This window comes from Lepisosteus platostomus, chromosome 12 (genome assembly GCF_059453375.1).
Source record: "Lepisosteus platostomus isolate fLepPlt1 chromosome 12, fLepPlt1.hap1, whole genome shotgun sequence".
Taxonomy (NCBI): Eukaryota; Metazoa; Chordata; class Actinopteri; order Semionotiformes; family Lepisosteidae; genus Lepisosteus; species Lepisosteus platostomus.
The window spans coordinates 356746-480670 of NC_142622.1; the positions used below are offsets into that span (position 1 = coordinate 356746).

A 123925-nucleotide genomic window follows, 5' to 3' on the forward strand; every position below is an offset into this window, starting at 1 on the left:
GAAACTCCGGGGTGCCTGGAGGTCGCGGTTCACCACGCGACAGTTGTATTCCAAAACTGAGTCACTCAGATCACACGAGCACCCAAGCATGCTTGAAACTCATTCAAATGCAAGTGCTTCTATCTGTTGTCTTGATTGTTTCCCACTCATTCCTTTTGGTTTGGGGAATATGTCAAAATCCCATGCCCAGAGAACTTCAGATAGAGTTCGCGGAAATGCTCAGTGGACAACCCAGGCAGGGTAAGGATCAGCATTTCCACACTACTCAGAGAATTTTTATTTTCAGGGATGGATTTTTAGCCCAATTCAAGTTGAAGAAAAGTGGTTTCGTGAAAATCGCAGAAAATTTTTTTTCAGAAACTCCGGGGTGCCTGGAGGTCGCGGTGCACCACGCGACAGTTGTATTCCAAAACTGAGTCACTCAGATCACGAGAGCACCAAAGCATACTTGAAACACATTCAAATGCAAGTGCTTCTATCTGTTGTCTTGATTGTTTCCCACTCATTCCTTTTGGTTTGGGGAATATGTCAAAATCCCATGCCCAGAGAACTTCAGATAGAGTTCGCAGAAATGCTCAGTGGACAACCCAGGCAGGGTAAGGATCAGCATTTCCACACTACTCAGAGAATTTTTATTTTCAGGGATGGATTTTTAGCCCAATTCAAGTTGAAGAAAAGTGGTTTCGTGAAAATCGCAGAAATTTTTTTTTCAGAAACTCCGGGGTGCCTGGAGGTCGCGGTGCACCACGCGACAGTTGTATTCCAAAACTGAGTCACTCAGATCACACGAGCACCCAAGCATGCTTGAAACTCATTCAAATGCAAGTGCTTCTATCTGTTGTCTTGATTGTTTCCCACTCATTCCTTTTGGTTTGGGGAATATGTCAAAATCCCATGCCCAGAGAACTTCAGATAGAGTTCGCGGAAATGCTCAGTGGACAACCCAGGCAGGGTAAGGATCAGCATTTCCACACTACTCAGAGAATTTTTATTTTCAGGGATGGATTTTTAGCCCAATTCAAGTTGAAGAAAAGTGGTTTCGTGAAAATCGCAGAAATTTTTTTTTCAGAAACTCCGGGGTGCCTGGAGGTCGCGGTGCACCACGCGACAGTTGTATTCCAAAACTCAGTCACTCAGATCACACGACTACCCAAGCATGCTTGAAACTCATTCAAAAGCAAGTGCTTCTATCTGTTGTCTTGATTGTTTCCCACTCATTCCTTTTGGATTGGGTGACATGTCAAAATCTCATGCCCAGAGAATTTCAGGTAGAGTTCGCGGAAATGCTCAGTGGACAACCCAGGCAGGGTAAGGATCAGCATTTCCACACTACTCAGAGAATTTTGATTTTCAGGGATGGATTTTTAGCCCAATTCAAGTTGAAGAAAAGTGGTTTCGTGAAAATCGCAGAAAAATTTTTTTCAGAAACTCCGGGGTGCCTGGAGGTCGCGGTGCACCACGCGACAGAAGTATTCCAAAACTCAGTCACTCAGATCACACGAGTACCCAAGCATGCTTGAAACTCATTCAAATGCAAGTGCTTCTATCTGTTGTCTTGATTGTTTCCCACTCATTCCTTTTGGTTTGGGTGACATGTCAAAATCCCATGCCCAGAGAATTTCAGGTAGAGTTCGCGGAAATGCTCAGTGGACAACCCAGGCAGGGTAAGGATCAGCATTTCCACACTACTCAGAGAATTTTTATTTTCAGGGATGGATTTTTAACCCAATTCAAGTTGAAGAAAAGTGGTTTCGTGAAAATCGCAGAAATTTTTTTTTCAGAAACTCCGGGGTGCCTGGAGGTCGCGGTGCACCACGCGACAGTTGTATTCCAAAACTGAGTCACTCAGATCACACGAGCACCCAAGCATGCTTGAAACTCATTCAAATGCAAGTGCTTCTATCTGTTGTCTTGATTGTTTCCCACTCATTCCTTTTGGTTTGGGGAATATGTCAAAATCCCATGCCCAGAGAACTTCAGATAGAGTTCGCGGAAATGCTCAGTGGACAACCCAGGCAGGGTAAGGATCAGCATTTCCACACTACTCAGAGAATTTTTATTTTCAGGGATGGATTTTTAGCCCAATTCAAGTTGAAGAAAAGTGGTTTCGTGAAAATCGCAGAAATTTTTTTTTCAGAAACTCCGGGGTGCCTGGAGGTCGCGGTGCACCACGCGACAGTTGTATTCCAAAACTCAGTCACTCAGATCACACGACTACCCAAGCATGCTTGAAACTCATTCAAAAGCAAGTGCTTCTATCTGTTGTCTTGATTGTTTCCCACTCATTCCTTTTGGATTGGGTGACATGTCAAAATCTCATGCCCAGAGAATTTCAGGTAGAGTTCGCGGAAATGCTCAGTGGACAACCCAGGCAGGGTAAGGATCAGCATTTCCACACTACTCAGAGAATTTTGATTTTCAGGGATGGATTTTTAGCCCAATTCAAGTTGAAGAAAAGTGGTTTCGTGAAAATCGCAGAAAAATTTTTTTCAGAAACTCCGGGGTGCCTGGAGGTCGCGGTGCACCACGCGACAGAAGTATTCCAAAACTCAGTCACTCAGATCACACGAGTACCCAAGCATGCTTGAAACTCATTCAAATGCAAGTGCTTCTATCTGTTGTCTTGATTGTTTCCCACTCATTCCTTTTGGTTTGGGTGACATGTCAAAATCCCATGCCCAGAGAATTTCAGGTAGAGTTCGCGGAAATGCTCAGTGGACAACCCAGGCAGGGTAAGGATCAGCATTTCCACACTACTCAGAGAATTTTTATTTTCAGGGATGGATTTTTAACCCAATTCAAGTTGAAGAAAAGTGGTTTCGTGAAAATCGCAGAAATTTTTTTTTCAGAAACTCCGGGGTGCCTGGAGGTCGCGGTGCACCACGCGACAGTTGTATTCCAAAACTCAGTCACTCAGATCACACGAGTACCCAAGCATGCTTGAAACTCATTCAAATGCAAGTTCTTCTTTCAGTTGTCTTGATTGTTTCCCACTCATTCCTTTTGATTTGGGTGACATGTCAAAATCCCATGCCCAGAGAATTTCAGGTAGAGTTCGCGGAAATGCTCAGTGGACAACCCAGGCAGGGTAAGGATCAGCATTTCCACACTACTCAGAGAATTTTTATTTTCAGGGATGGATTTTTAGCCCAATTCAAGTTGAAGAAAAGTGGTTTCGTGAAAATCGCAGAAAATTTTTTTTCAGAAACTCCGGGGTGCCTGGAGGTCGCGGTGCACCACGCGACAGTAGTATTCCAAAACTCAGTCACTCAGATCACACGAGTACCCAAGCATGCTTGAAACTCATTCAAATGCAAGTGCTTCTATCTGTTGTCTTGATTGTTTCCCACTCATTCCTTTTGGTTTGGGTGACATGTCAAAATCCCATGCCCAGAGAACTTCAGGTAGAGATCGCGGAAATGCTCAGTGGACAACCCAGGCAGGGTAAGGATCAGCATTTCCACACTACTCAGAGAATTTTTATTTTCAGGGATGGATTTTTAGCCCAATTCAAGTTGAAGAAAAGTGGTTTCGTGAAAATCGCAGAAAATTTTTTTTCAGAAACTCCGGGGTGCCTGGAGGTCGCGGTGCACCACGCGACAGTTGTATTCCAAAACTCAGTCACTCAGATCACACGAGTACCCAAGCATGCTTGAAACTCATTCAAATGCAAGTGCTTCTATCTGTTGTCTTGATTGTTTCCCACTCATTCCTTTTGGTTTGGATGACATGTCAAAATCCCATGCCCAGAGAAATTCAGGTAGAGTTCGCGGAAATGCTCAGTGGACAATCCAGGCAGAGTAAGGATCAGCATTTCCACACTACTCAGAGAATTTTTATTTTCAGGGATGGATTTTTAGCCCAATTCAAGTTGAAGAAAAGTGGTTTCGTGAAAATCGCAGAAAATTTTTTTTCAGAAACTCCAGGGTGCCTGGAGGTCGCGGTGCACCACGCGACAGTTGTATTCCAAAACTCAGTCACTCAGATCACACGACTACCCAAGCATGCTTGAAACTCATTCAAATGCAAGTGCTTCTATCTGTTGTCTTGATTGTTTCCCACTCATTCCTTTTGGATTGGGTGACATGTCAAAATCTCATGCCCAGAGAATTTCAGGTAGAGTTCGCGGAAATGCTCAGTGGACAACCCAGGCAGGGTAAGGATCAGCATTTCCACACTACTCAGAGAATTTTGATTTTCAGGGATGGATTTTTAGCCCAATTCAAGTTGAAGAAAAGTGGTTTCGTGAAAATCGCAGAAAAATTTTTTTCAGAAACTCCGGGGTGCCTGGAGGTCGCGGTGCACCACGCGACAGAAGTATTCCAAAACTCAGTCACTCAGATCACACGAGTACCCAAGCATGCTTGAAACTCATTCAAATGCAAGTGCTTCTATCTGTTGTCTTCATTGTTTCCCACTCATTCCTTTTGGTTTGGGTGACATGTCAAAATCCCATGCCCAGAGAACTTCAGGTAGAGTTCGCGGAAATGCTCAGTGGACAACCCAGGCAGGGTAAGGATCAGCATTTCCACACTACTCAGAGAATTTTGATTTTCAGGGATGGATTTTTAGCCCAATTCAAGTTGAAGAAAAGTGGTTTCGTGAAAATCGCAGAAAATTTTTTTTCAGAAACTCCGGGGTGCCTGGAGGTCGCGGTGCACCACGCGACAGTTGTATTCCAAAACTGAGTCACTCAGATCACACGAGCACCCAAGCATGCTTGAAACTCATTCAAATGCAAGTGCTTCTATCTGTTGTCTTGATTGTTTCCCACTCATTCCTTTTGGTTTGGGGAATATGTCAAAATCCCATGCCCAGAGAACTTCAGATAGAGTTCGCGGAAATGCTCAGTGGACAACCCAGGCAGGGTAAGGATCAGCATTTCCACACTACTCAGAGAATTTTTATTTTCAGGGATGGATTTTTAGCCCAATTCAAGTTGAAGAAAAGTGGTTTCGTGAAAATCGCAGAAAAATTTTTTTCAGAAACTCCGGGGTGCCTGGAGGTCGCGGTGCACCACGCGACAGTAGTATTCCAAAACTCAGTCACTCAGATCACACGAGTACCCAAGCATGCTTGAAACTCATTCAAATGCAAGTGCTTCTATCTGTTGTCTTGATTGTTTCCCACTCATTCCTTTTGGTTTGGGTGACATGTCAAAATCCCATGCCCAGAGAACTTCAGGTAGAGTTCGCGGAAATGCTCAGTGGACAACCCAGGCAGGGTAAGGATCAGCATTTCCACACTACTCAGAGAATTTTTATTTTCAGGGATGGATTTTTAGCCCAATTCAAGTTGAAGAAAAGTGGTTTCGTGAAAATCGCAGAAAATTTTTTTTCAGAAACTCCGGGGTGCCTGGAGGTCGCGGTGCACCACGCGACAGTTGTATTCCAAAACTCAGTCACTCAGATCACACGAGTACCCAAGCATGCTTGAAACTCATTCAAATGCAAGTGCTTCTATCTGTTGTCTTGATTGTTTCCCACTCATTCTTTTTGGTTTGGGTGACATCTCAAAATCCCATGCCCAGAAAATTTCAGGTAGAGTTCGCGGAAATGCTCAGTGGACAACCCAGGCAGGGTAAGGATCAGCATTTCCACACTACTCAGAGAATTTTTATTTTCAGGGATGGATTTTTAGCCCAATTCAAGTTGAAGAAAAGTGGTTTCGTGAAAATCGCAGAAAATTTTTTTTCAGAAACTCCGGGGTGCCTGGAGGTCGCGGTGCACCACGCGACAGTTGTATTCCAAAGCTCAGTCACACAGATCACATGAGTACCCAAGCATGCTTGAAACTCATTCAAATGCAAGTGCTTCTATCTGTTGTCTTCATTGTTTCCCACTCATTCCTTTTGGTTTGGGTGACATGTCAAAATCCCATGCCCAGAGAACTTCAGGTAGAGTTCGCGGAAATGCTCAGTGGACAACCCAGGCAGGGTAAGGATCAGCATTTCCACACTACTCAGAGAATTTTGATTTTCAGGGATGGATTTTTAGCCCAATTCAAGTTGAAGAAAAGTGGTTTCGTGAAAATCGCAGAAAATTTTTTTTCAGAAACTCTGGGGTGCCTGGAGGTCGCGGTGCACCACGCGACAGTTGTATTCCAAAACTCAGTCACTCAGATCACACGAGTACCCAAGCATGCTTGAAACTCATTCAAATGCAAGTGCTTCTATCTGTTGTCTTGATTGTTTCCCACTCATTCCTTTTGGTTTGGGTGACATGTCAAAATCCCATGCCCAGAGAACTTCAGGTAGAGTTCGCGGAAATGCTCAGTGGACAACCCAGGCAGGGTAAGGATCAGCATTTCCACACTACTCAGAGAATTTTTATTTTCAGGGATGGATTTTTAGCCCAATTCAAGTTGAAGAAAAGTGGTTTCGTGAAAATCGCAGAAAATTTTTTTTCAGAAACTCCGGGGTGCCTGGAGGTCGCGGTGCACCACGCGACAGTTGTATTCCAAAGCTCAGTCACACAGATCACACGAGTACCCAAGCATGCTTGAAACTCATTCAAATGCAAGTGCTTCTATCTGTTGTCTTGATTGTTTCCCACTCATTCCTTTTGGTTTGGGTGACATGTCAAAATCCCATGCCCAGAGAACTTCAGGTAGAGTTCGCGGAAATGCTCAGTGGACAACCCAGGCAGGGTAAGGATCAGCATTTCCACACTACTCAGAGAATTTTTATTTTCAGGGATGGATTTTTAGCCCAATTCAAGTTGAAGAAAAGTGGTTTCGTGAAAATCGCAGAAAATTTTTTTTCAGAATCTCCGGGGTGCCTGGAGGTCGCGGTGCACCACGCGACAGTTGTATTCCAAAACTCAGTCACTCAGATCACACGAGTACCCAAGCATGCTTGAAACTCATTCAAATGCAAGTGCTTCTATCTGTTGTCTTGATTGTTTCCCACTCATTCCTTTTGGTTTGGGTGACATGTCAAAATCCCATGCCCAGAGAAATTCAGGTAGAGTTCGCGGAAATGCTCAGTGGACAACCCAGGCAGGGTAAGGATCAGCATTTCCACACTACTCAGAGAATTTTTATTTTCAGGGATGGATTTTTAGACCAATTCAAGTTGAAGAAAAGTGGTTTCGTGAAAATCGCAGAACATTTTTTTTCAGAAACTCCAGTGCCTGGAGGTCGCGGTGCACCACGCGACAGTTGTATTCCAAAACTCAGTCACTCAGATCACACGAGTACCCAAGCATTCTTGAAACTCATTCAAATGCAAGTGCTTCTATCTGTTGTCTTGATTGTTTCCCACTCATTCCTTTTGGTTTGGGTGACGTCAAAATCCCATGCCCAGAGAACTTCAGGTAGAGTTCGCGGAAATGCTCAGTGGACAACCCAGGCAGGGTAAGGATCAGCATTTCCACACTACTCAGAGAATTTTTATTTTCAGGGATGGATTTTTAGCCCAATTCAAGTTGAAGAAAAGTGGTTTCGTGAAAATCGCAGAAAATTTTTTTTCAGAAACTCCGGGGTGCCTGGAGGTCGCGGTGCACCACGCGACAGTTGTATTCCAAAACTCAGTCACTCAGATCACACGAGTACCCAAGCATGCTTGAAACTCATTCAAATGCAAGTGCTTCTATCTGTTGTCTTGATTGTTTCCCACTCATTCTTTTTGGTTTGGGTGACATCTCAAAATCCCATGCCCAGAAAATTTCAGGTAGAGTTCGCGGAAATGCTCAGTGGACAACCCAGGCAGGGTAAGGATCAGCATTTCCACACTACTCAGAGAATTTTTATTTTCAGGGATGGATTTTTAGCCCAATTCAAGTTGAAGAAAAGTGGTTTCGTGAAAATCGCAGAAAATTTTTTTTCAGAAACTCCGGGGTGCCTGGAGGTCGCGGTGCACCACGCGACAGTTGTATTCCAAAGCTCAGTCACACAGATCACATGAGTACCCAAGCATGCTTGAAACTCATTCAAATGCAAGTGCTTCTATCTGTTGTCTTCATTGTTTCCCACTCATTCCTTTTGGTTTGGGTGACATGTCAAAATCCCATGCCCAGAGAACTTCAGGTAGAGTTCGCGGAAATGCTCAGTGGACAACCCAGGCAGGGTAAGGATCAGCATTTCCACACTACTCAGAGAATTTTGATTTTCAGGGATGGATTTTTAGCCCAATTCAAGTTGAAGAAAAGTGGTTTCGTGAAAATCGCAGAAAATTTTTTTTCAGAAACTCCGGGGTGCCTGGAGGTCGCGGTGCACCACGCGACAGTTGTATTCCAAAACTCAGTCACTCAGATCACACGAGTACCCAAGCATGCTTGAAACTCATTCAAATGCAAGTGCTTCTATCTGTTGTCTTGATTATTTCCCACTCATTCCTTTTGGTTTGGGTAACATGTCAAAATCCCATGACCAGAGAACTTCAACTAGAGTTTGCGGAAATGCTCATTGGACACCCCAGGTAGGGTAAGGATCAGCATTTACACACTGCTCAGAGAATTTTTAATTTCAGGGATGGATTTTTAGCCCAATTCGAATTGAAGAAAAGTGGTTTCGTGAAATTAGCAGAATTTTTTTTTCAGATACTCCGGGGTGCCTGGATGTTTCGGTGCACCACGCGACAGTTGAGTTCCAAATCTGAGTCACTCAGATCACACGAGTACCCAAGCATGCTTGAAACTCATTCAAATGCAAGTTCTACTATCCGTTGTTTTGATTGTTTCCCACTCATTTCTTGTGTTTTGGGGATCATGTCAAAATACTGTGCCCAGAGAACTTCAGATAGAGTTCGCGGAAATGCTCTGTGGACACCCCAGTTAGGGTAAGGATCAGCATAAGGGGCAAAACTGAAACGAGACAATTTGGAACTTATGATTTTTAATGGTTGGCGTGAGGAGGTGCAAGGGGATCTGGGCTGGGTCTGGTGATGGGTATTGGGTGGAAATCTTCAAAACCGTGCAGGGAAAAAAACTGGGCTCTGGTTCTTGCGATCTCTGACTTTGCAGGCAGAGTATTGGTCATAAAACCAGTGGTCTTACCCTTGATTTTGTATGTGGGCTGAGTATTTGTCCCATGCTAGCATCAATCAACAGGCTTCTGTTTTATTTTTTTGAGGGGGGGCAAAATGGAAGAGGGTCCGGAGGGAGATACTTACAAGGAAGGTGGAGGCAGGGGGGTGTAGGGATGCCAGATATATTTTTATTCCTGATGCGTAAATATGTGGCTAGTCATTTTCGAATTGCCACTATGGGACAGGGGAAAGTGTATTCTTTTAGCAGGTTTTTATTCAGGTCGTATTTGAGGAAATTGGGTCTTTCCATCCCTTTAACAGCACCAGTCTCATTTGAGCCCCCAAACACTTACTAAAGAATTTCTTGGTTCTTGTAATGAAAACCTACACTGGCCTGATAGGCTCCAAAAATTCAAGTAGTTCAGGTGGGTAGTTGCGTCAGCATGCTTTGGCTGCAACAGAACAAGTAATAGGTTTATTCCCTGCTGAAAAGAGAAGAAAGAAAATACAACAGTTCAGCTGTGCCAGTTCAACCCAGAGCGGACAATGCGTTCCCCAAGCTTTGCGGTTTTCATCTAAGAGGCCACGGATATTGGCATACTGAAGCCTTCTCCTGTACAAAACCTTCCAAAGCCCTTGAAGTCGATAAGATGGCCAGTGTCTCCAACTCCAAGGCTCTTTGATTTAAAAACAATTAAATTTTGACTCCAGTTATACATTATACTACTTGCATGGTAAATGACAAAACTAAGAGTTTACCCAGTAAAACAGGTTTTCTTACTATTAGACATGACTAAGCAGTGTGGAAATGCTAACCCTAACCCTAGCTGAGATTTCAAGAGAGCAATCCTGTCATCTAACTCTAAAGCCCTCCAGTTATCAGATTTGAAAATGTTTCTCAAACCACAAAGTATGAGTATAAAACAATGACAACCATTGAAAAAAGTTTTTTGAACTTGATGTTCCAATGTAAACAATAATTTAGGCAAATTTTGAATCACTTGTAAAATCCACTAAATTCATTGTATACCAACGACTGCACCTTCAGCGAACCTTCCTTCAAACTAATTAAGTTCGCCGATGACATCACCCTTGTAGGTCTCATCGCTAATGATGATGGGACCATGTACAGGAGGGAGGGAAGTCAGTTGTTATCATGGTGTACTAATAACCACCTTAAAATACTTGAAATGGAAATGGTGGTTGACATCCAGAAACATTCTCAGAAACCTATTTCCATAGTAATCAGTGATATAGCTATGAGTGTGGTGGAGCCTTTTAATTTTTTTAGAATTATGAACTCTAATTATTTAAATAGGAAATTAATATCACTAGTGTCATCCAGGTTACCACTTGTTTAATACATTTCCCTCAGGAAGACACTACAGTCCTATTAAAACCAGAACCACCCCAATATTTCAACAATATCTTTTCTAAAGCAGTTTTTGGGATTGCTAAAACTTAAGCTAAAACTCAGCTGTCCTCAAGTCTTAACAGTCATATAGGGATATCCAAAAGCAAACTGAAAACTGCATCTAGACTAAATATGATTAGTGTGATCCTAAAACGTTGAGTGCTATGTCAGGGGCTCCAGCGTTTAATGAAGAGTGTTTATAACAAAAATGAGACATCTAGAATTTTGAGAATGAGTTTGAAGGAGAATATCCCAGAGTGCAGTGATTCATCTGGTTAACAGATGATGACATGCTGAGTGCTGTGTGTTTGTTCAGGAATATAGAGTGAGGGATGATATACAGAGGGAAACCCACAGGAACTCTGAGTAGAATATCTTCTTATTGTGTGAAAGTATAAAGAATGGGAATTAAGTGTTGGCATCACAGAGTAAATCATCTTGAACACTCAATATGAAAGAAGACTCAAAGGGGACCAATGAATGATCTATGGTCCCAAAAAGGGGTTAGCAAAAAAGATTGTAGTCTCAATATAACATCAAGTCATTAAAATAACAAGAAAGTGGTAAGGTTTAGTTATGTTAGTAAGGGTCACATCATCACATCATTGAATATGAAATATAATGAAAATTGAACAACTCCTTAAATTCTTCATTACTTTCACAGGCATCTTAAATGACTTTATAAGCATCAAATGAGGAAAGTGCATATTGCTCCTCATTTGGAATTGTAGATAATCTGTAATGTGGAAGGTGCTGATGTCATGGATGAAGTCATGCTAGCCTATCAATAACCAGGAGAATTACAGTACTGACGACAGCTCAGGTTCAACAATTAATCGTATCTTTTATATTAATCTCATGACTCAGTGTCATTTGAAATTAGGGTTCAGCGGATTGTTGTTTAACTTGATCTTGCGTTAAAACTAATCTTAAAGAACTGTAGTTTTCTGTGCTCTTTATGGCTAAACTGGTAATTATAAATTATTCATTACATGAAAACATTTATGATTATATGAATCGTGATGTCAAAAAAGTTTCTGGCGGCCTGAAACAAGCCTATATCTCCTCCACAGTAAGAACTGTATTTTAGTAAAGTGATGTACAGATAGTGAAAAATTGGCATTATTCTCTGAATGTTTTATAAAACTACAGTATATTTTAACAATTGTGATCTTACCTTGCAGTGTGGTTCGGCGTGCTCCCCCAATCAGTCTCACATGCACAACAACTTACTGTACTTTTATTATTTGCCTTATCAGGACCCTAAATCCTCACAGGCCATTTCAAAATAGTAAATGAGTAAAGCATCAACAACAGCATCAGCATCTATATCAACATCAGTTTCAAATCTGTTAATTATAACCATGGACACATTTAGCCAATTTCCGCCTGGAATTTCCTTCCCCTTAAACATTTGTTTTATCTCTGTAGCAGAACATAGCAAGAGCCTGGTTCAGGCCTTAAATTTAAGCTAACCCCCTTGGCTTTGAGTGTGAACAGTCAAATTTCTTATATTTCTTAATGTGTCCACTCAGCAGACAAACATATGAAAACAAAAACAAAAAAACAGCAGGCGAAAGTGTCTGTTTTTTGTTTTTTGGTCTTCAGAGGTCAGATTTTTCAACTATATGCATGTAAAAAGGCCTGGGAATGATTTGAAAACCTTGTTCTAGGTGACTACTAGCTTGGATAAAATCTGGGACAAATTGATCAATTCGAAAAAATTCTACATAATGTTTTGTGAAGACTGGACCTGGAATGAAATTTCACGCCTATAATAAAAAATCATAAAAATATTGAAAATAATAAGAATATAAACCATTGCAATTGCTATAAAAACCTTTAGACACTGCTATAGAGTCTTTATCTGCTGTTACCTCAGAGGCCTTCTGGTGTGGAAAAAAAGAGGCACTGATAAGAAACTGATAAAAACTGTTTGATTTCCCCTTTTGAGTCAATGATTGACAGCTAAAAGGCAGGCGGAATGCAGCCTGAGGCTTCTAGAGGAAGTCTTACCCCCTAAGGGCTCTGAATGGCTAAAAATACAATGAATGACAGCGCTTTTTACCAATCAGATCGCCTTATTTCTCACGGTCCCTCTTCAAACATTTACTACAAAGTCAATAACGTTCAATAGCCTCCAGGTCTGGAGATAAACTAGTCTGGGTTATTTTGGATATGTATCATGCTTCAGAATAAGGTAAAAACATGGGATATATATATTTTTTGCTGGTTTTTGCTTTTTCGGTTTCGTTGGTAAAAATGTATGATATTGAAATGCTGTGCTGGCTGGGTTTTTTTATGGGGTTCTGCTAGTTCATTAATTTATTGGTTTATTGCACAATAGTGTCACATCTGTGGAAACACACTTTATGGTTTTGTTGTGATGATATTGGAGAATACTTGCATGTGAGAAAATTTGTGGAGCGGTTTGAAAAAAACATTGTTTATCTTGCGTTTATCGTCGGCGACCACGATCTGGGCAAAGTGGTACACCTGGCAGTTTTTCACAGTAAACAACACTATTTATTGCATTCAAGTGCTTTATTTTCCATACTGTATTTGCAGTTATATTTAATTCCTGTACAAATGAAAATAAAAATCATGAAATTAAGAAACATAAAAATGTACAATACAAAGCAGACATGTATGAATTCATTGCTTAATATTAACAATAACCGTGCCTTAAAAAGGAGGAAAAAATTAAGTTTGACAAAAGTATTAAGTGCTATGTAAAGATATTTACAAATATGTACCAAAGCTTTACTCCTTCCAAAAAAGGAAGGTGGTTGTATTACATATACAGGGTAAAAAAGTTTGAAATTCTATACAATATTTATATATTTATATATATATAGGCATTATCCAACAAAAAAAGAAACCACTTCTTTAGCTTTCAGATATTTGCAAAGCACAGTCCACATGCTTTCCCAACCATTCCACTACCAAATGAAAATGCTGAAGAACATCTGGAAGTAGCAGTTTAAAATGAATGCAAAAAGTACTTCACAGCTGATTACCAACCATACAAGTTTTACAAAATGGCCCTACCACATTCTTCTTTCATATTTAATATACCAATGCATTTTTTAGTCAATTTCAGTTGTTTTGTTTGACCTCTATATGAGTTCCAGTTAAAAAAAGTTTAAGCCAGCAAAATGGAAATTAGTACTGTAGTTGTTCAATTTCTGCTATGTGGAGTGATTAGATTATTTTGATTTATGTACATTGGATCATCAGTTATCAAGAGGTTTTGCAAACCTTCCAGTCAATGAAACTAGCAGACTGGTTTTGAACAGTAATTTATTAAATAAGAAGTGAGATTCGTACTTTTTTTCAAACAATGTTTTCATGCACGTATCAATCTTACACTAAAGCAAGCAATGTGGAAAACTTTGTCCTGATTTTTTCTGCTGATTCTTAGTGGATAATACTGTTTAAGAATCTTGACTCTTTACATCCAGATGAGACTACTCATTTTGATGTGGGCCTATTGGGATTACAATTACAATCAGTTTTATATATTATTAACCTTTGCACATCATGCAGTTCAATCTAAATTACATAAAAAGAAAATTTCCAGTTTACATCAGAAAACAGTTTTCAAATAATGCAATCTTTGCTACATTTTTAAATATTACTAATACTTATTTTTGGTAATACTACTCTAAGGAAAGGAGGATGAAAAATTCTTAATTTTACCAAGAAGATTATACAACTGATGATTTAAACATTTCAAAGCTTAAACTTCTCTTTTACTGTGGTACTCTTCTGAAGGGAAGTGCTAGGTACAAGAATACATTTTCTTTCATTTCAGCAGGCATTCAAATTTATGTTCCTCATATGTTGTTGTTTTTTTTAGGTTAGTAATTGTGTTCCATTATATTTCTGACAGTATGTGTTAGGTACACAGTCTTAATTACAAGTCTCTTTAGTTGGTGTAATAACAGATAATGACTGACTTCCAACATATGGCCATTTTATCCTCTGCTATCACAGAAGAGAAAGTGCATAAACAAGCTACATAAATTCATGTGTAGATCATTGCAAACTAGCTTAAAAGGTAAATATTAAAGAACAAATTTAAATTATCAAAGAAACAAATCAACATTTTATGATATTTGTCTCTTGTATGTGATGCTGTTTTCTTGTGGATTATGAGCTTTTGCTTCTCTGGTCTTATAATCAATGTTTTTAAACTATGCTTTCTGTAAAACTCGGTTGAATCTGCTTTCAAGGTATGGATTAAAGAACATTAAGTACTGTAAATAAACTAATATCTGGAGAAAATGTTAGTTCATTGCAAAAGTTAATCTGAATTAAATCGCTATTTGTTTTAGCTTAGCAAAAAATGGCATTCTTACGTAGTTCACTTTGTAAGTGTTAGCATTAACTAATTAATTAATTTTAACTACAGTATATTGCCTTTGTGCAGGATAACTATGACTATAACTATGACAGAAAACTGGGTTAACCACCTCCTGTAATCCTTTTGTTTCACTGCAGGGAATATTATAAAACTGTGCAAGGTCCAGAAGATTATGTTATGCTGAAAAATGTTTAAATCCTGATAAAACTAAATGACAAAGTATAATGGTGACACACTGATCAAATACCTTCTTAAACTTAAAATATGTTTATGGATAGCACAATAAGTAACCAATTCTGGACTTATATTTTCTCAAATTAAATATTAAAAGGGCTAATGAGTGTATCTGTCACAGGCATGCACAGTGTTAGGGTAAGGGTTATGCTCCTCTGTGCCAACTGACCAGGTCCTCCATGACGGGAGACATTTACACAACACCAATTGATTCATACATGAGCCCTGTAATGTACAGTATACATGACTTGGGAGATCTAGAAAATATGTTTTTATTAGTTCTCAAAACTGCAGTGTCTGAGGATCAATCACAAACTGCAAAGCAGCTGCATAAATTGGACTTTGAATACACTAAAAAAAAACATCTGGGTGCTTATTATTCATCCTGTTTTTTTCTGCTGAGCCTTAGTGGATAATACTGTTTAAGAATCTTGACTCTAACACCTAGATGAGACTACTAATTTTTTTTATTGCAAGCCAATGGTTTCTCTTCTACGCCTTAACTACAGTAGGTAGATGAATAGATAACTTTACCTCATATATGCTACATCCAGGACCTTACAACTCCTTTAAATGTCTGATCACCAAAAGAGATTTTAACTTACATTATCAGTCAATGGGTAAATTAAAATCCTTGAAAAGAAAGGTATTGACAAGTAAGTCATTCAGAATTGTGAAATATACAACTATACGCTTTGTAGCAGTAAGCATAATTGAGAAAATACATTTTATCATGGGAAAATACATTTTATCAGTCATAAAAACCAATGCCAATATTGGGCCAAAATGTATGTGATGAAAAGTACAGTACATACTAATAGTAATTTTTTCCATGCAGATCTAAACAAAAGGCACATTTCAAAGGTACAGAAAGCTGCTGCTACCTTAAACATGTCTACTTTCTGGAAGTAAGATAATGTGGTCTACCATTTTTCAGTGGAAAACTATCAAATATGGTTGGCTGATTCTAGCCAATTATACTTGAACCTCTCTGAAATTAGTCTTCTTAATAAACACTGATATATCTATGAAGAGAATACTTTTAAACTGAAGTTTCTAAAATACTCACTTTACCATCATAATTTTTCTTAATATGCTTAAACAAACTCTCCTTATCCTTAATTTTTTTAGTGTGTAACAAAACTGCTTCTAGTATGATCAGTGATTTAATATTTTTAAGTACAGTACCATTATACAGGAAAACAGTATAAATACACTTCTAACTCTCTAACATCTTACATAAAACACAGTTGTTTTCTTCTTATCGTGGAATGTACAGATGGATTCGTTTATTTTTGGTTTTAAATAATTACATCTAATTTCAACTATACAAAACCTAATCTAAAGTATTTGTTGATCCCTGTCCTATGCAAAATAAGACTGCCAATAAATCATATACTGTCTGACAGTGCACTAAAAAAGTTGAGTAACGGTGATGTACGAATACATTGTTCGGTAGCTCTGACAAAGGCACTGTGTAGGTTAGACCTTAGCTCCCCTGGTTTTTAGTCATGACTTATCAGAGACCTACAGCAGTTAATATTTCCGGAAACCATCCTTTCCTATGTTTATGCACTTAGATATAACCTGGGGCGCAGATAAAAGGCAATGGTTGAGATGCAAAACAACAGGAAATTATGTGTGGTTAGCTTGCAGAGATCTTTAAAATGTCACCTATAAATTATCAACAGAAAGATTATTTGCATTGCATAGGAGATTTGAAGTAACTTGATATTCTACTGAATATCGACAAATTGTTTTCTTAAGTCCAGCCAGTAGAAGATACAAAACTCATCTGTCAACAAATGACAGAAGAAAAATACAAATATTATCACAGGCACTGTGGCTGAAGAGCATAAGTAAATGAAGGAGAATTCTTAGCTAGTACAAAAACTGGTTTGTGCTCTTGTTCCATTGTTTCATTTTGTTTCACTCAAACATTTACATAATTAAATCTGAAAACTTTTGTGAGCAAATAAGAAACAGAAACACACATGAATTCTTACATAGGTGCAACCAAACTTTCTAAAATATTAAAGCAGGAACACTAGGTGTAGTTTTTATGGAAAACTAATATGAAACCACAGGATCAATAATCTGCAGATTGCACTTTAATGTGCATAGTATTCTTCAGGGCCATACCAGGGTATTTTAGGATTGTTTAAATCATCAACATCTGAAGACCTTTGAGAAATGTTAAATTAGGCTAGTTAAGGTAATACTTAGGTCAATTAGGTCATTAAGGTGGAATCAAAACCTGCAGACACTGCAAGCCTCCAGGTCAAGAGTTATGCCAAATTTTATTTAGTTCCATTTCTGTCTGAAAATTCCCTCTATTTATATTTGAAGGCTGTAGTGACCTCCAGAAATAGGTCTGAAACCTAGACTTTTATCAGTCTGATTTTCAAGTAATTCTCTCCTCACTCTGACCCACAGCTTGGCACTAACAAAAATAACCAATTTTTAAAACTAAGGAAGTTTTATAACAACTCCTTTGTAATGCAATTTAAATGCTTACTATTCAGACTGTCTGTACATACAAAAATATGTTAATGCTTTTAAGGACATTGTATTCAGAGTAATAAAAACGGGTTTATTGCAAAGGTGATGATCTGAAACTATGTTTGAATTTGGTCATTCCACGGCATTCCCATATTGTTAAACTAAACATGGAAGTATGTTCTGTGAAGAAATGGATGTGATGCTACTCTTTTACAACTGCATAAAGAAACATTATGTGTAGCATTATGCAGTGCACTTGTGAATGCAGCTATAGAAGGTAGTAGAGCTCTGACAGACACTATGGAAGTACACAACTTTGTACAATTTAGATGTTTTATATATTTTGCATTGCTGTACCCCTGTTAAACTCCTAAATCTTTAAAACAAGGGTATCACAATAAATATAACATCAACAAGAACAAGAGCAAAAACAATTTTAAAGTCTAAGAAAACACCACAAACTATTAAGTAAAATCTCAGTAACTGACTCATCAAATGAAATCAGTAACTGAAGCACAGTAACACTATTCCCTTTCTACTTTTCATGCCTTTACTCATATGAAAACCTTGTTGTCTTTATCAACAAAAGTAAAAGCCTAGAAAGCCAAATCCTATACTGATAAAGAACTCTAATTCTGTAATTATGAAAGAAACGTTTTTGCATAACACAAATTTTGACATCCATTGTTATCATTCATTAGGTTTAGTAAAAGGTGAAATTCTGTTTTAAGATTTTTTGGCATTACCGAAGACGATATTTTAAAACTTTAAAAAGTTTTATGGCTGTAGTTGTGACATTTAATAATACTGAAAAATAAATAATTAGTTTGAATATAGAGCAGTATAAGAGAAAGCAACATTCAATGCTTGAAGCAAAACTAAAGGCTTCCTTTGGTTGTCACTAAAAATCTGTACCAGAAGAAGCAGTTTTCCAGATTATACTGAATAAATTGTATTTCTCCCTTTTTACAACATTTAAAATAAATGACAGTCAACAAACATAATAAAGATGGACATGTTAGTAATTTATAAAACACATAAAAAGTCTTTAAACAAATTTGATTCCAGGCTTCATAGGTTTTTTTCTTAAAAAATATATATCCTGAATGAGAAAATGGTTTTTGCACGTTTTCTGCGACCATGTTCCATCACTCGTATTTTAAAGGATGGGGTTCATGTCAGTTCTGTGGTTGGTCAGCTGGTTTAAAGCGGCGCTGCCTACAGCTTCTCCAACAACAGTGGTGGAGGTGGTGATGGTGTTGTGTTGGATTACTTGCTGCTGGGAACAGACTGCAGCCGGACTCCCAGGAGGACTGTTCTCTGGACCTGCAGACAACAACATGTTAGTCTGTTCTGCCAGGAATTCATAACTCAGGTTTTGTCACTGTATTTCCTAAAGATATTTTTTGTCAAGATGACAAGTTTGGCAGCTTCATTTTTCATTTTGCTCTGTATAAAGCATCTCGCTGTTTTGTGATCACTTTGAGAATGTTAATTTAATATATATAAAATATATTTGGTGGATTTTTTCATTTAGATTTTTGTGCTCAAATACCTTTAGTACAAAATCTGTTCACAATTTCCAGTACTTTAAATAAAACGTGCCATTGTTTATGTGTAGCCCATTTAGCAAATGTGATAAATTAAAGTTGAGATAGTTTTGCTTTTGAAAACCAAGAATAAAGAGTTTATAAGAATATGTATATAGGGTTACTAGTAATTACAATCCTTCTTAGAAAACCTACATAAGAATTAACAAAAAGAAGAATGCCTTATGATATTGTACATGTGAAATTGTATATTTATTTATTGTATTCATTTCAAAACTCACACAGACAAGGCAGTCCCAGTGATATTTCCCTAATAATCCAAGTATCAGTAATATGAATAGCAATAACGTAATATGGTTTTTATGTTTCTATACACATCTAATTTCATTCCATACAGTATTTAGAAAAAGAAGACAACTAAATTTGCACATGATGGTGAGCATGTGCTAAAATCAGCAATGGTAGGAAAAGAATATTTTACAACAACAATGACATGAAAAAGGACACAATAGTCCACAAGTTACTTTGCTTAATGAAATAACATGTTTGGTAACTCAGGTCTAGCATAAACATACAATGAGCTTTAGATCATCAGACACATTCTCTTTTAAGACACATATACATTTGCAAACATTGAAGCAAAATTAAGGAGGCTACACACTGGCACACAGCTATTTAGAAAAGAAATGTACTTGGACCTGTTGGATTACAAAAAGGGCAATACAAAAAATATATATATTTTAAAAACAGTTTCTCTGATCCTGATTCTCATGTCATTATATATAGATTAATAGTAAGTCTATACATTCTGAAAAAAAAATGGTGAAATCTAAGGACATGAAAAACATAGAATATTACTGCATTTTTGTATAAATGCTTTTCAGTTTTAAACATTTAGTATGACGCTACCAGAGGCAATCCATACAGATCATTTCCTATGGCAGTGTCATAGAACCTCTTAAACCTGACATGTAAAAAGAGTACAATTAAAAACTTGAAATTAACTTTTCAGTACATCGAGTTGTGCCAAGTTGAAGTCTAAGCTGTAATCAGTACAAATCTAATTCTGTTCGAATAAAAATGCAGCTAAACAAATTTATGATGAGTGTGGTAAAGTTAAAGATTGAACGCATTCAAGCTGATCACAGATTTTGTCTATGATGTAAAATATGTAAAATATAATTAGTTCAATATTTGGTAAATAATAGTTCAGATATTTTTTATGCTTTAGTTCATGTGATGGACCACAAAAGTTCAGAACACTGTGAAAATTAATTCTGAGGAGCATGTGCTATTTCAACTAGCAGGCACACAGAAAGTGCTCGTTAGGTTGGCATTAAAGGTGATTTACTTTGATAGAGTAAAGCATTCATTCCTGGAAGCCAGTTCTGGTAATGCCTTGAAAACTAGTCCTGGCATTGTACAGTACATTTTCCAGTTACATTGTGCTTTTGTTACATTACTCAGCTCTGTAACACTAATTAAATTGAACAGGCATCACAGAAAATATAATAACAGCATCAGCCAAGAGAAAGCATTTCTGATGATTGAAGTATGAGCAATTTTAAACAAAAACAACATTTCAGAGCACAAAAATACTTCTTGGAGATAAGGGGTTCTTTAGCAGGCTCCAGGTCACTGCTTTAACAAACTTGATAAATGTAGACTGCTATTAGTTTCTCAATCAACTGTAAAAAATCAACCGGAAATCACAGTATTTAATGGTTACTCACTTAGATAACCTTGTGAATCCTTTTGCATGGCTGTGATTGGACAGTCTTTATGCGTCAAAAGAAGTTGTTTCAGCTGGGTTACCTCATTCTTCAGCATTGTAACCTCATTCTGAAAGACAAGTTAAAAAAATAAATTATGTTATCATAAATGAAACCTTGGCTTTGCGGTAATTCTATACCTGAAAATAGTTACAAAATACCTTGATGAAATTTCAATTGCATACTGCAAATTTCAAGCGAAATCAATTCATAATAAGTGAGGTAAAACTCTCAGAAAATTACAGACCAATGTGTCTTAATTCTATTACTGGTTAATGTATGGAAGCAATAGCTTGAATTAAACCTTTTCTGTAAGAGTCTCTCACATCTCCTGGGAGGAACTCTAACCCACTCTTCCTTAGAGAACACAGCTCTTTAGGTCTCACAACAGCACATACAGTATATGAGATTTAGGTCTGGAGTTTGAGTTGGCCATTCCAAAATCCTGATTTTTTTTCTTTTTGAGCCATTCTGTTATAGATTTGCTTGTAAGTTTTGGATAATTTTCCTGTTGCAGGATTAACATTCTGTTCAGTCTTAGATGTCGGAGAGACATTCTAGCATTTTTCGCTTGAATATTCTGGTATAGTGTGAAATTCAAGGTGGACTCAACAATAGCAAGGTGTCCAGGTCCTGAAGCAGCAAAGGAGGCTCAAACAATCACCTCCCCACTACCGTGCTTGATGGCTGGTATGAGGTTCTTCTGGTCAAAGACAGAATTAGTTTTTTGCCAAACATGACTGGCCTCTTAGTAACTTTGCAATTTTTCTGTTTTTACCCAACAATATGTCAAGGATATTATTTTCAAAAAGAAAACGTCTTCATTCTGCTTGAATCCCCCAATTCCTACCACATTACTAAAAGCATGTTTCTCTGCCCCCCACCCCAATACACATGTACAGAATGGTTTCCTTCTGTCTTGTTGTGTTAATTCAGTACTACAAAAATCTCCAATCTTCCATTCCTTCCTTAAATCCCAGAAAAGGTAGTTGTTATTCAACTGCATAGCCATCTTGCACATAACAATCTTTATGAAGAATTTCAGTTGGGGTTTAGAACTGCGCATAACACAGAAAATGCATTGCTTAAGGTGACAAATAGCCTGTGATTTTTTTAGACTTCACTACAGCATTAGATTATTTTATCCTTTTAGAGAGTCTTAGGAACACCTTTGGACTTTCAGGAACAATTTTTAAACTGGTTTCATTCATATTGATACTGTATTCAGCCCACTGAAGCTCAGCAGGCTTTCTCCTGGAAGTGGTGTTAGTGAGGCCAGTAGGGGGTGCTCACCCTGCAGTCTGTATGGGTCCTAATGCCCAGTATAGTTACAGGGACACTATGAATTGGCTTAATCACTCTGTTCTCCTCCCCACTGAGAGCTGGTGTAAGGTGAGCGTGGAGTGTCCAGGAAACAGCTATATAAGTACAGTATAAGCAATTATTATTATATGTTTCCAACAGATATGGACCTATTGTACTTGGTAGTGCAAGTTACCCTCTTGTGAGGTTTCCTGTTGTGTTCCACAAGGTCCTCTCTAGGCATTTGATTCTATTTACCCTCCTGTTTACCATTCTGTTTACCCTCCATCAACTCCCATCAGGAAGCATGGTATCATTTGCATTGCTATGTTAATGGCACCCAGTAGCAGCCCTGAGCAATTTAGTGTTCGTTTTGAGGAGGTTGGGGCATGGATGTAGTGTATTATGTTCTAAAATTAAATAGTAGCAAAACAGAATTATTGTTGGTGGGCACCCCCCATCAGGTCCAGAATTCCAGTTTCTCTTATCTTAATATTGGAAATCGTAATATTCCAGTAACAACTTCTGTCACTAATCTAGTTGTTAGAATGGACTCATCATTGGTGTCTGAGAATAATTTTTTCACCTCTGAAAAATTGCCAAGATCCAGTCTGTTCTCTCTCAGTCTAATGCATTGTGACTTGTTCTTGAACACTTGACATTTAAAATACCAAGAGAGACATGGTAGGTTGGCAACAGCCTTAATTTTTTTTCCATTTGTAGATTTTCCCTATCATGGAATGATGGACTTCATATTGTTTGGAAATGGCTTTGTAACAGCAACAACTGCAGCAACAAATCTTTCTCAAAGATTGTCACAGATTACTTTTGATCTGGGCATGCTGTGTTACCACATACCTGAGTGCTTAAGAGCAAATTGACAAAGCTTCTGATTTTATATAGATGTGGAGAATCACTTCCTGATGATCAGCTAATCTGACTCTACACACCCTCTTAACTGAGATGGCAGACCTAGGGGTGCACTCACTTTTTCATAAGAAGATATTGAGTGCTGGGTGATTCTTAAAGAAATAATGGCAAAGAAGAAATTTTGAATGTTATTTGAATGTGCCTAAAAGAACTACATTTATTAAGTCTAGAACAAAGGAGAGAAAACTATATCAAAATGTATGTAATCATGAAGGGTAAATATCGAGTTCACCCAGTGGGCTGCTTCATGGTCAGCAGCAAAAGAAAGAGTGCAGTGTCACAATGAGAAACTGAGAATGAATAACAGGAAACTCTTCTTCACACAAAACCTTGTGTGTGTTGGGAACAGGCTCCCAACCAGGTAATCGAAGATCAAACTCAGGACTCTTTCAAGATGCAGGTACCTGGAATTTAATAGTCTTTTATCTACTAAGCAAGCAGATGAGCAAGATGGACAGAATGGCTTCCTCTAATTTTTAACGTTTCTTATTTTCTTCTGTAATTCCAAAAAATCTGCATTGGCCAAATCTGTTACGGATGTTTGAAGGGCAAGCCATGGAATGGCCAGGAGGGCAATAAAGACCCTATGCGTAGTGGCAAAAGGGGCAACATAGAGGTTAGCCCGGGCTCAGGGGGTCGGACGATGTCGAAAAGAAACCTATGCCCTCAGGCCACGGACGTGGGGAGACCTGGTGCTAGGTGGGTCTCAGGACATCCGTAGCCTCACTGCTGAGCCAGGAGCAGAGCAGACACAGGAAGTAAATAGGCTACACAACGAGACAAACCGGAAAGACATGAATAATCACAGGGAACCAGGAACAGGACAGAAAAGCAGCGTCCTCTAGGTGTACATGGCGTGACAGAAACAGATGCTAGAACTTTAGATTTCCCTTTGATATTTTTTACATAATGTTTTTCAGAGCTTTTTGTAAACCACGTTGTTTCAGTAAGAGTGGCAGCATACAAAGAGAATTTAGACTCTCATTCCAGATTTCAATATTTTGTTCGTAACACTAAGACAATGCTGAACAGCATATAAAAGTTTAATTCAGGTCTACTAATTTTTAGTAATTTAAGTAAAATATATTTACTTAAAATATTTAGTCAAATAAATCCAAAACTATACTTTTTTATTTGTTAAAAAATTCAGTTTGAGCAGTACAATATTTTTAAACATATATTCCTTAACTGCCAAGTGAAAACAAAAACATAACTAAATGGCTTTCATCATATCATGATTCATGTGATTCATAATTAATTGAATGTTATTATGATGACAGCAGGAAGGGAAAGAATACAGAATTATTTAAAGCTAATTTGACATAGGTGTTGCAAAGTTTTTTAAAGAGAGCCATCGTCTATCCACTTATTTTTCTGTCTGGAAGTCTCATTTTTATGTTTACTTTACTTTTGCCTATAGTACATTACAGAGTAACACTGAATGTTTTAAATATTGCCAACTGTAAGCTAGGCTGAAAATGCCACTATATGTTTATTGATATAAGTTACAAAGAAACCTATATTTAACACTTGGAACTAAGTCCTTTAATTTCTGCCTGTAACACTTACAAGGCCTGAAATTCATCAAGAGCATTCGAGTGGGAAGAGATGAACAACCTGCTCAGAATTCTGCTGTGCAGCTCTTTAGCACGGCTGCAGATGTCTTCAGGGAGCTCATCCTGAGGGAAGCATTTGTATGGAAACACGAAGGGTACTGCGCATTTTCTAGTTTGTGTCAACACTCTGGTTTGGTGAAGTCGTATGGCCCATACCTGAAGCTGCATGTTTGTTTGAGTTAGTTCTTCTGCTTTTTTTTCCAGTGACATCACCCACACTTTCCTCTTCTGTCTGCAACGCGTGGCAGCCGCTCGATTTCTTTCAAGAAATTTCCGCCTCCTTTCGTCTGGGTCTTCGTCCACCACCCTCCGCCTCCGGCCCCCAGCGGCCTGTGGAGGCTGCAGTGTCTGAGTCGGCTGCATCTGATGGGCTGCAGGTGATACCTGTCAAACACAGCGGGATTATTTTGGCGCTTTTGGCGACGTGTCCGAGTAAATAAAAATGGAAAACAATAGAGAGACAAGAGATGGCACAGATGCTAGCAGACACAAACATCACTCCCGTTCCCATTCACATCAGTCCCCAAGCCCCTGATCTGCAGACATTTTGGCTCTCTGTCAAGAATGGCAAGAGTCTAAAATTAACTGCCAGCCACCACCTGAAAGACTTTCAGAATAAAAATGCAATACAATCTATGTCTGGTCTACAGAAATGAAAGAAAAACACCTCTAAGGGCAACACAAACAGGCTGCATGTTTTCTGTATGTTTGCTGCTATGAATGGTATAGTATAGATTAAACGGTTTAGTAGGTAGCTGTTAAAATACACTGAATAACTAATAATATTTGTCAATAATATTAAGAACATTTCCACTGGTGAAATTTATCTTATGACTATGTCTTGTCCCTAAAGACCCACTGTATGCCACCTCAAATTGGGCTATACATAACCATGGGGGGCTTTTTTATGTACTTTTTACAAATCGATAATTCTCTATGGTTATTACAAATGAAAGTGATTTTACAGTATGTCTAAAATTAACAATAAATACTTCTTATCTCTCCATCTTATTGTAGAATTACCTGAAACACATAACAGAATTATGAGCAAGATGACTTTTTTAAGCGAATAAATATATAAAGAGCACAATTATTTGAAGAATGCAGTTACTTTTGACATTGCAAAAATACAGCAAGGCACAATAATCTGGTCACTCAGAAAACCGAAAAAATAGGATGCAGGGTTTTGCAAAACAAAAGACAGTAGTATCTCAAACAGTTGTGCACATATTCTAACTACTAATCAGCAAGGTAATATTTTTCTTTAATCACTATCTCCTTACAACAAAAAACACTGAACAACCCTCTTGAACTCTGTTGTTGTTCTCCCTTAAACTCAGATCTTAAGGTCTTTACATGACAAATAGTTATTTGAGGGTATTCCTTACATTATAATTAATTACGCACAGCAAAATGAAGTATGATTACAGGTGGAAAATCCTAAATGGTATGTAAATGTCTGATCTATAAGATTTATATGAAAAAGAATATAAAGAAAATAGAATAACTCACAGATTAGCCTGATGAGTAAATTAAATTTGATCATGACAAAAAAAAGCTATTCTTCAATTATAATCCTTATTTTTGCTTTTTAGGTAATAAATCAATTAACTGCATAGTAACAGTACAGTAACAGCCATTAGACATTATTTATGCACAGTATAGCACATGCAGAATAACAGTACATACTGCTTCCTCCAGGTAAGTCATTAGTATGTTTCTATATTTAAAGGAGTTGTGTTCAACTATGTGTAGATGAAAATGTTTAAACAATTATCACTGAATAAAACTTCAAGTCTGGACCACCAGAGATAACCTCAAACATGATTTCACCATATGAAAGATATTTTCTGAGTTGGTAATCACAGCCCTCTAAATCACTGCAAACATAATAAATATGACTTATATGGGTACTTTTTCTATTTTCACATTAAAGGTTCCAACTTGATTATTTTAATTAGAACATTCTTATTACCAGACAGGAAACTAACAGTCTTGTGTTAATATAATTGTAGCACCCAAGTTAATGGCTGTGTTTTCGCTCACAGTGCTGTGCATCACAAGTGACGCACTAGTTTTGGACAAAGGAAAATACAGTAAGTACCACTTCAGCATAAAATAAGATTCACCCACTAATAAAACACATTTAAAGGAAAGGAAAACTAATCAACTCCAGTAATCTTTTTCTTAATAATAATTCCTCACACTTATATAGCACTTTTCTGGACAGTCCACTCAAAGCGCTTTACAGGTCATGGGGATCCCCTCCACCAGTGTGCAGCCCCACCTGGATGATGCGACGGCAGTCAGTGTGCGCCAGTACGCTCCCTACACACCAGCTCTCAGTGGGGAGGAGAACAGTGCGATGAAGCCAATATTGATAGATGGGGATTACTAGGAGGCCATGACTGGTAGAGACCAGGGGGAAATTTGACCAGGACACCAGGGTAACAACCCTACTCTCCCTACTCTCAGGGAGAAACGACCACAGAGTGACGGCCTCAGTTTTACGTCTCATGTGAAAGACTGCACCTTCTTACAGTGTAGTCTCCCCGTCACTATACTGGGGCATTGGGACCCCCACAGACTGCAGGGTGAGCGCCCCCTACTGCCCCCACTAACACCTCTTTTTCTTGTTTGAAACCGATACATAACAAGAGTCCTAAGGTCAGCAGCAGACAGCAGCGGTGGCAGGTACCTGAGACTGTGCTCCAGAGTGGAGAGGCTGGTGTGGCGAGGACTGGTGGTGTGCGGGGTGGCTGTGCAGATGCTGCGGGTGCGAGTGGGGGTGCTGATGGCTCTGTGGGTGGTGGTGAGAGGGCTGATGGTGCCCGTGATGATGGGGTGGGGGGTGCTGGTGCTGGTAGGCATGTGGAGGAGGCTGCAGAGGCTGGTGCGGGTGCGGGTGCGAGTGCAGGTGGTGGTGAGGAGTCTGGTCCTGTCGAGCCGACATCATCTCCATCATGTGACCCATCGTGTTCATGGTCCCATTGGGCATGGCTGCAGGGTGGTGAGTCAGTGCTGCCTTCAGCCTCTGGGAAATGTAAACAAATACATACAGACATATAAGTACTTTTTTTCTTTCTTCTTTGAGCAGTAACTGTCTTTAATGTAATTTAGCATTTTTCGATGTAATATGTGTTATAAACAACAATCAACATTTTCCTGTAAAAAAATATCCATCCAAAAATTCTCCAAGAACCAAGAAAAGTGTGTTTTGATTTTTCACAGCCACAAACCCCACAAACAGCCAAAGCCAACTCTGCAGCAGTTGAGGATGTAGTCCAGAGTCTTCCAGAGGTGATACAGAAACATATCTGAGATAGAGGCACGCCAGCTCATTCCAGCAGCCATTCCCAAGAATGCCAACCCCAGTCTAAAAATTCTGAAACACATGAGATACTGAAGCCATATTTTAATGTAAAATTCAGGGTAATAATCCACTTCTGTCTTACTGTGATACTGTTTGAACAACTATATACTGTAGTATAATCTATAGTAAGACAGAAAGAATGTCAACATTTAAGTCTGATGCAACTTTACATATGCACAAACAAATCACATATACATACAATGAGCATAAAAAATAAATACACTTATGCACTGCTTTTTTAATCTAACTACGTTGGATATTGATTAAATATTTTTGTCACTTTTTATTAGTTATTCATTCATGATTAATAGCGACTCTTGAGTCACTATCTACTGAATTTAGTCTGTCTACTAAATCACCTCACTACCTTAATCCCTGTTAAATGTCAAGCATGGCGAAAAAAAAACACAGAAAGAAAGCAATAAGTCCTGATTATCAAGAGAACAATGCTTTTGTGATATTAGTATGTTGGAACTGGACTTAGATATCTCAGTCGCCCTTACACTGTGAAGTCAGTTTTAGTGTGTTTTGTGCAGACCACCCTAATGGACAACAGCAAGTGCAGCACAGATGTGCAGAGACATACAGTATGCTATTTGCTGATTGTTGTGTACAACCAACCAGTCGAAGGGGAGGTCTAAGTGTGATGGTCTAGGATGGAGTGTGTGTGCAGTCAGAATAGTGCTCTATATGTGGAGCATTGTCTGGATGATGTCTCTGCCACACTTGACTTGCCAGAACACTGAATTTATGGAGGCTATAAATTAAAACTTGGCCACAGCACATGATGTCTTCTTGCATTTGTGCCAGGAATGCCCTACTTAAGTCTCATTTAACATTTGTGGGATGAGCTCGGATGAAGTGTGGCATCTACAGTAGGTTCTCAGAAATCAGTGAACAGGCACATACTTGTTAAGGCTCCATGAGTGTAATGAGACAGAATCCAACATCACAACCTGATGCAAAGGATGCGTCACAGATGTAGAGCTTGTATTTCTTCCAGTGGTAATTACACACACTGCTAGTCAGTGACTTTTAGAACAGACCAACTCTTGATCAACCCTATTGATTACAAATGTAAATCAGCATAATGAATTTACCTAAGTGATGTCTGTTCAATGAAATGTCATTTTTTATGGTCCCGCTACACAAAGATTACAATTTACCTTATAGTTTTGTGAATTTGTTTACATAAGAAGTAAGAAGCTGCTTTTGATGTTCTCTGTATACCTACTGTATACACACATAGCGCTTGACATGTTTACACACATATACTGTATAATCTCAATATGTTTGGAGCACCTTTCAGACCAGTAAACTTTATAGTGAACTTTTAGACAGATGTTGACTTCGCTTCACAGCATGACCAAGTTTTGTATTTGTTTTGCACCAGATTTGCTTTTTTAACAGTGTGGTCTACTTAGTGGAAGCAAATTACTATTTTCAGCAGTCTGGTTAGTCAAAAATTAGACACAAGGTGCCCTTATTTTTAGTGTACGGCAAACAGAGTTTCTCGAGGATTTATTTTCAGGCTTTAGTTGACTACCACTGAAAACAACAAGCAAGCAAATACAAAAATATAAATGTGTTTCATGTATCAGCATGTCAAAAATATTACTCAGAGGACATGAAATTAGATTTAAAAAGGAACAGTTGTCATTTGTGCCTGAAATGGAAAAAAAACAGTAACACTTGAGAGAATATGAAATTACAGTATATACAGGTATGTATCGTTTGAGGAACCTTTATAGTCTTTAGATTCTAAAAGGTTTCCTCAAAAGTTTGTATAAAGTTTAACACGGGACAGTAATTTCAGGATATGTATAGTATAGACATTAAGAACATATTTTTGTGAATTTTTTATACTATGTTTTATCACATGCACCAGAGAGAGTCCCACTTTCCAAATGCAAATAAACATTTTTTTAACCTGACTCCCTAAAGCGCTGTCTTACATTTCCAATTGTTTAGACAGCAGATGAGCAGATTGAGAGTGAGAGAACCGACTCACAGCTGGTTTCAGTCAAGACAGACCATTTCCAAGGGGTCCATAGATTTAACAAGATCCACATTCATTATACCCACTGGGAGAGACCGCCAGCTGCTCTGGCTCACAGTCCTGGTCACAAACCAGCTATCTACCTCATCCTCCCTCCCAGGCAGCGGCAGCAGTCAGCCACCCTGCAGGCTCGTTAAAGGACACTGTGCTGAGCAGCTCTTATTACTTCAGCACAGCCACACCGTGTCCTGCCCTTTCCATCCATCAGAAAAGACTTACAGCAGCCAGCCTGTATCTAGCATTTCTTTCATTTCTTTCAAAATATTTTACTGATCTAGGATTTCTTTAAGAAATCCACTCCTTTCTGGCAATTGCTTGTAGTATAATAGACATTATAAAGAGATACACGTTCTCTTGTGATTAGATTTACTTTGAGTAGATCAATGAAAAATATATTTATAAGGAAATACCTTCATCAGTCAAAATAGCTTTATTCTCACTTATCAGTGTATACATGCAAATTCAAGTAAGACAAATAAGTAGAAAAAAAGACTTTTTGTGCTAGTGCCAATTGTACATTACAATACTTCTTCACTGAAGAACTTAATTATTTATTCAGGACATCGCATCAGAGAGCTTCTTTTAGGCACACTGAATGAACAAGAAAAAAAATTAAAATAATATGCATATTTTTCAAAGTTCACAAATGTATTATTTTGAATATAGCAAAGACAATGCTCCAGTCTGAAGATATGCATCTTCAGATGATTATGGTAATTTGCTGAAAGACATCTAAAGATGTACTGTAATATAGAAAAACATCAAATTGTGGTGAATAGTGATAAGAATGGTGTGTGAAATGATTTAATATAAATTGGATTAACTGTTTTATTATGCTACATTTTAATATTTCTATATTTGTCCTGTCTTGGTACAGTGCCAAAGTAAAATATTAAAGTATTCTATATGTTATAAAATGCAAATATGATTAATCGATAATGGTACTCCAAGTATATGAAATCTTCATCTGTGCATGTACAATCGGTACAAGACAGTTTAAAACACATTGAGCAAATGGAAAATAGTCCAGTGTGTTTTTGATTGACCCTGATGCAACAGAAATACTTAAGAGAGCCACAATACAATTGGGTATGTCTTTCTGCTAAAACATTTCCAAGATACTGAAAGGTGTGCTGGGTTTAAAATTTCATTTGTTTACTCATTGATTCCAATTAAAGACTGGTTTATTGATCTTTCATCATTGTAGGTGGCATTGAGGCTATATACTGCACAGTGATCTGTGAATGTTCATCTGTGACCAGTTTTTTGGTCAGTTCTGTAGAAAAAGGCATCTTGAAATATAACGGTTGAGTGTGAGGGTGTTACAGAAAAGGGCTCTGCCTTTGTAAAGCTATGATGGCAGAAACTCCAAAACCTAATTATGCAAGGAGCGTGTACAGTAAAATACTTATAGATGACATATATCAACACCAAAAGGCATATGTCTTTTACTCGAACAACATTACAACACAGGTATTTAAACAGTAATCTAAAGGTCTTCTGGGAAATTTTGGACTATACAAAGACATTTTAACAGGCATAAATAAAGTCACCCTAATGCTTCTTGAAACTGAATAATTATTCATGTGTTTCTGTTCCCATTTCATCAGTGGTACAGCTAAATCTGGAGGGCATTGTTTGTGTTCAAAACAATTTGAGATTTGAGAATTTACCATTGAGGACACAGCTGAATGTCCAGAATACAGAACAGTGGAGTCCTGGGATCCAGACTTAGGCATCAGAGGGTATCTTGCTATTGAGCGTCACCAAAATGCCACAAATCAACACCCATCATGGCCTGCGTCCCTTAAAAAAGGAATCTGCGCCTCCTTCTGGAAATTTCAAGGACCAGATTTAGATCCCACCACACACTTGCTCTGTAATTCCAACAATTACACTTTATAATATACAGCATTCACACCACTACCTAATACACAATTACCAAGCAAGTAAAACTAACACACAAGTCAAAACAAAATCCTTTATAGCTTTGTTTAGTTTATTACTAAGACTACTGTTAATGACAGTAAAGTATTTTAGTGATTTTTTTTCTTATTTTTATTTACGTACATTACACACTGTACATTGATCCTCTGACAGGCCAGCCTTCAAGTTGTGCATACAGTAGGTGACATCTCCCACATCACAGTGAGATTAAGAGCATGCACAAGTTACTCTATGTGGTACATGGTCTATGCTGCCTGGAAAGTTCACCATTTAAGTTTATTTCATGAACGTGTTATTTATTAAGTTTATTTTAATCCATAAAACAAGCTCCCTAAAACTATCAAAGTGAATTTTAACACAAGAAAAATGGTATGATATATACATTTCAGCAAGTAAAAGCTGAATATGTTTTCCAGATTTTCTACCGTTATTGTTGTTAAAGTCTTTGAGTAATAATTTAGCTAAAGGTTAACTTATCTTCAATTTATACAGGTTTTGCCAATCAATAAACAGTATTCCGTCATTCTTACAAACATGTACGCAGGATGGTGTGTAGAAACACCGTATTGTGAAATGGTATTTCTTTCAAACAGCAAGAAGAGCACAGATCGCATATATATCAGATCCTGTAGCAATGTACAAAGCTCCATTCCCCACCACCAAAGCAGACAATCTCGCTTTCCCACAAAAGACCACAGAATTTTACCATCAACCACAGTCTAGAAACTTAATAACACATTATCAGCAGAGAGAAACAAGCCTGTCTCATGTTAGGTTTCACTGGCTCACTGCCAGCGTGTTGAGGGATGGAGAGGGACTAAGGTTGGGGGAAGGGATCATTCAGATTCCTTTTTCCATCTTATTCCAGTGGGTGCTAATTTATCACATGTTTTGATAGCTTTCCAGCTGGCAGAGTAGAGCTATCTGTTTATTAATTCAATTAGTCTGCTTATTTATCTGCAGAGGTTCCAAAATGTGGCTACAGGCCAACCTGTGCCAGCTCTATCTTTCTGCAGCTGGCTTTCCTTAAAACATAAGACTCAGGGAACAGTACAGAAACACTGTGAGGCCAGAGGACTGTCCCTTACAGCAACAAAGCTTAAAGGGAATCTGCAGGAACAGCACCCCTCTGAAGTTCATCTTCAATTGCATATTTAGAAATGAAAGACTATGAATACATTTTAACACAACTGGAAAGCTGATTGTTTATCTACCTATTGCTTAGATTTACTTGGAAGCTTCAAGAGCTCGTCCTCTGTTCACAAGGTGCCAGTACAGGAAAATTTTAAAGATTAATTTCAGAATTATACTGTAGGATTTAGGATGTCGTGCCTTAAGTATTTATTCCATTAAGTTAAAAAAATGCTGAAGAAAAATGAAGAAAATGGTAAAAAGATCATATAGACTTTAGAATATACAGCTAAAAAGGCTGTCGTATTTTAAGCAGCATTGTCAGAAATTGTCAGCTAAGTTTGATAGATCCTATATTACTAATGTAAGCTATTTTTTATTTGTTTAACTGCAGTGTATGTGTTCTGTTACTGTAAGTATTTTTATAAAGTATTAACATCTGTACATAATTTATGTATTAACATCTCTTTCAAAATTGTAATATTGTCCTTTTTTAGTTTCTATGTTTTACAATGTTAATGTAAGACTTTTGCCTTTTATTTCTGACATTTGAACGGTCAAAAAGGCACTTGACATTTTTATGCAAGTCCCATAGACTTAAATAGGGAAAAAGCCAGAACTCACCTTATTTGAATTAGTATTAAGGACCAAAGTGATGGGAGGTCTTCTGGAAATTGGCTAAAATTTATAAAATACTCCTCTGTCAGTATTAATACCAGTCCTGATCAAATCAAAAAACACTAGCATGCTGTGCATAGTTTGTTCTCCATATAATCTATATAATGGCATAACATCAATTTTATACTTACATTACTAAAAAATGTTTTAAAGCTACTAGATGTTGCCAAATAATTACTAGGTACAGTAATTGCATTACTGAGACTGAGACTGCTCCTCGCTCTGGACAGAAAATTTCCAAGCCAATGCAGCAGTGTAGTGGCACTATGATGTTGGATAAGACATTAAACTTACTGTAGGTCCTGACTCCTGGTCATTAAAGATATCATGGTGCTATTCAGAACAGTAAGGACTCTGGTGTCCTGGATACATTCCACTCTGGGCTTGTGTAATCTGACCTCCCTAAAAGTTTCCTCTAAATTCAGTTAGTCAAGCAATTTCTCGCTTCTCTACATAATCTGCTGTACAGTGAGTATAGGGGCTGTTGAGCAACAGTCATGCAGCCATGTAGGTGCTACACTTCAGTGGTGAATGAAGTGTGTCCCCACTTTCTCAGAACGCACTGTGTGATGAAAAGTATTGTACAAGTACAGTACAAGAAATTATTATTAGTTAATGCATTTAAATGTACAACTGAATTTTATTTACTCCTTTAAGTCTGTTGACTCTGTCAAATCTGTGAGATACAAAATATGTAAAAATGTTGAGGTAACCCAAGAATCAAGAAGACATTAAGGTCTGCTGTTATTATAAGCAACTGGAAACCAGTGTACTCAAACAGCTTCTAATTGGTCTCCTCTCTTTTCTAACATAATTGATATATACTGTATAATCTCTAGCACTGCAGTGTAATAGAAGCCCAGTTTTCCTTTATGTCCGTAATCACGTGAATGGGACACCAAAACTTAAACTTTATAAATATGCCATTCTGCTCTCTAATACATAATCCCAAACATTTTCAAGAAACTAACATTTACAAACTAAGAAAAAAATCTTGAAGAATTACTATTCCTATACTATAACTACTACTCTTACAGTAACACAAAAATCATATTTAATAAGAAGTAGGCAATCAACAGAGACGGAATTAAAAACAATCAACGTTGTAAACTACAATGAAAGCCCAATGTAGCTGGCTTTTGTGAAATAGGAACATCAACACATTTTTCAACAAGAAGACAGACATCAAAACAGAAAATGTATCTGAAAATACAATTTATACAAAAACAAGCATTTAAAAGCAGACAATAAGATCATTACAGTTCTTACACATCCAAATGGTGTGATGTGGTCCTGTAAAATCCCTCATGTCAAATCAGCAGAGCACCAATGGACTTAATAGTCCAGGAGCACAACGTCAATGAAAACGTCACAGCTGCACTCAGACAGTGGAACATCACAAACACATTTACAAAACATTCAAACCTCACAACAAGGTGATCATCATAAAGGCCACTCCAAATCAGCAGTGGCCTAGAATAACCATCAATAATAAGCAGTTTTCTTCTATCCCAACACATTTAGCCATCTAACTAGTAATTAAAACCTTGAAGGTATACTGTCACTCTGTGACAAAAATACTCCATCAACAACATATGGGAAACGATGGTTTAGCCTTCTGATGAAATCTGATCTTTTCCAAAAGACACGTTTTTCTTTTCGTACAAATGTCATTCAGTGTAATTCTTAAAAACTATTTATTGATTTTGATTTAATTATATCCATATTTATTCCTTCCTTTATTCTGTCATTCATTAAATTAGACTTTAATTTACAATACAAGGTCAGTTTAAAAGCTACAAGTTAACTTTATGATGATGGTGAATAATCAACACTTTAATTCTTCACATGAATGTGAGGAAAAGACTCTTCTCTACAGAAACATGAGCAATACCTACAGTACGGTATTCACTCAAAGAAAGTGTCTATAGCTGACAATAACATGATACAACTTAGGCAGTCTTCTATATGTTCCAATACTAAAAGAATGAAATCCTGTAATATTACAATAGTTATCTCTTTGGGGAATGCATCAAGCCCCTGCCTTCTTCTTCATTTGTAACCAATTAATATTACAACATCATCAAGGTTTTAATTTGAATACAGCAGTTAATCTACCTCCACAACACAGCATTTGCAAACCCACTGCTCTTTGTGTATCCACACATGGGGTTATAGCACTTTTAAGAGCTTTCAAGTGCCACATCTTTACCTGTTCCTATCATGTATACAGTAGTACAGTAGGTGTTTGTAAAGGGTTTGTTTACAACACAAATGCAGATTTTAATGTAATTAATTACATTAATTACATTCATGTTTCACATCAGCTCTGGCTTTCTCCAGGTACATTTTATATTTATTTTTGAACACCAATAATAAACCAGTACTGAATTCTGTAATTGTGAAACTTTACAGCATTGGGAATCACAAATTCCTTATTTCCACTGAAGCCATTTGCGTGTTTTGTGTATGTGTGTAAATGGACCTAAAAATTGCCAAATAAATCAAGCCTGCGATTTTCTTCTGTGGTAATATTTCTTTCTCTGCTCTCCCTTGGGTCTGGGAATCCCATCTGCTTCAATGTACAGAGGCTAATTACACAGCTAGACTTTAAAAGGGATTCATTAATTTACTGCAATCAGGACCTGTACCAACTTTTTTTCCACAGATCGTGCCCCAGCCCACTGTCATTATATTAGCTCACTTTATTATATTTCCCTTTCACCTTTAAAAGCTGGAAGGAACGACTACATGACTCCACCCTCCTAGGAGCTGAAGTAATTCAAGTGATTTGTTATGGGAATTTTAAAACTGGCAAACAGTACTTTTCATAGATTCAGAAGGTTTTATTAAATGCACTACATCTGACAAGCCACTGGCTTCTTCCCTTTGCACCCATCAATCGTAGGGTGCCAGTAACTCTTGACTGCAACCCAGTCCGTTTATTATTACTCAGACTAGCTGGTACCACGGTATGGATATACACCAGCATTCCCACACAGAAGAAATACTGCTCCAAAGCATGTGCTCATGCATTTGGCAGTCTTTCTATTCACTGTCAATATAATGGATGTGCTTTGAAACAGAACTACACTTTGTTCAATTTCCTTTCATAAAGGACGCTTAATAAAGTGCACAGCATACCAACATAATAACGGGTTGGATAAAGCCACTAACAAATTATGCCTGGACCACAGAAAATGCATAAAAATGAAAAAAGGAAACCTTAATATGCATTTTTTTAAATGAAACTATTATGCAAAACACATCAAACAAATTGTGGTAGTTTACTTTTTAAAATTTACACAAACAGGCTACCCATGACCAAAAACTTGAGTCGAGCCACTCAAGTACTATTTCCATTTGTCCACTGTGCATGTTTCCTTATGTATGAGAGAAATTTGACACTTTCCGTCTTGATCTTCAAGTACAATTTACAAATGCTCCAAAACAAAATAAGAATATTTAGATTAAAAAGTAATTTGAAAATTTTAAAACAGAATTAATGCACAGATATTTTCTGAAGCTCATATTAATGACAGAATATCCTAAAATGCACTAAAACATAACTCAGAGGCTAAAAAACAATTCATTATGGGCAAAGAGAAAGCAAATATGTAAAGAGAAAGCACTTTTAAGAAATGACCAGATACAGTTAAAAAGTGTAAATGTAAACTTAGGTACAGGCAGAAAGGAATACTGGGAAGAAAACTTAAATTAAATGTAAAAGCTTGTTTCAGTTTCAAAAGTTAAAGAATTGTAAATGAGCTAGAAGAGGCTAGTTATGAAAAGGACTTTGGGTATAGTATATTTTTGACAATTTTCTTTCATGGTCTAGGCAAAATATTAGGTTATATAATTAAAATTGTAGAATTTAAGTTTTAACTTAAAATTGAATAGTGCACTAGTATTACCTCATTTAGAGTATTGTAAGACTGCATGGTTGAAATTGATCAGAAATTTGTTTAATAATTAATAAACAATCTTTCTGTTTATTTATCCTACTTTATATATATATTGCTACTACTTCATTCTTGTTCTCATTGTTTTTTGCATGTAACTTACCTTAGATATTTTTTAATTATTAAGTTAATGGTTGTTTTCATACACTTAGCTACGTTCGTGAAAATGTTAGATTGTTTTGTCTATTTCCAATTATTTTGTCTGTCATGCGTTCCAATCCAGTTGGTTGAGCAGTTAATGTCTAATGCGTAAATGTCACATAATCTGATGAAAACCGTGGCACTATGGCTAAGGATCTGCGCCTGTGGCTGGAAGGTTGCCTGTTCAAATCCCACAGCCGGCAGACGGGCAGGGTTCTTGGGGCACAGTACAATGGCTGACCCCAAGCTTCTCTCCCTGTCTGTGTGTCTGTGTGTCTCATGGAGAGCAAGCTGGGGTCTGTGAAAAGACGAATTCCTCATGCAAGAAATTGTATTTGGCCAATAAAGTGATCTGATCTGATCTGATATCATGACACTGCTGTCAGGGTTTGATCGGTGGTCTCAGTTCACATCATTTGGAGTTTATAACCCCACCTGTGCCTCGGCAACAAACGGGAAGAGGAGAAGGGAAACCATAGAAGACTGGACTACACCAAGAGGACACCGACAGAGGTCCTTATAGGAAACCAGGCTCTTCATATGTGATTATGTTAACATCTTCTGTGTAGTATTAATTTAGCTATAGTCTGTTGTGTTTAAAAGAAAATGTTGCTCATTCTGGCTTGAATCTAAGGGTTTTAGACAAATCCATGATAAGCAATGATTAATCCTGTGACTTGCAAATTATTTTTGTTGAGAAAGGAAAATGGAGGCTTTAATATAAGAATAAAACATTAACTATTACTGGAAATACAGATACATAAATTTTAAGTGATCAATATGCTGTTTGTTATGTGGTTATTTATTGATCGGTCTGTATTCATAATAATTCAAAATTCTAGGAATATACCTCTTTATCCTCAATTAATTTATTAACCTATTTATTAAAATTAAATAAAATCTTCTCTAAGGACAAAGATGTCTGAAAATTGCTGCCCTACCTTATTCAGAGAACATACAAAACAGAAAGATTGAAATAGCTTGAATAGTTATACAGTACATACTGTAAATAAAGGAAGAAAACATGCTCCTTCTTCAGCAACTAATCTAGTGGTCCTAGAAAATCTCCTTTAATTTTAAATCAAGCAAACACTTGATTCATTGAACTTTAATTATAACCATGCTTTGTAAATGTAAATATTACAAACTGTGTATTGATCTCTGCACAAGCTGTATTTGTAGTAATTATAAAAGTGTCAGTCAACATCTTCAAAACGAGACAAAAGTATCAATATATAAACTGACTAAGTTCAAGTAGGGAGCTGGGTCAGCATGCGTAGGCTGCAAAGGAACAGGTAAAGGTTTATTCCATGCTGAAAATACAGAGAGTTACACAGAGTTTTGGCTGTGGAGCCTTCTTCAGGTGTCAAGTATGTAGAATACATACTTTACAATACTGACACCTGAAGAAGACTCCACAGCTGAAACGTTGTGTCTCTTTGCTTTTCATTTCAGCATGGAATAAACCTTTACCTGTTTCCTTATAAACTGATTCAGTCAGTAACATTGATATATTGCCATTATCCTCACTATAGTAAAGAATAAAGCAGACTGACAGAGTTCAGAGTTTATATTCGCTGTCTGACCCTGCCTTAGGCCTCACTAATAACTGGCATTTTAGAATGCAGTTAGTGATGTGAAGGCTGTAATGCTCATATTATGCATTAAACCAGAAGTCCCAGCCCAGTCTGGGTTTTGTGTGAATGCGGTTATGGGTTAAACAGCCAGGGTCTGCCACATAGTGTACATGGGGTGATAGCCAAAGCACCAAGCAAAAGCCATGGCAGCTTGATGTGAGCTTCAGCTGTATAAGAGGTCAATTTTAACACATGTTATGGTTTTATACCTTTGGCCAGCTGTTATTGTTTCAAAATGTCTTTCACTTACGACATAAAAATATGTCTATGAAAATGTTAAGCTTTTTTCTGCCTTATTTGCTTGCACATTGAATATCTGAATTGCAACTAGCTGAGACACTTACAGTATGAAATAGAATACATGTACACTAGAAGTTTACTGATTCTGAGTAGGTTTTAGGGTTTAGAATACTGTACCATGGGCTTCCAAAGAACTTGCTTATTAATAATACATACAGCCTCTTGGCCAATGAATTAAACTATTTAAGGAACTTCAGTTTCTTATTACACACAGAAAGCACTAGCAATAGCAAAAATGCATTAGGTTTCAGTGTTTCTTGTTATTCCAGTACATTAGACATTCCATACAATTCACATTATATCAGCTTAATATCAGAAAGGAAATGGATTTTACTGATTTTATGCATGCAAATATCAGGTACTAATTTGACTCTAAGTAAGCAGGGTATTATATGCCTTAAATATATTCCTAATTCCAAAATTATAATGAAATTGTTACCACAATTCCTAAACCTCAATGGTTATTTGAATTTTTGTTATTAAAATACAGTTAGAAAGCTGAAATATCTTGAAAGAAACAAAGTTAAACATTAAGAAAAATAAAGGAAAGAAAGTTAACAGAAAGAAAAAGCATCTTATAGGAAAATGTTCCAATGACAAAAAATCAAGTACAGCTCAACTACCACTGACTAGCATAAAGAAAAATGAATAAACAAAATAATGCATTATTTGCAACCAATTAAGTCTAAATTCAGTTGTGAGCTGTTCTTAATTCAAATAAACACATTAGATGCAATTTTAAGATGTGGTAAATAAGAAAAGAAAAAAATAAGTACAGTACCTTTTGGTTTTCAAAAACATATAAAACAAATCAAGTGATCTTCAAACCTGGTCAGATTGCCCTTCATGACTAATAGTCAAACTTGAGAAGCATACCTGGAATGCCCTTGAATACAACATTTCTAGCCTGTCTTAGAAAAGGGCTCTTGCTTCTTTAACACTCATCTGTGTCAGTAGGTTGGAGTGAAGTCTGTAGATTCAGCTGTGCTCTTAGCTCACCGTCTTTCTTGAATGACCTCATCCTCTGACAATGCTACCATTCATGCAGATGTTGTGGAAAATTGCTTACAAAAATGGTGTTTAGATCACATTAATAAGTATTTGCACATCCTCTAATTTAAATGAGTCTGATGCTCACTATAAAGTTGGGCCCATACTTATCTGGGATAGCCTCTATAATTTTGTGCCTGACTGTTTTATAAGATTTGAGCAATTTTGTAGATGAGGGTTAAAATAATTATAACCATAAAAGTGGTCATTTTACAGGATGAGATGCAGGTACTACACACTTTCTCTAGTACCGATTTTATTACTTGTGGGATCTTATGCTAATAATTGATTTAATCGATAAACAGATGAATATGGAACCAGTTTTATTTTCGTTTATTCAAAATAACCCATAAGGCAAACTTATTTAATTACTCATTTAATGTATTTTTCCAAATAAATAAATGTATTATTTCTTTCTACATGATGTACATTTTATTAAAACTAAAATCTTTGCTCTGGCATATAAATAAAAAGATGATGAATACTATATCTTGAAAAAAGTATTGCTACGGGTATCTATTTATTGCATTTCAAGTTTTTGAGTCTTCAAGGTTTTCATCATTTTAATTATCTGTTGTTTCTTTAAGAATATTATTCCCTTCCTTGAAAGAAAAAAAAATACATTTATGCTGGTGCCAAGGATTATGTCATAACAGAGACTTCTGCCAGTTTTTTCAGCCAATTGAATTTTAGTTTAGGAACATGTAGTATTGTTTACCTCGTAAAAAACTCAGCACCTACTCCAACCCCTAGTGACAGATTTATTGACCCTGGTAACAATATAAACAAAAGATGATTATCTGGATAACAAAAAAAAATCTCCATTGTACAGCAGGGTCAACTTAGTATTGATAAAACTCCTATTTTACACAAGTCTGACACGGCTAATAATACAGCAAAACTCACAAATGACAATATCAATTGTTCAATCACCTTAATTATAAAAGCTCCTTGCTGAGTTTTCTGTGTGTCACCCATGCAGTTGGTTTGTACAGTTTTTAAAATTTAAGAAACATATAGCAGTTATCCTGGGAGACTAAATGACAACCAGGACTGGAAATAGCTTTCATCATGTAAGAAAAAAGAACTAACTTTAATTGAATTATTACTTATTGACAGTAACGTTTCTGCAATATGTGTTCCTCTTATGCTTATGATCAAGTTCTGTCCTAGCCACATACAATAAATCCAGATAACATAATTCTATTAATTATTTTAATTTGACTTAAAAGATGTATGCTATTATAGTGTTCATGAACCCTAATGTATTCTAAATGCACAGCACCTAAACATTCTGGTTTCAGAATGCTGTTGCTCAGAAGGAGTTGATGTGGGGAACTGTCTTCTATATCACAGTATTGCTTTGTACAGTACATGTACAGCATGCTTTGTACATGAAACATCTTCTAATCAACCTCAGAGAACACATGAATTCAAACTGTTAAAATATAATATATATACAGTGCCTTGCGAAAGTATTCGGCCCCCTTGAACTTTTCAACCTTTTGCCACATTTCAGGCTTCAAACATAAAGATATAAATTTTTTATTTTATGTGAAGAATCACCAACAAGTGGGACACAATTGTGAAGTGGAACGAAATCTATTGGATTTTTGAAACTTTTTTAACTAATAAAAAAATGAAAAGTGGGGCGTGCAAAATTATTCGGCCCCCTTGCGTTAATACTTTGTAGAGCCACCTTTTGCTGCGATTACAGCTGCAAGTCGCTTGGGGTATGTCTCTATCAGTTTTGCACATCGAGAGACTGAAATTCTTGCCCATTCTTCCTTGCAAAACAGCTCGAGCTCAGTGAGGTTGGATGGAGAGCGTTTGTGAACAGCAGTTTTCAGCTCTTTCCACAGATTCTCGATTGGATTCAGGTCTGGACTTTGACTTGGCCATTCAAACACCTGGATACGTTTATTTGTGAACCATTCCTTTGTAGATTTTGCTGTATGTTTGGGATCATTGTCTTGTTGGAAGATAAATCTCCGTCCCAGTTTCAGGTCTTTTGCAGACTCCAGCAGGTTTTCATCCAGAATGGTCCTGTATTTGGCTGCATCCATCTTCCCCTCAATTTTAACCATCTTCCCTGTCCCTGCTGAAGAAAAGCAGGCCCAAACCATGATGCTGCCACCACCATGTTTGACAGTGGGGATGGTGTGTTGAGGGTGATGAGCTGTGTTGCTTTTACGCCAAACATATCGTTTTGCATTGTGGCCAAAAAGTTCGATTTTGGTTTCATCTGACCAGAGCACCTTCTTCCACATGTTTGGGGTGTCTCCCAGGTGGCTTGTGGCAAACTTTAGACGAGACTTTTTATGGATATCTTTGAGAAATGGCTTTCTTCTTGCCACTCTTCCATAAAGGCCAGATTTGTGCAGTGTAAGACTGATTGTTGTCCTATGGACAGACTCTCCCACCTCAGCTGTAGTTCTCTGCAGTTCATCCAGAGTGATCATGGGCCTCTTGGCTGCATCTCTGATCAGTCTTCTCCTTGTCTGAGCTGAAAGTTTAGAGGGACGGCCAGGTCTTGGTAGATTTGCAGTGGTCTGATACTCCTTCCATTTCAAGATGATCGCTTGCACAGTGCTCCTTGGGATGTTTGAAGCTTGGGAAATCTTTTTGTATCCAAATCCGGCTTTAAACTTCTCCACAACAGTATTACGGACCTGCCTGGTGTGTTCCTTGGTCTTCATGATGCTCTCTGCGCTTTCAACAGAACCTTGAGACTATCACAGAGCAGGTGCATTTATACAGAGACTTGATTACACACAGGTGGATTCTATTTATCACCATCAGTCATTTAGGACAACATTGGATCATTCAGAGATCCTCGCTGAACTTCTGGAGTGAGTTTGCTGCACTGAAAGTAAAGGGGCCGAATAATTTTGCACGCCCCACTTTTCATTTTTTTATTAGTTAAAAAAGTTTCAAAAATCCAATAGATTTCGTTCCACTTCACAATTGTGTCCCACTTGTTGGTGATTCTTCACATAAAATAAAAAATTTATATCTTTATGTTTGAAGCCTGAAATGTGGCAAAAGGTTGAAAAGTTCAAGGGGGCCGAATACTTTCGCAAGGCACTGTATATATAATATAATAAAAAGAAAATAAGTTTTGTTGAATTTCTGATAAGAATACTACACAATTTTAGACATTGATAAAGGCAAAAATGCTGGTTCTCAGACTATTCACATATACTAGAAATTCCAAAGATCATTACTGAAATTACTATTCACACTCAAGTATTTTGCAGAAAGACACTAGTATTAGAGTAATATTCTTTCAGGGCATTTAAACCTTTTGCAGTTTAAATTTGAAACTTGAAAGGGACATGTATTTCTACTGGAGCCATATTATGAAAACCATTTTTGTGATAAAAAACATTTTACGATGGTTAAATTTTACTTAACCATCAAAATGGAATGAGGAGGTACAGCATACACTGTCAGAGCACATGCCTCTGAAGTAAGACTTTATATTTTATGAAAAAATATGTCAAAAGAGCAACACAACACAATTCAGTACAAGATTAAATGGTTTACAAATAAGTCCCAAAACTGTACCTACAGAGCCATTAGTTTGGTACAGTGAAATAACCCCAGGACAGGTACCAAATCTGTCCATAATACTATAAAGCTTAATACTCAAGAGAATGACTGTACAAGCTGAATTTAAAAACTCTTGTGGAACACAAAAAAATCAATATACCGTACTCAAGGATATATATATATACAAGGATGTACACATAGCTTATACATATATATCCATCTATTTTCTAACTTCTTCATCCAGTACAGGGTCATACAGTAGCCTGATCTTATCCTGTCTATCAACAGGCACAATGCAGGATTATAGACTCTGAACGGGACGCCAGTCCATCATAGGGCACACATACAAACACAGACACAAACACGTACACACTCACACCAGGGCTACTTTTCTCAGAAGACAATTAACCCACCAGTAAATCTCTGGACTGTGGGAGGAAACCCACACAATCGCAGGGAGAACATGGAGACTCCACACAGACCGCACCCCAGGTCAGAATTGAATCCAGGGCCCCAGTGCAGTGAGGCAGAAATGCTAAACCCTGTGCCACCATGCTGCCGCTTATACATACAGCCTTGCAAATGTAAATGTATTCACCATCAACACCAATGATATCTTATTTGGTTGAATGACAAATAATGTATATACCGTATTATTAAAGTAAATATTTGTAGTCAAAACGTGAATATGTTAGAAAAATCAGAACTTAAATATTGATTTCAAACCCCCTGGCACAAAGCCACAGCACACCACACAGGCAATACCATCCCGACTGTCAAGCATGGTTGTTGCAGCATTATGTTATGGGGCTGCTTCTCAGCAGCACTGACTCGGAAGCCTGTCAAGACGTAGGGCAAAATGGAAGGAGTAGACTACAGACAAACCTGCTTCAGTCTGTGAAAGACCTAAAACTAAGAAGGAAATTCACCTTTCACCAGGACAAAATGACCCCGAGCAAGGCCAAAGCTACAGTGGAGTAGCTTAACAAAATGAAAGTGAATGTCTGTGGGTTATTTCTTCTTGATAGTTCTTACACTGCAATCAGTGCAGTGCAGGACAGAATGGTAAAATGGCTCCTTTTATCCCAAGGAGCAATGCTAATCAAACAAACCTATCTGAGCAACATTAAAAATGTGAATAAAATCATGTGCTAAATGAGCAACTGAAGTAAAACTTAAAAGACTGTTTCATTTGCATTTTGCATCAGTATGTCATTCAAAAACTGACGTTTGACAGAGTCAAACAGACATACAAATAAACTATACTGTGAAAAAGACTGCTTATCGTATTAGAGAAAAGATACATCATTTAAATGACCCTGGAACGCACTCTTTATTTTCTCCCTTCTGAATAAACCATTTGCCAGAACAATCACTTACAGAAAAAAAGTTTCTTTTTTCTTTCTGTTGATGTCAAGCAGACAAGACCCTTTGCAAACTTTGAAGAATATCTTCAAACACAGCCATCACGTGTCCACACTGCATTCTACTGAAGACCCCAGCTTGCAAAGATATGAAATGTTATTAGGTGATATGAAGTCATTAGTCATGTGCAGCAAATCTTTCCACAGGACTGAAAGAAACTCTTACTGTATCTGACAACCTTTAAGTACTACATACAGAGTTATAGTATGAACCAAATGTTTTGTTTGGATTTTTTTAAGGTATCACTTTAAGTATCCACCTGTCACTTGCATTTTGTGTTTTGTACTGGATTTTAGAATCATGTTGAATAAAAGGCTTCGTGTTTTCCAATCCTTTTATTCCATGCATGCAGCAATCCCTTTTCATTTAGAATTGCCAATTATTTTTGTTGTGCCCACACAATTTGTAGCAGCCAATGAGCGTTACAATCTCAGTTCATAATATGAACCCCAAGATCACACACAGGGGAGAATGAGAAAGTGCAGACAGACTTCTTTAATCTGTCCACCTTTGAGTAATTTGTCTTTTAACACGTCACAGGCAACACAGCACTGTACCAGTGGTTTAGTGCCAACTGGAGATAGACACATCCCTCACTGATAGCACCAGGGGGCTGCAGGGATCACTGTAGCACTGGCAGCTGAGAAACCCCTTTCCTAATCCCACCCTGCCCATTGTGGCACTCAGCCAATCATGTGCTGCTGCTTAGAGAGTTCTTGGTCAGTGAGCTAGTAACATGACCCAGACTCAGACCTGTTATCACAGAGCTCAACCTGCACTCAAGCAAGTGCCTACAGCATATGCAGCTATTCTCAGCATCTAAGTAATACACTTTCAGTCCTCACAAGTATCTGACTGGCTGTTCTTTGTTTTTATTTATGTATTGTTAAAGTCACGGTAATTTAAAAGTATGAAATTAATCCTAGTAAAATAATCTAAATCACTTGTTCTGGATGGATGAAATACTTACACCTGCAAGGTTTGTGGGATTTAAGGAGAATATATCATTTTAATAATCTTCCCCTTTTTACCTATTAAGATGTTCCTTTTCTTTCTTAATGCTCCAACTCTAAGACAGCAAAAATAATGAATTTAGTTAAATGTTTGCAATATTATAAAAGGTAAACTATAATGCTTAATTTTGCTCTACATCTGCCTACATAATGTTATTATAATTAATCTATTTTCTCTGAGCACTTTTGTATAATTCTAGATTATTAAGTATAAAAATTTAACATGATTGGATACACAGACATTATATCCAAGCACTGGGAAAAGAACAAGAAAACGAGAAGAGCGTTTTAAAACAGCAATATTATAGCCGCATCACACACATCGATGAACTAAAATGTGAAAATTAAACATTAAACTTGTCTGTTGTTAAAGTGCTGTACAGGAAGACTCATTGTGCACTTGGCTCAGATTTAACACCTCTCACTGACGCCTGAATCTACAGTAATAATGCTTGTCCATATGTGTCTTTATGCCTAATAAATTCCTGGTAAATGTGTGTGTGTTTTGGGGGAGTGTCATATTTATTAGTTGCTGTTGCCCCTTGTCCCCTCTACATTCTAGAAGTCAGACAGTATCTCATAAAGCCTTCCTGATTAGTGAATGTAAATAAATACTGGTGGGTTTATATGACATCTTCCATGACACTGAACTGCTTCGAGGCTAAAAAAATTAAATGAAAACAATTTTGGAATTGAAACATTATTTGAACTGACATTTAAGCTGCCTGTAAGCATATTAAAATTAATCAGTGTGTATGTATAAACCCTTCTCTCCTAAAATTCATATAATTTCATAAACAGTTCATAAGAAATTAGGCATTAGTATCTTATTCCAATAAACCTATTAAAAATCATTATAAAGTGTATGCATTACACTGTAGTTGAAATATTAAATTAGGATCATTGTTTTGCTGGCTACGGGTTCTTGTAGGTCTATTATTTTAGACTGTTTTGTTTTCATGGACAACTTAAATGGAGTTTACAATGAATGTTTGGGAGGAATAAAGATCAATTGGCCTCAGCTAGTCTAAATCATAATAACTCCTGATGTGATTTTCTCAAGTGAACATAAGAGAAATACTATGAGTTATCCCCCTCTGCTTCTCATCCGTATGTGCATCCCTCCTCCACCTCATCTCTACCTGTGCAGCTGCCCCTTGGTCACTTCTCATCCTGCAGGGAGAAGGTTGCCCCTCAGCCGAAATTAGTGATGAATAAAACACTCAATAAACATTGTCAATATGCCTAATTCTTGTGTGTAGTTATTCCTAGTGAACCTTATTCTGTATATGTAAACATCCCCTGCACAGCTCCACATCTCAGTGTTATCTGAGCATGTGATGATGGCAGTTTCAAGAAGGATTTTATATTAAGAATCTACATTATGTACTGCAAACAGATAAAGCTATAACCCTGATGTAAATAAATTAAACATTTGAATACTTAATTACATAAGTATTCAACCCCATGGTTACAGAAACCCTCAATTTGTTCAGGTGCAAAAAAACAGCGTAAAGGCCACAATATAAGTGCAATGGTCTTTGTGTGTAATCGAAGTGGTTTATCTTAATGTCAAACTAAAACTCTTCCCTCACAGAAACTACTGTATATCTAATTTATTAATTGAATTTCTAGCCAGGAAAATACCTGCACCATGCTTCTGTTCAGAAGTTCAGAACAGTTCAGAAGTACAAAAGGGAGTCAGGAGAGTTTTTGGATCAAAGTTTTATGGAGAAATCTGACCATAATAAACCTTTTAAAAGCGATTAAATGATTAAAGTGTGAAGAACAAAAAGGAACAGCAGATCTTCTCCAAAGCACACCACCTCTTCAGTGAAGTATGGAGGGTCTGGGTATGTACTGCCATCTCTGGAACTATGTACTTGTCTTTACTGAAGTTGCATATGCTGATGTATAAAATGCTTACCTACTTATAGGGCAGCACTACATCATGAAGCATTGAGCATTGAGCCAGTGCAACCAAGGAGACAAAAGTGTTAAATCTTGGACTGGCCAAGTCAATCTCCGAATTTAAGTAAGTAAGAAGTAATTTTACATGATGAAATCAAAGTGGCTGCTGCAAACCAGCCCAAATGAATTCACAAAATTTTGCAGTCACAGGATATGCAAGCATATTCTGACTTGTAAACTGTGACATTTATTTAAAATGAATGTGTCCCCATACAATTGGTGACTTAAAATCACAGGGTTGAACACAAAGTATATTTTTGTTCTAATATGATCAGATGTATGCATGAGATCACACTAAAATATATAGTACTGTATGTTGTGCTTATAATTTATAAAAATAAGATGAAAAATCAAATACATTGACCACAAAGTAAATGTATAGTAACAGTTTTGGCATTGCTGTACCTCAACAATACTTTTAGGGGGAATATAGATCAGAAAGCTTCCGTTAATCACAAAGACTTTTCCAGCTTTCTAATGTATTTGCATCTTTCCAGCAGGTTTAAGCGTAGTTTTGGTACAGTATGAAATAGGAAATACCATACTGCTTCAGTGTAGTGAAATCTGGAAGCCTACAAGAAAATAAATTATTTTCTGTGTGTAGCAATCATATTTAAAATCCATACAAAGATGAACAAGTTTGCAACTCCACTATTCCTTACCAGTTTAGCTTCTGAATGCATTGTAGGGACTTGGGATGAAGAGCAGTTGTTGTTGAGGTTTGGACCCTGAAGTCCCATGATACTGGAGCCCATTGACATCTGCCTTTCCATCTGATTAACAAAAATGTAGAGAGTATTACTTTAAATGTAGTCCATAATTACAAATCATATAAGTATTTCTATGAAACATATTAAGTCAAACATAAACTCAATCTTTAACCCCTTACATTGATAGTATTTTGAAAATGTTTTGAAAGCAAATTCCAAAACTACTAATCAAATAACCTACTGCTAACAGTACTTGTAGAAAATTATCATACCTGATAAAAAAAGACACTTGTTCCTTAAGAGCTCGTTTGATCAGGTTTATTTTTTTATTAATTAAAATTAAATACTAAAAATGTATATTATGTCAAACTACATTTAAAATATATATATATATGCTGGGCTGTGGTTTTAATGTAATGTTCGTTTTTAATGTAGATTTCAAAATACTGGAATATTTTTAAATTATTCATAATCTTTCAGGGTTTGAAACAATGTAAAAAAGCAAAGTCAAAACACAATGTGAAAATCTTCAGCGAAAGATGTTTCACACAGTACAGTTTCCCCAAATAGAAATGTCCTAATTTAACTTGCAGAAGCTGAGTAATGACAGAGATGCAGTCAAAAAGAAACTAACGCAGGAAGCTAGAGACTGGAATACTTCTTTTTGCAATTTAGCAACAGCTGCTGCAGCCTGCCATTTGATATCAATACCTGTATTTTTTTAATTCTCTCAATGCAACAAATGTAGAAATATAGAGCATTACACTCATTCATTTTTGTTATAAAAAGCTGCTGTTCAAACTAACCCTTTTACTGGTGGGTGTTGAGAGTAAGTCTATCTTTGTCTGATCTGATAGCTGCAGAAACAGTGCCTATGACATGTGTGAGGACACAGTCAGGGGAGTCCCTTCTGTAAACAGAGCACATTACTTAATTTCTTAAGTGTATTTTGTATGAAAACAATTACTCTTTTCCCGAGCTGTCAGTCTCTGTCAGGACCTAATATATTAAATATTGACGATGGTATCCATAAACACAATCTGAATCATGTTACTTAAAAGGTCATGTTGTATTATTACTATACATTTATACTTCATAAACTCTGGTACGGAATCACAAATAATTCAGCTTTTATTATTGTTGCTGTTGTAGTTCTTTAATGTAAAGTTCTAAACTTGAAGAAAAGGCTTTATGTCAAATCATTTAAGACATTGTACTGGGGTAATAATATGATAATCTGGAAGAATAAAATGAGCTCCCCGTATCATATACTGTTTTTAACACAGAGCACCGTGTTCATGTTTTTCTGACAATAATAGCCATTAATTTTTCTAATCATTCAAGGGTTTGAGATTTTGACTGAGATTAGACTATTATTCATTGTGTGCATAATAATCTAATCAAATAACCACATATTATTAGACTTGGCATAACATTACCACCTACAGTGGTACTGTAATTCCTATTGTAAAATACATACAGTATATGATACTGATATAACAAATATCCCACCAGTTACTGAAGTAATAATAAAAGGCATAGCTCTAAATATCAGAGAGAGAATATTTCATACTGATTGTCACTCAGTTCAGAAAATATATAAAGCAAAAACATATTGAGCCCAAAAACAAAAAAGAAAATATCAAATACAACAAATAGGATTCTTAGTACTTAATATATTCTTAGAAAACACAGAACATTCATAATATGTTTGAGAATAAAATACTCATCTGTATACCTGCCCTGAACTTCAAAATAAGTACTAATGTGATGTACTGCTAGATTCATGATGTCAAAACACATCAGGTGATAGAATTCAAACAGCACACATTAAAAACATGGCCACTAAAATGTTGCCCAAGTTTTTTTCAGGAATTATTTTTTGTATTCCTGCCTGAAACATGACACAAACTCAGATAAATCACACAATAGTAAGTTTTTGGTTTGCTAAATTATTCTTATAAGCATTTGTCAACAATTTGTAACTGTATGCATGTTTATTTTGGCTTTAAGGGGGCAGAAACAAGCATTGAGCCTTCTCATCCTTCCCCTGCAAAAACCAGCATCCAGGAATGAAGACGGCTTTAGAAGTGCCTCCTGTACTGCTGACTTGAAGCCAAGCAGTCATCACTGAATTAATGTGTGACACTAAAACCAATACATTCTTGCAAACTAAATCACTAGGCACATGTATACTGAAAATATTACAGTATCATATCTAGAAAGAAGTATATTTTTTATGTATTCATGAGTAAATAAAGACCTTAAAAATTGTTTCAAGAAGGCAGTTCAAGAGACCTGAAGAAGGCTCCACAGCCGAAACGTTGTGTTTCTTTTCTTGTCTTTTCAGCATGGAATAAACCTTTACATGTACCTTAAAAATTTAGCAGATTGTTTTTTTTCTTCATACTCACTGGCATTAATACTGCAGAGGATCCAGGCATAGGAGGGTCAGGCAGGGTGCCAGGCATTGAGGCAGGTAGAGGCTGTCTCTGTCTGTTCCGAAGGTGCAGCAGTGAGGACAGCGAGCCTGGAACAGGCCTGGTGAAACAAAAGTAAGCATCTAAGACTTAGTCACGCTTCGATAGCACTTTTTAATGCTTATGTGGTACTCAGGAAATAGAAAGCTTTTTCATTTTTTTCATTGACATCAGTTCCTCCATGTTATGCTACACTATGTTGGGATGTAGTGTGGTTTCACCAGTTCCTGCAACAAACATGATGTACTGTATTAACACTACAACCTACAAGATTATCTACATAAGGTGATGTCTCAATCTATCAACTTTAACATGAATACTGAAAACAACTGCAACTGTTTTAAATGTGATCTATTAGATAAAGAAAATATCACATTAGTCAGACACAGGACAATAAAGCCAAGCTAACTCAAAATACAATTCATTGAACCCTACATTCCCAGATTGCAGTAAAGTTGGAGTTAATGTGCACAACACTATTAAATTAAGGTGGTTAGCTGCGTCAGCATGCGTAGGCTGCAAAGGAACAAGTAATAGGTTTATTCCACGCTCAAAAAAAGAAGAAAGAGAACACAACGTTTCGGCCGTGGAGCCTTGACACACCTGAAGAAGGCTCCACGGCCGAAACGTTGTGTTCTCTTTCTTCTTTGTTTCAGCATGGAATAAACCTATTACTATTAAATTAAGTAATTATTATTTCTATTAGCACTATGGTCACTGTTTTTAAGTATCAGTGTCCACTGTGTGCTGTTTTAGTACAGTATTAACTGTGAACAGTAACCATCATGGGACTACTCTGAGAGGCTAAAAGAAGTGAAGCTAAGCCTAGTATTGAGCAAAGAAGACCACAAAGGGATCCGATAAAGTATTCAAATGACAAAAAGAGTTTCAGTGCAATAAATGTCTTTAGAATGAAAAGTGACAGATGAACAAGGAGGAGCAAGTGGAAACTGACATGCTGTTGAAACCTGGCTTCTTTCACAAAACAACTGGCTGAGACATTTCTATCATTTAGCTACTAACTACCAAATGATCTAGAAGAGTTGAATGGCCTTGGCCAATTTTAGTCAAGTTTAAAGGCACAAATACAATTTGAATTCTAGAGTGAACATCCCTTAAATCTTTAATATCAACAGATGTGTTCTGCTTTATGAAGACATGACTAAAAGTTTTACTATCGAAACAACAAACTTTATTTAAACTTTATTAGTTCCTATTTCTAATAGTTGAGAGAAGCAGTGGATTCAACAATCATACACAATATTCACAATATCAGCAGTAATTTATTCTCACATACTGTATATATTTTAAAATCTATGTTATATAACTTAAACTATACTACTGTCATTTTATAATTATAAGTCAAAAGCCCTTGCCAATATTTAACTTCAAGAAAATGTCAGAATATTTGCAAGAAAAAAAGAACTGGACCATAAATGTAATTGTGAATGAATATCAAAGCAATCACTTTTGAAAAAACAATACCTACAGTATATCAAATTAATATACTGTTAATTCTAAGTGTATAGTAAAATAAGTAAAGCACCACCAGTACTCTAAATAACTGCCTACTTTCCTGAAATTATCAAGTTTCCACTTGTTTAATATGATTGATAGATAAGACAGGACTGCCCGCTCTGCATCTTGGTGCCCATTTCCTGCCTCTGCAGCTACATGCATACTTTATTTAGTTCGATTGACAGAATTACTTCAAATAGCAGGAAGGGTATCACATGTTCTTCCATGATATCTATTTTAAAGTACTGATATGTAATAATTTAGATTTAATTTACTTTGTGAAAGCATATGAATTAACATCATTTATAAAACCATTCTTTGTTTCAGAAATGCATTATTGCAACACTGCTTTGAAACAGAAAAGTTTTTTTGCAAAAACTAGTTCAAACTATCTCTGAGTCTTCTACCTTTGCCTCTGCTTTCATTAACAATGCTGAAAAATGCTTTTATCTCTTTGTGCTGACAATTTATTGTAAAGTAGGCATTTTTCACAATCACAGAGACATAACCACAAATGTAATAAACAATCCCTGCATTAATTACAGTATATTTTCTAATTCCTTCAATGTCCTTACAGGATGTGCACTTAGTCTGGATTTGAACAATATTTTTGAACAGGTAGTTGCAGAATTGAACATATGGATACATTTTCTCAATTCGTTCACATATCTATGATAAAGTGGATATGTTTGATTGTTTTCAGTTCTGTGTTCCCTTTTCCTCTTTTAGGGGTCAGACTGCACACAAGAATGTCAAAAATTATATGGAAAGGTAAATAACTGCTGCTACTGCTTACAGTTCAAAATATTGATTGGGTTGCATACTGTACCTAATGCATAATCTGTTAGATTTTAGCAGCACAACAACAATGTGAGAGCTTGCTCTAACAGGTTTTTCTGTTAGAGGCTCCATGCAAATCTTTAGCAGTGAATAAGAATTGAAATAGGAATTTGAATACTCTAGACAAAGAAATTACTTAGGGCAATAAGCCTTTAGTTTCCAAAATCCTAAACATTAAATGACTCATTTTATTTATTTTTTTCAAAAAGTGTACATACCCCTTGTATTCATAATTACATAAAAACTGTTCTTACTCCCTTGTTTTTTACACATTTTGGGAATATTGACTATTCAATACAAAAATATTCCTTTTCCTCATCTGGCACTCTTGTTGAAAAGGGACTGCAGTCTTGGTATTTTACAGCTCTGCTTGGCCAGCATCACTGCAGCTAAAAAGGTGTTGGTGCTTAAGTGGGAACCTCCATAGTCCCTGCCCTGGCATCAAGACCTGACTGGGTATTATTCTGATGGACTCTCTGCTGTAGGATGGTGGAAACATGGAGAACTGCTAATCATCCATTGTCTATTCTCAACTGACTATCTACTTTATATAATTATGTTTACTTAAAAAGAATCAAAATATGTTAGGAAACGAATATAAATTCAATGTCTATCTTATGTGTTTGCCCAAATATTTAATAATTTCAGCTATTTTAAAACGTATTTTAAACTGTATGAAAAAAGGCACAGAATATTTGTGTCAAACAGCAGAATTTATCAAGCTGTCTTTACAAGCTTCTTTATAAGTCCGTGTTCCAGACCCGCTGCATTTTTGTTATGAAATTCTTAGCTTGCTTGTGACATTCCAGTCACAAGCCAGTTAATAAATACAAAAATGATTATCATATTCACACCCAGGCTAAAAAGAAGCAATTAGCCATACAGTAGTTATAAACGCTGCTAAGTAAATAGCATTGTAATAATGAACTTGCATTTTCCACGTGCCTATGTTTAACAACTGCTCTGCTCACAACTGCAATAAAATCACAAGGATTGATTTGGGCTAATTTGTTTTTGTATTTGTCCTTTGCAGTACTGATTTTAATAAATAAGCTTTGAGAAGTTCTCATTTCGTAAAGCATACTATAGTCTGCACCCAGAGTTAAAGAATGACAACTGCAGAACAGCCAGAAAACCTCTGAATAAAGAATAATGTCCCAGACAATTGAACAGAGACATAACGATCACAAATGTAATAAATTCTGTATAGTTAAACCTAATATGATTAATAATGCTTATTTGTTCACGTTAATTGTACCTCCAGACATTCTCACCTAACTTAATCAATTTCTTTGATAACAAAATACAACAATTCCTGTTATCTACAGTAATCACCTACTGTATACCGATGAAGATCTTTACTTCATTGAGATACGTATTTCTTAGTAACTTCTTAAGTATCACTGGTGTTTTTTTTTAACCCAGAACCAAACTTTTTTTTTTAAATAAACTCATATTAAAGCACATAAGATGGCTCATATGTCAATGCATGGTTTTAATACACATACATTTCAGAGCAATGGAGATTACTTATTAATACACCCTCTAACATTGCTCATTTATTTTTAATATATAAAATATAACATACAATATATAACAAATAATATATAATATGTAATAAATCTGTCCTTGAGATTTTTTAGGCAGGTTGAAATATCTGGCAATCCCAACTATTAAAGCACTGCATACTGATACTTCACTTTTCATTTTAAAGTAGCATTCAAACTGTCACCACACACTTTCAGACATGCTCAGACTCATGGTTATGTTAACTTGGTACATGTTAAACAATGTATAGCCTGTGTTAACTAGACTAAAAGGTTCATTTCAACATTATATAAGAGACTGGAAAAACTTAAGACCTAATTGACTCTCTGGACAATAATTACATGGCCGTGCCAGTGACGCTCATTCTGTGCAGTAAAAAAGGCATTTCTTTTCATTTATTTTATAACACAGCATATTCATGCACATACCACAGGAAATACAAACTGTTGTAAGCTTTGAAAAAATAAAAGCCCCTTTGATCAGCTCTTCACAAGATCTGTCTTTTTTTTGTCCACTAACTATTTAGTTGTGTTGTTGAAGCTGATATCCTTGCTTTTTTTCAATAAACCTTCAAGAGATCTTCAGATAAAATAACTATTGACTACCCAGTGGATGAGATGGGTCAAACTGACTTGTCTCTTTTACCTTTCTTATGTTATTTTTACGAAGTCATGTTTGCTGTTTCCTTTTTTTAAAGAAAAATATAAAATGCAGATCAGAATATTATTTCTTCCTATACATAATCACAAGATTATTCAGTAAAACTACTAGAAAAATAACCTGAAACACATCCGCCACCTCAAATTAGATGTACTTCTTTTTAAATACCAATTTAAAGATGCTGTTGACATTTTTTTTTAATGTACTGTACTGTATGCACCTTTAAAAGAAATATTTGCAAGGTTCAGAAGAACACTAATGAAAAGGTCTTTCAATGTATTTTTTAAAAAGAATTCTAAAAAAATACAGAAAAAAAGTACTGAAAACCAAAATGACATGCTTTCAGTATGTATTAACATCCAATGTAAGATCTGTAAATAATTACGGGCTACATATCAGGCAGAGCTACAGTGACTGCAATTGATAATAAACTTCAGTCCCTGTGGGACCAGGTAAATGTGCTGCAGCCCTGACCCTTCGCTCTCACATTACTGAACTGCCTCACAGCTCGAGCATTACATCATCAGTCCCTGATTGGTCCCTGCCTCCGTAACTCTCCCCCCACCGCTGCAGATAACACCGAAACCTTGCACTCTGTAGGCTATGGATTTTTTTTCCATTTTTTTTTTCTTAATACTATTTTCTTTAAAACAAACAAGAAACAGAATTCTCCTATTGAGGATTCTGACTAAGTCACCACAATGCTAATGCAAAGCATGCTACTCACAGAATATAAAAGGAACGGAGGGCGAAAATTAAAAACAAACCTCATGGCCATCACTGTGCCCGAATTCCCTGCTGAGGCTCAGAACATGAGAGCCCTGGAATGAGTACATGAAGCGAACCTGAGCCAAAGCTTAACTAGCCTCACTGAGTCATATCCTTCCCATTTGATTCTAATCCAAAGGATGATGTAATGCCCTTGGCTTCTTTCCTCAATGCTAACCGCCTCCCCCACTTTCAATCCAAAATGAAAAAAAAACAACAACGCAAGCTTCACTCCGTGCTGGTGAAGTCACCACTAAATCTGGCACAGACAGCAGCTAAAAACTTTCAAATGTAACCAAAACAGCCTCAGGCCAAGTTCCAGACACACAGAGACTTGGTGGTGCAATTGCCATTGGAAACAGGGTAAACAGAAAGAGAAACAGCTGCCTCAAACAGCAAGCAGCTGCATCAAGATCAGAATAAACACTCCACAGGTCCTGGGAGTAATTTACTGGTTTTAATCAGAATTTTAAAAAATGCCAAGGGTTTGGACTTCAAGAAATAATAAGAATCTAATAAAATACATCAACCCTGATGGCTTACAACCAAGGTTGACTTTTATTAGAGAATACAGTATCTAGGGATACTGCATGCACATTTCTACAGGCAGAGCTTCCACATCTTCTGAGAAAACTAGCTGGGCTACTTTGCATCTCTGAATACCTCTAGACCTCCTGCCTGGCCCCGCAGACTGTAAGATAAATACACCCATCAAAGCTGGGCCAGTTCTGTGGCAGGGCCTATATATTCTATTACACAGCATTCAAGTGTTCATTTGAAAATAAATTTATAGCTCCCACATCTTCCTTATGGGTGAAAATCTCTGACTATTTTTTATGGCTATGTTTCAACACCATTGTTTTTGTTTTTGTCAAACTTGTGGTATGAATTAAAATAATTCAAGTTAAACAATGTACTTGTGCAAAATAAATCAAACAGCAAGAAAGTGTCTAAAAGCTCTGGCACATGGTACAGTACAGTTGGTACTCAGGAGAAAAAGAAACTGATATGTTTGTAATCCAAACCACATGGACCCATTAGAGTGTTTATTTTATCTGTAGGTCAAATTACCTTGTTCTGAAGCACAACAGGGAATTTGAACTTGATTTTGCAAGTCATTTTGTGCTCTTTAATGTCAATTTTAAATCGGTGTGCTAAAAATACTTAATATGCTAAAAATATATATTTTGCTGATTTCTGCTGGCTTGTGAACCAAGATATAAAAGTATCATTTTGAATAGAACATATTTGGCCAAATTAACATGAACAATTACAGATTCTTAACGTCAAACAAAGGTACTGTATCTACAGTTTTGCAGATTAGCTGTTGGTGTAAGTTTTTGTAATGAGATCCTGTAACTGGTGTTCAGGGCATACTAAACAATTCTGGGCTCAGCCACTTATGAAATGTATGTTTTGAACAGTATTTGTACAAAAACTTGTGCTGAGAATAACAGAACTGTTAATTGTAATACATTTATATCTGAAAAATGTTTCTGCCTTTTCACTTTTATTTAGAAAGCTTTTAAAAGTTAACAAAGATCTACTTAATTAAAAACCATAAAACATTGATGAGCTTTTATTGGTAGAAACAAATGTTGTAAAAGTGTAAAGTAAAGCATGAAAGGAATGTGACATTCTGAAATTCTTGCATTGTATGAAAAATCGTACATAAACTAACTTTCAGTCATAATACTGAGATGACAATGGGCTGGTGAACATGACTGTACTGTATTTTGAAGGAAATATCCTTCTTTCAGACTGCTGTGCTTTGTTTCTGAGACAGTACCATAGTATTGCACCCTCACAGATCATTGAAGCATTGATTATAAGAATGATGAAAACCATAAAACACTTTGAACACATTTTAAACAGCATCCTATTCCCCTTCAAGTGAACATAGTTTATTTGGCAATTAATGAAATCTTTCTTGGGCCACCACAGCATTTTCAGAAACTGGTACTGGTGAACAAAGACTTAACACACCTTTTTATATCTGTATTCCGATTTAACTGTTTTTACCCAAGGGAGACATGAGACAGCCTGTCAGGTTTAGATGTATGTTACTGGAGTCAAAAGTGCTTCAGAAACAATTTTAATGGAATGAAGCAAAATGGTGTTAATTAATATGTCGCCTCAATCTACTCTGCAGTGACAGGATCTAAATTAAGACCATAGTTAAATTGTAAACTCTGTAATCCCTATTGATCGGTGGATAATTTCTTACCAACAGAAGAGACAGATAAGGGTTTCTTGCTAAGTCATGAATTGTTCTGATCCGGTCATTGTCTCTGGTCATTCAGAGATAATTATACAAAGAGTAATGGCACTCAGTTTGGCACTCAGCAGCACAGCCCGCATTTGTATTTATGTATGTAACTGCCCTGTCTGCCCTGCACACGACAATTTAAAACAGCGTACCAACAATGGTCTAGTTAGTAAACCATTCACATTGTGAAACTTGTAACCAGACCCTCCATGCTGAAATTTGACTTTGAGAACATTCTCTCATTTCAAATGAGCTGTGCAGTGTACCAATCAACCTAAATAAATAAGCATTTGAAAAATGTATCAGCTTACAGAGCAAGTCAGATTCTTAATCAAAGTTTAATTTGTGCAGGATCCCAAATCTTGTGCTAGCTGTGGGGATTAAGATGACTCTGATTTCAGGAGCAGGTGGGAACTTCATTTGAATGGAAAGCCTTGCACATTTTTTAATACAGCAAGTACTACATTTTAACATGGAGTCCAGAGGTCTTGTAGGTTTCTTTGGAAACCAGTACATAGTTAACTCACATCTGCCATTCAATAGCCTCAGTAAAGTACTGCAGTTTCATCTCTCACAAAAATCAGAAGTATTGAATAATTTCTTTTCTTGAGGAAAAATAACAAGCCTAACCAGAGCCAAGATTGCTTAGAGGAAAGCAGGTGTTAAGGAAAACAATTAATTTTGAGGAGCTGACCTGCAGGGGTTTATTTTAACTGTGGGGGAGGCTGCAATGAGGCGCAATGTCATTAAAGTTTGTTAGCAAAAGATCCTAACATACAGTGCCTTTCAGATTTATTCATGCCTCCAATGAAATAAGAACAAAAACTATTATGTAATATATTATATAATGAGTTATGGATTGACTAATGTGTCTTTTTAAAACAACTATAATATTGCAATCATCATAGCATTCCAAAGAGAAAAAAAATATCTGTCATTAATAGTTAAATACATTAATAATTAAATAATTGAAATAATTAATCAGATTCCAACAAACACTATTGTCACATTTTTCACATTTCTAAGTATTCCTATTAATGAAATACAACACAAACAATAACATTCTGCGGTGAACTATATAGGGGCCTCTAAGTGTTCCTGTTTCCCTGGCATATAAAAAGAAGTAACACAGAGAATCAGTATCAGTAGGAGCATCAACATTATGGTTAAGGTCAGAAAGCTCTCTGAAAGCAGCTGGCAAATGATTATTGACCTCCACAAGTCAGGGCATGACTATAAAAGGATCCACAAAAAGCCGAATCTAACATTTCCACTATAGTGTCTATTATTAAGAATTCAAGACGACATGTACAGTGGCGTACATGCTGAAAATGAGATGCAAGTGTACAGTATCTTGGCACCACAGGGTGCGAAACAAATGCTTCAGCCAGCACCTGTAAATCCAAAGGCAACAGCTGGTGATCTCCAAACTGACATCTTCTTGATACAGAGTGTGAAAAATGCCATTTGACATCACCTGTATGAATTTGGCTTTCATTGGTGGGTTTAAGAAAGACAGAAGTCTATACTGAGACATTTTGTGGTAAGTTTCGTGTCAGACCAAAACGTGGAGTGACTTTAACTTGGTAAACTAAATCTGAATGACAACTGGATCAATGTCTTAAAGCTCATGCTGAGGAACCTCCCATGCGTAGGTGATGTATTTCGGGGGTTTATTATGTTTAGGGATTATTTTGCAGGTGTCCTGGAGCTGTAGATAAGTCACGAAGAATCATGAACTCAAACAATAATCCAGAGCACATCCAAATTGACAAAGAAATAGTCATCTGAACACAACATAGATGTTCTTGACTATCTATCTAGGTCCCCAGAGCTCAAGAAGGCAGTTTGCAAATGAAAACCGAAGGGTTGAGGTTTAGTGACATTCTGCTTGGAGGAGCAGGAAAACAATCAGACAGAACAGGAGGCATCTTGTCGGTGTCATCCTTGCCAGAGCAGGATTTACAAAAAAAATAACTACAGGGGAGTCAATCAATATGACCCTTGTGTTTCTAAACTTAGTTATTACTTTGCTCTGTGCTTTAAATTAACAGCATAACATTTGTTTTAACCTAGGGCACATTGTCTAATCTGTTACATGATGTGCTCCTGTTTCACTGGAGGGTATGAATAAATCTGGAGGGTATTCTACTATAAAGTAAAGAAAGGATAGTGATAACTGCTGTTATTTCTCAATAAAACCAAAGAAGGAATAAAGGAACTTCCACAGAATTAATGCAGCATGACCCAAATGAAGTTTACTGTTCCATCTCACGATAAAGTTCACATCCTGTCCCACGGCATTTGGAAGGAGAGTGTTAAATATGTCCTTTAAATCATTCTGTTTATACATTCTAACACATTTTGCACAAAGGAGAATTCTTCAGTACCTCCTGTACCAAGTCCTTACTTTAGTCAGATTTTTTTTCTGTTCTGATATTTCTGTTCTAATAATAAGAAAAATTGTTTAGTAGCTTAATTTTTAAAATTAAAAAGCCTACTGTACATTTATGACTTCAAGACGTCTCACATGTTGTCATTTTGGAGAAAGCTGTATTACCTTATTTAAAGGCAGTTTAACTAAAAATGTATTTTCTCTCTGAAAAAAAAATTGCAATATGCAATTTGTCAAAACATTTTGTAAATGATAAATCATTATTCATCCCATAACACATGAATTCCATAAACAGCTTATCCTCTTTCTCTCTCTGTGAAATCCTGTGTCACTGTCAGGCTTGACAACCACTATCTGACCAGAAAAAGTCTTTCCTGTTGAAGGTTCTTATCCACACCCATTGCTCACCCCCTCACTCTCGCAGTGCCGAACACCATTACACGTTCAGCTATTGAATAGGGTGCATGAAAACACTGCCAAAGCCTCAGTGCACTGTTGCCCATCAGATAGCTAGGTTTTAAAAAATTTCATTTTCTGGTCGGTTACCCCAGGCAATCCATGACACATGTATATAGGAATGAAAAAGAAAGGGGATTTCAGAGTGAACAGGCTAAGGGCGTTCCTTTGAAAAATGCACTATTGAATCCATTCAAGTACACAATGAGGTCATCCTAATTCAGGTCAGATGTACGTTTTACTTTACGCATAGTGCGCAATGAAACACAATCTAAGTAATATCAAAAGTTTAAAAATTCTGGTTCTGAAGCAACTCTCACATGACTTTAACACTTCAAGCAGAATGATTCCTTTTCAGACAAGAAACTAACTGCTATTAAGTTAAATTAAACATGTGCCACGGCTGTAATTTGTAGTCATACTCTTGAGGTTGTTAACTTCTTACGAATTTAAGCACAATGTTTAATCCACAATGCCTAACTAGTATTAGCCTCATGTTTCAATCTTTGGAACTGTTAAAAGGAGATTTCTGACCAGTCCTTCTAAGAGAGCAGAACCTGCAGAGCCTCCCACTACCCCTCTGCCTCACCTTTCTGGAGTCTGCAGGGTAACTTCATCTAAAAAAATTGAAAAATTGTTAAACCATACTCAAAAGAATCTTTTCACTTGTTTCTAATTTGTGTACATTTGGAGATTTAATGTTTCCTATAAAACACTTCAGTTTAGCTTTTTGAAGATAACAATCATATAATTCAAAAAAGGTAAAATCAAACACATTATTAATTCAGCTGACGATTTAATTTCATAATACCCTCATTGAAGAAGGAGGTAATAATTAAAACATGTAGACAAGAGGGTCCTGAGAAACCAGTTGGAGTAACCATGGTATTTGAGGTATTCTGGTATTTCAGTGTGACCATGGTAAACCATGGTTTCTTTTTATTAATTAGCTTGCCAAACTAAAACAAACGCAAAAGAGAACACATACTGTACACATACAATGCAAAAACACTCGCAAATGCAAGTCCTCATTTTGGTTTTATCTCTCTATAGTCAGTACTAGCTATATTGGAAAAAAAACAATCCCTTTCCCCCAAGTATGGAATCCCTTTGCCCAAGAAAAACACAATTCAGCGTAGCCATCAAATCTCAAGAAGGCAGTTTGCAACAGTGTGTCTTGAGAAGATGTAAGAAAACAAGAGCAACCAAAACCCTACAAGAAAACTGGGGCTGTAAGACAGCAGATGGGCTGCACAGACATTCTAGATGGACAAATGGCCTCCTTTGATTTAATTGTTTTTGAAGTGCACTCAAAATAATGAAAACTTATCTGATTTGAAATGGTGCTGATGAAGATGAAGGCGAATCGCACATACTGTACCACATGGTGATTTAAATATATAATCAAACCTAAAGGCAAAGAAAAAGTGTCCTCATGGAGGAGCTACAACACAAACTCAATATGTTCTTAGGTAATACATTTATTCAGGCTGGAAAAACAAAAAAATAAGCAAATGTCTACATGAGATTCAGGGCAGGACTTCGGGGTGGTTATCCCAGAAAGGACACTGTTGTTATACTCTTGAGTAAGGTGCTTCACTAAATGTTGTTACATGTTGTTTTGTATCATTGTATTGTACTCTTGCTGTATTGTATTATTATCATGTATGTTATATGTTATGAGGTCTTGATATGCAAGAGAAATTTCCCTAGGGGCAATAAAGATTAATTCCAATTCAAATACAATTCATAGCGGTATAGTTAGGTTTCAAACTCCTTGAAACAAATGACAACCGACTGACCTGGTTATACAAACGTAAAAATAAGAATCAGTGTTCCCACTACCTTGATCTGTACTAATCAGAAATAGAGCTTTACAAATTTTGCTTCAGCATAAACCTTTAAATCTAAATCTCTCTCTGGTATGAGAATTATTGTGAAAATTAAACAAATTCACAATACAGTACCTTTATAACAGTGCCCTCTAAAACTATTCTGATAGCACATTCAAAACATATTTTGCTTTCTAGTTAAACAAGTTGTATTTGTAAACTCAAAGTAATCTGGGTTAAGTACTATAGTGTATATTATAAACTTTATTTTTGGGTAATTTCATTCATTATTTGATCATGACAGAACAAAAACATATTTATTTTTTATAAGAAGTACTTCACGCTCTTAAACCCCTCCTCTTAAGGACACTCCAGCCCTTCCTAGTTTTATTCTTGATCCCCTGCACCTGCTTCCGGTTCCTGCCCCTGTCCTATAAAAGCCAGGCGTTCCTGCCAATCTGGGCTCAGCTTTGGAAGATGGACGCCCAGAAGCCTGCCTAACAGCGAGTTTAGGAGCGACTCGACGGCACAGGCCTCATCACGGCATCTTGACGTTCTGAGTCCGGGATTAGGGAGCGTCTGGTCCCGTGACCCTCTTTTTATTCCCCCGTCCCTCTGCAGGATCCCACTCCGGCTTTTAACTTTGTTCGTCTTCATCAGGATGGATCACCCGGTCTTGGACTATTTCTACTCATGGATTTGCCTCGGACTCCCTTGGACTGTTTGCCTCGGCCACACCTCCCCTGAACACCAGCGCACCGTGGACACGCCCCCTGTTTTCCTTCCAGCCCCTTTCCAGCCCCTTTGCATGCTTTTTTCCCTTTGTTTTCCTCACTCCTCCCTGGATTGTGTTGTCCTAAAAGAACACTTTTTTGGAGTGTGAAAGTCAGTAATTTGTTGCATATCCTGTTGAAGCAATACTTGAATGCAGGCTGTGATACAATCATCTCACCCTACTCTTCATGTAATCATTAGTGGTGCTTTGTTGCAGCCACTTTGACTTCTTGCCTATTCCTGGGATATTCTGACTTCAGTTTTTACTTCAATATGTAAAATCGGTGTTGAATTGAATTTATATTTGGAGAGTGCCTTGGCCAGTTTGAGATTTTCCACTTTTTTCTCCTGATGTTTTTGGTTGGTTTGACCGTATGTTTTGGATCACTGTCATGCTGCATGTTGAAGCTCCACCCAATAAGTATGGAAGCATTTTCTTCATCATAAGAAGAAAAAATGTTTACTTAAGAATTAATTCTACTGCTGTCAGAATAAGTTACCTCAACAATAAGGAAAAGTGAGACAGGTTTATGGACACCCATAAAGAATAATAACAAATATTGCTAAAATTAGGCTAAAATAAATACTTTTTTTGGCATTCATTACAATAGCCAAAGAACAATAAGCAATTAGGTTAAATGTGTCAAACAGGAAAATTGAAAACATCAAGATGATGTGAGAAAATGGCTATAAAACTCAAAGCCATCATTTGAGTCAAGCCATCATTTGGGGATGGCTAAATGAGTCAAAAACTCATTTAGCCATCCCCCTCGGACCACACCTACACCATCACCATCTACCTCATTGTAATTTATTAATTGTACGTCTCCAGTCATTGTTTACACGTCTGTATTGTTTACAGTCAAACTGTCTGCATGTTTACTTGCACATTGTCTATTGTTTGTTTGTACATTGTCTTGATGCACTGTTTGCACTTTGTTTTGTTTTTTACACTTGTTTTATAATCGAGAGACTTTCTGTAAGTAAGAATTCCATTGTACCAGTACCGGTTACATATGGCAATAAAGTTCAAGTTCAAGTTCAAGTTCAAGTTCAAGAATATTTCACTCAGGTATTTACCAAGAAAGGGACATACAACATGCCTCAGGCTGAGAAAAGACAAATTAAAAGACAAAAGATCCATATTAAATAACATGATAGAAGAAGCAGACGTGTTATGGATACTTAATATAAGGAATTCTTTTAATATGAAATACTTAAGATTAACAGCTCTAACAAGCCCTCATGGTATTCTACACAGTATTCTTAAGAAAACAAGAAATGCCATTCACTGAGCATTAATAAAATTATCCCAGTGTTCTCTCAAGAGACTTAGTTCTTACTTCTATTACATGCAAGGTTATGGAAACAATAATAAGGGCTAGAGGAAGACTAATCTGCATGGCAACAAGATTCTAAGGGATAGTTGCATGAAGTTAGAAAAGATGGGTCTTACTTTAACTTCTTGGAGTTTGAACAAGCAACAGTTATCACAAATAGTATACAAACAGAGGATAAATATGGTATATTTAGATTTTCATAAAAAATAATTTTCATGTTGCAATATATACTGCAAGCAGTATACTGCTTTCAGGCAACAGAGGTGATAGAACGGATAAATGTTCAATTATTTGAACATTTGTTTGGGGTGATATAATTAGTGAATAATTAGTATATACTGTATGATTATATAATTATAATTAGTCAGGGATCTGTAATAGGACAACTCTCTATGTCACCTAATTGTGGTATATTAAAAAAACTAGACAAGTTTGAAAATTATGCCAAATTAGAAGGATTAACTAACATTGTAGATAATTCAGACTGGGGCAATTGGGCAAACATGATATTTAGTGTAAACATCTGTAGGGTGTTTCATGTAAAACTAAAGCTAACTACACTCACTACAAATATAAAATGGTATGCACTGAGCTTCAAGAGGCTAGTTATGGGAAAGGTGTAGGTGTTAATGTAAATAAATATTTTTTTAATCTTCTAAGCAACATGGGGAAGCAGTAAAAGCAGTCATAAAGATAAACAAAGTTAGGATATATAGTTGAATAATTTAATCATTTGAATTATTGAATCATTATTGTTTCTATAACCTTGCATTATAATAGAAGTTGTAATATGTATAAAAATACTTTATTTAGAATATTTTATATAGTTTGGTTATATAAAATTACAAAAAGCATTTTGCTACTCTGGATTCAGCCCAGAGAAGAACAACCAGATATGTATATAGAATATATATAATAATATAATTTAATCTAAAATCTTGAACTGAGATTACTATGATGGGGACCTGATTCTTATCCAATAGAGTTTTTCAGAACAACACTGAAATAGAAGACAAAGGACATTTAACGCTGTAAAAAGGAGGCACCTCTTTATTCAAAGAGTTGTGGGAGTCTGGGACAAGCTGCACATGAGAAGTAATCTGGTTCCCCTAACTCATTCAGTTGTTAGTAACTAATTGATACCACAATCTCATCCAGCTGTTTCTTGAAACAAGCCAGGTTATCAGCTCTGACAACATGTAGCTTGTTCCAGACCACGACAATATTCCAGACTCTCACAAACCCACTTGGTATTTAGAAAAGTGCATTTAATGGATTTTAGATGCATTAGATTATTAATTTTACCAGTTATTTATAACAGCTGAGCAGCAGTGTGACATAATGGTTAAGTCTCCGAACTCAAATGGGTAGGCTGTGTGTTCTAGACACAGATCAGTAAAAAAGCTTAATCTAGTCATTACTGTTAGGCAGAAAGAAAAAATTAAATAATCTGTAGTGTATTTAGTTACATTCCATACAACATCTATCTAATGCTTCCAGGTAGTTCCAACAGAACTACAACAAACTGAGAAAGTGCAGAACAGGAAGGGCAGAATACATAATGACAGAAATGCTGAAACAGCTGCCATTTGCCACAAAAAGACTAAAATATAAAATACTTGGAAAAAAGCATTTCAGAATGTTTGAGTAGAAAGCAATAATGTTTACAACAGAATGTTCCAGGAAGTAAATTCACTGAAAAGAAAAATCTCATAACAAAATAGTGCCCATACCAAAAGCAACGATAAAATGTTTTTTTGTGGTGGTGCTCCAACTGTAAAGCACATTAATAACCACAGACAACCTGGATCTACAGAAATCCTTCCAGTGATGATCGTGTACGTACGTTAAGAGATCTATTCAACTATCCAGGTCTTACCATGCCAGCTTCAAAGTGACAGCCAAACCATAACATCAAGTTAATATAGATTCTCACACAGTCAAAGCATTACAAGCACTTCCTGGACCTCCTGTTAAATCCCCTTAAATATACTACCAAATAGCCTCTGGTGTTAAACTATTATAATTATGCTTTTATTAGTTAGGATTAATAAGTTAGTAGGATAAGCTAAAATACTTATCATAGCTGGGCAAAAACAGATCATTTAAATGAGCATATAAGGCCACTAGGATGCTAGCCATACAAAAATTCAAAATTTGACTGAGAGATATTTTTGCCATTATTCTATTTAAGGTTATTAAATGTAAAATGTGATGCTTTTAATTGCACTATACTTATATCTGCCAACATGAACATCTTCACACTTTCATTATGCTTATAAAGAGCACAAAACTGATGTTTTCTCTCTTTTTCATCAGACAATCAAAATGCTGTTGAAACTGCAGAACAAAAGCACTCAAAGAGATCTTAGAACTAATGACTTGAGCCCAGTAAAGAAACAACAGAGACTGCAGGGTTAGATTTAAAAAAAACTCTACCTTGCCTTTAAAGTAATGAAAAAATCATTCTTTGATATAATTAACCTGAACCACTCTTCAAAGTACATTTTAATTAAAATAAATCAATTGAAATTAAAATCATCAAAAAGTAAATGTAAAAGTATGTACTCATACCCTTTGTTAATTTTGAGGGGTTTGCCAAAGCAAAATAATCCACAATGTATATTTAATGTGAATCATAACTGTGTAAAAAGCTAGTGGAATGTGAAATTAAGAGAAACACCATAATTATATTTTCTAAATTATATTTTTATAAACTTTGCCAATAAACACATAAAAGTAAATTCCTGTCTGAACAAGCAGTTTAAGAGTGAACTATGTAATAGTTTTAAGTCACACACTGGTCTTGCTAAATCTCTACCAATAGTGCAGAATGAATGAATACCTTAACCTGCTGATTTAATGTAGTTTGTATGTGAAATTTTCACACAGTAACCTTCACTGACATGAATAAAGAGTGACTTTATATTATAACTTTACCTTTCTTTATGCAATTTAACTTAAAGCTTGAAAATAATAATATTATAATGTTTGTCAGAAACCGATTTAAAGGATTAGTGACATATCTCACTAATTCTATACAATCATGACTTGTTGTGTAGTCTAAAAGCAGTAGAGAAACATAATTTCTCAACTAAACAATTAAGTGAACCTTGCCATCACGTTTGTCACACATTAGGGTGATAACTTGCAGTGCCCATCAAACTAAAAAGTTTTAAGAGGAATTTTCACTAGGAATTTTAAAAACAATAATTTCTCGTTTAAAAAGGATAAACAGAATTCCTAAGTATATTGTTCAAAATAAAATCTACTCAGTTCTACTCACTTGGGTCAATTAAGCAAGCTGAAAATTCGCTGATAGGTATACAGTATCTTGCCTTCAGGTGTCTGGTGTTGGGTAAGCAGGCCCATAAAAGAGCTGTGAACACCCTATCAGCCTTTCAATGGCACATTGACTTCAGTGTTTGTGGCACATAGGTGAAAATCAAAATAAATACCAAAGATCGGTTTAAAAAATGAGGTAATTTTGAAGCTGAAAGGAAAGTTCAATCAGAACACAGAAATTGGGGACATTAAAATAATTAATTTAGAAAATACTGAAAAAGAAAGGCACTGCAGGTATAAATGCCAAACAGCCATGACCAATTCAGCCAACGAAAACATCTGCAGATATGACAGAAAAATAATCAGAGCTGTCAAGCAAAACACTAAAACAACTGTCAATGAAATTACCAACCTCCATATTGCTGTGTTGAAGATATCAAAATCCATAGCTCACAGAAGAGTAAAACAACAGTGTTACAAAGGCCACCAGAACACCAGAAGATGTAAAATCTCTAATTAGCACCAAGAACGGAAAAGACAATTTAGAGAGATTCAAATTTGCTTGGAAGTGAAAAAGTGATGATGCATCTAATCATGACAGCAGCAGAATGAAATTTACAGAAGCATTTTGTCTGCTTCTGTAAGAAAGTGCTTCCATGCATAGTAATTAGGCTGAATTTGCAGCATGACCACAAAACAAACATATACAATATGGCTTATGCAACCAAGGGCAAATAAATGGAAAATCTCAGAATGGCCAAGTTAATCTCCCGAATTAAATTCAACTGAGCATTGATTTTACAAGTTAGAAGACCAAAAGAACAGGCAAGAACCCAAAGTGGCTGCAACAAAGCATCTCAAATGATGACATAGTAGAGTTTGGGAAATTCACTGGGTCGCAGACATAGTGTTATTGTTCAGAGACGTTCAGGAGGAAGTCAAATTCTAATCTCACACTTCCACCTCCCTGAACATAAAACCCCCCTGGCTGAAGCCAGCACTGGTTTACATTCCTTTACATCCCTCCCTCCACCCCAACGTCACTGTCGCAACAGTTTTTTCTGGCTCACGCTGTATCTCACAAGTGAGGGGGGATGTAACAGCAACGATCTCCGACCATCCAAGTCATTTACTCAGCTAGGCAAGTTGAAACCAAAATGTTAATCATCCCTTTTTGTCTGTTAGCTTCATTATTAGAATTTGATCAAACAACTGAACACAACAACAATAACACAATTATTGCCTAAAGGGACATGCCACCAAATACTGACATTACTTTTTGAAATTTTAAAATAAATGGGTCCCAAAACCTAGGGTCATTTGAAATCTATGAGTTAAACATAAATTAGCTTTATGTTCGAATGTGAACAAATTATCCAAAATGTGACAGTTAATTTGATTGCATATAAATAAAAATTATTGACCAACAGTTGTGAGCCCCCGCTCACTAAGACAAGCATTTAGTAAATTCACAGTTCGCTATGTGTCATTGCCAGCTATGATACTAGATTTAATACCATACCTGTGGTGCCTAAATTCCTGATTTAATCAGTTCAGCCTGGCTGTACTTTCATAATCAATCCATATGAGTTAATGTTGATTACACTTGGAAGCTCTTCTTAGCTTTATTTTTGCTTTGCAGAAGGGTAAAGCTTCTTCATATTTGCAACGCTAATGCATTGCATATTTTAATGAGTTTATAACATTTTTACAATGTTTGTTACTACAGAAAAAGGTATGGAAGCTTTAGTCCAGGGAAGAGCAACTAAATACATTCAGAGGCTGTAAGGAACTCCCTACACTAACAGACTAGAAGAAATTTGCCATTTCAGTCTTGAACAGATTAGACTTTGAGCGAACCTGATCCAAGTTTTCAAATTAATCAAAAAACACTGACAACATAAACCCAATGGATTTCTTCAGAATCAACAATGAAACACAAACCAGAGGTTACAAGTCAAAACCACAAAAAAGTACTTGTAAAACTGAGAATAAAAGGGATGATTTTAAAAAACTAATTTTGGGTTTCTGGAACAAGCTAGTTCCAGCCATGTTGTTGAAGCTGATACTTGGTGAAAAGACTGGATGAGATCCTTGGATGAATTAGCTACTAGCAACCATATGAGCTAAATGGGCCACTGTTAGAACAGCCTCCTCTTGTTTTTAACTTTGTTCTCATCTTATGTGATATAGATGTGAATATACTGTAACAGTGCAACTAACAGTGAGATGGACAGAGAAAATGTTAGAAATGAACAAAAATTAAATACTGCAAAGGAACAAGTAATAGGTTTACTCCATGCTGAAAAAAAGAAGAGAGAAAACAACGTTTCGGCCGTGGAGCCTTCTTCAGGTGTGAAGAAGGCTCCTGAAGAAGGCTCCACGGCCCAAACGTGTTTTTTCTTTTCTTTTTTTCAGCATGGAGTAAACCTGTTACTTGCTCCTTTGCAGCCTACGCATGCTGACGCAGCTACCCATCTGAAAAATTAAATACTGGTCTACCTTCGTCTTTATAAAATTAAAGATATGGTAATATTAATGTGATATTGTTATTCACTAGGATTGGTGTCATGCCATCTGTGCTAAATATAAATATAAATTAGCAGAGGCTGGTTCTGAGAAAATTAGTTTGATGTACCCATGGGAGATGGGAGTTTAGAGGTGGCTTTGTGCGAAAATCACCATTTTGTCTCAAAACCGAGGCCCAGTGATGTGACCTTGAGCCAAGATGGCTGCCATTTAATTGAGAAAAGCTGTAGAATAAGGCACAGCTGTTCTTAATGAGTCTTTGGCACTCAGATCAAGTGGGATTCCACGTGAGGGAAAAGAGCTGTCAGGATATGCTCTGTGTGGAATTAGCCTCTCCTCTGGGGCTAATTAGGAGGCTTATAAGACCAGTTGGGAAGAAATGGTTCCAGTCTGCATCAAGGCTCCAATCCGGAAGGAAAGTTAGAGATCAGGTGGGGGAATTTTTGCTGGTAACGGATTGGCTGGCTACAGGCCTGTGGGGAAAACTAGGAGAGCTTGAGGAAGATATGGCCTAGACTATACTGTGGGGTGTCACAGGCTCTGGACAGGCGGGCAGTGTGGTAGCTCATTTGCAACACCAATGAGAATGAAGTGTGTTGCCATTTAACAGAGATGGCCAGCTAAACCAAGGTCAATGGGAGGCGTTATCACCTGTAGGAGCAGTGCGTTGCTTGGAAAGGCAGCAGTGTAATTTCTTCCCACACCTAAGAGAGAGGGGAGTCTAAATAATACAGGCTGAATCTTGAGTACCATCTGTGCCTTAACAACTGCAGACAGACAGGGCAGTCATGGAAAGTAAGAATGAGAGATAAAGACTGAGGGAGTAAGGAAACAATATTCTTGATTGCTGCTGCATCAGGAGGCATGTGCATACGGATTTGTTACAGGGAGGCATTAAGGTGCAAAGAGTATTAGTTGGGAAATTAATCTTGATGAAGACAGAGCAGAAGTATTGAAGAGAGAGGGGAACTAAGAAAAGTGGAGAGAGGAGAATAAGAGTGTGACATGCAGGGGGGAGGAGTTTATTCAATTTTCCCTGAGAGTGGACCAATGGGTGTGAAAGAAGTACCCAAAGCAATGGGACAGACCATGTTAAACAAGAAATGGTAATGTAGAACACTAACAGAGTAAGGAAGATGGTGGATCTTCTGGAGTATGGTCCAGCACTTGCTCCAGTGAGTTAAATAGTATTATTGTCATAACTCCCGTTTAAGATTTTGCAGTTTCTTTGTGCTCATTTATCTGAGATCTGAGAGTGTTCCGGTGCTGTCTGTCAGCCTGTGAGCATTGTCTGGGAGAGTTAGTATACTAGGCTCTGCTCAGAGCTCCCTCTCCCTATAGTGGTGCCCTTGTTTCTGCCTCTTTCACAGATGTCTTGGGGCTGTCATTGCCAGTGGACTGCCTGTATGCTAGAAGCCAGGGAGTACTACTCTCAACAAATTGTTCATTTCACAGGAACCCAGAGAAAAGAAAAATCTGTAATTTGAGTTTTCCTTATTTCTGCTCTTTTGTCCAAATTGTTTCAGAATTTGGTCTATGTATACAGTATAGGTATGGTTTTGGTAACTACCAAAAACACAAAAAGATAAATGGTGTTTATTGAAGATCATATTCTCTGGACTACTGCACTGGGATCTGCATCAGGGAATGTAAGACGTCTACGGTGTGCTGTATCTCTAGCGTTGAGGTGGATGATATGTGTGCCTTCAGATATTAACAGGTGTGCACCAGAACTCTGGAAAATCACATACAATATAATAATAAATAAAAAGGAATATTGTTTATTTATATTAGTTTTGCTAAGTAACTAAAGTGTCATGTTGCATGTTCAGCGCATAGACATAAAACAGAGATGTCCCATGGGGATCGTTTGTGGTGCAAGTTCAGTTTTTCAAGCCGTACGGACATAAAAAACAAAAATACAGAACATCTGGGCAGCTGAGCAAAAGCTCTATGTTCCACTGTCGTCCGGTCCTGCCAGGAAAAGGCGACTATGCATTTCAAGACAAATTCCAATGAAACATTGAAATAAGTCTTGTTTATAATATTAATACTGTTCTTGGACTTGTGATGTGTATGTTTGTGTTGGGAGGGCCATGGTACTTTTTATAATCCCACAAAAGGTTTATATTTATGTAACTGTGTTAAGAGATGGAAAAGGTTGAGAAACACTTGCCTACAAAAATTAAGGGTCTCAGAACCCATGTGAGACCGATTCATAAGACGATGCTTAAGACATAATGTTAGGAGTATGTTATAGACCACCAAATGTAGTTGACACTCTGTAATGAAATTAAGAATTTATGTGCAGAAGAAGAATTGAACATAAACAACATAATTGAACATAAAAACACTGGAACATACAGAATACAAAAACGTGGGGAAATCTGGTCTATCTATCACATTTGGTAATGAGCTGTTTCAGAATGACTTTCTCGATGGCTTTGAAGATTTTTAATATGTAAAGCTTCTTTTTTCAAACACGGCAAAACAATGTAAGGAAAAAAGCCCAAGTTAAAGCCAAAGAGTGAGCAAATCAAAAGCTGAAAAATATTTTCCCAAATGGTTTAGCAAATCAACTAAAAATATAACAGAAGAATAAACACCATATAAAATGATTAAGCAGGATCCATTCAGATCTTCACTGAAAAAGGAACAGACATCATGCCTCAGGCAGGAGGAGGACAGAGTTCTTTATTAAACAGTATTATTGTAGAAGTGTGCAGAAGGCAGAAGTGTCAATTACTAGAAAAAATCATGACTATCCAACACTGGAGGTGGAGGTGATGTGGTCAGCATCACGCTCCGGCCGGCCTGTTACCCACAGAAGGATTAATTCCCGGTACTCATTTGGAAAGCAGGCTGAGTGGACCTGGGAGTCTTCAGGAAGGAATTAGAGCAAGGTACATCGCTTGCCCCTACCTGGGACTGAACCCAGTTGCTGTTGAAGCCGATACCCTGTCTTCTATCATGAAAAAGATGCATTTGGGTTAAATGGACTGAAAGCTCTGCTTTTCTTTATTGTATAACCTTTGCTATGTTTATAAAAAGGAAAATTATTTTTTTGTGCTAAATTAATTTCAAGAACCCTTATAGTAAATGTCAGAGAATAAACACTCAGAAGTTACAGAAGAGATGTAAAATAAATATCAAGTATCAAGTAACAGGCCAACTGCAATATGTATGGCAATACACATTTGAAAATCCAGATGCTCTTTAATTGAGCTGATTTGCAGTATTGAAATAGCTGCTTACGTTTTCTATCACAAATGCTATATTTTACAATTAGAAGATTACGTATTTTTAATATCTTATTAATTACATGTTCATTTTGTATGCATTAATGTATTTTATGCATCACTCCATAAAGCAGTGCAACATACGTACAGTATTTTCTAACACATCTAGTTAAACTACAAACTAGTTTTATATAACTCAATTTATATTTTAGAACTGAGAGTGTAGGCCAGTGCTGAGGTGAAATTAAAGTTTTTAGGGTCCTAAAAAAAACAAACAATGTTTCAATTTACCTCTTTGTTTTAATATTTTGTGTTGCTTGTGCTGGTTTTAACTGACTCTGGTTCAGTTTTGAATGGTTTATAAAACTACTAACAGCCATCTGCAAATAAGACATGCAGATTATATCCATATCCATACAGCCATAGGTTTGATGCTGACACTAAAAAACAAGTAAGCAAAACATTAATAAAATCTGAAGCTAAATAAAAATGGACACAACAGCTGCAAAAACTATGAAGCAGGAATGTCCCATTGATAGTTCTGTTTTACACTTCCTCTGTGGTCTTGTGGTCATGGCTGTCTTGATAAACCTTAAACAGCCTATGTATATCATTTGTACTAATGTTATTTCTGTTCTCCATCTTGTTTAGAATAATGTTTTTGACAGGAAGCATCTACAAGGGGAAAGAAAATAGATTTGCTTTCTTGAAAAGCCACATCCATGCTCAGTATTCTTTCAAGATGATATTGCACATCAGCTCTAACACCAATTCTTAAAGAGTAAAATATAATAACTACATCACAGGTAGATGACACCACTGACCAGACAAGCAATGGATTTCATTCCTAAAAAGCTTAGTTGCAGGCAAAACCTATAAGCTCCAGAGTTTTGTATTATTCTCATATATCATATTAATAAGTTAAAATTCTAAATTATGGGAAAAATTATAAAACGAGATAGTCACGTCTTTGCAATTTTCTGATTTGCTGGTTGCGTGCCTGATACAGTACATAATTTATATTTAACAAAAATGTTGGCATTGGTTAAGCTAAAATGAGAACATTCCCTTTGCCTGAAGAATGCATTTCCATGTATATGTGAGAACTATAATCTACAGTAAATGCACTTTTTAATGCAACAAGCTAAAATAACAGCATCCATTGATAATGAATTCTCTCTACAGGATGAGCTGAATGCCATCATGGAAATCATGGAACTACTGGCACCAGTGTTCCCAGTTCTTGATGATATGACTGTGTCAAAACAGGTCCACTGATTACGCTATTTCCTTGCCTTGGCTCATATGGATGACAAAGACACATACAGTATGTTAGAATGCTATTCATTGAATTTTGCATTTAACACTACAGTTTTACAGTTTGATTTAACATCCAAAGCTGTTGTGTGTTTGTGTTTGTTGTTTTCTTAATGTCTTGGTATTGGAGCATAACTGCAAATGAGCATTTTACAGGTGCTCATTTCACAGTGCTCTTTGTCTGCAAGGCTCTCATAGCGGTCTATGCATTACTTCATCTACTGTTCAAGTGTAGCAACCATCTGGGTGAATTAACCAACAACTTTAAGAAAGCCAAAGTGGAATTTAAATAAGATACTGGGCTTTTTAATGACCACTGAGACCTTTAATGACCAAGCAGTCAGGACTTTTTAAAAACAGGACTTTAGTTTAAGATCTCATCTGAAAGACAGCATCTCATTATTGTCCCCTGTAACCATCATCTGTTTGACATAACCTTGACAGACTAAGATCTACAGGTAAATAAGGGATACCAAGTGTATAAAGACCAGTGACTTCCACACTGGTATGGCTCATGTGTTAATTAACCAAATAACATCCAAGCATGCTTAGGATCCAGTATAAAAATTCTGGACAGGCACTGTTGTTTAGAATAATGACTACAGTATCATAGACACAAAAGGAGACCTCAGTGACTTTGAAAGAGGGGTGATTTTTCAGGTGTTTGGCAGGAGTTTCAATGACCAAGACAGCTCAATGAGCAACACTGAAACATCATCATTAGGTGCTTTTAAACTGGAACGATCTACCAACCCATGTAAACAAAAACCCTAGTGTCTCAGTCTTTAAATCGAAGATATTTTTTTTGTAGGTTTTCCCTTTTTTTCCAATTGTCACATTCTTAACTCTGTCAAAACTTTTAGTTGCCATGGATGGATCAAATACTACCATTATTTTACCAATGTTCAAAATATACATTTGCCTAACATATCGTGGTGCTATGTCAGGTTTTGATTGGTGGACTTGGATGGCACACTTTCAAGGTTTATCAACCTTCCTGTGCCTTGAACAAGAGATAGAAGAAAAAAGAAACAGGAGACAAGACAACAGCCAGAGGATTTCAGGCCTCTGGAGAGACTCTGTGAACACCTCGTCTGCTGTACAGGAAAAGGGCGGTACCTGTTTTTTTGGTGAAGTGCATTAAAAATGTCTATTCTTTTTAATTTGTTATAATTATATTTCTACTTTTTGTTGTGTTTCCACACATGCAAAGTGCAGATAAGAGGTATCTTTTTAAACTATTCTTAACAAAAACCTGGTTATGCACAGCACTACTAAGCACATGTACACAGATAGCTATTCCATTAATTAAACAGAATTACATTTAACACTATTGCAGATAAACAAGTTAAGCTTCAGGATGCTGTAAGTATAGTATGTAATGTTCCCCCTTCTTTCTTTTTGAAAGCATTGGGCAATTAGGCATACCACAGCAACAGGCACTCTGCGCTTGACAGAGTGAATTATAATATGTGAGAAGCAGTGATAAAAAAAAGACTGAAAAGCCCAATACACTAAACACAGGCTGGACGCTCGCCAGGAGCCTCCCAGAACAATGTTGACATTTAGCCTCTCTAATCAGTGCTGTCTGTCAATGGACAGAGATTCTTGGTGCAGCACAACTCTCTCCTGGATTTGGCAAGAGCTCCGGAGCTGCACAGCCGAGGCCCAGTGTCAAAGCCTTGCTAATTTTAATAACGCTTGCAAGCCTGCAGCACAATAGATGTGAGCACAAGCCAACGTACACAAGGTTTATAGATCAAAATAAACAGCTGTCCCAAAGGTGCTAAAAACAACATAACTCATTTTTAAGCACTTAGCCATCACTGTCATAGTCACTGCAGGCATTATACAAAGTTCAGATGAACATTAACCCAGTGCATGTGCCCTTCCTTATCTACAAAAAAGTCTGCTGTTCTACAGCCACAGAAAAGATTTTTTTTACTGCTTGTGCAAGAATAAAGATGCATTTTCTCTGTATAAAACTACAGTTAGAGTATGACCTACTGTACATGTGTGCACTAAACCTGCATATGCAGTTATAATGCAGTGATTCTGTGCTTTACCAATGTCCACTGAACCGTTCATTCTAACACATAAAAACAGACACAATCTCAACAAAACAACCTGCCAATCGATACCATGCACAGATTCTTTAACATACTGTATGAGCTGAATAAATTATTACAAAATGCAATATCAGATACTGCTCCAATTATGTATTATAAATACAGGATATTACTGTAGGGAGGCATTACACTAGCCATCAGTCATTTGGATTCCCGCACTGTTTCGGACCCTTTCCACTAATTTACCAAATTTTTTTCACTCATGTGATCTCACTCCGAAAGTTGTCCAGGTCATTTCCACTGCTTGAACAACAAATCCTAATCTTTCAAAAGGACAGTTTTCCCATTATTTTCTATTCTATTAACAAAATATTTGCTTTCCGATTTTCTTGTCCCTCTAGAAAAAAGTATGTGCCTTTTCAATGTCTTCATTAGAATGTTCCCTTGACAAAATGTTTCACTTTATATTTAACTATTGGAGGTAGTTATTGTCCAATTATTATCTGAGATAATCCAAATGTAATCATGGAAAAAGTCTTTTTTTTTTTCAAAATAATCTAATTTGAAGCATATATTTTTTATATAGCTTTAGCAAGGCCAATGAAAATGTTTTACAAGTCTCATTAAGTTTAGACACAAACGACTTCAAACTCTAGACAGTATAAAGTGTAGAGTGTGTATTTCCATATACAGTTCAATTTAAATAACTATTTTTGTCAATTACATTCATTACTACATTACTATAAATAATGAACCAATCCGGTTTGCTCCAGGCCGCACAGTTTAGCTATGGTCCTGTGCCATGACTTCAGGTCATGTTTCCTTGAAATTAGAGGAGAATCGACTGGAGGGAATTTGCTCCAGCATGTTACAGCAACAGTGGCTGAGTAGACAGCAGACCAGTGGTTCATAACCCTGGGATGCAAGATGCCTTTTCTGGGGGCACAATACATGCCAGATTTTTTATAAAGGTAAATTTAATGAATTCTCATTACAGGCTCATTATAAATCACTTTCATCTTGTAAAGCCTTCTGACACTTCAAAACAAAAAATTATTATAAGGATCCCACACAACAGAATAAGAGCATAAGGAATTATTTACATTCCTTAATAAATATGAGGACGTCATTCTCAACCAAAGGAATGCTGGTCCTAATAGACCAAAAAGTACTACACTGTATATACTGTTTTCTAAAAATATGTCAGACTACATTCAGTTCTAAGGGAAGGGCTCCATAATGAAGTCACCATCGTAGCCAGGCAGGTTGTGGTGAGGCATCAAATCATCTTACTTTTGTTGGTGTCACCTTGCTCCTTGGTGCGAGCTGCTTGGTCACTCTATACAGTATATCAGAACGTACACATGAAAAGAGTGTATGAAGAGCAGGTGAGTATGTTCATTATTATATAACACACCATGTCCATGACAAAAAAAAAAATTCTGATTTATCTGAGATCCCTCCAGGTGGAGGGGTCACGGGTTCAAATCCTGAGTGGGATTCTGCTATTGTACAACACGTTGATTCGGGTCCCAATAATTATGGAATAGAGCTGTTTGCTGAGACACAACCATAACCAGAGCAAGCTCCCTTCAGCAAGCTGTCCTCGCCACACAGGCAATTTACACTCAGTCCTTATTAGTACTGACACAGCATAGTCACCTTGGAGCAAATGCTTAAAAAAACTGGCATTCAACTAGTTTACTATGTGAATCAGGAACACATCAAAGTTGTTTTAATAAACCAATGGATTAACAGAACCTCGGTGTATTACTTTATGCATTCTTAACAAAAAATGTCCTGAATTATCAAGGCAAATAGACACTGTTAAAGAAAATTAACATCACTTTTGAATCAAGAATGTTATAATATGTTTTGTTTTGTTTTGCTGATTGTCAGTTAATCTTATTGTTGAAAAGTTGAATGCTCTACATCAGGAGGTCTCCAACCCTGGGCCTGGAGAACCCAACCCCAGCAGGTTTTTAATGGTGACCTTTAAATCACCAATTTGTAATGGCCCGGAGCAATTCAAGTATTATTTAGAGATCATTTTGAAGAAAAATCAAAATATCATTCAGCCCTCAAGGACCAGTATGTCATCAATACTTTACTAGCTTACAAGAATAACTAGCTTGTGGCTCCATGATCAGGGTTGGAGATGTCCGCTTTACATCTTATCTGAAAAACGAGAATAAATAATTATTATTTAATAGACCTCAGCCAGTTATTTGGTAAGATCAATTTGCTCAAGCATGCCTCTAACCCTGGAAGAAGAGGTTAGAACAGAATGAGCAATATGAAATGAACAGAGGCACCAGGGTCAAAGAGCCATGAAGACCAATACTTAGCCAGGCAGCTACGTCTCCGCCTGGCCTGCAGCTGCATTATTCACCTTCTGTAAACAGCTTCAACAGCTTCAACCAGTATTCAAAATACAGAGGGAGGGAAAAAGCAGACTTGAACCCACCCCATAATTACAGGCCATGAAAGTACCCGACACACAAAAACAGCCAAGGGCAGGTTTGAGCTGTGAGTGTCAGTAAATGAGCCTTTGTTGGTACATGTCTACGCTGCCTTTCAGAAACAAAAGATAACACAGGCTGTGATCCATGTAGTGTTTCCCAACATTTTCCTGTTAGCCTCATTTTAATAAAGAGGCAGCAATCATGTAGCAATTTATTTACTTTATAAATCTAAACGGAGCTTAATCCAGCTCATCCTATATTTTGCAGGGATCTATGAAATGTGTTGCAAAGTTTTCCAATTTTCACTATTACACTGACATGGATCTTCCCTTTCTGGCCGAAGGTCATACAGACACCTTCAGCTGCAATGGTGCAAAATCAAACCATACAAAGAAAAACCTGTTCAACAACAGAAAACTTGTCAACTCTTAGACCTGAGGAAAATAAAACAAAATGTAAGCGTTGCAGTTTTGTTTTCCTCCTGCAGTTTCAAGATACCATTGATTTAACAACATGTGAAAGTGTAATCACTTAACAATAACAACATGAATGTAGCCACACTATTTCTATGAGATGAAGGTGCTCAGAGGACTGATCTGTTTTGGTGTCACAGCCTTCCCCTCACTGCTGGAGAGGATGTGAGCTGTGCTGGTGCACAGTTCTCTAGTGCTCCTATGCCACCAAGTGGCATCAGAACATAGAGAAAGTGCAGGTGTATTATACATCCAGTCACTGTCCACAGTCCACTGCCAAAAACCAACATCTGCTGCAATACAATTGCGAAAAGACAGCAAATAATAATGATAAGCAACTATCAAAAACAGCAGATGTTCCTAAATCAATATACAAATTTAAAATGAAAATGTGGGATTTAGCAAAAAAAGCCACGTCATCCTAACTGAATGCCATGAGAACACTGACTCAGTGTGGCACATGTAACTTCACAGTGAATGTAGACTCGGGAGGCTGCTTGTGTCTTAACACCTTTTGCTACAGAGGACAAAGCCTCTTTTACATAATGTCCCCATTCCCTTGTGTCAAACTGTACTGGCAGGGCTGGAGAGTTTGGGGAAAGTGTTTGTCATGAAGGCTTCATTTTTCACTATAACATTCACTGGCAATATTAGTTTTAATATTTTTGACAAATGGTTCTCATTAGTATCAAGTTAATTGCTTTCAACAACCTAGAAACTAGTCACATCATCGTCACTGCAGAGATTTAAGGAAAAATGTATAACATCCTTTTTAATCAGCATGGTCGTACAACACTTTTGTATTGCATAGTGCTGTGCAAAATTCTATTTTTATACCATTTTTATAAAAAACTTTTATACCAGTTTTTTCCTTCTTTGTGAAGAAACCTACAGTGATTTCCTGCTGACAAATTTATAAATTTTCTTTTGAATAACAATCAAAGTTGTTATAGAAGTTGAAACTGGAGCCTTTACATAAAAAGTTTAGAACTTTGAAACAGCTGTGTATCAAAAATTTCACATAAAAAGAATCGGTTTAATGGACTAATAGGAAAAAGGCTGTCCTGAATGGTTACTGCTGAATTTCCAAAGTCACAAATGATGATTTCATCCCAATCATAGAAATACAGTATATACATATATTTCATGTATTATATAATATACTGTAGTATAGTATAATAAATAGATGTTTTCTGGATATGTATATACTAAACTGCACTGTACTGTTTATATAAACGCACTATATTGTATTACAGAACAGTATAGCCCCACTTCACCAAACCAATAGGCAGAAAGTGGTGTTGCTGGCTGTCTGTTAAATTAGCAATGAGATATTTCAAGCTCAAAACACACTGTATATGAGAAAGAAATTGTCAGAGGAAAACCGAGCTTTACTGGAATGATAACAGACTACTGAAAGCTCATTATTTATATCCTAGAGGACCCTCAGTTTCTGTGATGTGCCAGTAACTATGGGTGTCACCCTGTGTAGGCCATCAGCATTTGCACACAGTAACGCTGATATATCTTCATTGCTGATTTTACATCCTGGCATAGATATCTTGTGCTTAGATGGTTGGGTAATTTCTGGGAGCAAACGTCAGAACGTTCATTTGCATTCTACAGTTGAATAAGATTATGTCTTTGACTTGGAATAATTTATTAAGAATGGTTCCATTTTGTAAAGAATTACAGAATGGTTCCATCTGGGTATACTCAAAGGTTTACCATAGGTTTATTTATTCACTATACTGGGACATTCACGAAATCACCAAAGCCATCCATCACTGCATGTGAACATGAGTGTCGTGTGTTTGGCCAGTATATTGGCTGCAGATCACAATTCAACACCAGGGATGTCCCTTTATATTTTTCAGGATGAAAACATAAATCTGTATATATATATTTTTTTTACATTTTACTAAAGAAGGTATAAGAAAAGTTACAATTAATAGGACGTTTTTGGTCGTTAGCAGCTAATTGACCCTAGGATCTCATCCAGATGTTTGTTGAAAAATGCTAAAGTATCAGAAAAGTGGCTGGGCAGCTTGATCTATACTCCCACAACCTTTTGAGTAAAGAACTGCTTCCTTTTCCCAGTTTTCAGATACATGTCCACCTCCTCCTGTTTGTGTTTCAGGGCTCAGTGAAAAGGGTAAATGTTGTCAGCACCATTGACAGGACATGCAAGGCACCACTCATGTCCACTTATTCCTACAGTACTGTGGGATGAAATTACATCCTAATGCTGTGAGGTAGAGAGTCAAGCTTATGACAATAAAGAATAAACAAATTGCATATTTAAAAGGTTTTGAGGTGCAAGAACCAGAGGATAACAAAAGTAATGTGAGAACCATGTGAGATCTGCTACTGAAGGTGAATGAATTACTCATTAAGTCTTTTTGATTTTTCAATGGAATGAAACTGCCCTAGTCTTAAGGAAAAACTTTCTTCAGTTCAGTTCCCTTATAACTGTTGTTTGAACCATACAGAATACCAGAAGAAAATGCATTGAGGATCCCTGCAGAAATTCAGCACAACCCAGACTTCCAGGCTTTCACTCAGCCATTATGGCTGTGAGGCTGGTGAATGAAAGTTGCATTAGAAGCAAAGCACAGCACCTAAGAATGGACTAATTTTCATCCTAGCCTGTCCAGGATTATGCCATAATTATTTACGAGACAAGACTTACATGGGGTAATTACAAAAGTGTCCACTATTGCGAAATTAAAAAAGGTACAGTACTTTTGCAATGTGCTAAGGAGTGATTTAAGTCAGAAGAGCAGCTGATGAGTAATCACATCTTTCCAACACTCACCTTATTTTAACCTAAGCGAGAGCCCTACATACAGTAACAATTGCTGACTAAGAGATTATCTGACCTAAAGTTTCAAGATCAAATAAGTAGAGCATCTTTTACTTTATGTTATATTTAAGATAACTCCAAGTGAAAATACAGGATATTGTACTTTTCATATTTATTTGCTACAAATGGTATTTTTTGGTACCATTTTGGTACCAAATGGTATTCCTATTATAGATGTAAATAATAATGTACAGCTAGCATTAACTTAAAACCACTGTCCATCCTTTTTTAATAAGTTTATTCTTAGCTTTATATTTTATTTAATAGCTTTATACTCTGAGGGTTATGGTGAGCTGGCAGGCACAGGGTGCAAGGAGAGACTATACCCTGGAAAAGGTGCTAGTCCATCAAAGACTTTAAAAATATGGAATATGAAAATGGAATATGATATATATTAAAAAATAAAATAAGAATAATGGAAAAAGCATAAAGCATATATTCAGAAAGGTACTGTATGTGATATGTGATTAAATAAATGAGTGCTCCAAATTATGTCTAAGAGGTACTGTATATGTTGAATAAACAAACAAATAAGACAACCATGCAAAAAATGTGATTATAACAGCATCAAATCTAAAATGATCGTAACTAATCAGTCTGATAATTTCTAATAAATAACACTGCTTTTCAGAAAGTGGCCACCGTTTCTTACCTGTTTAGTAAAACACAACTGCCACAGGAAACACTACTCACCCAATCTGTCTGTTGGTGGAAGGTGCTTGGGTGATGACAGAGCTAGACTGTGGAGAGGGTAAGGCCTGCTGTATAACAATGCTGGTGTCGTGGTTCGACATCCTTGCTTGGGCAGGCTGGTGTGGAGATGGTCCTGCTGTACTGTGCAGTGAAATGTTCTTGAAAAAAAAAGGAAATCGTATAAGATACAAGTGATTGGAAGAAACAAATAACAACTACAGTATCTACTTTACTTCAGAAGGATACAAAGAGGAATTGCTTCCACAGAGATGTTGAGCACAAAAAATTGAGATGCTAGATTTACACTCTGATGAAAGCAACAATACCGGCTCATTCAGCCTACACCTCACACATGACATCTGTCATCATCTTTCCATTCACATTCCTTTCTGAACACCCTCTCCTTTCTCCCACTTTATCTGAGCCTGCTCATTTTCCACCCTGGCTCCTCACTGGGAGATTGAACTACCCACAGACTTCAGGATTGTTCAGTCCCTGACCACTTTTCAGCACTTGCTCAGTATTTATCTTAACGGTTAAAGTTTGTATTTTGACAGCAATGTTATCACATTGTAGACGGGTCCATTCAGACCTCAGAAACAAGCCACAGCTGGCGTGGTCAATACTGGGATGGTAAATACCTCCCAGATTGTTACATCTCTAAGGAAATACAGGTTGTGGCTTTCCTAAAACTGCTTTTTAATTCAACTGGCAAAGTAAATTCTCATTTCTCCAGCTGATGTTGATGCAAAAAGGTTGCTAGGTGTTATCCAGATGGGTGCTTTGAAATTCTTTGGGATGAAAAATGTTATAGAAGAGCAATTACAGCATATATTGTAAATCATCCAGGATAAGAGTATCTGCTAAGTAAATAACTTAACTAAATTAAAAAAAACTATTTAATAGCTTCCTTTCCAAAATAATTCCTAAAAATGCAAAATTACTTATTTGATTAATTTATATTATTTTTAGGTTTTTCTATATAATTTAGGGAACCATAGTGGTGCAGTAGTTCGCAGTGCTGGGGCCCTGGGTTCAATCCCAGATCTGCGGGTGCTGTCTGTGTGTAGTCTGTATGTTCACCCCGTGTTCATGTGGATTTCCTCCCACAGTCCAGAGACATACTCGGACATTTGCTGGTGTCTGGGTAAACTGGCCCTGGAATGAGTGTATACATGTCTGTATTTGTGTCTATGTCTCTGCCTTGCAATGGACTGGCACCCCATCCAGTTTTGTATTCTGCCTTATGCCCGTTGCTTGCTGGGATAGACTCCAGCTCCCCTGTGATCCTGTATGGAATAAGTGGTTAGAAAATGGATCCATCCAAAATGGATCCTGCAACATCTGAAAACCACCTGCACTGTAGCTGTTCATGTGATACATGCATCTCATTTGCAATACTTAAAATAGCTTCAAAGAGTGTGCTTAGTAATTGCATTTTATAATATCTGTATTATTATAAAGATACTGTATCTGATACTGTAGAAAACAGCCACTAAATCTGTGGGAGACAGTAGTCTGTAGTCATCTGTCACTTACTGGCATTAATACATACCCTCACTTGCAAAAATGAACATACTCCAAATTTCTGTCTCCCATGAAAGTGGAGAACAATAATTTAAGAAGCATGTCTGCGTTTCACAATGTGTGCCATGAGGGAGGGGGAGGGATCCCAGGCCTGTAATGAGGTTTGTTTAAGACTAAGATATCAGTTTGGCATTAACTTGTTTGCCTCTATGAACCAGCTTTCCTTTACACTCTCCTCCAAGTAGAAGGAAAGTCATGACATGTTACAGACAGATGGGTTACTGAAGCCCAAGCTGAAGTTTCCATCTTTTAATTGTGTTGTTGGGTTTTAAGTTAGTGTTGCCACAACATTTACATGCAGGTTGGCACACAGTAATGGCCTCAAGGGATATTCAACAAAACAGAAATAACTGTAATGATTCCTTTCATCAACATTGCACATCATATATAAAATGCTATAGTATATACATATAGGTAGTATTGATTTCTAGTATGGTATACTGTATAATATAAAGTATAAAGCCTAATATAAATACTTTATACATAGTACAAAGTGAATCTGAGATATACTTTATATAAGTAATACATTTCTTAAACTAACTTTAAACTACCTTTAGTAACAATATAAACAGTTTTTAATTTATATCCATAATTTAATTTATAACATATAATCAATGTAGTGATAAATATTTTTTGAAATTCACACATTCATCAGAGGTGCCCTGCAAGCAGCACTTTACAGTACATTGGTCTCCTCTGTGCATTCAGGGTCCTCTCTGTTTTCAATAGTACCCCTTTCTTGCTTATTTTTATTATCTGTCCTAAGTCAGAATAAAAGTCTGCTTGGTTTACCATTGAAACAAAAGTCATTTGTATTAGTTTAAAAAATAAAGTAACTTGACCCTTTTGGAAAATTCCTTATACAAAAACTGTTTTTGTCCTGGTTCCGCACAACCACACAAGGAGAGCTCCATTTATATAGATAATTCACTGTGGAATCAGTGCTGGTCTAATAATTCGCCATAATTAACAGCATAAATGCAGTTTGATTTACAAAACTATACATACAAAAATTAAACCATCTTCAGCATTGCCAGGCACCACCGTAAAATTATTTCAGTAACCATTTTCCACAAATAAAATACAGTGCATTTTCTCAATTACAGCATAAATGAGTCAATTTTTAAATATTATCTTAATGTTCTTAAATTTTTGGCACAAGAACATCTTTATTTTCTTTCCTTTTTTTTCTTTCCATAGTCCTCTATAGTCTTGGCCCACTGGACAATCTTGCCTTTTCCCCAACAACTAAATAGTGACTCTTCACTGATAGTCCATTCTAACTCTACAGCTTTGAAGCAACTGTGACTGTGAATAAATCTGCCAAATAGCACAAGCAACAGTGAGACAGTTATCCTATCCCTTTTGAAACTAAGTTGAAAAACTTTTTATATACCAAAAGAAGGATCAATCTGCAATATCCTCATCAACAGTGAATCATGCCTAAGTCATTAGTTAGTTGAATGGTCTTTTCAAGCCACAGGAGTCCCCATTCTCAAGATCTGCAAACCTGACACCCTAGTGTTAGTGTCATTACTTACTGTATCTAGCAATCAAATACAATCATTTCTACAACATCAGCTTCCATCTGCCTCCCATATCAGCCTAAATGTGACTTCGAGAACTCTTCGTTCTTTGGACATTAATGCAGAGACTTTTAAACTATTAAACACTTTAAAACAATGTTCTTTCCTGGCTACATCCAGTACCTCCATTACAGTTTCACCCATCCCAAACCTACAAAAAAACACATATTTTCTCGCAATTCCTCATTTGTTGAGACCATGTTGCAATGAGAAGAATTTCCAAAACATCTGTGACTGAGGGACATGAGCAGTCGTCATATAGAACAGCATGCCAACCACCAGAGGTCAGCAGCCAGACAGATCCTTTTCTCCACCCATCACCCCATACTGCCAGGATGCCAGGTGTCGCGGAAGCTGGGGACTAGCCATGGAGAGAGACCACCGAGGCAGTAGGACCCAATGCTTAGCGGTAAGAACGGAGCGAACGAGAGGGTTCGGTCCGGGCTCAAGGTATCGGGCAGAGTTGGAGCGAGACATAAGCCCTCAGGTAGCAGACGTGGGGCAACCTGGTGAGGTGAGCCTCTCGACAACCGATCCCAATGCTGAGCATGGAGGAAGGAGAGACCTGTAAATATAAAGCCCCAGACACAAGACACACCGGAAGTACAAGGAAAGCACAAGGAAAATAGAGAGGAAAAGGACAGAGCAGGAGCGCCGTCCAGCTGTGGAGGGCATGACACCAGGGCCATGGCCCCTCTACCATACCTACTCTCTCTAACGCACGAACTGTCACAGTAACTCACACAGGGGGCTTTTCACCAACAGCCCTGTTCTCTCACTCCAGAGCAGGCTGTCCCTTTAAATCCAGTGGGCCTTCCAAAGTCCCAGTTTCCTTTGGAATGACCATTCTTTACCAGCCCCATCCAGAAATGTGATGAATCACATTTTTCTCATCATTCTTCTGTTGGCCTGGCAGTGCCCTGTGAAGGAAGCTATATTAGTAGAACGGTTTCAGTTTAGTTTAATGTATTTGTCATCTGCACAAGTGAAATGAAACACTTATTTGCATGTGTGCTCCATTCTGGACAAGCTACAGCAGCGTGTCTAGATTTGCAGGTTTCCAGCATCTGTGCCTCTTCTGTGCCCTGGAAATGCATTCCATGTGTTATTGTGTAATTAGAGCAAAATTGTTTTTGAACCAGTTACCAATTATACCCCTATATTCTGCTTTCTAAACCTGAAATAACTATTCTAATACCCTTATTGATTCCCTTGAAGATATTTAAGATCTCATTCATATCTCTCTTGTAGTGAGACTGAAAAGCTTAAAATTGCTGCAAACACACTTACATATCAAATGAGTCTTTCTCTTATGGGGACTTTCACCAGTTCTTCTTTTGGAGACGGAGCCAAACAGTCCTGACAAAAACTGAATGCAGTATTCCAGATATGGTCAGATTGATTCATTGTTTCTTGACTTGTATTCTACATTCTAATGCTATGAGGCCAAGCATTGCATTTGGCTTTTAAGTTTCTTGTTTGTATTGCATAGGTGCAGAAAACAATGAGTCTACAACATAGCATAAAGTAGGATCTTTTACCATACTCATATACCCATATTATTATTTTTTATTTTTTCTCTTATATGCTTACCTTTACATGTCTATTTATTTACACTAAATTTAATTTACCATACAATGGTCTCACCTAGTGCTGATTTCCTCTCTATGTAAATGCTGTGGTAGTGACTCTAAATCACTGTGTGTTTGTACCTGCTTATAAGTGCATTCTGATGATGGACTGATGTCTGAAAACTATCCAAATCTTCCAGTATTTACCTGTTGGTGATTGATGGACATTTCCTCAAGTTTTGCATTACCAGGAAATCTATACAATTCGTACTGGCACCTTTATCAATATTGTCTTTAGGTACAAGGAACAGCTGCCCAGCGTTGAGCCCTGCAGGAGTCCATTTCATGCATGGCCCTACACAGATCCTTCCAGCCTAAGTTTTACTCTGTGTGCAACACTGGAGTCAGTTTTGAATCCATACACACAGTGCAATATTAATTCTGCAGCATTAAGATAAAGAGTAAGTCACTCATGGGGAAACTTTCTGATGTTCCAGATGCCCAACGTCAGACGCACTGTAACATTTGTAATACAACGACACATTTAAATAATTTTCTAAGAAATACCTCCCAATGCAGATGTTATGTTAACTGTCCCCAAAAACAGAGCAAATATGGTTTTACCTGATACTTAATGGTGTATTCCATTACTTGACAAGATATGCATGTCCAGCTGATGGGCTTATAATTAGCAGTACATTCCCCATTTTTCTAACTTGGCAATATTCCAATCTCCTGGAATTCCTCCAGTTTTTTTAATGAGTGACAGTTTGTGTTAGTGTTTTATAAATGGCTTCACTAATATCTTTAAGTTCCTTTAGTATGGACCTTGAAACCGATTTAATTTGTGAGCCATACCTCAGTATCATATATAATTCAGATTTTTCTTTCTTTACTTTTTATTATCTGGGTTTATTTGTGGCATCTTCATTCATCTTCATCTTCAAAGACATCAGGGAAGCAGCTATTAAAGAATCTGAAATTTCCTTTTCACTGTACACTGTTTTGTCCCCATAATTTGTAATAAACTTCACCTCCTCCTGGGCCCATTTCCATTACAAAATAATGAAAAGGTTTATGGTTTGTTTTAATACCAATAGCAAGGTTGATTTCAAGGTGCCTTTTGGGTGGAGTTTGTGTTTTATCCCCATGTTCGTGTGGGTTTACTCCAGGTGCTCTGGTTTCCACCCACAGTCCAAGATATACTGTACTGCTTGGCTAATTGAGTTCTGGAAAAACGGGCTGTAGTTGTGTCCCTGTCCGTGTCCGTGTCCGTGTCCCTGTCCCTGTCTGCCCTGTGCTGCCTTGCGCCAGCTGCTTGCCAAGACAGGCTCTGGCTCACACGCGACCCTGAACTGGAAGAAGTGGTTAGAAAACCTGGATGGATGGAAGACATTTTTCTTCAGCCAGCACATTTTCAGCTGAGTGTCTAGTCAGACTAAACTAGGACTGTTAGCCAGTCATGCTAATCAGACTGTTGTGCTTTTCAAGAGCTTTTTTTCTGTAACCTAGCAATTATAGGCCTGTCCTTGCAGGTCTGATGCTGACTGAACAGCAAACCTCCAAACCCAAAAGCAGACAGCCATGGTCCACCTTGTTGGGATGGATGAAGCAGACTCAGGCCAGTCACTCCCATGCTGTGTTCACCCGCCGGTCAGGCACCTCAGTGACTCACAGCTGATTCATCACCTGCCGGTATCCCCTAGCAGTGAGGATCGACGACAAGCAAATATAAACCACTAAAAACATTCTAGATACTTAATGCTCAGCTTAATATAAACCTAAAACCATCTGGACGTAGGTTAAGGGACACAACCTGATCCCGCAGGGTTCCTTACCTTAGCCAGGTCAGATTGCAGAGTCTGCCTGCAGCTCTGCTGTCACTGCTACCCTACACTACGACTACTAATATCAGACTGTCTTCTACACCGGACTACTGCAGGGCTTCTGCGTATTCATACCAAAGAGGTAAAAACTCCAGTGAGGATATAAAGCAAGTATCTAAACTCAACAGAAATCAATCGGTATTGAGTACATCAATAAAAAGGGAAATCTTAAATTCTAGATATATAAGACTTGATTGATCCAGGAGGGAAATTGAGGAAATTCAGAGGAAATTGAAATATATTTATTATTAGATTTAGTATCTAAAAGTATCAGTCATTTTGATGTACTGACAAAATGTTTTGAGGAGGTAAAAAGACTCATTGATGCAGGTGTAATCTGTTATTTATAAAGGTGCATTGCAAATAGTCATTAAACAGGGAGTACATCAGTATGGCAGTGGCAACAGACATCAGCGTGATGGATGTGGTTTAGACGTCCTCTCAGGCTCAGAAAACATCAGGTAGATAAAACATATTTAACTATGTGTCAATTTCATATTGAAAAGTAAAAAGGAATACGAACAAAACCTCTTAGCAGCGGTGCCTTCTACAGGTGTGAGAGAATGAGAGAGCAGGAATATGAGACCAAGATTAGGATAAGAACAGCAAAAAATCTGAGATTGGGTAAGTATGGAAAAGGTGGGTAGAAGGGATGGAATTCTGTGAATTCCAGGAGGGATATCAGAAAAGACATTTAGCAATGGGAAAGGTGTAAACCTAATATAATTATGGATTAGGATTTCTTTCTTTAGTAGGAGTCTTTTAACCCCTAGGAAATTATGCACTAAGAAAGGTCATTATTAGCATGGCTGGGAGAAAACATGAGGAATTATTATGTCGGAGGGATCTGTGATCCTCCAGAAAGATGTCAGAAGCTAAAATGATCCTAGATTTCCAAACTCTGTAGCACCTTGTCACCTCCCAGTTTCCATTCTTTTCTATTTTTCTGCATGGAATTACCAACTGCCCATTGATTCAACCATCCAGCTAGCAACTGACAAAGAATGGTGTCTCACAAAAACAAGCAAACATTAGTGACCATTAGTAGACCATGCACTGAAGTGCAGATTGCCTGCAGTCTAAATGCTGTATAGCAGGGGTACAGACAGTAGGCTTGACTGTTTTCAGGAATGATATGCTCTGAGGAGAAAACAAGAAACTACCATTATGGTCCTGTCTTTCCTGTTTTGAATGTAAAATTGGATCCTGCCAGAGCTTGTAGAACTGTAACTATCTACTTTTCAATATTTAATTAGACCAGGCCTCAATGTGAAGACATTTAATTTTGTTTCCTGTTCTATTGACATTCAGCACTAAAGTAATTTATTTTTCAGCTTGTTTCTGTGAGCTGTGAGCTATGTAGTACTGGTGACAGTGATGACAACAGGTGGGGAAATTCTTACAATTACAATTACAATTTTCTGCTCTACAACAGGAAGCACTATATTTCCAAGTGGAAAGTTTCTCACCCACTTGAGAGAGGAGTTTATTTGTCATATGTACATGTAATATAATAATAATAATAATAATAATAATAATAATAATAATAATAATAATAAACCTTTTTAAAATGTTATATAGCGCCTTTAAAGGGGGCTTCTCAAAGCACTTTACAGAATAAAAACAACAATAAATAAAAAGAATACGCAAGATAAAACACAATTAAAATACACAGAGGAGACCGTGGATGGTGGTACTAAGTATAGTAGGAGCAGAGGGGTAAAGAATGGAGCCAGTTAAGTAAAGGGTTCACTGAGATTTGTACTCGCACTATTCTCTCTTGATCGTGTACAGTACAATAAACAAAATTTTCACATAATTTATACAGTACATTCCAAAACTAATACAAAAATAATAATAAATAATGACAGTACATCAAAGCGACAATAACATACAACAGGCATCACGGAACAATAAACACACTGGACAATAAATACGTGGTAGTCCAGTAAACGTAGTGCAAAGTTATGAGGAGCATTGAATTCTGAGGCATTGCTCAGTTAGCTGTTGATGATGTGTACCGTAGTAGCTATTCTTAAGTCTAGTGGTCTTTGCCTTAATGGTGCAGTACCACTTTCCACTGCATGGGGGGGGAATTCCATCCTGAATGATGGAATGGGCTTTATTGCAACTGCGGGGGGTGTGGATCCCATTAATTGATTATAAGTCAGATGGTAAGTAGATATAATTCTCTGTGCCATTGCCACAACCCTGTGTAGAGAGACTTTGGCTTACTTGCTTGCTGTCTTCTTCCTCCTGTGCCTTTCGGAACTCCTGCTCTATGGAACAGTCCAGCTCATTGAAGAGGCCAACTTCTTCACAGTTCTTCAGAAACCGAGTGGGTGTAGGTGTCTGGTCTGAAACGAGTGAATAATAGCAAAGGAACAAGTTTATTCCATGCTGAAATGAAAAGAGACACAACGTTTTAGCCATGGAGCCCTCTTCGGGTATGTTAACATGTAAGTATATCATGTCTGTATATATAGTGTAGTTATAGTATGTTTTACAGTAAAAAATACATATTTTCAAAATCTTTCCCACTTATAAGCCACTTTTCTTTAAAAAGAGATTTCCTGCAAGGTATCTGATTATTGTGTCAGACAGCTTTTACTGTATATGCAGTACATCAACTTTTTTCTTACATTCTGGAGGAAAGGTCAAATATACTTAAATTCACATTAGTAAACATAAAAATAGTAAAGTTATTAGAGCACTCAATTAACTTCATTTGTTATCAGACCAATTGTCAACCACAGCAAGATTCTGACATAAGCAAAATGAGTGCTATGCCTATTATATTCATCTTTTAGAACCCTATTTGTGAAGCATACACAAAATGTCAGATCCTTACACCCTCACATTTCAAAGAATTTTCACATAATCTAATCTGATTCTAGTTAAATTTATCTTTGTGTGTGTCAAGAAAACGCCTGTTCAAATATTTTCTCAAATATAACTCATTATTAGGGCAGGACTGTGCTGTGTTTTTAAGAGATGTGAGATTCCATGGCTTCAGCAAAGACAGTGAGCCCACTTAAAAGTCTGAAAAGATCAGAAAAGCAGGCCTTTGCCGGCAGCTTGTGGAATGTGCAGGAGTAGCCATCTTTTATGCGAAGCTGAGCCGGCCCTGCACTGTCCTGCCGTCAGCTGTGTCCCCTTCAGTTCCCCCGCAGTCCACAGCACTCTAATATTACATTCCTGCAAGAGTCTCACTGGAGACACGTGGCACACCAATCCCCGGTAACCCAAGAGAGTGAGCTTTTTAAATCAGGGAATCCTATTACATTCCAAAGAGCATAAATAATAGAAAAGGCTCCAAATCACAGCGGCTGTGCTTCTGTGTCACAGATCAAACAGACCTTGGTAAGGCCTTGCAAACTATTTCTTTGAATGTCCAGTTTGAGCAAACTGTAAGGTGCATAAGATGATTTTTAAAGCTTTATTTATGGAATTATAACAAAGTTATAACAGAGTTTCGGGAGGAAGGGCAGATCTTAATCTTGCACACTTCTGCTCACGTGCGTATATAAGTACATTCCCATGCTCATCTCACTCGTACCCCTCCCGCCACCCTACACCCCTGTAGCAGCTCCCTGGCTCAATCCTCGCAATTTGAGGGAGGGTCTGGATGGCCATGTCCTCGTGGTGAGGCTGCCAATTCCCTTGCCCAGGGGAGCTCTGTCAAATAGCATCTGCATATCTCGTCTTACTCTCACATCTAGCCCAACTACTGCAATTCAGGCAAGTCAAATGAGAACAAATTCTCATTACAAATATCAAATGACAACATGGATACCCATTTATACAAGCAGACATTTACTACAGCAATTTAAGTGAAGTACCTTGCTTAAATGTAAGCCAATAGCACTTCTCCTGGGATTTGAACCCACAACTTTCTAAAGGCCAGTGACCACTACTCTATAAGATTACCCTCAATCACACGAAAAGATGTTTATTAATGTATTCTGTCATGAGCTGGTTCTAGAATATCTCCAAGAACACTGACACTATATTGACAAAAGGCCCTGGTGAGATCTCAACTTAAAGGACAACAGTATGCAGTGGCTACACCATTCTTTGAGACTCGCTTGTTTTTTCCATTGTCTAAATTGCTTTTTAAGTGGTTAAATGTTACAGAGTATACTCTCTCCACTGCTGGGCTGTCCTAGAAAAAAAAAGCTGTAAGATCCAATAGTCACAGACATCAAGTTGATACATTAAATCTTACTGCTGTTTATTAGGTTTAGATCTTTTAATGGTCAAGCTTACCCAAAAATAAAACAAGCAGGCTTCACTTTGAACAGTGTACAAGTTCAATGCAAAAGTGAAGCATTTAGGGATGTTGGGCCATGCGAGACCAGCAGCACCTTTGACATTAGCAAGACCAAAAATTGAAGGTCCAATATAAGAAAGGGGCTTTTTGTCTGATAAGGTTCAACATTTGGACATTTGGGACAGACACAAATTACTTATATAACATTTATACTTCAACTTCAAAGAAAACTTTGACCTCAAATATTAATGCACAGAAACGTTACCTTCTACTGCCACAGAGTTTCAGCCTTCTTCAGCCTACTATTTGTTTTCAGGGTTTCAAAATAGTAAAATGGAAAAATGTATCGTGTTTTATTTAACAGTGTATAAGTCTTTGGAATAAAAACTATACAGTTATACCTTTCAAAAAATCAATGAAGTGGTAACCACTCATTGGAGCATATGTACTGTATTATGACTGTTTTCAGTTTATTTGGTGTTCACATCTAGTGCTGTTTTCACACTCAATGAAAGCACTCTCATTTGGAGTATTTCACCAATAAGAAATCTCTTTAGGCAAACAGCACCAGCACAAAGCATCTACTGTTTTGTTTCAGAATTTTAGAATTTAATGGAGATCCCAAATTCAGAATGAAAAAACTACAAGGCCTTTTGTTAACGCAAAACGTTATTAAAGAGAGTACTGAATATTGTAGTATAAAAGGGATCCAGAACCTTGCTAATTGTTACAGATAGTAATGGGGGCATCATAACAAGATCTTTCCTTCCCCCACCCAGTTTATTAAAAAAACTCCTCCGCATAGAACCTTAGCAAAAAAGATCTTACACATGGTAAGAGAGAAGGCACTGTGAGGTTCAGATTGTAAGTGAGAGAGGCTGGGAGTTTAATCGTTTGATGTGCGGGGGTAATGGCTTCCAGTGATAACCTCACTGGACATGTTGCTTCTCTGAATTAGCTGGTGATGTTTGGTAGACAACACATGTTAATGAAGCTCATGATCTATAAGGCCAATGTAGTCACACAATCAACCAACAGATTTTTTATTCGTCAAAGGGACATGAGTCCGAAAAGGACAATGAATTGGATTCAGAAATTCAAAACTTAGAAGAAAAGTATTGTTTTAAAGTTTGACTTCTAAAATAAATGAAAAAATTAAGGAACTCCATTATTCTATTTTTTTGTATTTTACCTATTATACAATAATAAAAAAATCAATCTTTGTAATTCACCATTAATAGCATTATTAAAAGACTGCTGTCTTACCTGATAATATGTTATCATTTTTTATAGATGGAAACTTCAAAGTCATTTCATGCTTGTGTCTGTGAATCATCAGGTGATCCTCCGTAGGAAAGCGCTGTCAGACAGAAAGAGCTGGCATTAGCGTGCAGAGTATGAGAACGCAGCAGATCACTACAGCTTGTCTGGACGACCTCATGCAGGGTATGACAAAGTACAAGAACGCAGCAGATCACTACAGTTTATCTAGCTGACCTGATGCAGGGTATGAGTATGCACAAGAGGGCAGCAGATCACTACAGTATGTCAGGCCAAAGTCGTGCAGGGTACGCATATGCACAATAGGGCAGCAGGTCACCACAGCTTGTGTGACCAACTTTGTGCACAGTATGAGGTTGCACAAGAGGGCAGCAGGTCGCCAAAGTTCGTGTGACTGACCTTGTGCAGGGTATGAATATGCACAAGAGTATAGCAGGTCACTAAAGCTTATCTAGCTGACCTGATGCACGGTATGAACATGCACAACAGGTAGCAGATCACTACAGCTTGTGCAAAATGCAAAAGAGTGCAGCAAGTCACCACAGCTTGTGTAGCTGACTACACATGGCACCTTGCTGCTTTGTATTCACAAAACCAAAAGTCTTGAAACCATTTTGTAATAAGCACAACAGCAAAGGAAAACCTGAAAGAAAGGATATCACGAACATACAGTCTGAAAATACTGTATCCTTCATGCACATGGTTTCATTCCTGACTGCAGTACTATGCAAAACTGCATAAAGAAAAGACCTCAACAAGAGATTCATATACTAAAGTGAAAGCGGTATGTAAAAATGCAAAAAATACCATTACGACAGACCTACCCTTAATCAGGGCAGTCCCATGGGCTTACACACACAAGACTCGTGACTTAAGAGTCAAGTCAAGGAAGCTTCATTGTTCTGTATGTCTTTCCATGTCAAACACAACAAAAAGTAAGCACTCAAAAACACTCAACAAACAAAAAGCCTAATTATACACATTTACCACACCAATCTATACAGCTACAGTACCACACCAATCTAAGTCTCTACTAAGGCACTTCATCAAATGGTGTGTGGTGTGTGGGATCACTGCACTATTCAAACCATCCCCAAGTGTCCAAGACTGAAGGTAGAGGCACTAGAGGTTCTTCTTGCTACACTGCCCAAGATGGACATCAAGGGTCACTCTTATGACTTCCTTCTCCCAGGTCTTTGGAGATGGTCTTTCCAAAGCAGCTCTCAACCCATTGTTCAGTACAAGGCCATCAAGCAGTTTAAGAAAAATGAAAAGAGAAATGAAAAGAAAAGAGTGAAGTAATAGCTCTGCATTATTCAAGACTAGAGTGCACCATTTTATGATAGACACTAGCCTTAACCTGAGCAGTCTCGTCTGCACATACAAAAAATCACAATTGCCAAAAAATGAAGTTCAGGAGGCTTTATTGTATGATTTTAAATAAACACCACTAGCACTGTGCATGTCCTTTGTGCCAATCAAAAAGCTTAATTACACCCTATATGAAACTGAATTTCTAAAATCTTTACCAAAAAGCAAACAATAAAGTCAGTCACCTCTGGTGTGGCTATTTACAAAGACTTAGAGGCTGCATTGTGGCTTCCACTGGCAGGTTAGCTGTAACTGAAGCCCCTTTTTAAAGACATACTGAGTAAAAATATCATGTTCAAAATAATCACAAAGTGATACACACAATGTTCTTTTGTAAGTAATAAGGAACCGTAAAAAATATGGTAGATGTTTTTATCATTGGAAATTATTCACATTTTCCTTTGCTGGGCTTAGAAAACAAAATAATAAATAAATACTCATAAAATAGCATTAAAGTTTTGTTATTTTTTTATAAAGTGTACATGGAAATTTAAAAATAATGTATTATATTCACAATATTCATGAAATGCTTGAGTACTTTTAAGACAGTGTAGGCGTGTTTATGTTAAGAAATTTGACATTCCTGAGCTACTGGACTTAGACTGGTCTTGGTTCTAGAAAAACTAAACTTTGCAAAGAAAAACAATTAAAACCACTTGAAGGTGCAATGAAGCAGCAATGTCATCCCTAATTATATAAAACAACATTTTTATAACTGTTTTGGATTTGTCAAGCTTTTCCATGAGTCAAAAAGTTTAAACTACTTCCATATTTCACTACATAACTATATTCACAGTAACATGAAAGCTATAACTTGCATGATCACTACGCTACAGAACAGGAGAACTTTCAGAGCAATAATTTGCCTTTTTATCAAATTTTTACACATGTGCGAAGAGCTGTTAAAACAACTTTTAAATATGACTTTGAAATCCACATTCACAGTTGAAGTTGGCTGCTTTGAGTGGCTAGCCCAGTGTTTACCCTGAGGCTCAGAAAAACAGGCTTCAAACTTCTGACAAAGACAGGAGTTATGTGAAAACACTGCCTTCACAAGCTCTTCTATGGAAAGAATGAACTGTAATTAAAAATAAAAAAGGCTCTTCTTTACTGAATGCAGGTCAGTGTTTTCAGAATTATGTTCTGAATTCTTGTCAGTTTTGTATTCAATCAAGACTACTTTCTGTCTACTTTCTACTGATCCAGGTCAGTTTAGATAAATTAACTCAGGAAAACATATAGTTAATTTTTATTGGCATATTTGAAGTAAAAGCAAAAAAGTAACGGTAAAAGTAACACATGAACGTAATGTAAATAAAAAACAGAAACAATGACTGTTGACTGTAAGAATTAAATATTTCTAAATATTATTATTATTAAAGACTATAGTGCACTTACATTTCTACACAAAAATCTTTCAATTTCATTTTAAATCTGATTTTTCTTGTTAAATTACCTGTCTCCTTATAGCAGTTTTGGCAACTCTAATTAAAATGCAGCTTTTAACATCAATGAAAAACACCAGCTGCAAATGACCTTTAATACTTCTTGCATTTCACTGAGGTACACATTATTCCACTTCTATTCAAGATGTACGACAGGATTCATTATCAAGTTACTATGAACATACATCACATTGTTTCCATTGGACTCACCTGCGAGCAGCCTGGGGCATTACAAACAAATGGCCTTTCTTGTTCCAAATTCATCATTGACACTTCATAAAGCTAAACACAAGACAGGAAAAAAAGACCATGAACATGCCTTCCAGGTAAATTCTGAACACTCTCAGATTCTCTTGACTATGGATTATACATTCATGCCTACAATGCCATAGCACACAACAGTGGTGCTGGTGCTGTCCAAATAGACCCCTGAAAAAGAAGCCTAAAGTTTCAGCACGTAATGTACTCAAACCTAAGATGAATCTAAGAATGCAGGTAATATTAGCCAATAACTTGAAGGCAACATACTTTCTGCCTTTTCTGATCTCTGGTTCTTTGCAAATCAAAGAGGAATTTAATCTCATACCAGAGCATTAGTAACTGAAAATGAGAGTTTTCTCAATTTTAAATTAGCACACTGTTAACCGAAACATCAATCAAAAAACACAGCCCCTATACTACGGTTATTTAAGATAAGCATTTGTGCATTTTCTATACTTTAACTTCCAAGAGGACCAATGGTCACATGATCTAATAACTGGTGCGTATTGCAAACACAATGAAAATTGGAACCTTTTATCAAAAATGTTCATTTTTGAGAAATAGTATCTCTTGTCAATTCTGCTAAAGTTCTTACTTTCCCTTACAGTTAATTAAATATTTGGAATTAAAACTTATGTTTTGCTAGGACAATGAGTTTGGAACCTTGGGACACATAAGTTCTTAGTCTGATATCAAAATTGGCCCAAGCAGGTTCCTTTATGTCACCCAGGTGCAGAGAACCCCACACAGTGCAGAATCCCTTCCTTACCACTTTATTACTCAAAATACATGTTTCATTACATAACTTTTCCACTTCATGCTGTGACATTCAAATTAAATAAATGCATACATTCCAAATTCTTTAACATTCCTTTCATTTTGCAGTATGGTCTCTCCAATCAGCAAAGGACAGCTAGAAGACGAATATTTTCCATAGGAAAGAACAAAATTAAACTGAATAAAACACCACACTTAACATGCTGTGTTCTAGTTACCACTTCCTCATTATTATTCCCCTTTCTCCTACTCATACATTAGCTTACAATTGCATAGAAAAAATAAATCCTAATTACTACAACAGTAGTGGTGTAATATTAAATTCATAACTTCATTAATTAGACTTCATTGGCTTTTACGTAGATAATACAGTATATGCTACAAAAACAAGAATCACAAGATTTGTACATAAATGTTTGTCATTTTTTCATTTGCACGGTAAATCCTTTTCCACCTTTGGCACTGATGTTCTCATGTTTCCATTGCCCAATATAAACTGAGATAAAGTAACATTGGAAAGAAGAGCAGTCTCTGCTATAACATCTGGTATAACACAGGGGTGAGTCTCAGCCATATTAAAAGCGATGATAAAAGTACAACCCCATTTAGATAATGAGATGTGGAAAACTACCTCTGGCATGTAGCCTGCACTTTTCTGTTTGGCTGTTGGCACTGCAAAGGACTACATAATACTAAGTTTTATCAAATCTAGACTAGAATATTGAGCTGTATCATTCATTCTTTTTGATTATTCTTTAATACATATAACTTTGAACACTGTATTTGAGATTCTGCTATAGAAAATAAACAGATTCATGGTTACAATGTCTATAGTCATCCAAAATTTAACGGATAATGGAGATTAATGTTAAGTACAGTAAAACCCTCTTTACAATATTACTTAGAATGATTTTAGTCTCCTGTAAGTATCATATTGGTAAGAATTAAATTCCTTTGCATATTTTTTCACATTCCACATAGAGGTTGCGACCTTTTACCAACTTTATGATATTTTTAATTGGAAGCAAAGTGTTCAGATAGATACTTTAATAATCCTGTGAGAGAAATTGTAGTACAACAGCAAAAGTACGAAGTCTGATTTGAGTAAAAATACTCCATAACCTACAAACAAAAACAAAACTTAACTTGACTAAAATAATACAGTAAATGAAGAACAGGTATCCAAAAACTGCGGCAAGTATACACAGACTTATGAGTCCTAAACCATCTGAAAAGCAAAAAGACTGGGATAAACAAATTGTTCAGTTTTCCATCTGTGAATTTTAAACAGATCTTTGCCTAAAATACTTTTTTAACAGCTAGAAATTTCAGTTCTTAAATTGTATCATTTACACAAACCATGGTGTAACACGCATGGGCACTTGGGTTCTAGATGGTCAGTGTGTCTGCACATTTTTTAAGTGTCAAAGCACCACCAGCTGAAGGGCTGGCAGAACCAAATTGTAAGCTGATTAGGTTAAGAACCATATTAAAATGATTTCCTACAGACACATCAGCCCTCCAGAACCACGTGTGTCCACTCCTCTTCTAGAACCTGCCTCTTCTACACCAGTACTGCTGAAGAAATCTGTTTCCTCACATTTCAATTTCCTGTTTCATCTTTTACAGTACTTTTGATGTGTAATATTGAAAGAAAAATATTTTACATTTTAGTCCTATTTTATGTGATACTGTTCTTTTCAAAAAGATTTCTTTCTAGATATAGTTTTTGTTTGGGATACTCTACTAAATACATGAAGCAGGATACTTTTGCCATCCCTTCTCTAATGACGCTATATCATACTCCCTCGTGATTCTCCTGAACTCCCTCATCCAAAGCAGTCATTACCCTTGAGTAGCATTTGAGCTTCAGCTGATAGGATCCTTTATAGTCCCACTCCAATCAGTGTGAGAAAAATTAAATTCTCCCATTATAACTGTATTTTACATCTTACATCCATGTCTCTCCTGACCTCATCATTAAAAACTGCATTATAGGATGAATTATAATCTGCTGTGAATTAAGATAAAAACTGAACTTTCTAGGCGAATAATTTTTCCAATGCTACTTTAACTGTGATTGCTTTTACAAATACTTTGTTTGAAAACGGCATCTGGGACTTGAAAGTGTTAACCGCGAAAGGATGACTTTTAACCCTGTGTTACTAAGTATGGTCCATTTCTGTCCGTCTGAAAATAAAAACTAGATCTAAAACTAGATTTAAGTAATCCTAATTTTATATATATATTTTGAGACAGATCAGGGCTCCATTCTACATGCGCGTTGGTGGTATAGTGGTGAGCATACCTGCCTTCCAAGCAGTTGAGCTGGGTTCGATGCCAGGCTATCGCGTCGGCAAATGTTTTTCGCGGGCAGTGTGGTGGCTCTGTGGCTAAGGATCTGTGCCTGTAGCTGGAAGGTTGCTGGTTCGTATCCCGTGGCTGGCAGAGGAATCCCTACTCCGTTGGGCCCCTCCAGGGGTGCTGTATAAATGGCTGACCCTGTGCTCTGACCCCAAGCTTCTATCCCTGTCTGTGTGCCTCATGGAGAGCAAGCTGGGGTATGTTACAGTATATGGCCAATAAAGTTCTATCTCTACATGACATCTCTCTCTTTGTGGGAATGGGGAGAGGAAGGTACCTGAGGCCAGAACCAGACATTTCTGTGGTAAGGTAGCTCCAGGGAGTCTCTCAAAGGTGACTCAGTAGTGAGTGGAGGAGTGTTCACACCGGAAGCTCTCAAAAAGTAAGCAGCACTAACCTGAGGTCTTGCGTCTAGCCCTTGCTGTAACAGCATTGAAAGACCTGCTCTCCATAGGCCTACAGTACATGTTGAAGTCTTTCAGTAACATCATATTACAATATTATTAAAATAAAAAATATTAATGAATCTATCAAATCACCTTTAGTCTATACTGAATTAAAGAATCCAAAAGAAACTGAAAAGAAATGTTGGGAAGGTTAAAAGTAATTCTACCTGACTGAAAATTATTGTCAGACAACAAGAAACCAGTATCAAGCAAGTAGATTAATAAAGACTGTGAATCTAGTCTTGTGTCTCTATGACAGGTTGTTACATTTTCCTATAATGTCACCATAAATTCACCAATCACAACAAAAGAACACTAATCATTCAACGTTTTATTTAGATTGCCTCAAATAATAAATAAATGAATTCCTCATGGGTATAAAACACCCCTGCACATGTATTTATTTTTTACACTAAAAACCTGGTATTTGCAAGAGTAAAGTACCTTACTGCATGTGCAAAAAAACATAATATCATAGCTTACCCTGTATTAGAATTATTTTTTTCATTCTTAGTAGCACACACTTTCCTTACCTTTTATGACTTCTTTTTCTAATTAATATAAATGCAGTACTACCATTCTGTAATGAAGTTTATTACAGCTCAGTAATAACCGACAAGAAAGTAAGTGAAGTGTACAGCTTTGCACCTACTGTAAAAGCGGAGACATCTTGCATAAAGAGGCTGGACATAAAGGTGGTTTTGTTAGCTGCTCCTGGGTGGAGGTGGGGGTGTGGATGGAGAAACAGCAGTGGCCTCACTCCCTTCCCATTCAACCAACTCACTCTCCTGCTCCTGCGGTTGGTCTACTTTTCTTTCTTCTTACAATTTATTATGTTATCTTTTTCCACAAGACATGTGAGAACTGAGACTGCGATTACTTAGGGAACTACAGCTAACAAAAGTTTTTTTTATATTTAATATTTCTCTTATTTGGCAGTACAACACTTATACAGAGGCTTTAACACACAACATGCATCTAACACTTTCCTGAAAGCCACTGAGTACCTAAAGCCCAACCCATTCAGCACTTCTAACAGAGAGACATAAACATGTTCTTTTGCTATTACAGAGACCAATGCAGGACAGGTGAAATGCTGCCCACATTTACTCTACTACTGCACAGCCTGCGAACAGGCAATTTTGGTCCATGAATGTGGAGAAGGAACACTAATAATCTTACGCAAATAGGCAAAATGGTGAATATGAAACTTGTGAATACTAAGGTTTTACTGTATATCTATTATTCAAAAAACACAATCCAAAGTATCCATTAGAAAACTGCAGTAAGTATGGGGTAAATGGCTTGTATTAGATTTTTTTTTTATTGGTAACCTTGTCTTAAACAACATACTGCTGAGGACCAACTGAAACTACTTTTTTTTCAAATGTGTTTTTCAGTATGGCTTATACTATCTCTGGGCCAGGAATGTAACCGAGCTTTAGACACATAGCAGTTTGGAGAATGAAGGAATCCAACACGCTGTGCCACCGTATGGTCAGCACAAAGGCCAAGACAGAACTTGTAAATAGTGTTTTTGTCAGTGGTTTGCTTGCATAGAGCATGAATTGATTACATGAACAAGGTCAATCAACATTATTTAAATTATAAGAGGCAAACGAGTGAATCATAGGGAGGTGTTGATTTGTACGGTTAATATACTATCATACATCAGTCCACACTTAATACAATGAAACCAGTCAAAATGATTCCAATTCATAGCATTTAGGCAGCTGGATGATTCTTTATATGGAAACTTAAGAACACACTTTGTTTTGAATGAAACATGCTCAGCAAAGGCCATTTATTTCAGCATGTGATCAAATATGTTTCACCTTCATCTGTGACTATAAACAGTTTTTATTTGTCCCAGTAACACACACATTGTGAGCAGGGAAAGGTTTTATCTCTGGTAATAGACACAAAGAGAGGTGCCAGTATCGGTGAAATAATGTTTTTACTTACTCAGCTGAAGGACATACAAACACAAATACAAACCCAAAACCTGGCTCAGGTACAGTAAATTATCCTAACTAGCATTGGTCAGTTAGCCTGCTTACCAGTTTCAGTACAGGCCTCATTTACACATCCAACCTACATTCTCTGGGCCTCTTTCTCTCTCTTTCCCTTTAGTGTTTCCCTTCAAGAAGGATCTTCTCAAGGAAAGGTTCCTTCCTCCTCTCCCTCTTTTAGCCTGTAGGCTTGTCGATTCCATTATGAATCGCATGTCAGGGGAGCTGCTCTCTGTGACACATGATAAGCAGCTGAGAAGCCCCTTTGGAAGCCTTTGCTTCTTGTTCTTGATACATATATATAACCAAGTACTGTATATAATGAAGTAGTTCAGGTGGGGAGCTGCGTCAGCATGCGTAGGCTGCAAAAGAACACATTTCGGCCGTGGAGCCTTATTCAGGTGTGAGCCTTCTTCTCACACCCGAAGAAGGCTCCATGGCCGAAACGTTGTGTTTTCTTTCTTCTCTTTTCAGCATGGAATAAACCTATTACTTGTTCCTGTATATAATGAATATGTGAATAATGTACAGTACGTGTGGATAATGTATATGATTTATACTGTAGATTGCATCCATGGAGTATTAAATAAGGGTTTAAAATTGGTGAATTGGTTTCTTGACTCATAGTATCTGTGCTCAATGAACAGAAAAGGCAAACAAAATACTTTTTACATACAAAATAGAATGAAACTGGTGAACTGCTGAGTTTGCAAGATATGTCTGAACCTATATTATTAAATATTAACAGTCCTACTTCTGGGAGGCCCTGTAATTGCCAAATTCAACTCAAATTCAAATTCAATTAGTTCCATCCAGTCAACATTACTAAGCTGCTTACTTCAGGTAAGGATCATGAGAACACTGATCCCATCCAGAAGAAAAGAGCACTGACATAATACAACAATACAATATAAAGACACCAATGAACCAGTTATTTAGCCTTTAGTAGGTAGGAGTAAACTCACAAAGACACAAGCAGAACACACAAAATCTACAGGAATTCAGCAATTTCAGTGAGGTCCATCAATTAATAATAATAATGTTTCTTTATTAGCCCTATACAATTTCTTGCATTAGGAATGCGTCTTTTTGCATACCCCAGCTTTTCTCCAGGGAGACACAGACACAGAGACAGGGAGAGAAGCTTGGGGTCAGAGCGCAGGGTCTGCCATTGTACAGCGCCCCTGGAGCAGTTGGGGTTAAGGGCCTTGCTCAGGGGCCCAACGGAGTAGGATTCCTCTGCCGGCCAAGGGATTTGAACCGGCAACCTTCCAGTCACAGGCGCAGATCCTTAGCCACAGAGCCACCGCTCCGCCCCAATTAAAAACCCCAATTTAAAACCTGCCCAGTAGATTCCATCAAAAGACTAAAAGCATCACATGAAACTTGGCCCCATTAAAGTCAAAACACTTATAATTATGGTTCCCATGGGTGAGAAAAGTAACGCAAAGCTGTTTGGTTTTGTTTAGGATTAGAAAATGTATTAAAACTGGCCAGGGCAGGCTAACAAATTTTAAAACAATCACCCAGCCAAGGGATTTAACCAGGAAAAATATCATAGCACATTTCTGGTTGCTTCTGCCAGCTGGTACACAAATTTAACGGCCAACTCTGTATTTCCTGGCAAGTGCGTTAATGACTTAGTGTTTTATTAATCCTCACTCTCTTTGCTTTCTTTCATAGATTCACCTCTTCAGAACATGACACTTGGGCAACCACAGATGCTGTAAAATCGTCTAGTAAAGTAAATTCAAACAAAGAATTTAAAATATGTTTATTGTCATAACTCATAGGCTTTCCATGATTTTCCAATTTGAGCATCTCTGCTTTAAGGCACACGCAGGATGCACTGTAACACAGCCGGAGAGTCCTGTGAAAGCAACTGCCGTGTGTGTAAGAGTGCATGAGAACGTGTTCAGGTTCACCTTGCACAGGCTGTTATGCTCCTTCTGATATAGTCACAGGTTTCGGTAGAGTTTTGGCTAAGTAACTTTTGACGTTTGACAAAACATAACTTTTTTAAAAATCCCTTTCCATTTTTTTTGTTTCACTCATATAGCCTTTTTATTCCGATTTTGGAAACTTTAAGAATATGGAGTTACTAATGAAACAAGGTCAAAATCTGATTAGCTAAAAAAAACAAGATGACCAAAGATGGAAAAAAGGGTAAATTAACTGAAGAAAAAAAATCAATCAATTTGCCACTCTGCTCAGTTACAGGATATCTTCAGGAAGCATCAGAATTAATGTATTTTTTGGATAGATTTTTATATGGCAAAATACCATAAATTATAAAAATTGTTCTCCTATTGAAAAAATAGCTTTAGAACAGAGAAACAATAATTCATTAAGCATTTTCATGTTTATGTCTTTGCATTAATAATGATTGGATCTGTCCTATATTACGGTCTTGTTGAGCTGGTTCAGTTGAGTATGGCTGCAAATTAATCAACACTTCTTGCACAGTGTATCAGAGATGCATCAAGGATTGACCTTAAGCACAGAGAAGCAGACTGCTCAAGACTGTGACTCAGAAGCTGAAATCTGTTAGTATAGTAATGAAAATATAATTGTTTTCACAAATTCCAGTGAGAAACCAAAAACATGTTGTAATATTAGGGTAAGAAAAATCATTTTCAATACTAAATCACAATACAAAATTTGTGTTGCCTTTAATGTCCAAGTTTTCTTGCTTTTATTAATTAAATGCAGACACCCTCAAGCAATTGATTTATCTAAAATACAGTCAAATAGCAAAATAAATGTTTTTGGTTACTCTTAACATTCTCGTTAAGATTCTTTATTGTTTGTTTCACAGGATGGCGGCAACGTTTTCATTCCCCAGCCCTGAAGTTATCCTCCGTCATCCCTAGGAGAGTGTGAATCAAAAGTCCTTTTACACCAGCACTACCAAAACAAAGCAATGGAGCTCAAATAAAGTCCTAAAACTAAGTTTTTAATTAGTTTTTTTTCCTTTCAAAAACAGAACACAGAATAATACAAATCTGTAAATTTGGATGTAATGGTAACATTCCTAATGAAAACTTTCTGAGGAGTTCAAATATACTAATAATGTAGAGGGATGTCCAACTAAGGCAAAAACATGTAATGAAAATCAAATCTGAAAAACGTTATACTGTATATACCTACTGTAGCCATTCATTGATGTAATAACCAAAACGCCAGAGGGAAGATATCAACACATCAACTAAATTCTCACACATAAATCGTGAAACCTTGAGACATCAATGTATGACACAGCCACACAAAATGCAGGGAGTGTTAGGAAAGTCACAACATGTTCTGCAGTGCTCTAAGCACACTATTCTCAGAATAAAGCTGAATGCGATTCATCAAAGAAGGAACCTGCAACAGTGCGACTAATATGTTTGCTTACTAATTACTAACAGCTGCAAAGAGGGCATCAAACTTCTCAGAGGGAATATAGTGTGATCTAATACAGGCATGTGTCAAGGCGGTAATCAGAAACACCACTGCTAGGCATTTAAAGACACATTGTTTCGGAAAGCACCATTGGAGACATAGAAATAACTCACCACAAAAAATAGCACAAAGGCTAAGTACACCAAAAAGGACTTAGAAGTATTTAGATACTCACTTCCTTTATATAACACACCATTTTCATGCAATTAATTAATATAATACAGAATATTAACCCTTTATTTTAGAGACTTTTTAGAAATTGACTTGTTACTAAGAATGTATTTTAAGAAGACAACCTAAAATACATCCAGGGGTGCATAATATCAATAATATAGAGACAATATTTAGATGGACTACTATGAAAATTTGGAATTAAGGGGAGCATTTTAGCAGGCATTTGGAATTCCAGTCAATCCAAAATTACTAACACTACAGACCCTCTGAATTGCCTATCATAGTTCCAGCTGAACAACAAACAGCTGAGCACGGCTGCGGACTCACTGGAGACTCATCTGGAGATGAGCTGGGAAGGGTTACTTCACCTCACCAACTACAAACCAGCGATCGAGCAGCAGCCCTGGTCAAAGTCAACAGGGACCGGCTCTCTACTGCCAAGGTCAACAGTGCAACAATATCCACTGGAGAAGCTGGTCAGGGGAATAAAGGAGCCAGTTAGCAAGCAGGACAAGACTGTCTGCAGTCGTCACCCATTCAGGGCGGCTCAGGAGCTGTGATCCTAGACTTTAAATCTGGCGTTCCAAAAGGAAAAGGAAAAATACAGACTGCACAGAGGAAAGAATTAGAGAAAGATATTAAAAAATGTATGTTTTGTACTAAAGTATCATCTATATTATTTGAATATAGGGTCTGCACTCTGAAAAAACAATAGGCCTTTAGTAGTTCCAAACTCAATTTGGATCTTGGTGTAGTGAATACATTTTACACACAAAAACTAAAACTGTTCAAATTGTGATGAATATATCAATATTATGAATCAGAATGTCCATGTGATATTACTTGTATGCCTGAAATGAACAGATTATGTATAAACAATGTTGAAAATGGCCCAACACATTAGTTGATTTCATTCTTCATGCAACAAAATAAAACACGTCTAGTCAGTAAACACTCTGTGTGATGCATTCTGATGTGTGAGAATGAAGTGTGGCTACACAAAGAAACATCTCCATGAACAGCTGTACTTTACATCATAGGCTGTATGATGATACTTACAATTAGGCCTTAAAAAGAGTATTAATGAATATGCTAACAGCACGTACATACTTGATGACATTTCTTTTCAAAATGTAAGAGAATACAGGTTTTCCTGTATAGTTCTAAGTCATCCAGAGAAGGTGATGAGATTTCTTTACTATATTTCACTGTAAGAAATTGAACTTCATAAAATAAAAAACAAAACAGACTTCTTGTTTAAAACAAAACGACACTTATTCCTGCTTTAAGACTTCTTTGTTATCCTGGACAGAGTACAATTATAAAAAATTAAGATTATGCTGACAAAATAATCGAGCAAAATAACTATTCTAACTTTTTAAAAAATATGTTAAATTTTACCAATTATTTTGTCACTTGATGTCAAAACAGTCAAATATGGTTTCATTTTAAGCAAAGCAGTCTGTATCTTGGTTTGATCCTGCGTCTCCCTTCATAACACAGATACCCTGCAGCCTTTTGAATGCAAAGTCTCTTGAGGACAGCAGTGCAAACAGCACTCCACTGAGGTAAAACATTTGCAAGTCACATGTTTCCCCCATTTACAGTATAATTTCATCTGAGATGTTACTGGACCCTTCAAAAATAATTACATTATTATTTATTTGTTCAGCAGCAGATGCCCTTATCCAGGGCAATTTCAATTGTATGCAAAGTTTATACTGAGCATAAGATTTTCATCCACTACGTTACTGCAAAAAAAAGCTCCACAATGTTCTAAGACAAATGGGTACTGAAACACAAACAACATTAGTTTTGTTAGATTCCAGTTCCCTCAATTCCACCAAAAACACGCCAAAAAAATCAATTATTAAGGAACGGCAAAAGTGGATAATTACAGTTATTGCTCTTCGGTTGTGTTTAACCGTGTGAATTCTGCAACCTCACTATACCTTAAAGAAAATTTCAAATTGAAATCCACTTGTATCTTCCACAGAGAAGCTAAATAGCACACATACAGTACTGTACCAATGCTATGGCTTTATTTCTCAAATGCTTAGTTGATATTTTATGTAATAAATCACCATGTTGATGTTTTAGCTAAGTATAGGAAATTTGGTTACATTATACAGTAAGTAACTCTTCATGAGAATTAAAGCCAGGATTAGGGTTTGGAGTAGAATTTCATAAGGAATTTGAGTATAATTCTCCAGGTACACATTAGAATTCAAACAGTATGGCATGAATAAGAGACAGGCACAAACTTGTGTTAGAAATCTGAGTCGTGCTGCTCCCCAAGGGCTTACAGGGACCAAGTTCAAGGTAAGCACTGTAGCCCTTAGTTTAATTTCTCATGCTTTTCATGTATAGGTCTTCATCTATCTATGACCCATGTGTTTATATGTACGTCACTATATTGGAATAAAACAAAAAGAAGACAGACTTAAACCACCTTCTCAATCACAAAACCTCACTTCATCTATTAAATATGTGCAGAATTAGCCAAGAATGACAGACGAATATCAGAAGAAGCCCAAAAACACTTCTACTTCTCTGGCTGAAGCCTAATTTCTTTCACCATATTTGTATACGTTTTTGCAGCAGAAAAATCACAGAACTGAAAAGGGCACATACTGTAATCAAGACAGCTGTACTCCATGCATTAGGCCTCTCTATAAATATTTGTTATAAATTATGTGTAAGTGTTGACACCATTGCACAAATACTATTGAAGAAAACATTATTGTCAGGTTTAGAATTTTACTGGTGGTTTGAAAAAAAATTAATATGTGCACTTTAAAACCTGGGAAAGATTAAACAACACAAAAAGGTACAACAATGACAAACATTTCCTCAGGCTGTTCTGACAAAATCTCAGGCTGTATGACCTGGGTTTTTATCACATAATAATGCAATAATAAATGGTAATTTCCATAAATTGGAAGGGGTTAACTTTTTATAAACACGGAAACTAGCAGAAACTTTCCTCTGAAATTCAAAATGACATATGTGTAACTGCATTTTTATTTCCACAACTTACTATATTACTTTTCCATTTATTTTCCTCATAAAAAAACAACAATGATATTGGAAAAGCAATTCTTCCGCTGAAAGAGGATATGTTTTTTTGAACTTTGTGACCCCTTCCAAGACTTACAGTACATATGGTCCTTAATAATAACACAATTGGCCTCTTTGGCCAGTGATGCCGTGAACATTATAAAAAAAGAATGAAACTGCACCGTCCTGCGTTTCACCCAATTAATTATTTGTAAACTGTGCAGCATTTTACAACAAAGACATTTTGACTAGGTATTGATATCTGATTATTAAAGAACATGTTGACAAGGATTGACAAAGTCACATGTTAAATGTTTTATTTCCTAAGAACCTAGTTCTGAAATCTAGAAGTTTTAACATAAGATTGCATTTTAAGACTTCTCTAGTTGGCTTCTGCAAAAGTGGGTGCAGATTCTAATTAATGACTATAATACTATACTGATTTGGGTAATTCAATAAGCAGTATCGCTATATAAAGCTGCCATCTAGTTAGTTAGATACAGTAGTTAATATTTTCCAGTAATGGGAGGAGGCAATCAAACAATTTGGTGTTTTAACAAAAGAGCGTATATGAAATTCATTTTTGAACTGGGATGTTAAAACCAAGGGTAAACACTAGGAGAACTGATACAAAAATATATTTAATGAATGGTAAGCTACTGTACAGTATTTGCATTACTCTGCTCTTCCGGCAGCCTGAAACTATACATCTCTATAGTGCACAACGATCAAGGTTTGAGGTTTTCATGCATTTTTGTTATGTTTCTGCGAGATTTTTTTTGTCAAAAGTGTCCTGTGCCAATAACGGAATATAAACGCCTGACCTGAAACTGTGAAGTGCATTTGTTTGTGCAGTTACGTCCACTCAGAAGACTGACCTGAGCAGAGTGTTGTTTTCCCTGTCTTTCTTTGTTGCTAGTTACACATCCTACCGGTGTTCTGTTTTTGAGTCATCAGATACTTTACAGTGATGTGACCCTTCGGTTCAGTCTTATTGAGGGTACAATTACTACATGTTGTTGCCTGGTCTGTCTCAAAATAAATGCTTTCAATACTTCATTGATCTGCATCAGACTTGATAAGCTCCCACCAGTCAAGCTGGATGGTCTCCTCCTGTTTTTAACTTTTCTTATGTTCAATATCTAGTTCAGCCCTCTTTTCATCAGACACCATGTGAGATTCCTGCATATGAAAAAAGCTAAATATCTTCGGGTTGTAGACAATTGTACAACATAGATTTCTTGGTCAATGTCAGAAATGTGTTTGTATTTTACAGAGGCAGGTGAGATGGTCCCTACAGGTAGAGGATTTTGAAATGGCAAAGGGACTAGCAGACATTAGTTTTAAAATTTAGTTCATTTTTTAGTCTTTTTCTCATCGTGTAAACTTAGGTAATGTACTGTGCCTTATTTTTATGTCAGTATATTTACAGATGATCAGGGAGAAGTTAATCGCTGTTGTAAGCATCTTGTGTACAACACCAAACAATGCGTTGTCTGGATGTTATAACTTTACGTTGCGTCATCTGCTGTAGTTTACCTGAGAGCCGAAATAACTGCGGTGTCTTCGTGACTTAAAGATATTAGGTCTTACTGTTAAAAAAATAATAGTCGATCTTTAAAAGTGGTAGCACAGTTTGTTTTACGCCAAAAATGACGTGAGGAACTTTAGTCTTTTACAGAAAGCTGGGAAGATGTGAATATACTGTATCTTACTGTTTTAATTGTGTTATTTAAAAAAAATACATTCGAGATGACAGTCCAGGTTAAGAGCACCCACTCGTACTGAAACGTTAATCTTTGGTATATTATCACGTCAAATACACTCTGTACCTCTATTATACCTACACCTATAATTATATGTTTTATTAAATATTAAAAGTAAACTGAATGTATTGTGAGGATATAAACTTGGAAATTATTTGAGCCACAGAGCCCCGAGTCCCTCTCGGACTGTTGAACCGTCTGTGAGCACCGGCGCAACTCTGGAGCGAACACGGCTCCGGCGCCTCTCGAGTGGAGAGCTTCTGCGGAGAAATGTCTATATGTGCTGTCTGCGTGCTGATGTTATTAACTTCACCTTTCCAGCATGATGAGTATGTCCTCGAATCCCCAAGTGAATCAAAATATACTTTGGTTGATCGATTCATTTAGATTTTACAAAGATCTGTATAAAATGATATGCCATCTATCTACGGCTTCCTTGAGTTTCTTAATCCGTTATCCGACTGCTGGTACATGAACATATTCACCCTAATGAATGCGAGACACTATTCTATCCTATGTGAATGGCTTAATAAAGACAAAAGGCGCGGGTACTTCATTGCATATAAACGACTGATTGCAATAGCTTTCAGCAAACAACTTTTACAAAAATCATGGCTACAGTAAAAATGACAGCTGAAACAAGCCTTCTGGAAGGCAAATCGAGGCAGACGCGTTTATTCAAAACTTTGAGGCTCCAGATTAAAACATCGTTTCAGCCTGTGGGTTTTAAAGGCAAGAGTGCTTTGTCAGCAGATCTGCCCCTGAACCCTTCAATATCTCAGACTGTTAATCAAACACTTACTGGTCTGCAGAATGACGTAATCCTGAAAATATAATTCTTATTTACAGTAAAACAGCACGCACGGTTAGCTGCAAACGACAATGAGTGAATGAACAAGCAAAGTTAGATTAATGATATATTTCACCACTAGAAAGAGTGAACCGAAACTGATAAACGAGACTTTATTGTTGCTCGTCAGTAAATCCGTAACTGTATATTACTACATTACTTTATATGTTGCGAAAGTGCACGTTTTCTCACAAACAGTATTTGGGCACCAGCGAGCATGAATTCCGGAATGTCACCAGCCTGCCAGTCTCCTCGGTCAGCCCCGTCTTTGTAGGGCTCACCGCTCTGTGTTGTCTGTTATTGACAGGCACATCAACCTCACAGACGAATACCAACAGCTTGGGGTTCATGTAAGGCAAAGAGACATCTTCAGACTGGAGCCCCCAAACCGGCTTTTTCGTCAGAGAACAGTTGTCCGCCGCAAGTCTGCCAATGTTTAACAGCTACAGTTCAGTTCGACACTTAACACACCCCCGGATTTGACTGCATACTTAGAACGACAAGTCTGCTTTTGAAAAACACAGACGTGCTTTTAGTTAGACTGACCTGTAGCATTCAAAGAGTACGCAACCTGTTAACTTTAAAAAAAAGTAATTTTAGTCACAGCAGTTTACATTACTTCACTGTTCGCTGATACACACGCTACAACTCATACAGATCTAACTGTTTATTAGCACGGGAATAATAGAGATGGATGTCATACATGTTATTTCCAACAGAAAACATCAGTAATCTAAGCAAAGAACTTAACATTCAACATCTGCAGGCTCAGTTCCGCGCTATTACAGAGTTCTGCGCAATAAAGGGCAATTTTTATGAACTTACCAAACAAGTGCAGAGAAGAAGCAACACTCTATGAGAAGGAACCACGTTGGACTGAGAGAAGATTACAATACGTTCTATTTAGAGAAGCATTACATCACCCCATGGTGACGTCACGTGGGATTCCTGAACTTCTAAATCATTGCGGTCCGCTCGGGGGTGGGGCGGCCCGGGCGGGCGGGGCCAGGCCGCACGCACGCGTACGGCTGCGCGGCGGTGGGTGTGCCCGCTGTCCGCCGCACCGCCGGGCCGGGCCGGGACGGTCTGTCTGGGGCGCTGCTCGGTGACGCTCTCAGAACCGAGCCTGCTCGGCCGGTGCCAGGGCTGCTCCATGCCTCTCCGGAATGAACTTTGTTTCGTTTCCCAAATCGCAGTGAAATACAGCAGAAAGGAAGTTCTGAACCAGGAGCGGAGACGCAGACTACAGGAAAGGTTGCGCTGGCTTCACAGACCATTGCCCGAAGCATAATAAACAGGCAGCCAGTCGTATAAATACGTCGGAGCCAGGGTTTCTTGTGGCGATTTCTGAGCAGCCCAACTCTGGCGGGACGCCTGCGCTCTCCCTTGTCAATTAACCAGCGTGACTCGAGCGAACCCAAGCAAATGATGAATAATGAAGCCATGTAGCATAAATAAATAATGCCCGGGATTATGTCGACTTCTAAGTGTTGAATTTAAGAGATGCCATTACAGAACCAGTGCTGATACCGGCCGGACTTAGGAAATGTTTTAAGGTGAAAAATACCACCAGTGATCAGAAACATACATCCATTTTTAAGAAAACATTTATTGCTGTACATTATGTTAGGGGAATGATAAAAACAACTCGATGTAAGATGTAGAGTATGCAATAACAACAGCAAACTAATCTGAAGTTCCCTTTGAGTAGTAGTTTTGTAGGGTCAGGGTCAGCTAAATAAAGTTGAATGCTATCTGTAAGAATTAATACAGACTCACAATTTCTTGTTTTTTTATCACTGCTGTATTACTATCATTTATTAAATAAATACAAATTCTACCTTTAAGCAGATTTTAGAAACCTTATTATGACAGCAGGTGACTTAATGAACCTCCTTTATATCCCAACATGGTTAAGAGCCTAAGCTGTAGGTGAAAAAAGAATAACACATCTGATCTGTCTGCTGTGAGCGCTGTCAGACATTCATGTATTGACATGTTTCAGCACATTCACACAGTACTCTTCGTTTATAGTTGTCAATGTCTAAATCTTCATGTGCGTGCTCAGCCCAGCCCATGCAGCGTTTGAGCTCATTAACCCAAGAGGTTGATTAGAAATCAAATTCCAAAGCAAATTCCTTGAAATCCTTCAAAGGAGGATGAACATGGTCCAAATGATCCCTTCTGGGTTCTATTTTAGGGTCTCATACATTTACTTTGATAAATCATCATGAATGAATAAAGAAAATATCAAGAATTTTTAAAAATCAGATGTTTTAAAGTCCATTTGTCATACTGTACAGTAGATCAACATTTATGAACTGAACCTTAAGTTAAGGCAGAACTGAATTTTTTGCACCTTTTGCTGAGTGCAACATCAGCAAATGAAGACTGTTCTTATTGAGGTGTTTATAATGCAGAATAACATTTAACTTACCTGAAGGTTATAGGGTTAAACAATGTAAAAGCAGGAATGTTTTCTTTTTATCCCTACAGCTACAGTGTATGTGTAACTCAGACTTAACCTCCTTTTTGTATGACTGAACAGCAACATTCTGTTTTTACTAGGCTTTTACAAAGTCTGCATTAAATTAAACCAAACTCACACATCCTAAACAAGAAAACAGATATTGAAATTTTAAGCTTAATATTGCCCTTAAAACATATTGTCATTGTCAAATAAAATTCTTCAGCTGCATGCAAGAGGAAGACAAACTGTGTAATAAACCCTGCAACGACATTCATAACGTTTCGGCTAATCTGAATTAAATCAGACTTCTCCAGTCATTGTATATTTATTTACATACGTCATGGCTTGTTATGCCAGCTTTACAGTATGTTGCCCAGCTTCCAGGAGGCCTGGTGCTATGTTTACAAAGCCTTTACCCAAAATTAGTGTCACTCAGTGAAACAAGGGCCCTCTGTTTTCCTTCTCCCTCAGCTGCCATGCTGTTCAAAATTCATTTATTTATAACCTCGACAAATCACTTTAGCCCCAGAATGTACCTCAGAAACCTGCTATTGTAACAATCAGGCTACTGTGAGTGACTGTCAGGTGCTAGGTGTTATGAAATTAGTGGAATGGCACTTAATCACATAAAATTCTATTCATAAACAAAATATCTATTTCTTTCAAAAAGAAAAAAAACATTATTGAATAATTTCACAGTCTTAAAGATGCAAAACTTCTTCTCTTAAATATGCCATTTGTGTGGTTGTTTTAGCAGGAGGAAATCATTATAGTCTAAAGCAGTCTCTGTCATGACAAACTGCACATGTATAATGTGTTTATCAGAAACTCAAGATCACATATGAAGAATTTACATATGACAGTTCCCTATAGAATGTTAATTTTGTACTGCCTCCCACAAAAAACGTTCAATTTGCAGTTTCAAAATATGTGTAAAAATAACACCCTTGAGACAGGACATTCATACTGCTTTGCTTCTCACACATCTGGCCATTTGATTGCACTTAGGAAAGAGTTTTCAGGTAACATGTAATTAATAATAATAACAGCACATGGAATTGTTTACGGTACATCACGTAGTTAACAATTTTTGGAATTCATAACATTGGGTGTCACACTGGCCTTTCAATTAGTTAGCAGAAAATGTATGATGATTTAGAAGAAAAGGGAGAGTAGAGAAAAACTGCAGTATATGAGTCTGTGTACAGTATGTACTGTATGACTACAGAACCTGAGACACACGAAACACGATGTTTCTATTTCAGATGCTTCTTAGAAGATGCAACATTTTTTGGTAGCACATTTGTTACATATCCTAACAATTTGTCTGCCCTTTTAATTGCTTTCTCACATCGTCTCATGATGTAAACGATGTGTCAGCATTAACACCTCAGTCTTTTTTATATGTTGCATGATCATTCTCAGTGTTTCCATTTTCGTTTTATACAGTAGTTTAATTTTTTGCTATTTGCATCCAAAACCCTGCACATGTCCACATCACCTGCCGCATACAGTATCTGACCAGTCTTGAATTTGATATAAATCTTTCAGAATTGCATCTGCTGCTTCTTGCAGTTTTTGCCCATCCTTTCCATTTGGTATCACCTGTAATTTTGACCAGTTTACTAACTATTCCATAATCTAGATCATTGATGCAAAATAGGAAGAAGTGGTCCTACTACATATCCTTGTGATACTCCAATGATTACATCACACCAATTTGAGGATTTACCCCTTAACTGTACTCTCTAATTTGTATTAAGGAATTCTCCATCCAAACAAATACATCTTCCTGAATGCCTAATGCATTGTAAATTGAGAAGTAATCCTTAATGAAGAACTTTATCAAAAGCCTTCTAAAATTTAAAAACACAAAATCATGTGCTCTCATATTCTCTGTGTGTATCTTTTACTGTTGTTGCTTATCAAAAATCTGTAACAAGTTAGTTAAGCAAGACCTCCCTTTACTACTGTAAATCAATTTTGAGTTTTCCCTAGTATCGGATTGTCATGCATTTGATGCTTCTTAAATATACAGTATGTTTCCATAAACTAACATGACATTGAAGTCAGACCTAATGGTCTATTGTTACTTAATTATTACTTAACAACTAATAATTATTTAATTGGATCAGTGTTTTTTACCTTTCTCATGAATGGGCACAATGTTATCACTTCTCCAGTTTATGGGCAAGACCTCTGTCTTGAGCAAATGCAGCAAGAGTATTGTCAATAGCTTCTGAATAATAAACAAGCTGCTCTAGCTGTGTTGTTTAAGCTGGTGCCCTGGCTTCTTCCAAGAAAGAGCTCGATGAGACCCTTAAGTCAACTAGAAACCAAACAGGCTGGGTTGGTCAAAATACCAATTGTAACATTTCTTACGGTCATTCAAATTCTCATTTATTTTTCTGTGTACCAGACACCATGTGAGATCAAGCAGTGACTGACAGCTGTGTCATATTTATGGGGTTAACCTGCATATAATTCGTCCTTTGCTACACCATACATTAGCATTGCCTTCCTTCACAGTGATTCGTGTTTCCTGACAAACAGGAGCTATGCAGTAAAGTACCTTGTGTAAAAAGCAGAAGCCTACAGGTATGCTGTAGAATGCAGACCTCAACTTTTGCTTGTTACGATACCTTCAGAAACTTCAGAGATTTCTGTAAAGCCTCATTAAGTCTGCTTCCTTCTGACCCTGATCAAGGATTCGCACCACGTGAGTCATGTACGCTGGACCTCTCTATGCTAATGCTTAACACCGAAGAAACCACGTCAACAGGAAGTGGCCCCTGCAGTTGACACAGTGTTCCTCGCAGCTACGGCAAGAGCCTGCTGACTCATACGGTGATTGGCAGCTTCTACCTCAGACTCCTGGATGCTGCGTTCAAGTCAACACCTACTTGTTTAGTTTAAAAGATTTCCATGACACCATCCTTGTGCTTACTAAGGAACAAAAACAAGAAGCTGTAATGTATAGCAAAATACCAATTAAGCTTGTTTTGGCTGAAAACATTACATCTAATTTCTTTATCCTCACACTCTACAATTTTATAATTCATACAGTGTACAACAATGTTTTTCAAATATGACCATGAACTGAAATTAACACGTTGTTACTATTGGAGTGGCTGCACTAATTCAGCCACAACAAATAGAGTGAGTACTTACGCAATCAACATATTTTAGTTTTGAATTTTTTTTGCAATTTTTGCTGACATTTAACTTCCTTTAGAAATAAGAGCTTTCTGTTTGAGAAATAATACATCATTTGTAATTCAACAAAACAGGACATCGTTTTGGTGAATATGTCACGTTGGCCTGGTCTGTCAGTGTTGACAAGTCTCCAGAGAGCCTGGTCTGTCAAAGCACATATTGCGGCATCATCAGCACCAACTCAGAACCCACTTAGTATGAAGGGGCAGACAACCAAAAAGCCTTCATGGTAATCAAATTCAATTCAATTCAAAATACTCCATTTATACTCAAGGGGGGCCAGCACTCCAGGCCAGAAGAAATCTTTCCGTACTTGACACTGTCCATGCTACTGTACATTACTCATTCCTCAGGATCCACAGAGACAATGGGTTTGTGGACTTGGGAACCTTTTCTGACAATTTGCGAAGAATATAAAGGTGCATACCGCTAAATTAAAAGGGAAAGGAAAAGGGAAAGAAAATATATTTTTTGCTTAACTTGAGTAAAGTTTGGGAATCATTCCTACATATCATTTGGTGATGGAAACAGTGAAGCAAATTTTGCATAAGGGTTAAAAACGTTTTTTCAATCCTGAGAGTCTTCATTTTAGTTTTAGGCATTCATGTTTTCTGGAACATGCTTGCTTTATCAGTAAAATGTGCTCAGAACAAGAAGAGAAGAAAATTCTTTAACAGCAGTGCAGGTAAAGATCTTTCTGTTATTTACTGTGCAGTGTTCTGGAATGTTTAGATCTCAAAATGTTTACTTTTTACACCACAGAGAATCAAGAACATATTCCACTGAGTAATGGTGTTAGGACTGGAAAGTTTGAAAGAGTTATGCAAGACAATGTCTGAGCCTGGCAAGCAGACTAGGTGGAGGCCACTGCCTTCAGTATACGCCTATAATAAACCCCAGAGATCTGTGAACTGGGGAGTGGGAAGAGGGAATTATGAAGCGTATTAAGAGTAAGTGTGATTTAGTGTTGTAAAGATTTTTTTCTCTTTTCCTTTAATACATGTCTGTCATGTTTCTGCCAGCATTTTTCAATTTGACCAGACAAGAGTCAACTGTCTCAGGACAAACCCAGATGGAAACGGCAATTTCAAGTCTTTTTTCTACTTGCTCCTGTTGACAGATGAAACAAGAGATTAAATATATTTTAATAACCCAATGGTCATTCTTTCCTAATTCTCACTCTTTCCCCTAGGGTTGATCAAGAGGAGACAGCTTCCCATCACAACCTTTAGTATCACTCCAGGTCTCTGCAGGGTCAGGTACTTTAACAAGACCTTCATTGCAACTCTGGTGGAAAAGGCCTGAAAAAATATTAAAAATATTTTGTATTTCTTTATTATATCAGATAAGTGCCCTGCGATGGACAAGCATCCAGTCAAGGGTACACCCTGCCTTGTACCCACAGCCTTGTACTGGATAAAGAAAAGGTAGCTACCCATGTATTCTGTTTAATCAGGATGTTCAATCTCTGGAGAACTACAGTATTAATCGAATGTTAAAAAATATGGTGTAACCAGTAAAAAATGTTATTAAATACTAAACATAATCTAATATAGTATTTATTCAAAAACTATTGCATGAAGTGCAATAATATAAAAAAAAAGAGTTGGGCGATTAAAACAGAACAGCTTTGTTTTTGTTTTATTCCAAATCTAATATTACTAACGTCATGAGTGTATGTCCACCCCAACCTCTTGGGAGAACCACGAGAACAACATGTTTCAGTTATGAGAATGTTAAAATTATATTCACCATCCCTACCCAGACTAACTAAGAACAAAGCCACTTGGTTTTAAAACTGTCTCCTTCTGGTCCTCGTGGAGGTCTTGTTGTCTGTGCTGTGAAGGATCGAGTTGCACACAAAAAAACATTTAAAACTTTGAAATATTTCAGAACAAATACCTGCATACTGTCGAACAACAAAGGAGACAGGCTAAATGGCTGCAATGGTTTATAAATGTCAGAAAGCAAGAGATAATTTGTACAGAACTAGAGCCCTGGCACTGAGAAAAACATTTCCTAACCAAAAGATCCCCAGAGCTGATAAGACTCTGTTACTGCTGTTTTAAACCTGTGATCAAGGGGCTCAGGCACACCCCTGCTCTGTGGGAAGAAACAGATCTCAGCTACCCCTACCCAGGGCATTCATCTTACTCAGACATTGATTAGCATGCTGTCGCCAGCTGACTGTTTGTATAACCAGTTCCGCATCCCCCTGTACATCCTGGATGACAGCCTTTTACGAGAAAAAGGCTACAGTAGATTATTTGTAATTCATCCACCTTGGCCTGGTTGGAAAAAAGTCCTTCTGCTCTCAAAATTGCCATCAAGCAGTAGACGGACATCTGAGAAACTTCATGCTTTTGTCGTCCAATGTTAATCAGTAAGTATACTCAAAAAGTACTGGGATAAAATAAATAGCAAATAATTCTCTTTTCCTAGAGAGACATCATTATTTTACACAGAAGAACAAACACTAAAGTTTTTGAATGAGAACTTTAGAAACTTTAGAGAATATTACTGTAATAATGTTCTGAGGGATATTGCCTTAAAGAGTTTTCCAGAGCTACTGGAAAAAGTAAGAACACCAGCTGTTTGTCATCATCTCGGATGATGCTGGAATAGTGGGGTGGGACACAGATAGGAAGAATTATGTAAAA

General features: G+C 37.0%; 1 protein-coding gene and 1 long non-coding RNA gene across 3 annotated transcripts; one reads left to right on the forward strand and one right to left on the reverse strand.

Moving 5' to 3' along the window:
* Window positions 1-12510: 12510 nt before the first annotated feature.
* LOC148650769 (uncharacterized) lies at window positions 12511-25661 on the forward strand. The gene is made up of 3 exons (XR_015925536.1): window positions 12511-12582; window positions 24614-24752; window positions 24862-25661. It is a non-coding gene; the product is annotated as an uncharacterized LOC148650769 (long non-coding RNA).
* On the reverse strand, window positions 12908-116519 carry creb5b (cAMP responsive element binding protein 5b). 2 transcript variants are annotated; one of them, XM_088600299.1, is made up of 11 exons: window positions 116405-116519; window positions 100636-100707; window positions 97595-97688; window positions 94291-94412; window positions 85426-85583; window positions 52024-52150; window positions 49562-49672; window positions 27356-27691; window positions 24814-25041; window positions 20771-20879; window positions 12908-18813 (listed from the first exon to the last, which is right to left on the reverse strand). In XM_088600299.1, the coding sequence occupies exons 2-11, from the start codon at window positions 100690-100692 to the stop codon at window positions 18647-18649; spliced, it is 1509 nt and encodes a 502-aa protein (XP_088456425.1). In that variant the 5' UTR covers window positions 100693-100707; window positions 116405-116519; the 3' UTR covers window positions 12908-18646. The 2 variants fall into 2 exon arrangements, with proteins under 2 accessions (XP_088456425.1, XP_088456426.1); XM_088600300.1 differs by lacking the exon at window positions 100636-100707 and having other exon boundaries at window positions 116405-116508.
* Window positions 116520-123925: the final 7406 nt, after the last annotated feature.

Bases quoted from the DNA above. Each gene is read 5' to 3' on its own strand.
- creb5b (XM_088600299.1), bottom strand. From the start codon at position 100,692: ATGATGAATTTGGAACAAGAAAGGCCATTTGTTTGTAATGCCCCAGGC. The intron at 52,151-85,425 runs GTGAGTAGTGTT...TTGTTTCACCAG, and splicing joins TCCACCAACAGACAGATTGG to GCCTGTTCCAGGCTCGCTGT. The intron at 20,880-24,813 runs GTATGGGCCATA...CTTGTCTTTCAG, and splicing joins AAACAAACATGCAGCTTCAG to AATGAGGTTACAATGCTGAA.